Raw genomic sequence first — 119980 nt, 5'->3', positions numbered from 1 at the left:
GAGCTAAAGTGGGCCCTGGAATAAAAAAAAAGGCTTAGAAGCATTGTCTTAAAGTGTACATGATGCCAGGCAAATGATACACACACACACAAGTGCATACATACATGTTCTCTCTCTCTCTTTCTCTCTCTTTGCACTCCGCTCTTTTCTTTTCTTGTACATGCATCAGACAACAAATGAAGTAACCAATGGGGTTCAGTTCATCTATGAGCATTTAGAATCGTGTGTCCATGTCGAACACGTGCATCACACAATTTTCAAGTGTGCTAGTGTTTTTGTCTTCTTCTTCTTTTTCACTTTGTCTCCCTTGTTCTATACAGTATACAGTAGTTAAATATCTCTTTTAACAAATAGCTATGAAATGAGGAAGGCAACATAGAGGGGGCTATCACTTCAACCATGCCCCGATCTTGTGTAGAGGATGCTGCGATGGAGAAGATGTGGATTTTCTTTGGCCTCTTGAGTGACATAGTCACTTTTCAACTCTTCTCCTCTCTCGGCCAGTTGCCACAGAAAGTTTGATAAGTGGACAAAGATGAAAGATGGCAGTCTTCAATGCATCAATCGATATTGCGATGCTCCGTAATGGCGCTATTCCGGAGGGGCCGGCAGTCGAGGGATCACGGGGAGAATCAGGTTGCCAAACGAAGAGTCTTGGGTGATGAAGTATGCAGAGGAGTTTTCGTGTGCATGCTATGGGAGAAGAGAAAGAGAGAAAAAAAAAAAAAAACACACAGAAATATCAAGAACTTTCTTTCTTCACAGAGACATTACATTTATGTAAGCCTGGTAGTGTTCTTTACGCGATCAACACTGGTTAATCAGGCATTACTAATACAGCATCACCATTATCAAAAATTCATCACAAAGTCAATTAACAGACCCTGATGCTTAATAGCATGAATCTCTTAATCCTCTGGACAAATAGCTGAGTGTTATGAATAATTTATTGAGTTAGAAACTGAATATGTATTATATAATTCTCATCCGCTCTCTAAAAAAAATACAAAATATGAATACTTACAATTTACCTTCTTGTACTTTTTAAAGCATTTGCAGCCTTGAAACATGTAAGGCCATCAATAATAGTATGGATTTCTGTCACACCCTTTCATGATATGAAAAGCTTCCAAGCATGGTTATTCAAACATGACACTTTAAAGTACCTTGCAGATTTGCATTTTTGAATTGCGAGGTGTCTCTTCAAAATTTTCCAGCTCAAAAGAGGAATAAAAAAGAACAAATAGACGCTTCATTTCACACTTGATGTTAGATTTTGCATATCCCCCATACATGTATATGATTAGACACATGCAATAAGACAATGGCAATGGGGTGATGTTGTAAGAATACAATTCACACCTATCTGCCCGTTCACGGTTGCAACCCGAGTATGTGCAGATACAGGTTATTGCAGACCTTCTCTTTGAATCGACATGTAACTGAGGTATTTGAAAAAACTGGATAAGTCCTGAAATGGCTGAAATATTCAAAGCCAAAGTGGTCCTAATAAAATCCCTACCTACCTTTTATCAGTACCACTTTGTTCTATGCTATCTAAGCCATTTCAAAACCAAATTTCACCAAATAAACTTTGAATTCCCTTTGATAATTTTGTATGCTCTTTAATATTTCATGAGTGGTTTCTAATTATCTTGCAAAGAGCTAATATCTGAATCCCTAAACTCAACCAAAACTATATCATCTAATTAACTTTTTCTTATGATTTTATATGTCATTGCTCATTTTATGTTGTAGGTTTAGATATCTCTTTTATTTCGGCCCTATTTTGTTCACTTGCATTGATAGGAAATTTTTTTGTTTGCTGAGTCATATGTACAATATACATGTATGAGGGATATCTCGGTAGCAAGCACAAACTTAGACTCATGACAGACTGACAAAATGCAAGACACCCCAAGTGTGCCAGTACTATCAGAATGGTCTAGAAAGTCATTATACTACCCATATTTTGGTTTTTACCTGCAGAGCCTGTTGTTGCTTCAATGCAGAAGAGTGGGCCTCTTCTCTTGTCATCTACATGTACAAGGAATGGGATATATTCAGTAGGAAAATCATTTACATAATATGCAATTTAAAGATGAATGACAAATATAGAGTTCTTACTTCGAGTAGAAGCTGGATACAAATATTTCAGATCCAACATAAATGTACACCTGTCAATTATTGATCAGAAGGGGAAGGATTAAAGTCAAGATTAAAGGCTCTAGAGACAAATTTACACAGGCCTACTGGGCTCAACATTAGCAGTGGTCCAGTTGCCAAGGACCATTAAAAATTGGTGTCGGGTCACCAGATTTATCTTTTGGTAGCCCGATTGGGCAGCTAAGATTGAAAATGAGTGTTACTTTTGCTTTTATTTGCTTTTATTTCACCATATTTCATTTTTGACCCACCAAAATTTCAGATTGAAAGATTTTAGTGGCTCAAATGGGCCACCAGACAAAAAAGTTAGCATCAAGCCCTGATGTGTATATAAATATATAAATATATAAACATACAAATATATGAATATATGAATGTATAAACACATAAATTTATACATAAGTTTGCATGTAAGTAGACATTGCATGTAAAAACTCTGTTACATACAGTTGTCCTGAATACAAGATTAATACTCACCCTCATTGAGCTATCCTTCATAGGAAGAGATGATGAGCTATTCACAAAAAAAAAAAAAATAAGAAAACAAAAGAAAAAAGGCTTTGAGTGAAAGTTAGTTAAAGGGATCATATAGTTTTGGTTGAGACACGACTGCAGGTTTATAACATTTTTTGACAAGAAAATGAGAAACTGCTTATGAAATATGAAAGAGCATCTAATTTTAAGTGGAATTCAGTGTTTATTTGATGAAAATTGGTTTTGTAATGGCTGAGATATCCAAAACAGAGTGATCCTAATGAAAGGTGGGACCCACCTTTTATTATGATCACTTTGTTCCACTTTGTTTTTGGATGTCTCAGCAATTCCAAAACCTATTTTCATCAAATAAACTTTGAATTCCTCTTAGAATGTTATGCCATGTACTATTTCACAGGTGGTTTCTTGGTATCTCGCAAAAGTTAAAAGCCTGATCCTAATCTCCACCACTACTGTACCATCCCTTTAACAATATGGCATGTGTAGCTCAACAATGTAAACCTTCAGTTCAAATAATCAGCCAAACAGCATTGATTTCAGAAATCTGCAATGCAAGAATGAATAGATCACTGCATTTCTAATGGCTGATGCTTTCTTTTTACATGAACAGACAAGATAATACACTACACATTCACTTGGGAGGACAGATCAGATGTTGGCAATGAAAGCTGTACAAGTACAACACTTAAATGTGATAAAGTCCAACATTATTAATATTTGATTATAATAGCCAATTCAAACAGATTTATATCCAAATGACACCATAGCATTTGCAATACATATTCATGTTGACTGGATAAAAACACCTCTGGATTTTCTTTTTACCTCCGCCAAGGGAGGAGGTTATGTTTTCGTTACCGTTTGTTTGTTCGTCCCTGTGCAAAATAACTCAAAAAGTAGTTAACAGATTGAGATGAAACTTGCAGGAAAGGTTGAAAATGACACAAGTAACAAACGATGAACTTTTGGTAGTGATCCGAGAACTTTGGGGGAATTTATGAAGGATTTTTTATATTTTGGCAGGTAGGGTAAATGAACTTGGGATTTCAGGCTGTGCGTATTTGAGGTTTGCATGCGCGCACTAAAGCGCGTGCTCTAGTTTCTGCTAGGGTGAGGCGCGCCGTGCAGCTGAGGGTTTATGATGTAACAAAGGCTTCTATATTGGGATATCGGGCGACTTTCAGCACACAATGCTATATAAGTACGTATAGGTAGAAATCACTGATATCTCTATGATCAGTGGTGGAAATGATCAGTGGTGGAAATGAGCTGCATGCTTGGCGGAGGTCTGCGCTCTCAGAGTGCTTTTCTAGTTTTAATTCATTTATTCATTCAGGCTGTGTATATGAGGATGAATTGTAAATTTGGTATAGATAATATGCCCTTGTGAGAGTAATATACCACATATTTATGTTAAACCATCTGGAAGGCATGATTAGTTATTGCATAATTTCTCATTGTTTAGTTTAGAGAAAATGCAGTGCAATGAATGAGTCACTGCATTACCAATGGTTTTAAATTATTTTATAGGGACAGATTGGATAATACACATGCATGGAAGGCAGATGTTGCCAATGAAAGCTGTACAAGTACAAATTGTATATGTCATGCAGTTCAACATTTAACAAAACAATCATTAATTCATTAAGCAAGTCTATGAAAACATATTTACATTTAAATGATTTGATATCATAGGATTTACCAAAGCATTTGCAATGCATGTTCATGTTGACAGAATAAGAATATCTTTGGATTTTTCATTTATTTATTTATTAAGGCTGTGTATCTGTGGATATATTGTAAATTCTGTAATATGCTCTCATGAGAGTAATTATATGTTAAACAATCTAAAGGGGCATCCTCCTTCCTCAAGCCAACTTTCCCAAGCTCCTCCTCCACCTTTCTCTCCCATATTTTCTTTGATCATCCTCGCTTTTGCAGCTCATTCGTTTTAAACTCTAATTCACTTAAAATCCTAACATTGTTGCATAATTTTCAGAGTTATAAGAATAATAAAACCAGACATTGTTTAACACTAAATCATTGACTTTTAATCTGAGTAAAAATCCAAGGACAGCACATAAGAGAATATGAAATTAGCCCCCCCCCCCAAAAAAAAAAAAAAAAAAAAAAAAAAAAAAGCCCACTGGAAGAGATTTGAAACAACTATGTCACATGTTGTCGGTGCAATGCCCACCTTCCCGGTCCAGTAGACTGCATTCTCATTCTCTTTTTCTTCTCCTGCAAGTCTTCTAAAATGGCCATCCTGTTGTGGTTCTGCTGCACTGTATATTAGAGACAAATATACAAACAAATTTCATTATTTAAAACAAACATTTTTCTAGAGTGGTCATCGTTCATTGTTTATATCTCTACTTTGGCTTCACCTTAAAAGCTAAGAAGACAACACACAAATGAACCTTAAAGGGATCGTATAGTTTTGGTTGAGACCTAATTTCAGGTTTCTAACATTTTTCAGTGAGATAATGAGAAACCTCTTATGAAATATGAGAGCATGTAATTCCATGAGGAATTCAATGTTTAATTGATGAAAATTGGTTTTGAAATGGCTTAGATATCCAAAACAGAGCGATTCTAATAAAGTGTGGGACCCACTTTTTATTAAGATCACTTTGCTTTACTTTGTTTTTGAATGTTTAAGTTATACCAAACCCGATTTTCATCAAATGATTTTCATCAAATAAACTTTGAATTCCTCTTAAGACGGTATGTTCTGTACTATTTCATAAGCATTTTCTTGGTATCTCCCGAAAAGTTATAAGCCCAATTCTCATCACTACCAATACTGTACCATCCCTTTAAATACCAGTATATCAAGAATGATCCGATGATCTGCATCAAATACATTTGAAATTGCTTTTCTTTTTTACCACTGAGAAAAATTTCAGCATCTTGTGGAGGAATCATCATGCAGATGCGCGATGTTGTACTACTCAAATTAATGTGGCAGGTTCGTATATCTAAGGATGGGTCTCTAGAACTAAAAGTTTTTCAAATACCGCACAAACATGGATTCAACAGCTTTAGCAAGAAATCTACACTCAAATTTTAATTTAAGTCTTTAGAACTGCTCAAATTGCTGCCAATCTCTGTAAAGTTCCTAACTCTCATTTCAGTTTGCTTCATTTTGAAGCATGATTGTTACTATCCCATCATATTGAGCACATGCACATGACTGTTTCACTGCTTGCATGAGGCTGCAGGTCGGTCATAACTAGTTAATGCAATGATCTCCAAATCAAAACCATAGCACAGATTACAGTTGTAGCATGATGAAGCCACAATTATTGCACATGAAATATAATGTCATTTGAGACTAGACAGTTTACAACTTCAGGTAAAGTGAATGCATTGACAAAGCTTGCACATGTCATTGCGCATTGTGACCTTCTTTGTAAATAAAATGTAAGGTTGAAACCCAAGAAACAATACCAAAAACAGGGAACATGGGGAACATTATTGATGTTAGATTGTATCTCAAATAACTTTCAATTAAACAAAAAATTAAAAACAAGTCAAAATCTCAATCTCTTACATGAACTGAGATTCCTATAAAGAACGTATTAAAAATTAATCTTAAGGAAATTCATCACATGTCATTAGCATGATTAAATTTAGTCATTTGGCATGATTATAATAAGTAAATTTTAGTTGGTGGACTAGTTAGTGTCTGTATATTGTATATTACAATGCTTTATGTTATCTCTGATATATGCTTGGTTTTGGGCTTTGAATAAATCTAATTGAATAGAAATTAATTGAATTGCACCACCAAAACTTAGAATTTATTCTAAAACGATCACTCTCTCAATTGTCTATTGACATGCACACTAACACAAAACTGAGCATATGGGACTGCCCATTACGTCACTTACTGTGGAACAACTAAATACCGGTAAATTACATGAAGCAAAGGAAATTCTACCTTGCGTAGAGCTTGAGCCTGGAACAGACATGATTGTGTAATGAATTTGTACCGAAAATTATTGATGCAATCTCCTTTTCAGAACGAAAAAACATAGCACAAGGTCAAAATGGAGTTCCGGTATATGTGAACAAAGCAGACGACAACATTATCATTTACCTGTTATGAATTTAGAGATATAACTCACCATGATGAAATAAAAAATTAAAAAAACATTTCTATTTTAATCTTTTATATGAATAAAATATTAATACTTCACTTTTACATGTTCATAAAGGACAAATTTTAATATTTATTTTTAAGATCTGCAATTTATGGAGTTCTATCTATGATTGGTCACGTCAACTTTCCAACATGGCAGAAAATTCAGAAACACCCACCATCAACAATGTCGACCAGAATAGCGACAAACCAGAGGATGATGTCCATCCTTTAGCGGCTGCGATGGATGACGAAGAAGAAGAAATCATATCGGTAAGATAGGTGTTAAATTACTGTATATTCCTAAAAATATGTCATGTACGCGTCACATTTTCTATGTCAAGTTTTATTATGTTTTGATCGTTCTGTCGATTGATTGTGGCCTGTGATGTGGCTGTACTGTACTGTATTGTAGACTCTACTGTTTCGTTCGTTCGTGAGCTGGCTACACACTGCACAGCTGATGATCAGCGATCAGTGCGTGGCAGTGCATGTATGTAACGTTAGAGGAATAGGAGTTATACCGGTAAATTAAATCATGACGATTTGTAAACCTTATAGTGCAATGAAAGAAATTACATTAAATTACGGTGTAGCCGTAGGCTGTAGTTTTAGAACTTAGAAGACAAGGAGTACGAACGAATACGATGCAATATAAAATAGGACCGACTGATGATGTGATCAGGTGATGATGGACATCATGATCACTCGTCAGTTCATTAAATTTACACAGTTTTGCCATAAACGTGTTGACACCGATGCAATGCATGTAGTACCCTACTTCAGTTAAACTTACTTGTCCATCTTACTTATATAGGACTACGAGATCTAACGTTAGGCCTACCACTCCACTACCGGCTAGAATCTTCTACCAGTAAACGTCCAGGTGGTTGAGAAATAAATTTTATTTGTGTGTGCTTGTGTCTGCCTCTTTCTGTCTTGTGTGTGCTGTGTGTACGTGGTGTGTCTTTGAACTTCATTTAGCGTTCGTCATTCAGCACTAGATGGCACTCTCGCGCATGTACATCGTTTTCTACACATGCAGTGTGCTCGGTTTCTGAGCCCATTCGCGACGATCGCTAGCTGTAGCAGTTATGACAGGGGTGCATTGATATCATTCTTTTCAAAAGTAATACGGCCGTACTGCAAACAACATGTTCGAATCACAAACCTGAACTACTTTTGCCATCCTGTATGTGGGTTTGGTTCTGCTACATACCGCTAGTAGCCCGAGGAGGACGATCTGTTCGGCGTGCTAAGTCGAAATTTCGCACTTATTTGTTGTGACCTTGGGTGTATTTTTGTACTTAATCCACATTGCGCAAAATATGGCAGTATCGAGACTTCACTTTTTTCAAAATTGAAGTGTTTTCTTATTTTTTTAAAGGAAAATTTATCGACCTCACGTAGGCTCAGTATGTTACAACGGTACACAAAATGGACCTTGCAATGCCTGTTTCAGTGAAATTGGCTGGCCCGATCAGAGCCTGTGAAGAGCTGTGCAGTTGCTGCCGTGGGAGTCGCTATGGGTGTTGTGTGATTTACGACTGCCCGCGGACGCCGCGCGCTGGCTCAGCTCTCTACTTACGATGATCAGCAAATCAAAGCCGCTAGGGCCGCTAGCGGTGGCTACGGCGCTTGCTACAATAATGGGAAAATCATAAACGTGAAAAGTTATTAAAATGCAAGATTTTTACAAGAAAACGATAAAATCGGCTGGGGGGGGGGGGGGCTTAATCTAACTAATGTTAAGATTATAAGAATCAGGGTTGCCGTAAAAACACAAAATCATTTTTGAATATAACATTATAGATTCTATGTGGTTTTTTGGTGAGTTTTTCGCTTATGAAAATCGCAAGCAAAAATGTAATTTAAGAAAAACAAAACCTCCATACTTGCTGATGCAATGACTAACTACAGGGGTTGTATGCAGACTTGTTGTGCCAACTTTACGTAATTTGACCACCAACGGGTGGGGTGCCACAACGTCTCTAATGAATAACCTTGCACCAACATTTTCAGCGGCCCTTGTACGCATTTTCCAAACACTGAACGTGCATAGCGCCTGCTTGCATTCTGTCTGTGGGCTGTCTCATTCTGGTCCAGTATTATAGTGATATACATGTATTTTTGGATTTTCTGGAATTCTTTGATATATACCGGTAATAAGAAAATCAACATTGAGGTAAAACTTAAGTAGTGTAATAGTGTAATACGTATACATGCATTGTAAAGTAATCAACCCTGTTTGCAACAGGATGCCCATTTGTGGCAAGGGCAGTTTCATTCATCAATAAAACAGCTAATGAACATCTGCTTAGTCCCGCTGTAGCACGCTTAGCAGGAGTTAGTTGCAAGTGTTATGGGAAGTGACACTTGATTGGGCCTTTTCATCGATGAATGAAATGCCCCTGCCGCAAATAGGCTCCCTGTACAAGGCCTGGCGCAAACGGGGTTGATTACTCTATAGTAGATTTTTTTTATTTTTTTTTATGAGTTATTTTAGAAGAATAAATATTGCGGAAAAGCTTAAGTGGTCAGATTCTGGACAGCTTACTCTACATGAAGATACATCTCACAATATTAGATTGCTAGCAACTAGTTCTAGGTGTCTACTAGTAGTAACATCTGTTTCAGATTGTTGCAGTTGTGAATTACTGTTTGTAGATGATCACAAAGAGCAAGTTGTTTTGGACAACAACATGATAGTTGATGTAGATAACAAAAACTTTTGGATTTAATATCCGATTTGGTTACAAATTTTTGTGAGTCATTGGAAATGATCCATTAAGTGTTACATGTGTTTTTGGTGGAATTTGTGTTTTCAGAATTTAAGATGATGATACGGATACAAAGTACATTAGCCCCAAAGGTAGCGTTGACATCAGGGTGATATTCCTCTTGTTATTTGTGGGCTTGTGCTGAGTTAGTGCTATGGACTCATGGTCATCCAACATATGGGATAGGGTCTATGATCAATGATGCCATGTTTCATCATTGTGGAATGTTGGTAATCTGCTGAGTTTGCGTCATGCAGGAAATCGATAGACGAGAGTTTGAAACTCTTTATCATTCTGCAAGTGGACTGGACTCTAACTCAAGTTGATGGCCAGAGAGGTTAAACCGTTGAGGACGAGTGCTGAGTATACTGGTGCAGCTGTCTATGGGAAATACGTGTCGTAGCAAAATCAGGCTGTCCTCAATGGGTTAAAGGTGTGATGGATTAGGCGAGGCTTCCTTGTGAAGCATATAAGATTACATTAATAAATCAGACATTCATTTCATTTGCCATTTCTCCTATCACTTGTCAAGGATTCACAGATCTTGTTGAAGTGCTGCTCAGTCCTCATAGCTTTAGATGGTACAATCACCAGCAAAGAGGTAGACCTTGGATGAGATGTTATCAGGGAGGTTCTTGACGAAAGTTAGAAATTTGATGGGCCAAGGACCATGTCTTTGGACACCCCTGATGGAACGTGAACAGGTCTAGAACATGATCCTTGAGCTGCAAAAGTTGAAAATGTCCATTAGAAAAAAAAAAAAAATATGGACAAAGATCAATGCTAATTACTGCTTCAAAATATGAGTTATGAACCATAGCTGTAGACATGCAGACCAGCAATTTCCTTCAGGTTTGGCAGCACCCAGTAGTTCTTAAAGCTCTTTGTAGCTATCAAAAATATTTAGATTTATCATTACTTTGCATGGCCAGCGGAACCATGGGGGCTCTGGCCCCCACACTTTTTGTGCACCATACAAAGTAATACATAAGGTGCCATCATTTTGGCCCCCCCCCCCACTTTTTTTTTTTTTTAACCCGGAAGTACGTAAGTGGCACTAAATAGAAATAGATAGAGATCTTGAAGTGTGAGTGCGGTAAGGTTATGTTTTTCCACTGGACACCTTTATTATGTTATTTTTGTTTTTATTTTTTTGCTTGTGGGTCCCCACACTTTTGAAAATGCTCTGCAGGCCCTGCTTTGTATTATTTTCATGAAATTGGTAAAGCCAAGAATGGAAAGGAAAAGAATGAATCCTAAAAAAAAAAAAAAAAAGGTGAATGTTGCTTTGTGAGTCATTGTGTGCCCTTGATTAGTATTCAGAAATGATTTTTGCGATCATATCAATAAATAGGTGACTATACCAGCTACAACATTCCCATGGCTACTTGATAGCATTTGTTTATTTTTTTTTGTTCTGTTTTTGCAGTACAATACATGGTTGCTGGTGACTGAAACGTGGACCTGTGCGCAATACAAATAGTCGCTATTATTATCATCTGTAGATTTCCAGTTAGAGAAAGATGGGGAAAGAAGCAGATCTATATCAGATATGAAATGGTTATATTCTTGAAGAATAAATTACCGGATATCAAATACATTTGATGTTTCATCAGGACACAAATGGGTCAATAAAACTTGTATGCATCACATCATTCTGTTTCACATTAAAAACACACACACAAAAGCCATTTCAACATTGTGGGCTGGACACCCAGTCCCCTCCCCCATATCCAAACTGGCTGTGTAAAAAAAAAAAAAAAAAAAAAAAAGAAGAGGGGAAAAAAAGCTTAATAGTTGGATAGATTACCTGGGTAGTCTGAACTTTGTAATAGTAATTAAATAAAGGTAAATGCTTTACACCAGAGTGTCTTGCTGACCATAAAAATTTAAATGTTTGATGACACTGCTCTTCAGGAACTTTAGGGTAGCTGGACTTCAGAGTTTTGTAAAATTTGTAACCCCTAAGTGAAATTCATATCTGTTGTGACAGCTGCATAACTCAGAATACTCTTTTGTGGCTTTCTTTTGCAACCAGTTATCAACATTTCTTGTCACATGCATGTGGTGAATATGGAGTACAGCTTATCACTTTGGATATCACTTTATCCAATATTACAATTCAGAATGTGATCATTATGGCTTGTTTGCTAGTAGATTGAAAGGACCTCTTATCAACAGGAAATGTACATGTATATTGTGTTCTTCAGAATATTTTTTTTTTTCTTAAAACCTCCATCACCGGCTCGTTTTCATGTTTGCATAAAGTTTCTCATAGACAAGGTTATTCACAATTATATTACCTTGATTGGTTTTAGGGCCATCTGATGACATGATCAAAGGTTTATGGCAGTGGATTGATTTATTTTCAGCCTCACAAACAATGAACACACTGTCAGACACAAAAGAACAGAAAGGAATAAATCTCTATTAAGACCCCTGTATTTGAAGAGGTGGATGTATGTACAGTGTGGTTCCAGCTGTTTGTTAGTGTTCTGTGTGTTGACACGTAATATGTTCCCCTGATCAAACTTGTTCGTGCAGCGAGCACACAGAGAATCCTTTCCTTGATCCAAAGTCTCTTAATGAAGTGAATCAATCATCCGTCGTGTGAAAGGTTACTGTTCCTGAAAGAAGATCTATCGATGTTCATTCAAAAGTATGACACTTCATCCATGAAAAGCCACTTGTGAGAAAACTCAACCGAGACACACCTGTGTTTGTGTTTGCTGGGACGTGCTTTGACAATGCACACTTGATGGATGAACAGTCTTTTGATTGGGGCATATCTAATTCGTGACAAAGAAAAATGGTTTTGCATACATTGACATACAATGCAGTTTTCAACATCGCCAATTGTCTCAGCTTACTATACTTCTCACTAGTTCTAACTTACAGTCCCTACCATACTTCAAGAAAAATCAGTTTCACTTCCTTTATTTTCCTATTTAAAGATTACTCCTGTTTGTGCATGTTCACAAAATGAAATATTGCATGCAGATGTGGTGAAGTATGCAATTGTGTGGTAAATACTGTATATCACAGTTTTGTTTTTGTTTCTTTTTTTTGGTCACATGCATTTATGAGTATGTTATTTGCCATATGCAGGAATCATATCAAATCAAATCAAATTGCAGAAAATCACATCAGTGATGGCATATTGCCTAGTACTGTAAAACATGATATTTTAGCGGAATGGAATTTTTGCGAATTGGAGCCAACGGCCTTTTTCTCGGCATGAAATTTTTGCGAAGTGCCTCTGGCATCTAGTACATTAGCAGAGACAATGAGCCTTTCTTACACATGCATTTTGATTTTGCGAATCTTGGCTCTTGTGAACTTCGCGAAATTAAAATGCACGCAAAAATTCCTTGTTTTACAGTTTGTCACATGGAGCCACTTTTGAACATATCTTTTGGTATATGAGTGACCTTGACCCCCAATGAATTAGGGAAAAAAACCCTCTCACAATAAGTCAGTTCGGGGTTAGCTCATGGGCATATGGGTACACATGACCTTTCTTCTTTCTCAGTTGGTTAGGCACTCCACTAGTTTTCAAGCGACAGAAGGTGTAAGCTTGCTTGATGTAACAATATTCATGGAATTCATCAGTCATGTTCAAACATACATGTAGGATGAAGTTGCGAAGAACAGGTGACCAGAATGATCCACAGTTACCACTTTGGAAAGCATCCATTTCATGAATTTGCATTGAATGTATTTGTTACTTTTTCTGTTAGTATTGTGAAATACCGTTATTGCTGTCAGGAGGATGTGCTGGCAAGCACAACTTATAAGGATCACTTGAATAATCATTACATCACAGATGCTTATCTCCGTGAATTCAACAACCAACATGCTTTGCTAGTACGGATGACCTTTTTCTGCTCATGCTCAATGTGGAACCCCGAACTGGCTTATAATACAAAATCATTTTGATTTCGTTTGCAGACAGTCCTTGCCTCCCCTGGTGGGAACACCATCACCAAGATGAGAGCCCTGATTGGTGCATTCAAATTCGAAGATGACCAGGACACCAAGGATCTCTTCATCAAGGTCGATGACCCCATGAAGCACGTTGGGAAGATTGAGTCATTTGTCAGCTATCGCGTGACAACCAAGGTATGTTAGGCAACCGTACTTAACCTGTTGAAGACTAGTTCCGAATATACCTGGACAGGTGTCTGTGGGAAATGCATGTTAAAGCCATATCAGTGCATCAGCTGATCCTTGAGGTTCTACGTTGTATTTAGAGTCACTGATATTGTGTAAAATAAAGTTATGAGAAAAACAAAAAGGAATTGGTTGAAATCTAATACTTAATGCTTCAATGATGTGAAAATCTGTAAGTGATTTGATTTGCCAGACTTGGTATCTATAATTGGCAGTGGTGATAGAATGAACTAGTCAGTAAATGATTAATTGTCATGAGGATATTTGTTCATACACTTGTAGATCTCTTGATAGTGACCAAATAATTCTTATTTATGCTGGAATGTTTTTCGCATTTATTTAAACGCTGCCATGCAGCTCAGTCAGCAATTTCACCAATTTCTATAATTTTACCCACAATGCTTATGGTTAAGAATACAAGCATTAGGGAGTCAGCATGTGATTTTGTTTTTAGATCGTTATCTTTCTCTATTACTTAAAAGCCCATTTACCTACTTAAGCAGCATCATTCTAGGAAAATTGTTATCACACTTGGAGAAAAATGCAGAAAATGTGGATGGTTATAAACATGCCACATTAACCAAAAGGAAATATCTTTGACCTTTTGATCCTTTTCAGCTCTGCTGTTGTGTAATGTAGTATCTGTGGTTCACTTTGACATGTTGAGCAGGGTAGTAATATATCAGTCACTGCAAAGCAGTCTTTTGTTTGTGTATTTACATCATCCAATCTGTAGACCACAAGGAGTTCATTTGATAATCCAGAGTACGCGGTCAGAAGAAGGTACCAGGATTTTCTATGGCTACGGCAGAAGCTTGCTGAGATGCATCCAACGCATCTAGTTCCGGTGAGATGAATAAGATATTGTAGAAATCCTGTCCCTCTTCTTTCTTACAAACAAACAAACAAACAAACAAACAAACAAACAAACAAACAAACAAACAAACAAACAAACAAACAAACAAACAAACAAACAAACAAACAAACAAACAAACAAACAAACAAACAAACAAACAAACAAACAAACAAACAAACAAACAAACAAACAAACCATCAAGCAAACAGACAATCACCCAAGAGCAAGAAACCAACCACAAACCCCCCAAATAAAGCTTATCAAATACAGCCAATTAGTAGAAATGTTTTGGTGGTTTTTATGTTGCATGGCCAGTGGTCTGTGGTGGTGGTTCCCTCTGCCAATCAGATTACTTGATCAAGCCTGACCAAATTATTTTGGCCTGGTCGCGGTCAATTGGGGTTGATCTACCTTCATCAGCATTGGTCTGGCTTCTTACACGATATTTTTTGACCGTCAAAAAATATCGTGTGGGAAGTAATTGGTCTGGCTTCCTACACGATATTTTTTGATGGTCAAAAAATATCGTGTGGGAAGCCAGACCAATGCCGATCAAGGTACATTGTAGATTGATCCCATTCGACCCTGATCGCCCTTGCCGAGCAAACCCAACCGGGCCAAAATAATTTGGTCAGGCTTGATCGAGTAGATCTGATCGGCAGTGGGAACCAACCATTGGGCATGCCTAGAATCTTGTCAGAGCCATAATGCTGATGTTAAAAAGGAATGTGCTGCATGGCCCTTATGATATTGTTTACCTGTATTGAAAAAGGATTAACTCGGGTAATATGCACTGTAACTCCTTGTTGTGCATTATTTGAATGCTGGCTGTTTAAGACTTTACAAAAAAAAAAAAAAAAAGAAAAAAGCATGATTTTTCATGCTTTTAAAACTACCAGCAACAATGCTGTCAAATTTAATGACTTTTTAATGGTAGTTGTACCAGGAGGCAAATGCATTAGGCTAGATGCATTTTACAACATTTACAAGGATGATTTAGTGAAGTACAAGTTTGAGTGGACAGAGAGTTCTATTAATCAAACTATCTACTAGATACTATCCACCAGGACTGAACCAAACAGATATAAAGCAAGCAAACCACTACAGGTGCTCCATGACTGATATCCTCCATGGGGGTGTTTCATCAATTTAGTCTGCGCTGACAAGTTGTCAGTCTCTGACAATTTCAGCAAAACTCTTGGTTTTGATTGGCTGAGATGCTCTGGTCACTGACTGTTACTATGGTTATTGTCAGAGACTGACAACTTGTCAGGGCTGACAACTTTCATGAAATGGTACCCAGGCTTGCAAATACTCTTGTTCAGATAGATAGTCCAGTATACACACTATATGCCATGGCAAAATTCATTTGTACTGTATATGAAAGTGACCTTGCACATATTTATTGGGACAGCCCCGACATTCAAAAAAATATGGAGGTACAGTCAACCTCGCCTCGGTCAAATGCAGAGGCACCAGGGAATGTCCTTCGACTTTGCATGAATTATGACTTACGCAGTAGAATTAGCACATTTTTATATCCATCCAGGTTAGAATTTTCCTTGGACTTAGCCATTTTTTTTTTTTTTTTTTTTTTAACTTTTGCAGAGTCAGCCTAAGGCGAGGTTGAGAGTATAAGCTTAGTGTGTTTTCATGTGCAAGTCAATGCATTTTAGTGGCACACAATAACAGCATTTTCATTTCCTGGTACTGTGATAGTTTGTGTGATCCAACTTGACCTTTTCAAGTGATGATCTCATCTGGTTGCTTCTGAATTGATGTGACAGCATTTAGTTTCTGACAAAAACTTGGTGAAAACACTGTTTGCATGCAAAGACTTGATTTTGAACAAACCAGCAATAGGAAAGAATGTTACCATGGTAATTGCAGTGTATTGACCATACCTTTTTTTTTTTTTTTTTTTTTTTTTTTTTTACAGATCATTACAATTATTTTCAGAGCATCAGTTTCAATGAGGTGCAAATGTTGTAAAATTAGTCTTGGATTATGGAAATAAGCAATAAATGCAAACAAATAAACAAAGCAGACTGTTGATCGGAGAGTACATCCCAGTAATTCAAATGTTCTTGTGTACCAGAAAGTGCGTTCATCCTATTTTCTCCTTTGACCCCCAATGAACTGCAGCCCCTACCGGAGAAGCACAGCATGCGGCTGGATCGCTCCAGTAACGAGTTCCTGGCCACCCGGCAGAGGGCGCTCAACAAATTCCTGGAACGCATCTCCGAGCATCCCGTGCTCTCGTTCAACGAGAATCTCAAAGTTTTTCTTACAGCCAAGGCATGGGTAATCGCTTACGTGTTTCAATGACGTAGAGAAAAAAAAGAAAAATATGTAAAAAGTGCTGCAAGGAAAACAGTCTTTACAGGAAGCCAGCTGCCTGTCTGCTTGCTGAATTATTTTACCGCTGCCAACAAAAACTGCTGTGGTTCCTACTTCCTTTGTGTGTCCTGCTTTGAAGCTGGTGATGTATTTTGGGTTTTATGTTCAGCACTATGTGACGGTGTAGCTTTTTTTTTTTTTAGCTTTTTGTCTGATATATCTCTTCTGTTATATTATTTCGCATTATGAATATATTTGTGTTTATGTGAACAGACTTCCTATAAAAGCACATGTTTAAAGAGGACGGGAAGGTTGATTTTCATTTTGATGTCTTCATGTATCCAATCTGGTTTTGCATTATAATTTTGGGGTCTTGTCAGATTTACAATTGATAATGTAATGTCATGCTGGTGCTTTCCATTTTCATGTTTGCTTTTGTGTCAAATTTTGTTAAAACACATATTTGTAACAAAGAATTGATGGAGCTCTGATTCTGGAAAACGGAAATTGGATGTTTGGATCATCACTGTATACTGCATAGTTATCTCACTGACATAACTGGATTAGCAGAAAGCTGTACTTATGTGTGTAACACAGGTTGATGTGAAATTTATGTGTTCCTTTGAAATAAACTGGGAAAAATGGGAGAAGTAACAAACACTGTGATTTATTCCAGAAAATCAGGAACGATGGGCTATTAACAATCTTGGCAACATAAACTGTGTTTGACGTACCTTTTTGGTATTGAACCCTAATTTGGCTTTGTTCCCCCAATAGACTGCTTGCCTCACTGATTGGCGCTGATGTCTGAAAACTGATTGTTTACTTTTTGAATGGAGTACCTAAAATTCCACTTAACTGTATCATGTCACCATGGGTCTTTGTTGGACTAAGGCAATTTGCTACATCTGAGTAGGCTTGCTGATCAGTCTATGACTAATGTCAAGTTTGGATCGATTACCGACTGCTGGAGAAAATTTATTGATAAGTTCAGCTAATTTGAAATGCATGGGTACGTTTAGGCGCAAAGAAGAGCACAGACCACACTCATTCACTACTTGTGGTCTGAGCAGCCAAAACTTGTCTGGCATAATGTTAATGTGTTCAATTTGTTATCAGAGGTATACTTTTTAAAATACAGGATAGTCTCCTGCACTTGCATCAAAGTAAATTTCTCTAAATGACACCATGACATTCTATAAACATCCACTCATTCTTATCAACCCATCCACCTTCTCTCTGTCACATGACAGGAGTTAACGGCCCACCGTAGGCAGTCCTCTTCCCTGGTGAGCCGAATGGGGTCGTCGCTGCGGACGTCGACGACGGCGGCCCTGCTGAGGAACCGCAGCCCCGAGTACACCGTCATGGGGGAATACGTGCATATGCTGGGTGAGAAGCTGGGCTCCATCGACAGGATATCGCAGAGGATACTCAACGAGTCCAAAGGTGGGTGGATGTCTGGATGTAACTTTCCAACCACTGTATTTTCATCCACATCCCACCCTCTGACAAGATACTGTGTTTCCACTGAACAGTCATTCCATTGTTAAACCAATCTCCAGATTTTTGTCTCCATCTGACATTCAAACCCAAACATCTATTTGCACTAAAACATCAATTAGTCACTGACTGAAACTGTGTGTAGCGATGAAGATTCAATGGTAAAAGAAACACTTTTCACACAGTTCATGTCTCTTGTGTGTGAATAACCTACGTATTCCCTACACTAGCACACAAAGCGACACAACAGTGTATGAAAATATTACACCATACATTGTACATCTCCAGATGTTCTCAGGACTCATCTGAAGACATCATGTCACTTCAGATATTACTATAGTAAAGTGGATAAGGCACTGGATTTGCAAACAGAAGATTTTGGGTTCAAATCCTGTCTGGTATGTTCACCCTTGGACAAGATGTTTTGCCCACAATATTAATGGCCCTTTTGACCTTCAGGTATATAAATGAGTACCTGCTATGCTGAGGTTATAATAATGGCCTTCTGGTTTAACACAAAAAAGAGAATACATGCATTTTATTATACCCATCTTTTTTTTTTCTCTTCCACTGTACCTCAATGTAATAGTGATAATAATAATGATCATGATAATTACAGTGGAAAATAAATCAATTCATTAAAAAGGTTTGTGTGAGGGATTATATTGTATTGTACTCTGCAGTCCTGTTGTAATGGCTTATAGTGTGTCAATGTTAGAACTGTAGGAACTCCCAACTTTGCTTCTGTCTTTACACAGAGTATGTTGGAGAGCTGAAGACGTACAGTCCCGCCTTCAGACTCTGGGGGAACTCGGAGAGTACCCTCAGTGGACCTCTTGGGAACATCGCAGACGCGGTGGAGTCATGCAGCAAGTCGGTTGAAGAAATGGTAAAGACCGATCCACTTCGCATGTCATGACAGAATCAAGTTTATTTCCCCAAATTCAATTTAAACCATACAGAGAGACAATTAAATATACATATACAAACAAGAGATTATTTTAGGTAAGTACATACTCATAATTTAAAAAAGTGTATGATGAAGATTGACATAACAGTTTGAGTAATAGTGGTGGAAATCAGCAGTAGGCCATTGGCTTTACGAGGCTGATCCCATTATTAAGTTTACAATGTCTGAAGCTGTACGTCATTTTACCATAGGTCGCGAGTCATATTGAAAATCAGATTTGCAATGAAGAAGGACAAGGAAATAAACATCCAAAAGAAAGGAACCCAGACATACCAAAACAAAAATTGTAATTGTAATTAAACAAAACAAAAAGACACAAAGTGCATGAAGGAGTGCAGAGACACTTCATTCGCATGTGTTCTGTTGAGTTTTAATGACAAGTCCACTTTCTGTCATTCATAGCGATATTTCTTGTTCAGCTTATAAAACTGCATTAATCAGTGTCTTGTATTGTGTATGCTTACCATAGTGTATGCAGGGCTCGACACTACCTTTTTTTTTTTTTTTTTGCTGATGGCCTGTTTGGGCCACTAGAATTTCTAAATCTGAAATTTTGGTGACTCCCAAAGAATATGTGGTGACCCGAAATAAAAACACTTGTAACAATCCATTTTGAATCCTAGTTGTCCAATCAGACCCCCGAAACATACTTTTTTTTTGTTTTTTTTAAATCTGGTGGCTAAACATCAATTTTCAGTGGCCAAGGGATACCGGTAATGTCGAGTCCTGGTGTGTGCTATGTGAGTGCATTTGGTAGGCAGTTGGAAGGATATATCAAAGTTTGTTTTTGTTTTTTATACTCTCTCCTCTCTGTTTTCTACTTTTCAATAGAACACATTTCAAGAAACCGAGTTCACACCACTTGTGAAGGAATACATCCTCTATGCAGAATCAATAAAGGTAAGTTTCACATATATATACTACATTTTCTTGAAGAATGGCCCAAAGCCAGTCCATGGCAAATAGAAAATCCCTAGTCAGGGAAGCCTAGTCAGAACAGTATTACTGTAATTTTTATGCTATATGATGTTACACAACACTCTATTGTAAGATATTTTGTTGTAATATTGTTTTGATACTTGACATGATGCACAAGACTTAAATACATGTACTTAATGCGAGACATGACTAGCTGTATAATCTTCAGTTTGGCCTGGACAAAGCATGGAAAATGCTTCACAAGAGATCTTTCTTATCTTTTTTTTTTTTTTTTTCCAGAGCGTTCTAAAAAAGAGAGACCAATTCCAGATGGAGCATGAACTAGCCATGGAAGAACTGAACAAGAAGAAGAATGAACGAGAACAGGTATGATGAACAAGTTGGAATTCAAATTATAAGCTTCTTTATTTTTGCGAGAAATCTTCAGTAAATTATGGTGCCAATACTAAGTCCTAATTCCCATCTAATGCAAAATATCAATGTAATGTGACTTCTGTGTTGCAAAGTGTCAAAACTGCAATTCATTATGCAACAAAGCTCACATGAAGCATCACAAAGCCAAATGTAAATTTACATTCCTGGTGCATGGAAGGCGATTTTAATTTCCTCAAAGTGTTCCCAGCTCAGAATTAGAAGCCATTTGGAAAAAACAGGAAGAACATTTGTAATTTTTTGTTTATGTGTAGTGACTCCTTTTGTCATGCTTTCAAGCTGTGTTCACGTTGGAATTAGACAAAGTTTTTAAGGCAAGTGGAAAAAAAAGACGAAAAAGAAAAACGGTATTAAAATGCATGGAAAGTCTATCAAAGATATCATTGATACTGAAATCTCTTTCTAAAAAATAATGACAGATGTTAATCATTCTTGTCCTTTTCCTCCCACTGGCGCATGCCTTGAGTTATGTAAACATCATCATCAGACATTTTGAAAGCATGCATTTCTCAGCGATGTTCTGCTGTATGATCAACCATGCAAGTCATTTTTGTAATAGCTATGGTCATCTCTATCAAAACAGCATGATGTACAAACACCCTTTTGTGAGGACAGACGCAAACATGTCCTTCCCTCCATGTCTCTCTATGGTATTCTTTTCTCTCGTCATGATGGGATTATATTTAACTCATGTGACTTGTCGATAGTCACAGACTTTTTGGCTTTGGTTGCTTCCCTTGCAATTATCACTCAACATCCTAATTTTATGGTGATTTCCACATGTATCTCCACCAAATTGTATGAATGAAACCGATCATAAACACAAAGTCTATTCCTCAGATGCATGACATTTTTTCTCTTCTTTGAAAATGATTGTTATTTACTATTTGAGAAACATATTACTGTAAGTTTGACTACATCCTATTTGAAAGAAAAATCAGGACATTGGAGAGGATCTAGTTCATTACTTTAGGACCAATGAACAGTAACTGTTAGTACTTAGCCAATGTTTGCTGTGATTTTATTTTCCTTTGATATGAATGCTTATGAGCATTCATCAGTCTTTTCTAGCTGCAATTGGTGCAATGTGCAGCCAATATGATTTATGACGTTGATTTAGTATTTATTGGGTACTATCTAGAATGAAGGATAATGGTATTATCAGTGATAGGATGAGAGCACCAAAAAAAAAAAAAAAAAATGTTTCATGTGTCAACAGGATTCATTTTTATCTCATCTGAAAAACAACAAGTTTTCAAACACTATTGAAGACTGGATGTACCGATTATCAGATGATTTTTTTTTTTTTTTTAATATTTTTCTAGTTCATCTCTGAAATTTGATTATTTACACATCAACATTTCCAGCAATCATGCTGTTTCATCCATACATCCTTTGTCAAAACGAGTTCACATCTGAGTACTTTGTCGCTGTTCATATATCAACTTTCCTCTCATGCAGACTATGAAAGTAGTTTCTCCTTCCCTTTTGATGCTTTGTTTTTAAACTTTTAGGATTGCCATGTTCATATATATAATGTATGTATTTTTTTGAAATCCTGACCAGTGGAATTGAATGCAGTCCATGCCTGCATTTTATAAGTCAAAGCCTGCCTGTAGACTCCCTTTATTAGGGTAAACCAGTATATCCTATCAACATTTGTAGTATTTAAACTTCACTTATGTAGCAATCATGATGTGATTGGTGCACTAGACCGTGGCTTTGATTGTTTATAGAGGACAGAGTTCAAGAAAGTTTTTATTTAGGAGCACTGTTATGAGTGTCATCATGTTCTGTTTGATAGTCAAGAGAAGTGGATGCACCCCAGGGTACTCCAGTTTCGGTCTCCTCAAACTTTGCATCATCTGATTTGCCAGATGAGGACACCACCTTAACCACCCAACCACTCCTCTCTGTCTCATCAACTACTAACACTCCAATCTCTGTTTGAATATGTAATGACAGATTCATTCCAAACGCAGACAACTCATACCCAAGGTAACACTCCTCGCCTCTCTTCATCGATGTGCCATCTTTCTTTCCTTATCTCTCTTTAATATCCACCTTTTCTGTTCTCTGCTTCACCCCCTCTTCCGGCTCTTCAACGCACTCTTCTTCCGGTCTTCCGCACACCCACCCTTTTCTGTGTCGGTAGCTTTGCAGGCACAAGATGAAATTTGTCGGGTGTTGTAGACAATTACGTGTATTTCGTTGTGCAGGTGACTTGATTATAAGGATCTGCCTGTCAAGCCTATGTGTGGTATAGTTCAAGTGATTCACTTGTTCTGTAGAATTGCCAACAAAAATGTGATTTGCTGTTGGAAAAAAAAAATAAACCTGTATAATTTGCACCTGCTGCAGTGGTTTATGTCAAGTGCCTACAATGTTCAATGTCTATGGATCAAATCAGTGCATGCCTTATCTAGATAGAGCAATGGGTACAGGTTATTTGTATAAGATGTTTTTTATTTTTGCACATGTCTGTACAGTTGTATAGTAATTAATCATTCTTGTAGTCTTTGTGCTGGCTGACCGTTAGCCTCTCAGAATCCTGTGCTGTGTAATGATTTCTGGCCAAGGTTTTTATATCACTTCTCTTGGGACCCATACACCTCCAGTGTGTAGCCATGTAGCATACAGGACTGTCCTGGACATGCTTCTTATTCATGTGCTTTGCTTCTAGGTGCTGTCTTTCAGAATGATTTACATTTCTCTTTTTTTTTTGGGGGGGGGGGTGGCGAGGGGGCAGGAGGGCTCATACTTTAATGACACAACTAGTCATCAGATTTTAGCAATTATTTCTTCCTCAATATGTATTATGCCCATCATCTTCAATCCTGCTGCTTGCTACATGGCTCCAATTCTGATTTAAACGTATGACATACCACCCACTCAAGATCTGATGATATGGGGGGTGGGGGGCAATCATGTTTTATGACATGTGAAATAGAAAATCTGTGACACTTAGTAAATCCCTCCTAAAGATGTCCATTTTGATCTGCTTGCTACATGACACCTGTCGTAAGACAGACATGACATAAAAAAGATTCCAGATTTAGAGAAAGAGAAAAAAGAAGAAGAAAAAAAGAAGAAGAATAGAGCATCATTTGTTGTATACTTTGTAATCAAGAGTTACTGTTCCATTGAGTTTATCATGTAAGATATTATGTGATAGTAATACAAAAAAAGGGGTTGCTGGTGTTCTCAATCATAAAGGGCACTCTTCAACTAGCATTGGGTCTTTGTTCAGTAGTGTTAAACTCTTAGTGCATGCATATATGTCATAAATAGCCATATTCTCTCTTTTTTTTTCTCCTTTCAACATTAGCATAAGTATCTCACCTCTTAAATTTGATTTTTTTTTTAATGATTTTTCCTTTAATTTTGTTTCTTTTCTTTATCTTATTTTTTGTTTTGCCTGTCTCTGCTCCTGTCATGCATCTGTGTTCCTTCATTTGCATTTTTCCCATGATCAAAACATATACAAAATTATTTAAATCTTCAAATTGAATGGGGACATATATCTGTGTGTGATGCCACACTCTGTTTTTGATTTACAATAAATATTACTGTCCTGACAAGTCATCAATATTCCTTCTACAATTCCTTCACATGTACTTGGGTCTTACCCTGATCTCTTCGCCTTTCTGTCTGTCATAATGGTTGCATTCACATCGGTTCAAAATCTCCTTCAACTTGAACATGGTGGCACAATGATATTGTATTGCATGAAATCCCGCATACCTGTGAACAATTTGCATGCCCAACCCTAACCTCCCCTCACCCATATTTGTACATCTTCCCTCCATATTTGTCCGTGTGTGTGTGTGTGTGTGTGTGTGTCATACCCTTGTCCATGCCTCCGTCTGCATGTTGCTCGTACCTGGTGCAGGTGAAAATTTCGGACCAGAACTACTCGTTTGGGGCCATAATGGGGAGAGACCCCTCTGACGTCAAAGAGGCCAAGAGTGGGCGGATAGAATCTCGAATAGAACAGGTAGATATTCACACCCGCCTTCAGCAAACAAACAGCCGCATTCATTCATCTCTCAAATTATCTTTTCCTGGAGAAAGCATGTCATTCACACTTCATGGCAGTACGGCATAGTTTAAAAAAGGAAAGGCTTATTCCACAGTTCCATCAGTGCCTCTTCCGAAGGTCATGAACACTTTTGGATATCCATTTGGCAATATTGTTCACACCAGATGAATTCAGAAGCATCTAAGTGAAAACAAAATATAAAAGCAGGAATGATCAGGCCATTTCCATAAAACTATGCTGTATTTCCAATCACACAGGGTTCTATGTATATTGGCCATTGGTTGCAGTTTATACAGAAGGTTCATATACACCTCATATAGCATATTAACATCCAACTGGCCTTTGAATTAAAAAAAAGAAAAGAAAAAAAGTGCATTACTTTCACCCTCTAAAGAACATTTATGTTTTCATCTCACAATATCACTGCTGTGATATCCACGTAGAGACTCCATAATATTTCAGACCAGCTTCGTATCATTTGCTGTGAGTTCTGTAACGCGTACAGCTCCTCCTCTCTTTTGTTGTATCAATCTTACGAGGCATCAAAGACAGCTACGAACTGGCTCGTCAGCTTAGGTGTGTAGATACCTAATATTTCAAACATGGTACTGAATACGCCATATATTTCGTGAGTGTCATATTTTGCACATTGAAACTTGTCGGACCATTATGCGTGTGGTTGAACTTGTGATTGAAAACCACACTTGGACATGACGAGAAGCAAGTATTGTCACTCTAACATATTGGGAAATCATAAAAGAGAGTTTTGCTTTGTCCAAATAGTTTTTCCCTGCATACTGCACAAATTTTTGAAGGAAAAATTGTGTCACCTTTTGTAATGCATCACATTTTTCCATGACACACAAACAAAAATCTCAGTCTATGTAATGTACATGGGTGGTGAGACAATCCGAAGGAACTTATAAAACAAGGGGTTATTTGTTGTATCGAATTTTTAAGAATTGTTTGAAATTGTAGAAATTGTGCAGTGTTTTTGTTGTGGTATTTCTATTCCACTTGGTCTCTGTATTTTTTTTTTTCTGGTAGTATCATATGCTTGTGTGTTAATAGCTTAGATGGTTTTGCTCTGCACAGCTTTATTAAATGTATGGTACAGTATTGGTTGAGGTGGGAATTCAGCTTTTAAATTTTTGCAAGATATTTAGAAATGACTTTGATGTTTAGAAGCCTGCAATTCTGAGAGGAATTCAAATTTTATTTAATGAAAATCAGTTTTGAAATGGCCGAGATATCCAAAAACAAAGTGAAAAAAAAACAACAAACGATCCTAATAAAAGGCGGGTCCCCCAATTTATTGGGATAGCTTTGTATTGGATATTTCAACCATTTTAAAACCAATTTCCTTCAAATAAACTTTAAATTCCTGTGAGAATTATATGCTCTTTCATATTTCATATTTAAAGAATTTTTTTTTCATATTCTCAAAAAATCACCATCAAAAAATGTTGGAAACCTCAAACCCCATCTCAGCTGAAACTGTACCATCCCTTTAAGCAATTGCTTTACTTATGGCACTTTCTCAACCTGTCAAATTATTATGTATGTTTATGTATTTTGTGCCAAGAAGTGCCAAGTGCCAAGAAAACAAGTGAAACTTTTCATTTTTATCTTGATTAACATGTGTCAGATCTTGTCAAAGCTGCAATTATTTATTTACTATTTTTTTTTGTTCAATTTTTATTGAGTTCATTGAAAATGTCTTGAAAAGGGTTTGGCTCTGCACTTTGTTATTGAGTAAGGTTTTCATTGTGGCATTTGTTAGTTTTCTCTGTGTGTTATCACTTTGCAGACGTGTGAGAATTTTCGTGATTTCTGATTTTGTCTGTCTCTCATTTTGTAGCTTCTGTGATGTGTTGATGTTCAGTGTTGATCCATGTGGGTTTCCCCAGAAAGCTATGAATTGCAAGTCATACAAAAGCCACTCCACTGCGGAGTATCTGCATGCTTGTCTTGGTAGCAATGGTCCCCCCCCCCAAAAAAAAAAAAAAAAAAAAAAAATCTTTGAATTATAACATTGCAACAACCTGTCCAGTGTGTGGTATCTACGTGTATGTGCATGTCTTTTTAGATACTGTGGTACAAACATATAGTAATGTGTATTCTGAATGTTGTATTGTTTGCTAGTACAGTGCACTCACGTTATAACAAATACAGCTATAATAAAATTCTCGTTAAAACAAAGTAAAATGTCCTTAAACTATCATCTACATATTTTCGTACACTTTACTTTTCGGCTATAATGAAATTTTGATATAACGAAAGAAAACTGCTGGTCCCGAGGACTTCGTTATAACAGGAGTTGCCTGTAATACATGGCATTGCAGTGGTGTGTTGAAGGGAATGGCCTGCTGTACACTTGCCCCTCTTGGGTAAATTCCCACTTGAAATATGAGCTCTTCTTACTTACAGTTGCTGTATAAAATGTCTGCTGTGCCATTGTTAATTCTCAGTGGTTTGAGTCATGCTTTCCTTTTTCTCAGTCGTCTTTTCTGCTATGTTTGTGTTGTGTCATGTTGTATAATGTTACAGAGTTTAGATATGGAAATATGAGTAGATAGATAGAGAGACAGACAGGCAGGCAGACAGACAGACAGACAGAAAGAGAGATGATTCATTGTATTTGCCATTGTCTCACTGTCTCTTGTTTGGCAAGACCTAGCTGGGGAATATTTTGGTAAAAACAAAACAAAACAAAACTAGAGAAGCACTCTGAGAGCGCAGACCTCCGCCAAGCAGCTCATTTCCACCACTAATCTTGTTCTTCTGTAGAGATCAGTGATTTCTACCCATACAGTACTTACGTATGCATGCTGAAAATTGCTCAATTTCCCAATTATAGAAACCTTTTGTTACGTCATCAATACCAGCTGCGCGGCGCTCCTCGCCCTGGACCAGAAACTAGAGCACGCACTCTAATGCGCGTATGAAAACCTCAAAAGTACTCAGCTTGAATTCCCAAGTTCATTGACCCTACCTGCCAAAATATAGAAAATTCTTCATAAAATCCATAAAAATTCCCTGATCACTACCAAAATTTAATCATCTGGTCCTTGTGTCATTCTCAGCCTTTCCTGCAAGTTTCATCCAAATCCGTTCTCAACTTTTTGAGTTATTTTACACGCAGACAAACCAATGGTAACGAAAACATAACCTCCTCCCTTGTCAGAGGTAACAAAACTTGAGGAGCCTCATGATGAAATGGAAATTTTTTGATTTTTTTTTTTCAAAAACTGCAATTGGCCCATTGATTAGCATACAAGTTAGAGCCAAAGTCCTATAATTGATTGAAAGCTTTAATGCAGGAAATATCCACATTTTTACTATTGAATGGACTTCAACTGTGATGATGCTATTATCTTCTCTCTTTTTTCAGAGTGCAAAAATTGTATGTTGTTTCACCCAGTTTATTATGATGTTTGTGACCTTGTGTCTGTATATTTGCCACCTAGACTTATCAAGGTATTTCTGTAACTTTAATGACCCTTTCAGTGTGTGGATAGTATTGATTGCCAGTTTGAGTGGCCTGCAAGGTCTGAAATCTTTTCAAAATTTGTGGAGTTATCACTGTTTCTAGTAACTTTTTGTTTACACTTATACTACATTGAATGAGATAGAATTCATGTTGAATAGTTAAAACTGATAAGAGCTGAGGTGTATATTTTAATTCTGCTAAGTGGTTTGCTGGCATGTTTTTCTAACTCAGGAGTACCTGCAATATATTCATTTTTAATGAAGGATATAATAAGATGATCTTGACTCTTCTGATTTTTACCAGAACCAAAAAAGGTTTGGTGTCAAGCACCTGGTGTGAATACAGGTGGTCTTCACGTTTTACACCACGTTATTTCAAAAGTTCATCAAGATATATAATTTTTTTCAATCTGTGGCTCGAACCAAAATTTCCAAACTGAATTATAACAGGCAAAGAGTTTTTTCCTCCTCTTGCTGGTGATATAGGATTGTTAGCAAGGGCATTACTAACATGCTTGATCTTACTGTGTCCTTGCATGGGCATGCCAATCCATTCAAATCCTGCTATGCCTCTGCAGTTCTGTAACAATGACTAACTTCCTGGAACTAATGCCGTGGTTATGTAAATACTGGCTCACTTGATTGCTGATGCTTTTTTTCCTCCTTTTGGGGGTCATTGCTCTTATATTTTAAGTGTTACTATTGTCATTATTATCTTCAATCATTATTATTATTCCTGTTTTTGTTGTTATTATCATTATTATTAACATCATTGTTGTTACTATTATTATCACCATTATCAATATTGCAATGAAATTTCTCTGAGGATATGCTATGGACCTAGGGCATACTAGAGGTAATGTTAAACAAAAATTTTACAAATAAAGCAAATGCATTAATTGTTAGCATTATCGTAATATTTCAATTTTTTTAATTATTATTTATTTTTTGCTGCTCACTGTGCAGCTGCAGAGAGAGGTGGAGGTGCTGTCTGACCGGACGGAGTGTGCCAATGCAGACCTGAAGGCCGACATGGAACGTTGGCACCACAATCGCCAGAAGGACCTAAAAGAGGCCCTGCGGGGGATGGCCCACACCCAGATCATGTGTCACACGGGGGTAAGTACTGATTGAAATGTAGTCTCTATAGTAGTGATATTTCTTGGTAGAAGCATCCTCTGCTTAGGCAGTGAGTACTGATTAAATTGTAGTCTCTGTGGTGGTGATGTCTCTGCTTTTCTTGGTAGAAGCATCCTCCATTAATTCTTTGTTACAGTTTTGCTATTTCTTAGCGGCAGTTAGTAGTGTGTGTCCAGTTGGACAGATTCATGTATCTGGGCCTCTGTTAACAAAAAGAACTAGATGGTTTAGGCTGCCAGTGTGGGATATTCTATTTTTATTCGCATAGAGATGCAACTTCATTTTTTCCCCCGCCGAGTTCTTTGGTGCCATTCCAAGAGGTTAGAATATACTTCATGCTATGTTTGACCCTGTCACAGGTATGTGATCCTTCACAAGAAGTCATTGATTGTCCCCGGCGAACGAGTTCGAGCAAGGGACTATGAAATGGGCTCCGTACGTGTGTGTGTCCGTGCGTCTGTCCGTGTGTGCGTCCGTGTGTGATCAAAATCTTCTATTTGCTACTTCTCTGTCATTTATGAGCCAATTTTGATTCTGTTTGCTTTATATGATAGCACTACATGGGAGCTTTAAAACTTCTACACAGAATTTCAGTTGTGACCTTTGACCTATATTGTACATTTTGCTACAAGTGCTACTCCTTCGCCATTTCTAACCCGATTTTGATTCCGTTTGCTTTATGTGATGGCACTAGGTGAGGGCTTCAAAACTTTTACACAGAATTTTGACCTTTGACTTCTTTGACCTTTGACCTTGATTTTTTACCTGTATTGTACATTTTGCTACAAAATGCTACTCCTTCGCCATTTCTAACCTGATTTCAATTCCGTTTGCTTTAAGTGATGGCACTAGGTGAGGACTTCAAAACTTCTACACAGAATTTTGACCTTTGACTTCTTTGACCTTTGACCTTGATTTTTTACCTATATTGTACATTGGCTACAAAATGCTACTCCTTCGCCATTTCTAACCTGATTTCGATTCCGTTAGCTTTATGTGATGGCACTAGGTGAGGGCTTCAAACCTTCTACACAGAATTTTGACCTTTGACTTCTTTGACCTTTGACCTTGATTTTTGACCTATATTGTACATTTTGCTACAAAATGCTACTTCTGGCGGAGACATATATTACGCACCGCGTAATTTCTACTTTTCCTTGTTGTGAAAGGATTACTGTTTAACCTGTTGAGGATGAGTCCCAAGTACGTGCTCGGGCAGGTGTCCATGGGAAATGCATGTTGTAGCAAAGTCTGTTCTCAACGGGTTAACATCATGAAGCAAATGTGAACCTTGGCCAGCTCTTGCACAATTGTGACATTTCTTCATTCTGTCTCCTCTCCCTGTAGATTCTTCAAGCCTGGGAAGAGGTCATCAACAATCTGCGTGACGAGGCCGGGTTCCTCCGCGGCGAGGACCCCTCCCCCATGCACCCCGCCTCGCCCTCCGACGCCACCTCTGCCCCCACCCTCACCACCCCGACGGATCCCGCCCCGGGGGAGAGCAGGAACGAAGTAGGCAGCATCGGCGGCTCCGCGCGAGGGAAGCCTCTGGAGTTTCCGGACATCACCAACGGGCTGGCGGACGATGACAAGGGAGAAGAGGAAGACGATGAGGAGGAGATCAATGCATCGTAATTTCCTGGAAACGACATGCTGGACCTTTCAACGTTCCAAGTGGATCTCAGTTTGTCGATCAGGATGTCAAAAAAGATGAAATATACATACCATACATGAACAGGGGGATTATACAGACCCTAGTGAAGCTTGCTGGCATCTGTTTCTTTGGCAGACATATGGATGAAAAATTATGTCTAGGACTTCTAGTGGTTAATGGAGGAGCTCTAGGATGGATGTGTATGCCACTTGATACAGACTGTTTTCTACTGAGCTAGAAAGTGTGTTTAATGTCGAGCAGCTAGTAAGATACGCTCCATGCTGGTATGATTGTGATGTAAGATGTGTCGTACCCCGGCATTTTCAGGGTATCATTGTCAAGAGCTGTATTGTTCATCACTGCAAAAGAGCCTGGTTGCCTTGAGCCGAGAATGTTCTTGTCAGAAAGGATACAAAAACGAGATAGCAAAGCACTTGCTATAGTAAGTTTGTAAGAGGGAAAGCACGGAGTGGGTGATGTGTGCATTTTTCGTAAAATGAGCAAAGTCAGCAGCACTGCACAAAGGTTACATGTCGGGCTTAAGTGGTGGTGTGCAAGTGTAACGTTTTGTATGCTTGTGTGGTTAGGGCATGTGTACTGGACAAATACCTGCTCTGCATGCGAGCAAGGCTATGCCAAAGGTCAGGGAGTGGATAGTTTTTGAATGTATGTGTAACATTGAAGGCAGGCAAAATGATTGGTTTATTTCTAGGCATAGATTGGACGTCTCCATGTATTTGACTCCCAGTCACCAGTGTCATTGACAAAGTAGATGATAATTGATATCGATTTTAGCAGGCATTGGTGTGGGTTGTACGGAGTGTGATCACCGTTTTGACTGTTAGATAAAGAAGAGACAAACAGACAGACAGACAGACAGAAAGAGCTCATGGAACACATAGTGTGCATGTGTGTGTGTTTGTGTGTGTGTTTGCGTGTGTGTGTGGGGGGAGGGAAGTGTTGGTAGAAAGTCGTCTGAAACTGTCAGAACCGTGAAAGGTAAATTATCACCGTGGTCCCACCCCTTAAGATGGCAGTTACCCTAGATGAAATGTGGAGTTTACATCTATCAGCAATAATGATGTAAGAGTGCATTGCCCTCAATCTTTCCTTCTCTATTATCTTCTTTGACACTAATGGTTTATTTTTTTGGGAAACCTACAGCAGAGTTTGATACAAGGTTGGTATTTGCCTTCTTTTATCAGAGGACTTTACCCCCTGGCTTGTCAGTTTATCTAGTTTTAAAATCTAAATCTGTGTGGTCAACACAAATTTTGTGGGGGTCAGACTTGAATTAAGGTGGTATTGAAGATATAGAATAAGTAGCTATAAAGGCATCCTGGACTGTTGTGCAGGCTCACTGAAGAACGATAAAACCGATACCGCAAAGAAAGACCTAGAAATTTGATTCTAAAATTTGAGATGTTTGACTATCTGCACTTTTCATTTTAAAAAGCAGATAGTTTTGACTTCATGGGGACATGAATGTGTTGGTAGAATAATGTATGTAGACCAAGATAATTAAGTCATGAATTGTGTAGCAGCACATGAGGTCCAGCTGTTGAGAGGTGAAGTCAACATTCCAGAGTGTTTTTTTTTTTTCTTTTTTCTTTTTTGTTTTTTGTTTTTGGTCAGTGACTCAATGAAGCTGCAAACTTGATGACCCACTTTTTGTACTTTTTTTTAGGACTCAATTTAGTGATTCTCACAAGATTTGTGCATACAAAATTGTATATCACAATGTTTAGTATTACATGTACAATGATAATAATGATTGGTGTTTCAATACTTGTATTACCTCAGGTTACTTCAATACTTTTCTTTTCAGGTGTGAAGAAACAGCTTTGTACACTTGTATTTTGCACAAGGCAACAACCAGTAATGGATAAGAATTGAAAAAAAAAAAAGGTATGGGTGTGCGATCATGAAAATCTAACATGCCATCTTACTGCGTGCTATAGATTCCACATTATCAATCATAATAAAGTAGGTAGAATAGGATAGTTGTCGTGGGAAACTGCACAGACTGATGCAGGGATACACACTGTCAATATGTATTTGAGACTACAGTGTTTCCCCACGTTGTCAACCTTGTAATGCTATTAAACGCATGCACATTAGTGTAGCAGTATACTAATTTGAGATGGCTGGCATGCGCTTCATTACAGATGGCCTGACACTAAATCTCCGTGCACTGACATCTCAGTGCAGCATGGGGGCGCTCTTCAGACACTACAGGGCATTGCTAAAGCTGCTGGTATTCCTCGTTTATACCCAAACATGCACATGCGGCAAGGTCTGCATACTTTTGAGTGTATTAAAGGTCCATTTATCTTTACTTGTCCAACAGTTAGTTTAATTTGTCAGAGAGGTTTTTGTTGTTGTTGTTTTTTTAAACACCCTGAGCTTATTGAGCAGTTAGACCACCTCCTTAAATCATGTGAAGAACCAATTTAAGGATGTGCTGTTTTGACTAGTTTTCTTACCACAGTGTCTTCTCAATGATAGATAATTGGTCAAAGGAAGATTGTTGCAGTTAGGGTGTAATCTTATTTCAGATTCAATTAAAACAGTATGCACTTCTGTTTGGTCACTAGGAATGCAATTATCCGAAGCAGAGAACAGTGCCATCTCCACTGACTGTGTAATGTAAGTTGCATATTGTCGATTGCCAGGTAAGGTTAAGTCAATCCAAGGCTCAGATAAGTGTAGGTTTATGGTAATTGATTGCGCACTTTGGAAGAGAAGATCAGCGAGATAGACAGCTCACAAAAACATGCATTTCACATGTTGGCAGTGGTGCTCAACCCTTTTTTAGAGTTCAGAGACATGGCCATACCAGCCACTTTGTTGTGGTCATTGTTAAAGGTACATAGACCCGATGGTTTTGTAGTCGAATGCGTATGCGGGCGCACGGCACAAGTTTCCCACAGAGACTTATGCTATCGACTCCTCTTTAGCGCTTATGCTGTGACCCATTTCCATGAGTCCAAAGAAGTCCAATTCACTGTAGTCAGTGGTCCGATCACAGTTCAGCTCATGATTCGGCTGAGGGGGATGACAGCTTTAGCAAACTTCTTTTGTGACGTCATACTAGCAAGCACATAAGCATGCACCCTGGCATCACGACAGACTGCGTGATGCGCAGAGGAGACAACAAAGGCAACATTACCTAGCAACACCTACGCGCTTTACTCTTGATGACAGCTCAACTTCAGCAATCTTTGTATCAATGCTAACAGTGATCGGCACTATCATCCAACAGCGCCCCCACACCCACCGGGGCTATCCCACATGTGCCTTTAAGGCCATGTATATTTTAACCCTTTCTTGTACTGGGAGCTTTTTGCAGTGTGTACAAGACTATGAGATTTTCTCTGCCAATTGGCTCATAAAGTACACAGAGTATTAAGTTAAGACTCACTATGCAACTTATGTGGCACCATTAATGATTTTGGTTTTTTGCAGAGGTTACCTGACCACCTTAATATGATGCTGTTTTCTCTGGTAGAATATCATCTTTCTTTGATTTGTTTGAGCTTGATTGTGGCATCAGCGAGCTGCCATGCTTCTTCTTGTGCCAGAACTACTGGTTTGAATATAGTGCTGCATTCTGTAACATAGCAGAATAGTACTCATTCATATATAGAGTGTATACGATGTACTGTACTGGGGAAAAAAATGCACGCAATTATTGACCTTCTCTTGGATGAAGACTATGACATGCTCACTAATGCATGTATTATTTAGTTTGGCACATATTTGCGGTCTACCACACAGAATTGTGGAATGATTGTATGGACATTTCCCTGCCTAAGTCTGTGATTGTGTGTATGCAAAGTTTTGAGAAATACAAGCAGGGATTTGCTGACTTGTCTGTTCTCCGTTTTGAAGCAAAATTACAACACATTACTCTGTGTCTGCCTAACACAATATGTCGATTTAACACATTTCTGCCTGGTTGCGATTTTTATATGTACTTGTATATACATATGAGTTTGTTTATATGTATAGATACAAGCTGAGAAATGACACGAGTTATGTAGCAGAGTGTTAACACCTGGTGTTAATGCCGGACTGAAGGTGGTGTAGACAGTACTACAGTGTATGTGGTGCTCACGTTTAGTGTGTGTTTGTGTTAAGATGAGAACTATTAGGAAATTACCAGTCATCCAGAGTACTGACAGATATACAATCTATTTTTACAAAAGTTAACAATTTGTGGAAAGTGTCTCTGTGTCAACCTGGTGTAATTTCTGTGTTTGATTTGATTGTAGCTGCTTCTTTTCTGCTGACTTAAGACCAACACCTCTCATCTGCTGTTAAGAGGCAGGAGTGTTGTGTAACAAATGTGTAGCATTCTGTAAACATTGATATTTTGATGCGATTGATTTTTTTGTGTGTGTGTGCGGAGCAGCTCCAAAACTATTCATGGATTCTTGAATCCAAGTGATGCAATTGTGCACTCATTCAAAATGTGCAGAGAATATTGTGAAAATAATTTTGCGGGTTTTGAATTTGCGCTAGCCAAAAGTAATGTGAAATACCTGAAAAATTAATGTATGGCAAAAATTTCCGCATTTACAGCAGTTGGGTGTCAAATACCACCACGTTAGTCAGTTTGAAATATATGTACACTCTCTTTTGTACGACGCCACTACCGTAACCATCAAGGACATCAGAATATGACCAGTTGTGTCTATTGTGAATTCCTTGATGCTAAATATTTGAGCTATTGCAGCTTTCAGTTAACACACAGGTGGAAAGTTGAATGTAAATTCTCTCTCTCTGTACATACTCGGAGAATGTATGGTGAATTCATCTGTAGACAATAGATTACTGTTTTAGAGTGGTGGCACCCGCCATATGAAGACAGGAGAAAGGCGTTGCCATGGAAACTGGAGACCGAAGCTCTCTCAAAAGACCTTGAGTATGTGAATGAAAGTGCCGGTATATTTTGTAGACACGTATACATCAAATGGAATGAAATATACCACTAGTAGCCACACCTTGTCCTTTATTTGTATCAAAGTGGTTCATTTTATAACCATTTGTAAGTATGTATATGTGTGTGTGTGTGTGTGTGTGTGTATGTGCTTGGGATGGAAATGGATGTATGGTGATATATTCAAGATGTAATTTGAAAGGTCGTTGTTAATGTTGAGAGAGATGGTGATATCCCGCATTTACATCTCTCAACGAGAAAAGTGTATGTGTTATTTTTGTAAGGACACAATGGTGGGCAACCTCTATAGTGTAATACTCATGCTCATGTGAACCTTCCGTTCACTTTGCACACCGCATTGTTAAACCAACTTCTGATTTCAAAGCTGTTTAATTATGGTTATTAGTCAGCCCACTGCATATATGAGTGGAGTCAGGGTTTATATCTGGCTTTGCAGAAGTTAGGGATTTGTAGAATTTAGGGATCTTCTTGGAATACTCATCCAGGGCCCTGTTTTATGAAGAGTTATAATTGATTATACATTGTATACAGTAGTTGATTTCTATCATAAGTCTATGGCAGCCTGTGTGGTAAGGAAATTTATAATCGATTATATCTTTTGATAAAATGGGGCCCAGATATGCTATTCTAAGGCCCCTTAACCGATGTTATCTCTACGGGGCTGTGCATTCATATTGGTGCGACCTGCCTATCGCGTGTCTTGTTTGGGGATTCTCATTTGAACATCATTGCCAAAGACTTCATTGCTATGGAAATCCAAGCTTCTGCCTTTTGAATGCAAATGCTGTTTTGAAATGCAAGGGGGAAGTTGGTTTTCACAGCATCAGTGAATAAAACTGCTGGGCTTGTTTTTTGTTTTTTCTTCTCTTCTTGTAGACTGCTTGTATATAATAATGTGTATGTGTACTGTGCTCTTTATTACCTACATCCTGTATTGCTCAGTACTTGAGTTGGTTGAAAGTTCATGCTCTTGATATGCTGTTTGTCACAAACACACTCTCTTTGTTTCAGATGATTCTATGTGTTGCATTCCTGGGCCAGTTCTGCTATGTGTGTCTATTTGAAATATAGTCATATAGAAAGAAAAGTAAAGTAGTGTCTCATCTAATGTCTAGCTGTCATTTCTGTTTTTTGTTCAATATTTGTGAGCAATTTCTTCTTCATTTCAATTTGACTGGATTGTAGTCATATGTGTTATCCAAAGCCTTCATTGATGAGACAGATTATATGTCATGATATACATAATCGATTCAATTTTGTTATGTTCTCACCAATACAGTGTATGTAAGCCATTTGTCAGCCACTAATCAAAGCAGGTCTGTGTGTGAGTTGGCTGTCTGTAGAATAGTCGTAATAGGTGGAAAAAAAAACAACAACAAAAAACTTGTATGAATATATTTCAGTTCCCTTCAATGAAACTTTTTGAAATAGCAGCCATACTCGGTGTATCATTTGCCAGGAATAACCTCGACACAATCCTGAATCATTGGCTGTCACTTGAGAAGTAGAAGGACTTATGTCATGAGCAACGAAGGTACATTGTATTTGATATTTTTGATTGTGCCAATATATGTGACGCTTTTGTGTATGCAAACATGCGAACATGTGGCATTGTAAAAATTGCACACCGTGAGAAAGTATAATGGTTCTTATGAAGAGTGATCAAATTAGTGAGCCACTTCGATATTACGGTGAAGAAGACAGTCATAATTCATGGAAACATTCAATGTTTGATTGGTAACCAAGGCTGATTGTGTGCTTTTTAATTTTGCAAATTTCATGTGAGCCAAGATTCACAAAATTAGAATGCACACAAACGTTCTTTTTTACACTAAATGCATTGGATAAGAGTGGCAATTCGTGAAAAATTCATGTTGCGAAAAAAGGCTGTCGGCTCCAGTTTGTGAAAAATTCATACCGCGAGAATAAAGGCTGTCGGCTCCAATTCGCGGGAAATTTCATGCCACGAAAATTTCTTGCTTAACAGTAGTCTGAGCATGAATGCCCAAAAAGGGCAACCATGAACACATGGATATTTGGTGACCTGGGAAAAAAATATACATATATCCCCAAGAGAAACAGGAAAGGGTATAATGTACAGATGAACTGTTGAAACAGTAAGCCATGTTGATGTAGGAAACAATGTCTATGGTCTCACCAATTTTCATTTCAAAATCTTTTCTTGCTTGTGTTCAAAAACCTGTTTCACTTCTAGATTCCAAACTCATTATATTGATGTTTGTGTTTCCTTATTTAACAGTCATCATTTCATTTGTTGTGTATTCGATATGAAGCAGGTCTACTTTGTATGTTATAATACAGATGACTCCCATTATAATTAAGTCATGAGGACCAACAGTTTTCTGTTGTTACATCGAAATTTTGTTGTAACCGAAGGGAACTTTGCACCATAGATGCCACTGATGATAATTTTGTGACCTGAATTTTAATTTAGCTGTGACGAAATTTCGTCTGTGTTTGTTGTAAGGGGAGCGCCCTGTAGTCCTTAATTCTTTCTGTGTTCACTGTAGCTGATGTGATACGTACTATAGTCCTTGTATTTACCAGACAAGGAGAGCATGCTCCTGCACTCAATAACTTCACCTGTGACTTATTGGAGAGATGCGAGTGAACAAAGCAATGAGTATAATGGCTGGTGGGGCAGCCGCAGTGACAATGTGTGCACAAATCTTCCACTAGGGGAAATACTTTTTCTTAGAACATTCATAAATGGAGGTATAATGTGAGATAGTGCAGTATTCTCTACTTTGAGTCAGATACCTGGACATGTTGTTCTTCTCTTTTCTTTTCTGTTTTTTTTTTTCAAATCACAAGTATTAAAGATATGGTATTAAACAACTAGGATATGCTTATGGTGATGGTTTTGTTTCATTTTAATTGTATCATTTGTATCATTTTAGTTAGTTGTAAGATATAGATGTACATCTCTTATTTTTAGAGGGCGAAGGTGAATACATATTATGTGACAGTGTAGGGTAGTTTTTTGTTTTTTGAGAATGGGATATTATTTTTGATTTGTAAATCAAGATATGTGCAATGATATGTAAATCTGGTTAAATAAATATATACAAACAGGATTGTACATGAATGTGTTGCCTGTATCCCACTTTGCTGCCTCATCTTGTGGTTTAAAGAGAGAGAGAGAGAAAAAAAAAGAGTATTAAATGTATATATATATATATATATATATATATATATATATATATATAGACTGCGAGAAGGGGTCTCGACCATTTACAGCACCAGTGTAGCTCCTTCATTATTTATATTCAGTGCGAAAAGAATTGCTCTTCTTTTCGCACTACACACACATATATATATATATATATATATATATATAGTGTGTGTGATGATGCTGATATTCCTACCGCACGCCTCTGTCATCTTAAGTGAAATTATGAAAATTATGAAAAATTATGAAACCGGCAGAGTTGTGAAGCTTTCGACCGTGGTCTTCCTCAGCTTTAATGTCTGTTTGTGAAACGAAATATATGTTTTTGAGCATAACAAATCTGAAGTCATATACACAATATATTAAATATAAGTTGAGCATGAGTTAATAGTTACATGACATACTTGGCAATATTTTTTGGCACTTTGCAACACATTCAACAATGTATAACTGGAAATGAGTGTGTAGTGAGTATATATAGCATACAAACATATCATACAATAAAAATTATCAAACATATATCATAAATAAACTAAATAATATGATTACCTGCTAAGCAGACGTTTGCGTTGCCTGGATGTCTTGTGGCTGTCTTGTGGCGGGATGTGAGTGATCATGTGATATTGGGGGAAGGTTTGTGTGCGGTGGTGCATGTCAGGCAGGAGTGGGGTAGTGTAAAGAATTAGGTTCAGTGTTACAATTGTGTCAGTCGTGTCAGCGCAGATAAAGAATTGTTAACAATTACGATACAATGAACATTCTCGTGGTCATTAACCCCTACAGCTGATTTACCAACAATCAAAGTAGCAGGCATGGAACCCGGGTACAGATAGAGTGTGGATAGAGAGTGGATAGTGTGTTGCCACTTGTCTCTAGGTACATAACAGAGAAATATACAATATACACATTATTTTATATACCAAAATTATTGCTGAAACAATCTTCATACTCTTGCCACATAATATAACAAAATTGTGTCGCACAGTATAATTTTTCTGTGTACACCTCTATCAATCTATCTATTAATCTATTCATAATTCATATTTATATATATTCATATTGAGATCGTATATATATATATATATATATATATATATATATATGTGTGTATATATATATATATATATATATATATATATATATATATACACACATATATATCCATATACATATGCATGCATACATACACATAGATATCATATACACACATACATACATATATGATTACTGTAGTACATAATTCCTTCTATCCACATTATATAATAACTGAGTATATAACAATACATATCAGTTAACCAATACAACATCAAAAAATCGCAATCCTTTACAAACATTCTATCTTTTCCGTAAATACAGTCTCATTTTACATAAAACCCGGGTACAGATAAAGAGGGGATGATGTTTTGCCACTTAGAAATAAAATATATGCCAAAATTATTTGGCATGTTTTGCCACTTAGAAATGAAATATATGCCAAAATTATTTGGCATATATTTTATTTCTAAGTGGCAAAACATCATCCCCTCTTTATCTGTACCCGGGTTTTATGTAAAATGAGACTGTATTTACGGAAAAGATAGAATGTTTGTAAAAACATAAAACCCGGGTACAGATAAAGAGGGGATGATGTTTTGCCACTTAGAAATAAAATATATGCCAAAATTATTTGGCATGTTTTGCCACTTAGAAATAAAATATATGCCAAAATTATTTGGCATATATTTTATTTCTAAGTGGCAAAACATCATCCCCTCTTTATCTGTACCCGGGTTTTATGTAAAATGAGACTGTATTTACGGAAAAGATAGAATGTTTGTAAAGGATTGCGATTTTTTGATGTTGTATTGGTTAACTGATATGTATTGTTATATACTCAGTTATCATATAATGTGGATAGAAGGAATTATGTACTACAGTAATCATATATGTATGTATGTGTGTATATGATATCTATGTGTATGTATGCATGCATATGTATATGGATATATATGTGTATATATATATATATATATATATATATATATATATATATATATATACATATATATATATATATATATATATATATATATACGATCTCAATATGAATATATATAAATATGAATTATGAATAGATTAATAGATAGATTGATAGAGGTGTACACAGAAAAATTATGCTGTGCGACACAATTTTGTTATATTATGTGGCAAGAGTATGAAGATTGTTTCAGCAATAATTTTGGTATATAAAATAATGTGTATATTGTATATTTCTCTGTTATGTACCTAGAGACAAGTGGCAACACACTATCCACTCTCTATCCACACTCTATCTGTACCCGGGTTCCATGCCTGCTACTTTGATTGTTGGTAAATCAGCTGTAGGGGTTAATGACCACGAGAATGTTCATTGTATCGTAATTGTTAACAATTCTTTACCTGCGCTGACACGACTGACACAATTGTAACACTGAACCTAATTCTTTACACTACCCCACTCCTGCCTGACATGCACCACCGCACACAAACCTTCCCCCAATATCACATGATCACTCACATCCCGCCACAAGACAGCCACAAGACATCCAGGCAACGCAAACGTCTGCTTAGCAGGTAATCATATTATTTAGTTTATTTATGATATATGTTTGATAATTTTTATTGTATGATATGTTTGTATGCTATATATACTCACTACACACTCATTTCCAGTTATACATTGTTGAATGTGTTGCAAAGTGCCAAAAAATATTGCCAAGTATGTCATGTAACTATTAACTCATGCTCAACTTATATTTAATATATTGTGTATATGACTTCAGATTTGTTATGCTCAAAAACATATATTTCGTTTCACAAACAGACATTAAAGCTGAGGAAGACCACGGTCGAAAGCTTCACAACTCTGCCGGTTTCATGCGACATCTTCTGTTATCTACATTGTCTCAACTATATATATATATCATGGCTCCACACTAACTTTTATTTTTGGTGGCCCAAAGGCAAACATCCGTCCTTTTTTGGTGGCCCGATCAGGCCACCAAAGTCTTCATTTCTGAAATTTTGGTGGCCCGATATGCGTTTTTGGTGGCCCCGGGCCACCGGGCCACCGTTAGTGTTGAGCCCTGTATATATATATATATATATATATATATATATATATATATATATATATACATATGAACCTGTGGAAATCCACGGGTCTGAGAGCCTTATATTTTTTGTTTTTATATTTGATCCTCCACATTTTGATTGATGAAATAAAATAAAAGTTTTATCATTCCTTCCTTTAATTGTGCTCTATTCCACCCATGACCAACGCTCCCGAGGAGCCGTGATCCGGTCCATGGGTTGGGATCTTCCCACCATTTGCTTTTATTATAAAACTCGAGTTTCGAGCGGTTAGCAGCACCCATTGAAATCCGAGCGTTGTCTTGTTGTCCCTCACATGCCTCCCCCACCCCCAAAAAAACCCAAAAAACAAAACAAAAAAAAACAAAAACAAAAACAAAAATTCGAGGAAAATTACTGAAAACTCTTACGGAATTCTCCGAAAGTTCCGTCGAAAGGGGGAGATATCCTTGACATTTCATATATAAATTACATCTCCTTTCTAGCATATTCATTTGTGTGCTGTATGTTCTAATTGTGGGGCAGTCATATTGATATTTTTTTTAATCATTTTTAAAGCATTGCTTATTTTCTACACAATTTTTGAGTGACAGTTAATGATTATATAATGTGTAACACTGAACGTGAAACTAAGTGAGGAATTTTGAGTATTATGTTATTTTTTCTCCGACCAGTCAGGAAAACAATGATTTTGAGGATCATGATAATTTTAGCAGTACATGAAACCATTATTATTATACTTATACTTATACTTATTATTATTATTGTTGTTATTATTATTATTATTATTATTATTATTATTATCATCATTATATTATTAATTTATTTCTTCATTTGTTATTATTATCGTTATCATCATCATCATCGTCAACAAGAACATATTACCATCGTCATCAATGTAATGATACCTGATACGGAACAGAAAAATATCTAAACGGTAAAACACGACAGAAAATTGACCCAACATCTGCCCAACGTTTCATATCGTTGTTTCTGCCCCACAACGAATAAGACTGTCGTTTTTATGTATACACTGCGATCATACATACCAGTTAATGCCAATAAGGTTGCGTGTGATACTTCTTCTTTCGGTTTGCTGTATGGATCAATTAAGAAAGTCGGCATGAATATAGTACATCGTGATTGAGTCTCACACCAGTTGAGAATTACAGGGGTTAAACACCCTGGGAGGAAAAACAAACAAACAAACAAACGTCGGGAATACAAGGCCCATACACTGTAGTCACACGGGTGTAACCGAGAAGGGAGATCTTCAGCTTGCTTTATTTCATTACACCTGATTCAAAAATATAAATAATCAACAATGGTATTCCTGTATAACATTTTATAAAGCACTTGATAACACATTTTTAAGCGCTGTGAAAGTGAAAACAGAGAGAAAGCTCGAGTGAAGTAGAAGAACAAGTATTCTGCACATAACTACAATACATTAGACAATTGTATATGACAAAACTTACAAGTAATGTTACAACTACTAGAACTTAGTGAAACTAATAAGTTTGAGGAGTGACGTAAATGAGTCTATATTCATAAAAGGTATTGGCTTGTCGGATGCTGATATAAGGAGATTGTTCCATACATTAGGGGCGAGAGAGGAAAGGCACGATCATCGTAACGTGTATTGGTAGGCCTATATGCAGATATAGCTTGTACAATGTATTTCAGAATTTTCAGTAAAAGGGGAGGTTTTTAGTCCCCCAAATGTTTTCGTTATATGGATTGAGTTAATGTAGCAATATCAGTATAAAATATCTGAAGTGTGAGGAAAATCGGACAATCCGTTAAAAACTTAAAAAAAAAAACAACAAACAAACAAACGTAATGTCCTTGGGACTACATGTATTTTCATTGTGCGCCAATCGGCTGGGGAAATCAGAGAAAACCGAGAGTGCTGGCGTTCGGTAGTTTTTGAGTTTCGAAGATTTAGAAATAAAATCCGAGTGCATTGAATGTTTAGCTTGGAATACTTGAGAAAGAGCAATAAACAGCTTGATATGGAAATTAATTAGAAGGAAAAGAAATTACATACCTCAGCAGAAATAAAACAATGTTAACAAGGTAGTTTTGATAGAGATTTGAAGATAGCCCCGACAATCTTCCTTGAAGGCGAGGTCTAGATCTATTCTTCAAATTTTGACCGCGCGAGTAAAATGGTGTTAGTAATTCCCAATTATAATGTTGTAAATACTTTATGGACTACTCGGCTTCCAAATAAAGAATTAAGTAGGCCTTGCTATAGGATTGCTATAGAGAAAATTATCAACTCTGAAAAATTGAACTTCCTTCTTCGGGTCGTACGTCTCACATAAAATTAGTAGCGCAAATGCATTTCCAGTCCGAATAGATTTATACTTACTTGTTTAGGATAACGAACATTTTGCCCTTTTATATCTTTTTTCTTTTTCTTTTTTTCTTTTTTGCCAAGATCCTTATATTCCTTAAAAAGTTTCAACGCACTGGTTATATTTTATGCCCCTCTATGAAATTTGTGGAAAAGGAGCTCGCAGACCACCAATGGATACATTCAATCTGCACATCGGTTCAATGTTATGCAATAAGCATATAATAGATTGTCCCGGTATATGTAGCAGCTATATTTTGTCTTCTTTTTCTTCTTCATCCCGTTTGGGTATAGGAACAAAAGCTGCACCTATCTAATCCTACCACTATACACTGACACCCTGAGACCAGCAAATCTACTTTGCAAATACATGTAGGACAATGCGCGCTCAACTCGTACGGATCTATCAATAGCCATGATGTTTATGTGTAACACTGGGAGCGTGCAACGCATAGACTGGCAGGCTGAGGCAGAGTCAACTGTAAGTATAGGCCCTTTACTTATATGTTAAGTTAAACCTAATCTGGATATAAGTAGTCGGAGTAGAGAGTGTCTGGTGAATAATGATGTCATTCAGCAGGTACTATTAGTTTGGGTCCTGTCCTACCCCCTGTTCAATGTTTTCACGGTTAATTATACTGGGAAGGCCTTCTAATGGCTGCCTACTTACCAGGTCCCTCCTACTTACACTTCGTCAAAACTACAGGCAGAAAAGGACATGTCCAGTCAATGGCTTCGGTATATTGAGGTCACCGTTTATTAGCCCGTGGACGGAGGTATCGTATTGATCTACACAGGTATACTTATTGTGACGAGGGATTTTGGATAAGTCAGACTCGTGCCTTCTCCTTTCAACAATAATTAGCCTAGTTGCGATCTCATATAACACGTTTACAAGGCAAAGAGCTGCTACTTATTATAGTACTTTAACATTTCCTGCCGGGGATTTGCATCATGTTATAGGACTACACAGTGATATCGAATATCAAAATGTATTGAATACAGTATAAAGCATGGGTATACTGTCTGCTGAGCAGGAAATGAGCTCACACTATGCAGATGAGTGTTTGCGCACACTCTGTATAGAGACCGAGGAAGGGAAGTGGACTGTCGACCCCCCCCCCCCCCCACACACACACACATCTAGAATATTGTTTCGTATTTGTAGTTATGACTTTAGCGTTAGCGTTCTTGACTGCATGTTTCCAGCACAATATTGATGCCATGATTATTTTGTTTTTGTTCTTTTTTTTCGGTCTGAATTTTGGTTCCGATGTTAGAAACATTCACGGAGTCGATGAACTTCTTAAGAGGAAGGTGGGGGATCGAAATAAACCATAAAAAATAAGAAAGCTCCGTCTAGATATTCTTCACGTCGAAAACTTAAATCTTTTTTTAAAAAAAACTTAACTCTTAAAACAACTTTCCCTTGAGGCCCCATAGAAGTGTAGACGGTCACACCTCCAGTAATTGCCTAAGGCGTGCATTATTATTAGGTATTAATAATCGCGTGAAAAAAAAAGTCAGTACTTCTTTCAATAATTGTTATAATGTCATCGATGTGTTTTCGACGATAATCATAAAAATAATACAGTATACATGAACAAGGTATTGAAAAAAAAAATGAAGAAAAAAGTAAAATAAAAATCGTAAATAATGTTTGTAGCAGTATGGAATTTCTGAGCCTGTTTGCACTTTCGGATGACAAAAATGGACACATTTTAAGGTATGTACATTGTTAGTATTGATTTTTGCTATACAATAAATAAAATCATCCCAAAAGTACATAATGATTTATCACTTATTATATCAATCCACAAAATAAGCACGCGCCAGGTTTTCATATGCAACAAATGGCAAGAATTACGGTGAAGCGCGTGAAACATTGGCCGTAATTTCACACCGTATTACACCGTGGCAAGTAGGCAGGTTTACTTTTGAACTATTTTGAATATTACATTAAAGGACCTCGTAACAAGTTATTCCATCCTCTTGAACATACTATGTGCAATAAAAAATTCTGAATCCGACTAATTTGTTCGACTTGATGGTTGCTATGTCGGGTGAGGCTGTAGTGAGCAATATTATTTGTTAGTCGGGGTCAATCCTATAATGATATGCATAAACTCGAATTATGACTACGGGACTGCAATCACATCAAATACTGTCTGATTCTTAGAACTATGAGTTCTGAGCAGTCGATTGTCAGACACTTCAGATAAAGAACATTTTTGGACCTTTTACTTCTTTTTGTGATAATTTGCCCGACACTAACTTGTAACACCTAACAATATTTGACGATATCTTGATACATGTATATAAGGTAAAGTGTCTTGTTTTCAGAGTATTCACTCTAAGATTTATTTGCGATGTAGTTTTTGTATGAGATTGGATACTGTAGATAATAAAAATGTCCGCGAAGTTAGTCATTAAAACTTGTGCTTACATCCTCTTTCCTATAGTTGTTAGCCTGAAGCACGCCAAGTTATTCTGATTTCCACTTCGAACGCCGTACCGCCCTTGATCGATGACCATGGACGTCGCCTCCGTATTCAGCGATGATGACTGGGTGGAGCATGCGGTGCACGGCAGCGTCTACCACGACGGAGTGAAGTACAGTGGTTTGGTGATGCCGTCGAGCATTGAGCGCCTAAAGACGTTCGAGGTCCGGGATGACGACATCTGGATCAACACGTATTCCAAGTCCGGTTGGTTTTTTAGCTTACCTCCTACGGTTCATAATTACTCAGAACCCAGAGTTTTCTTAAGAAAAAAAAAAGCGTTTCTTCTTAGCCTTGGACAGGTCCTACAGACTGCTATTGTGAATTTGACTCTAAGTGGTCCTTCCAGCTTTATCAATAGATAATCCGACAGACCTAAACGTTCCATTCTTCTCATTTGTACTGATTTTGTATGCTTTTCTCTTTTCTGCTAAGAAGATACTTTTTTTTTCTCACCCAGGTTCTCTGATGCAAGGGACGCTCTTATCATGCACTGTAAATCAGCGTCTCCATCAATGTACTTCTTCCACAGTCACGACAGTCTCCAGTCTGAAATCAGACAAGGTTTAACCTCTGACCTATGTAAAATAATTCGCAAATAATGATTCGCCGCTGCAAATAGTTTTCGATTTTGGTAATCATATACAGGTACGCACTGGGCGTCTGAGATCGTGCACCTCATCTTGAACGACGGCAACCCTGACACCATCGACCGCACGACGACACAGGGCAACATCGAGATGATCTACTTTCAGAAGGACTCCTACGACGAGTGTAAAAAGCGCCACCTGCCGTTCTACAAGATTCTAGAGAAGGCGCCCTCACCGAGGATCATCCAGACTCATCTTCCGGTCAGATATCTTCCACCACAACTGGTCAGCTCTAAAGCCAAGGTCCGAGCGAAATTAGAAGTCTAAAATCTGTTACCATGATGGCGCAATTGTTGATGTCTATCTCTTGTTTACCCAAGATGTTTTGCGTTTAGCTACAATGAAATATCCGTGAAAAGATTCTACTCTCCGTTATTAGCGTCAAATTGTACAGAGTTTTGATTTTATTTTGCTTTTCAAATTAGAGATTATGCACAAGACGTGCGTATAAGTAAAAAAGCCACGTCGAGCAATCTATAGTCACACTTCTAACAAGCCGGCGACCCGAAATAATGCTTTTGTGAACAACCTATACCATTTTACAAGACAAAAATCTAATGAAAGAGGAAATCATCAGTAATGGAACAGATATAAAAATATGTTCGATTTCTTTATTCTTCTTTTCATGAATGTGACTTTTTTGTGTTGGAAGATCTTGTTTCATCTAATAATACGCGTTTCTTCACTTTCAGCCTTTACGGTAATGTTGACGGAAATATTTTTATTTATGATACAATTTCAATTTTGCAGTGCGCGTTCTTCAGTTACAGTTCGTTGTTCTGAAGATCCGTTATTTCGAAGGCTCGTTATTCAGAATATGAATTAAAGTTCGTCATTCCGAAGATCCGTTTGTCCAAAATGAAATGAAGTTCGTCATTCCAAAGGCTCGTTAATCGGGAATCGAAATAAGGTTACTAATTCCGAATGTTAGTACGCATCTTCTTTTCATTTTCGAATGAACCAACCTTTAGAATACGGAACCTTATTTTCATTTTCGGACTAACGAACCTTTGGAATATCAAACGAACCTTATTCCATTTTCAGAATAATGAACCTTCGGAATAACGAACTCTTTCATTTTCGGATTAACGAACGTATAGGTATAGAGAATAATATCATGTGCGTGTATCGGAATAATGAACCCTCTTTCATTGGATTAACGAATTCTTCAGTCTTCTTTGGTCTCTCCTGGCAATTTACCCATGTCTTGCGTTGGAAATGTTATTATGTACGGTAGTCATTTACTGTACAAGAAGAAAGAAACTGGTACACTGGTGAACTGGTGAAACTGGTGAATACTTTTTATTGTTGCACTCTATCGCTCTCTGCCAATGTAGGTGATCTACGTAGCTAGGAACCCCAAAGACGTGATAACATCCCTCGACCGATTTGTAGGCGAGAACGAGATGGGAGACTTTATTCGATGGAAGGCCGCCCTCAGAGAATTCATGGATGGAAGTGAGTTATTGTCAATATCAATGATTGCACGAATGGCATTAAAGCTACTGAACGGAGATTCATGCTTGAATTCGATTAAACATAATGACTGAATGATGAAAAGACTAGTGTTTTGTGTATATTGTCCATTTGTTCGTATACCTGTGACTATAATCATGACTTACTGAAATAGGTTTAAAACGAGCGTTTCATTTTTTTTTTTTTTTTTTTTTGGTAGATCAAGTCATGAAATACGGGTAGCCAATTAGCTGGTTTGTTTGACGATAAAACTTTTTTTTTTTTTTTTTTTTTTTGGGGGGGGGGGTCTTTTTTTTTATTTAAATGCGATGTGGGTTGTTTGTTTGTACTCAAGTGATGTTTGAAGCTAAAAGTTCCATACAATGAGATGATAGCAAAGTGCGAAAGCGTCCATTATGATCATCTATTATGTTTGCTTTTTTCTGCTGTCACTTTCTTCACAGCGCGTAATTACGGGTCATGGTTTGATCATGTGAAAACGTCATGGAACCTCAGAAAGGAAGAAAATCGACTCTTCATCAAGTATGAAGATATGAAGAAGGTATGTCCTCGTTATACATTGTCACCGTACTTTCCTTAATACTTATCCATGATTTTATTCCAATAGTTTAATTCATGGCGGTCTATTTCAACATCTCAATAACGATTTGCCTATCATTGTCACTAGGATTTGCGCGCATCTATAACCAAGATTGCGGAATTCTTGGGACGACCCCTGTCTACTGCAGTTCTCGATCGTATTATGGAGCACAGCTCGTTTGGTGGAATGAAGAAATCTTACGACAAGGTGGCAGAGACTGTACAGAACGGAGACCTTCTGGTGAAAGCACTCGGGAAACACGCGTATATGAGTAAAGGTGAGACCACGTGGCGCCACATGTTGTGGAAAAGGTGTCAGATTAGAGAAATTTATCGTCTAGAACACTAAAGTTCAGTCATAGTACGCGTGTCATTAAAAATCATTACTTTTTTATAACATTTTAGGATCACAATTGTCTTTCACAACCCAGATATTAAGATTTAATAGTCGGGAATATTCTTCAGTTATGCTAAGATTATCATACGCCCTAATTCACCAGAATACAATACACCGGGTGCAATGAAATCACTAAGGTCGACAAACGTAAGATTTATTTGTATGCGCATTGATTAAACTCTCACACTATCGAGATTGACTGAAACACAATTAGGTCTTAACAAAATGCCCACAAAGTACCGTGGCAAGGACCCAGGTGCACACAATTTATAATTCCATATTGCAATTGTATTGAACTGAGTTCAATATATCAGATTGAGTGCTACTGTGATTTTTCATTTCAACAAACTTTATAAGACCATTCAAACCATCATAACCGATGCAGATTACTATTGAGAAGAAATTTACAGGTAAAATTTGCAATTTGCTCTATGAATATTCCTAAAGCTGTTGTTAAATTTCCCTCCGTATAGGCGTAATCGGTAGTTGGAAAGACCGGTTCACAGTCCGCGACAACGAAGAGTTCGATCGCGTGTACTCGGAACAGATGGCCGACACGGACTTGACCTTCGACTTCGAGTGAGATCATTCCCGTGCTCGTCGTTGGAATCAACCATAACGTTAAAACAACCTCAGTGGAGGCTGTTCCCAAGGATATGTATGCAATGGACATGACACGCGTTTACAGATATGCCATCACCAGGTGGTCCGTCAGAGAGAGCATACACGGTACGGCTCGGGATCTGAGTGCGCCGTGTTGTCGGACCACCTAAAATAAGGAACTTGCTCGGGCACCAAAGCGCACCATTAATACGCATGCGTAGTATCTGTGACGCAATGAGTAACGCATGCATGCATAACGCAAACGTTTACTTGGGGTCAACGGAGCGTGCTAAAAGCCCAAGGTAGATTTATTTTGTAGAAACACAAAAGCTCCGTCTGTCATGATAATAATAATATACAATGTTTGTTCGATTTCACTGTATTGCACACCGAAAAAATCCAAGTCATTAAAAAAAAAAAAATCTATGCACGCTTTTCTTGCCATAATCGCTGATAACTTGAAGAAATCAAATTATTGCGTTTCGTTGTCTTTTAATCTTACAGGGGACCCCCAGGCCAAGAAAGACTTTGTTGATCCGTTTTTGTTCTAAAAACGTATGCCAAATGCAGTATATTTGTGTTGTTGTAGCATAACTATAATTTTTTTTCCTGTGGAGAATAAAAAAAAAAGAAAACAACTGCGTTTATGGGATTTATCGAGTTTATGAATTCAAACGGATTTTCAGATTTTCACCCAACTACATTGAAGTGTTCTACTTTTTCTACATTCTCTGAATCTACAGAATATATGCTTGAAGTAAATTCCCCTTGGATAACCAGCTTACACACATAGGCCTACGTACACAGACACACATACACAGACACACACACACGCTCATAGATAGGGCTACCTACATGGATATACAATGAAATGCACCTATTGTCTGTTTAGAGGTGTAGGACCTAATAATCTAATATAACACTTGACATCTATGCGGGAATTATATCGTATGTTTTCCCGATCTTCGATCCTCTCTGTGCTAGACACAAGTTTGTATTATGACAATCACGGAACAGTCCAAGTGCTCATTGTCTGCAGAGTTTTCTGTTGACTTGAATGGTCAGCAATAAACCTTTCATCCTTTCATTCTACCTTTCATCCTTTCATTCTTGATTGTATGAATGAAAAAAAAAAGAGTTTCTTGAAATGAGCCTTTTCTGTTTCTCTCACGATCTCTTTGCGCGAGGAAATTGTCCCTGAAGCACGTTTACATCGATACAGTCATGATTGTTACAACAATAAATGACATTACATCCGTATTCAGCTGTGCACGAGCGCAAGTATTTTGAATACAATGTACAATATAGTACTGGAATGATTTTTGTTGAATGTGTGACTTGCCGCATACGTAACATGTTCTCCACTGGCACTGTTATTGATTCCTATTGTCATCACGCCTTATGAATGATTTAGTAAGTCGTGTCATTCATATCTGGGTTGAACTTCTACAGTGAAGCAGATTACTTCTTATGTGAATCGCAAGAGATTGAAACGCTTTCCATTTCGGGTCTAACTTTTATTTTCTCTATTATTCAGTTTCGTTTCCTGTTTTCAGTCAAGTCGTATAATCACTATTATTTTGTCAAGCAACTGACCTTCGGATGGTCGTTACTATCTATCAGGAAATTAAGCTGTTGTCTAGGTAAAATTTTACATTATACCTTTTATACTGCGAAATCCTGTGAACAATGTGTGTTTGCAATCAATAGAAAAAAATAATGAACACCGAAATATTTCAATCTCTTGTCAAGCATTACCTTTTCTCGCAGAGACATATATTGTAATACATGCGATATATATATATATATATATATATATATATGTATATATAATATGATATATAATATATGTATATATGTATTACAATACTATGTCTCTGCGAGAAAAGGTCAATGGTAACAATGTCTTCTTTCATCGTCACCCATCCACTCCCAGCATGGCAGCATAATCAGTCATCTCTATACAGCTGTAGACTGACCGTTTCATCTCATCATGCAAACTTAAGGAAAAATACAGCAGAAACAAATCAGACAAACACACTGATGCCCTACGACCTGTCAGTGCGACTTACGTCTCTTGATGGCAGCTGAGGTCACTTTATCGAGCGTTACCTTACGCTGATGAAAAACGTCAAACCGTTGGGTTGTTTATAGCATTGTTATTATTGCTCGTTCTTTCCATCAGAGCAAATACTGGTTCACATCCAGCGTGATGATGGAACGCCGCGAATGACTGTTTTCGACTGTTGGTCGGAATCTTTCTGAAAATATTCCGTTGTCTTGTAATAAATTTTATGATTATTTGGACGTAAGTAATCAAAATTCAATTTTTTTCTCCCGTGTAACAATATGTGAGATTTTTTATATTGTTCATAATTTACCTTCCAAAAGAAGTTCTGGTTATGATGATATTGATAATGTATTGTTAAAAAACATAATATCTCATATTGTTGAACCTTTGCTTTATATTTTCAATTTATCAGTGTCACAAGGGCAGGTACCAGATGCTATGAAAATCTAAAAAATAGTACCAATTTTAAAAAAGGTAATAAGGAGGAATTGAATAAGTATAGGCCTATTTCACTTTTGCCTAGTATATCTAAAATATTCGAAAAGATAATATACTCTCGAGTCATTGAATCTTTAAATAAGAATGACATTTTGTCAAAATATCAATTTGGATTCCGCAAAAAACATAGCACAACACATGCAATATTATCTTTCATTGAAAAAAGTAACGCGGGCCATTGATAAGTTTCAACATACTGCAGGGATTTTCCTGGACCACTCCAAGGCCTTCGACACAATTAACCACGAAATTCTTTTTTTATAAACTTAACCATTATGGTATACGTGGGAAGGCCTTGGAGTGGTTCAGAAGCTATTTGAAAGACAGAAAACAATCTTTTTTTTTCTTTTTTTTTGTGTTAAACAATGAAATATCTTCTTTGAGTCCAGTTGATTGTGGGCTTCCACAAGGAAGTATACTATATATAGGGCCGTTACTTTTTGTTATTTATAATTAATGATTTTCCAAATTCTTCAAATGTTCTCTCTTTTATATTATTTGCAGATGATTCTGATCTTTTCTTTTCTCATTCAAATCCTAATACATTAGTTGATATTATGACTGTAGAATTGAATAAGATAATGCAATGGTTAAATAGATTATCGCTTAATTTGCAGAAAACAAATGTTATTTAGTAATACCCTTGATAAATTGTTACATGATACAATTTTTGAAAATGAAGTGATTAAACAGGTTTATTCTGTTAAAATTCTTTGTTTAACTGTAGAGTCAAGCTTTCTTGGAAACAACATATAGATTGTATATGCCGTATAATCTCCAGTAACATAGGTGTAATTAATAAAGTTAAGTTTTATTTTCCTGTTAAAACGTTGTTAATGTTATATTCAACGTTAATTTTACTTATAGAATTATAGTATGGAGCAATACTCAACTTATACAACTTATTTGGATAGAATATTTCTGTTACAAAAAAGGTACTTCGAATAACAAGCAATACCTCTAGATATTCTCATACTGATGAGTTATTTGTGGAGAATGATGTTTTTAAAGTTAGAGATTTGTATCATTATTATCTTGGTCAATATATGTATAGTTTACATAACAATTCACTTCCTTTAGTTTTTGAAAATATGTTTAATAGGAATAAAAATATTAATAAATACCCCACTCGTCAAACAGATGAGTATCATTTACCCCTCACTCGAACTCTTTTTACAAAATCTACGTTTATTTACAGTGGCCCAAAATTTTGGAATTCCCTCAAAAAAAAAAAGATTCTACTAGTTTGAAATCATTTTATATTGATTTAAAGAAATATCTTATTAGTTTATATGTACCCCATGATTAGTTTACCTGATTTGGAATTGTTGTTGTTTTTGTCTTCGCCCTGTATCGAGAATATACCGACCTGCCCTTCGCTCTCTCTACTCCCCCCCCCCTCTCTCTCACCCCTCCCCACTTTCCCTACTCTCTTCCTCTCCCTCATTCTTCTCTGTTCTTTATTGGCTGACCGCACACCCAGGTGACTCTATTTTGGGCATGCTTACTTTGTCTAGTGCCAGTGTGAGTGTGCGTGCGTGTATGTGTGTGTGTATATATGTGTGTGTGTGTGTGTGTTTGTGTGTGCGCGCGCGTGTGTGCATTCGTATGCCTCATGTTACCATCGATATCATATTATGAAAAGTGTATACTTGCACTGATTAATTTGTTCGGTACATGTAAGGCTTATTGTAGCATGGAGTTACCTACTGTTTGTTTGTACCTCCATGCACAAGTACCTCCATGATAGTAGTTTTGTAAGCCTTAATGTATAATGTATTATAGTAATGTAACGTGAGTAAGTGAGGGGACTGCACTATACAAGTTCGCTTTTTAGCAGCCCCTCAATTTTCATTTCCATCAAGTCCTTAATGAAACAAGATGTATTTCTACTGATCATGTGACATATTATGTTACAAGAATATACTATCATTTTGACTCTTGTATTACCCATGTATATTGTTTGGAAATGAAAATAAAACATGAATGAATGAAAAAAAAAATGAATGAATGAACTGGTAGAACCTCCTGACAAATCTTACTGGGTGGTACAAGTGTATCACTCTTTCAGATTCGAGCATTAAACAGGTTTATTCTGTTAAAATTCTTTGTTTAACTGTAGAGTCAAGCTTTCTTGGAAACAACATATGGATTGTATATGCCGTATAATCTCCAGTAACATAGGTGTAATTAATAAAGTTAAGTTTTATTTTCCTGTTAAAACGTTGTTAATGTTATATTCAACGTTAATTTTACTTATAGAATTATAGTATGGAGCAATACACAACTTATACAACTTATTTGGATATAATATTTCTGTTACAAAAAAGGTACTTCGAATAACAAGCAATACCTCTAGATATTCTCATACTGATGAGTTATTTGTGGAGAATGATGTTTTTAAAGTTAGAGATTTGTATCATTATTATCTTGGTCAATATATGTATAGTTTACATAACAATTCACTTCCTTTAGTTTTTGAAAATATGTTTAATAGGAATAAAAATATTAATAAATACCCCACTCGTCAAACAGACGAGTATCATTTACCCCTCACTCGAACTCTTTTTACAAAATCTACGTTTATTTACAGTGGCCCAAAATTTTGGAATTCCCTCAAAAAAAAAAAAGATTCTACTAGTTTGAAATCATTTTATATTGATTTAAAGAAATATCTTATTAGTTTATATGTACCCCATGATTAGTTTACCTGATTTGTATAGATTCGAGCATCATCCGGAGAACGTCGTCTGTCACGGCTGCGCGCGCTTTATGCGCGGGAGAAAGCAAGGGTGTGTCGCAGTTAGAAGCGATAGGGAGCGCATCGATTCCAGCCATGTAGACGTTCATGTAGCCAGCATGACGCAAACAGGCGCAAGTGGGAGCCGCTTGCCAACATTCGTGGTGCTGCTCAGTATCGCTGGACTCCAGGTGTCAGCCCGAACTAGTGAGTACATTGCCGTCAGTATAGCTTACTCAGTTCCTCCGATATGATATTTGGATTAAAAAGACATATTGTGAACATTCTATCAAATGGATTTGTCTCTGGCTACAGAGATGAATAAATGAATAAGTATTATTATATCGATATACACGTACTGATATATTGATATTTCTTTAGTTCTGCAATTTCACGACAAACGTAATGTAGAAAATACATTTTCTTTTGTACAAATCATAGGATTTTTTGAAAGAAGAATTAATAAGCTTGATGAATACAAATTATTGACAATTATTGAATACAATTATTTTTTTGGGAATATTGATAATAAAGAAAAATAAGTTAAAGGTACAATCTAAAGGGAGCAATAGCAGAAAAGGCTGTATCCTATATAAGCTTACGCTTGAGAGCGGAAACAGCCCAGTTGACTAATATATATAGGTGATGTTTATCCAGGTTGAGTATTGGGGATGAACGGAGCGTGGGGGCGGGGGGAGGGGGTGCGAGATGAATTGCATGTGTTGAGTGGTGAGTGCATGAAAATGGTGAGGCCTTCAGTGTGTTTTGGAGATTTAAAAGTGATTTAATGATCATACGACGAAATTAGGTGATTCTTAAGCTTTGTCTTATGAATGTTCTGACCGACTTAGACTGTTTGATGTGATCCGGTGGGGGATTAGATATCTGGCCCTTAGTGACCTATTGATCTGTGATTTATGGCAATTCTTGGATTAGTAACATGATTGCCAGAAATTCGGGTTGATTATGTACATTTCTATTGTAAGAGAATGAAAATATAAGATGAATAGATATCGTATCTATTTTAGCTGCGAAACGAGTACTAGTATCACGAGCTAACTGTAGAATGGCTATATATATATATAATATAAATATATACATATATATATATGATACTAGCAGCACCCGTGGAAATCCACGGGTCTTAGGGGTTTTATTTTTTCTCATATACAGATTGTATAGGACTACGATTTTGCACATTTTATTGATGAAATAAAAAGAAAAGTTTTCTCATTCTTTCGCTACTTGTGCTCTCTTCTACCCATGACCACCACCTAATCTCCAAAATTTGGTTTGATAGATCATAGAACCATCCGTTTATCTGCTTCAGACTATACCTCATCATTATTATCATATTATTATTATTCTTATTAGTCCCCTATTGTTGTATTGTTGTTATTATAATTATTATTGTTATTTGGCGAGGGGGATCATAGTCTTTAGGTTTTATAAGTATTAGGCACCCATGGGAATATTTTTTCTTAAATATTTCTTCAACCATGCACGTTATGAGGGAAAAGAGAGAATATTTTCGTCTTCATTTGCTCCCTCATTTCTGTTTTCATAATCAACACTTGGTTTGATGGATCTAGAACCACCCGTGTATCTCATTGATACTGTTCATTTTTTTTATAATCGTTATAATTATCATTATCATTACTATTATGTTGATGATGATGATTATATTGTCATTTTGTGGGAGGGGAGATCATAGTCATTCGGTTTAATTATTATTTTATATAAATAATTGACATAGGGATGATCAAGGGAATTAAGGAAAAAAGTTTATCGCTCAAGGATAGTGAATATCTTCCTTTTTTTCCCGTCATGTCAGGGTTACTCTACGACTGATAGATGTTTCAAATAGCTACATTATCATTGATATTTCATTTTAAACATTAAAACAATCCAGTATCTGTTTGTGTCTCTATTGCCCACTCTTAGTTTTGGATCATAGCACCCTCTCCATGCATTTGCATCGGCCTATTGTTACCATTATTTCAGTGTATTATTGTTATTGCTATTGTCATTATTATTATCATTATTAACATTATTATTATTTAGGGGAGAGGAGAGAGTAGAATTATAATATGGGGATGATCAACCAAGGGAAGCGGAAATGTTAATTTGTTAAGAATTGTAAAAATCTGTTTCCCCCACTTTCCTAGTCTTGATAAAAACGTTTTCTGAAGACAGTCCTGCGCAAACTATCCATAGCAAAACTGCTTCACTGCACTGACATACGTAATCTTGTGCTGAGCAGAACTACTTCATAATTAGACCCTTGGTGTTTTTGTTGCCATTGTGCTGAGAGAAATAAAATATTTTGTCTTCATTCGCTCTCTTCTTTTTGTTTTTATCACCAAACCTTGGTTTGATAGATCACAAAACCACCCGTTTATCTGCTTCAGACTGTACATTATTATTATTATTATTGTTATTATTATTGTCATTATCATTATTATTATTATTATTGCCATTATTATTATTATCATTATTATTATTATTATTATTATTGTTGTCATTATTATTATTTTTATTATAATTATTATATTGTCATTATAAGCATCTTCATTATTTGGGGATCTCGAGGGGAGATCATAGTCATTAGACACCCGTGCGAATCCATTGGTCTCAGGGCTTCATATTTTTCTTTAATATTTTTTTTCCCACGTTACGTTTGTCGTCATTTGCTCCCTCTTTTTTATCTTATCACCAAAACTTGGTTTGATGCACCATAGAACCACACATTTGATGTCCACTTGTAACTTCAAAAATTGGCGGTCAGCAAAGCGAGGGTTTCCCCCGCGTCCGCTCGTCTTATGAATATTCATGTTTACAGCAGCCATGCAGTAAACGAATGAACAGCGGCGCGTGTACTCTGATATGGAAGGGTACGATCGGCAAGGACAAAATTTAAGTAGATATTTAGCCGTCCTGAACTGTCTGAGTACAATGATACCCGACTGGAGAGTAAACTAAAGGAGGTACCTGAGCTGCATAGTATCCTGCAGTTGTGCAAAATACAATAAAATAACAGCATTCGTTTGTTTTTTTTTTTTCATTTGGGCACGCCAATGGCGAACGTCGCTGTACGTAAATGCCCTTGTACTAACAATGACCGCGTCGTGTACTCAGTCAGACCGCAACACCCTGAAAAGCCTTCTCATTTATCGTACGCGTATGCATGGACCTTGCGGACATGAATACGTAATGAGCTGGAAGACCATATTTTTAGAGTCCCTGTAAATCTAAACGACATCACCAATCTTCCTGATCAATACATCGATAAAAAGCTGAAAATTTGTACTTTAATGACATCCGACTACTTGAAAGGTTGTGACATATAAAATATACTGAGCAAGGAAATTATAAAACATAAAATTTGCATATTTTTCATTTTTCTTAGGGGGTACATTAGAACAATGAAATAAACGTGGACCAAAATCGAAGAGGTATGAAATGAAAGAGGAAATATCATACTATGGAAATATGATGACTTCATGTGGACTGATTATTGGAACGGGTCGGGTGATCGAATAAATCATTGCGTTGTACAGTTAATTTTTGACGAGATTTCAGTTTGCCGCGAATACGCGTTTCTGATTGGTTAATTCCCTCTGAGTGGAGAGTTGAAACAGTTGGTCAGCGCGGAAGGACAGTAAACGTGTGCTGTACATACAGTAATACTCTGTGTGTAGATAAAAGTGTAGGACCCTATGAGTGTGTGTGTGCGCGCGCACGATGTATGTATACGCGCTCGGGCTAAGATCTCCACGTCAACAACAAGAACAACACTCCACTCTGATCGACAGCTCAACTTTGGCTTGAACTTTGTTTACTCAGCTAGCAGTAACTGTTGCATTAATGAATGGCTCATTATTAATCAATAATAAAAGATCTAAAACTTATTGTGCACACATAGTTCTTTGGGGACCTCTATTGTGAATTACAATAATTATTCCATCTAATTCCACTGTATACATCGCTGAGTAATTTAACTAATGATACCCTGAGAGCACATGATCATGCATGTATCTCAAATTGCCACTCCACGATTTTCACTCGACGAGACTTTCAATTTTTATAGTTTTCTAAGCGAGGGACCAATTCAGTTCTTACTGTGCTATTATAACAAGAATCTCTAGAATGTTGGATATCAGTAATGAGTTGATTCATCTTTGGAACGGGTCGGGTGATCAATAAATAGAAAGCCTTGTCATAATATGTTCTAGGATCGTTTTAAAAAATGTCAGTAGGATGCGGTGATAAGAATAACGGTATCATAAGTTCATTTCACATGATATAAGCATTAAAAGGTCTGATTAATATCAAATATTCACAAATCATGTCAATTAGTCACGGAGAGTAGATCTTCATGTCGTCAATAAATGAATCTCGTAGACCATGCACTTTGTCTCTGAATTATCTCGCAAAATCTCGGGTGTTGAGAAGGACATGCGCAAAAACCTGCGCGTACGATAAATTTTTGATTTGAGCTCATTAACAGCAGCGTTGCGGTCTGACTGTACTGTACCATTATGAGTGTCCATATCACGCGCACGCAGATAGTGTTTCGTGTAACCATCGTCAATACATACACAGGCGCAGGCCACACACTGGCATACCGTACCCGAGAGTACATTGTGTGCGTGCGTGCGTGTCCGCCGGAATATGACAGAGATTTCGCTGCACGCCATCATCTTTTTGACTTTAGTATCCCCACTGTCTCTGCAAGCTAAAAGATGGACGATCGAGAAAGGCAGGAGTCCAGCGCAGGATCGGTGAATATTAAAACGCTCGGCTCTGACGTCACGCACAAAAATGCATTATGCATCTATCTAATTAATTTCTCTTTGTCGTCCTCGACGTCGACACGGAGGCGGAGCGCGGACGAAACCCGGTCCAAGGCACGTAGGAGACCCTCCCGCTGCCGACGGCACCGGTCTCGGGGGCCCGGAGCCGACGGCTCGGGAGGAGATAGACAAACCAGTAACGCCGGAATAAAACAGGAAATACATAAGGTCGCGACAACAACAACAACTTCGCCTTTTACTGTTATAGATATATATATATATACATATATATATATAAAACACACATATATATATACATATATATATATATATGTAACACACACACACATATATATATATATATGTACATGTATATATATGCACACACACACACAAACACACACATTATATATATATATATATATATGTATGTACATATTTGGAAAGGTATACATTGTCCTTCTATAGTCTATCAGTATGGCATTGTGTTGAATATTTTGAGACGTGTTTGCGAACAAAGGGGGCCTCAAACCATTTCAATACGATACTAAAGTCAAATGTTCAATGAAATCAATTCCACGGCAACTGCATTAATAACTGTCAAAATAGCACCGTGACCACCGTTGTGAGCAACTCGCCTGTATTTTCATGTCGTTGTTGGTATATAAATTTAACCCATTATAGTAATTATGTTTGAAAAAGAAAAAAAAAATCTGATGTGTCCAAGCATGATTTGCGTCTCATCTATGACAGGAAATATAAGCATTAAGAACTACAGTGGGAACTATACTATGTCTGAGTGCTCAGCGCTATGAACTTAGCCTAACTCTGCGATAATAAACCGAGAGACCTTCAAAAATATAGTACAGACACAATGGAAACACCCTCATACATAATCACAAACCTCTAAAATATAATGTCTGAAGTCTCAACATGTACGCCCCTTTGAGCTTTCTAAATAAAAAAAAAAAAAAAATGAATCAAGCAGCGTGTCTGTATGGGCAAATAAGAATCATGGTGAAAAATGAGTTTGATATCGACCGATATTTGTAGCGGCAATCGATATTACTGTCTCTTTACATAACAGGATACGTTATGATTAATTACGAGTGAATCGTACCTTCTTCAGTAGTTCCTTTTCATTCTGATGCCATTTGCATGGTTTAAAAGAGTATCAATAGCGACTGAAACCAATGAATGGATGAAAGAATTAGCGTCAATTGCATTATTATGTACTTCTTAAACAATTATTTTAATTTCAAAAATAGATGAGGGTCTCGCACATTACAAGATCTGTTCTTAGTGCATTCCTTTTTTTTCCCGCTGAAGATGTCTCAGACTTATCGTTCATCGGTATGACAAGCCTATCATTTATTTTCTTTCGAAGGATTGATAATAGCCAGATGATTGTGTTATTTTCATTATTTCATTATCTCGTTCGCTTACCTTACCGTTAATTTTTGTTTCTGTTGAAAGAAAAAACGAAGTAAATTTTGAATTGATTGCTAGATAGACAAGAAAAGGGGAAAAGGTTGGTATGACTACAAAAGTGAATTGTTGAGCTGGAAGACAGAAAGGCATGCAAATAAGAAGATGAATCATCATTCCATACGATCAGTCACACGGTGTCTTGTGCATCTTATGAGCAGGTAGTTGTGAAGTGGGCTGGAGCGTATCTTCGACTGGCTGCTATTACATCGTACCGGGTACGGCAGATTGGGACAACGCGCAGGTATGGTGCTCCACCAGAGGTGCGTCGGTTGTCGAGGTCACGTCCCCGGAAGAAAATACTGAGCTCACCACCTTGCTAAATGGCGCCAGCGGATGGCTGAATTGTAACATCCGAAATAAAGCGAATTGGGTCTGTGGCGCAGACTCCCACATCATGACATATGACAGTAAGTCATTAATTGGTTAAAGGGGAATGAAAGCTAGAATGAAGTGGATTGAGTGAATGCAGCAATGTACATGTATAATTAATAGAAGACATCAGCGAAAGTTTGAGGAAAATCGGACAATTCGTGCAAAAGCTATGAATTTGTAAATTCTTGATGCCACTATCGCGTGTAGTTTAAAAAATCTTACACGTACAAAATACATTTTGTACTTAGTATAGCAAATAAACAAACAAAAACACCAAAAGCAAAATATACAGAAAATGTGACAAAACAAGAACAACGAAACAGTCATGAACTACAGTTACTCAACAGAACCGAAAGAAATGGTTAGGCCTCGATGTTGTAGTTCAATGCAGAAGATAAGTATTTCTTTTATGATCTATCTGATCTGTCTTGTTTTTAAATATAGACAAGGTATAGTGAAAGAAGTAGGCCTACTTTGATTTACATCATCTAAAACACTGTTCCACAGTTTGGCAAAACGATATGTATACGCTACGTTTCTTTAGGTTTGTTTTTGGATAAGGTACATCTAATTTTGATATCACCTTTCTCAAAGGACATTATACAGACTGCTTAAGTGAAAATAATTTGCATATGCTTGGGGCCATATTATAGTCTTATTTGTTATTCTGTATACATTACATGTAATAAAATGTTTATCACTTCCTTCAGCAAATGTCTACGTTGGGCTTTTGGTTAGTTTGCATCAAATTGAATAATTCTTAATTTTGGAAATCTCAACTTCACATTCATAACAAAACTATGTGTGCTCTATTGAGTAATCTCTGAATTTTATCGGAATCATAAATTATAAAGAGAATACAAAGAAAATATCACAACATTTGTCTTTTCATGAAAAGTACACATTCCTTCGACTTGCAGACATGTACAAAGGGTAATCATGTATCATTCCCCCTGCTGTCTGCAAGAGGTAAGTCAAATGCTCTTTTATTATGCTAGAAAAGTGAAAACATGTTGAATTTTCTGCATGTTTTTTTTTCATGTCGTTTTCCATGTATGACGTCACAAAGTGTTGTTATAGTCTTCTCATTCAGCTGTGGCATCACCGAAATTTTAACAATTCATAACTTTTCAACGCCTTGTTCGAGATGTGTTCTAATATTGTCGCATTTGCTCAATCCACATGTATATTTGTGCTTCATTCCCTTTTAACTCTGCTATTATAACAGCGATATTATTGGAGGTTCCAGGGTGTTAGAAATTGGGATGATTAAAGACTTTAAGATTGACAAAGCTTTGAGTGCATATACCGGTCGAATTTTACTTCACGCTCATATTCAAAGGCTTGTCCGATAAACACTAGAGTTAAAAGTGTAGTTTTGACTGTTGAACTGTCCTGCAGTCAAACATGTAGATTTAGTTGTTTGTTTTAGTTCGCCGAAATGTCGATGAGTTTGTAGCTTTGCAATGTAAAATCATATTCATTGCTGAAAATAAATTATTTATTCATTTATTTATTGTGTAATATGGTATTTGTCGTGTAACAAGCGTGGATAGACTGAGTGAGAAAATCTGAAATCATTCGGTCATGGTAGTTTATATACAGCAACGAAAGTCATTAGCACTATAGAAGTGAGGTTTCCTGTTAATCTAAAGATACGTTTGGTTAAATGGATTAGGCCTACTCCTTCAAAATAGCTCTCTAACATGACACTCTGGCCCGAATTCACGAAGGTGGTACAAATGAAACCATGGTTTAAACCATGGACAAAAACCATGGAGCGCCAAGTGTCGAATATTTCGTGGACAAAATGATCGTTTCGTTAACGAAATTATCATTTCGTGGACAAAATGTTCATTTAGTTACAAAATAATCATTTCATCGACGAAATGACTAATTTCGTAACGTAATGAAATAATAATTGAAATAAGAGCTATCCAGCACAACCGAATCCTCGGAAAATTACGGATAAAGAGGAAATCAAAACTTGGCTACAAGTGGCATGGATGCAAGGAGTTATTGCACCAAGTGCTACCCAATATCAACGCAACCTCGGGTAAATGATGGGGTGTTCGTGCGTGCTCATAAAATACTTCCATGGTATAGAGACAATCAGCGGGGAAAAAAGTATCGACAGGGTTCTGCAGATCGAGAAGGCCACGCTATTGTCTATACCTGTCAAACGGTGAGAATATGAATAAGGCAAAAGTCCACTTCATGATTGATTCATTACAACCGGTAAGACAACCATTCAGTACAATCCAACCAAATTGTTCTCGAATAGAGAAAAAGCTTTTATGGTCATTGTATATATGGCGTGTGTTCTAACAGCTCTGTCTGCATGTAATACCACAGCGGTAAACGAGGATACCTTGAACTAGAAATTACCAAATATTTTGTTTTATCATATTTTAAAAGCTCTTCGTAATTATATCAATGGCATCATTTTAATTAATTTGTAAGCATAATACAATATTAAAAAGATATCAAAAGCGAGACGTCCACACGTGACCATAAATGGCTTTCACGGATCATTTGTCGTGTACGGATGTTCAATAATTATTGATGTTGTTACTGTACAGATACTTCTAGAAAATTAACGCATGTACAAGTGTAATGTATTATATTATGAACGTGTGTGTGTGTGTGTGTGTGTGTACAGATAAGCATACCCATGGGTGTGTTCCCGTCTCTCCCCCCTCGTGTGTGTTTATGCTGAAACTTGTATCTAAATGAATATGATTATGCACAACAACAAGCTATTATTGAATGATTTCGCCAAAGGCCTAACCAATTATCAATCCTTATATCAAACTAAGCACGTTCGACACCTCGCTGCCTTCGTTCTCTGACATTTGCACATGACGTTAGTCGCCATAATACCTTCAACTCAATTATTTTATTTCCATCAAATAAAAGGCGATACATAATAGAAAGTATACAAGAAAGGAAGCAAAGAATAAGTTAAAAAGTTTAGTACAAAATATCATGTACAAATGAATGTAAAGTATAAAGTGAAACGATGCATATTTTGAAAATTGACGTTAAAAAGTAAATAAAGGATAAAAAGAGAGATCCACGGAAATAAACAGAGCTTGCAAGAAGTGGATGACTTGATAAACAATATGCAAGTACCATGTCTATCAAAAATGTATCTTTGATACAGCTACTGCATTTGTTATCCGGATAATAAAACCATATATACGTGTATTATAAATTTGTCAACAGTACTTGAATAGTGTATAGAAGACATACGAATGCACAAAAAAAAAAAAAATTCAATGTTGCAGCACAGACATTATTCATTGACTCTTGCTGATATGATAGCATTATGGTCCATCTCCCACATCTTCTAAACTTCAGAATGGTCTTTGTGCTTTTTCTTTTTCACCCGATCATTTTGTATATCTATAAATTTCATTTATCATATTTTGTAATATTGACATCTATATGTACTTATATTTTATGTGAAAAAATGTATTTACAAGTTCTGTTCGAGATAGAAAAAATGAATGAATGAATATAGGCTCAATGTCGATAATTACAGTACGTTATCGTTTCAATGTACAGCTTGGTCCGTCGTACATCTATATTAATTTGGGCCCAGTGGATAAAATCACGGTCTCACAACCTGTAGGTACATTGTATCTGGTTCGAATCCCCTATATATAGCTGCAGCTGTCGGACCCCTACATGCATAGTCTAGGGACTATATACTTATTTATTGCTAAGCTCTTTAAACCGTCCTAGTATATAGGTTGTTCGCTTAGTGACCCAGCAAAAGAAATAAAAGCACAAATACAAACATGTTGCGTTCTATTTTTTCTCACTTCGAGGTACGACCTACACTATATAAAAAGATACATAGAACACAGAGATGAAACCACCTAGACCAAGAGCTAATTACAAATTTTGCGCATATTTTCTCCAGAGGTCCTTTATCACGGATGAGAATCTTATAGCAGTGTGATAATTTGAAGCATATTATAATCACTATGATAATATTCTGCAAGAGGAACGTTTGTTACCGTTTGATCATTGATTACCTGTTATGTTTTTACCCATTGCTATTATACATTCTTGGACAAAGCTGCTTATTCTCGTAACTTTGAGCCAACAATCTTGCCCTTAATTTGCACAAAATTTCATTCATTTTGTAATTAATTCATCAACAAAAAGACGTACATTACACAACTGACTTCATCTGGCCGTGACCTTCACATGATCACCGTATAGAGACTTTGTCCATTTTGTAGAATGTGGAGGCAAAGATGTACAACCGTTGCCTCGATTGCTCTCTACACTCGACCAGACATTAGCACAACACAACAGTAATGCAATTTGTACTATTAACCGGAATTATTGAATGAGCAGAGTGAATAGCGCATACATGGTCCAATTAGAGTGGGATTAGAGCCTTTTCATATATGCAGTTCATTTTATTGCAATTGTTACCACTCTTTGCTTGCTCACCCGTGACCCAGAAATTGATTGAAAATGACTGATGAATTGACCGCGCATTATCGCTTTGACTTCAGACTGACGTGTAATGAGAGATGCTTGATGAGCTGTATTGTACGGGTCGCCTTGCATCAAGGGCTAATGTCATGTAAATTATCATTACTATACACCTGTAATAGTTTCATGAGTAAGAGTTGCATAGTGTAATTAAAAACGTATGTATTGTAATGTAATCTTGTAGGAAGGGTAAGGAAGCATTGGACTTGTACTATGGGGTGAATGGAGCAACCAAAGAGTACTTTTCTTGAATTAGACCAAAGCAATTTATTTGTAAAAACAAATCACAGAAATAACCCAAATGAAATTTGCCTATTGTTAAACTAGACAAAAAGCTTGATCTTTCCTGAATATCAAACACATGCTTTCAGACCTACGAACCGAAGAGAAGGACGTTAATTTTCTACCAGTTCTTTGATAAGAGCTTGACTCTAGTCCAGTCTCCATGCCACAATAATATGTGGGTTTTTTAATTGTTTTAATAAGGTAATGAACCGTCTTGTCGTTTGTTGTTGTTTTTTCCGATTCACGGCGGAGAGAATTTGGCTGAACACTTTCTTGTCATTTTCATTTCATGACAATGAATGCGATAACTCGAAGACTGGGCCCCAAATGAACCCAATAGTAACGGGAATGAACCCTGTGCTGAAATTACTGGTTCCGGTTTCTGGAATGATAACCCGTGCTGGGATTCATCGAAGAAAGTAGTCTGCGAAAAACCTTGTGAGTATTATCTTAATATTGCCCATCAGTCAGTATCATTTTGAATTCAAAGCTCAGATCCTCAAAATATACAGTGCTCAATTTGTCTTTAATCAATGGCGCAAAATTAGAATGCAGTTTGTTTTCCTGCCGAGTTGTAGCTCATATAATATTAAGATATTCAGTCTCATGCATGCTGAGTAATGTGCGCATTTACACACATTTTATCATGGTTACTTTTACTAAAATGAGAAAGTATGATTCTACCATGTCACATGTTTGCTGGGGGGGGGGGGTGTCATCTTCGAGACACTCCCATCATGCTTGTCTGTATTTGAGTATAAATCATTAAAGTCATGTTTGCGGTTAGTTGTTAGAGTCCATGATATGCTCTTCTTGTTGATTTCAAGTTAAAAAGAAAAAAAAAAAAGAACTTTCCTCAAATTCGATGTTGGTCCGTGCATGGGGAGACTCGTGAGGTTATGACATCATCACTTCATTAATGTCCATTGTGCTTGCTGCTATTATAGCACTGTTTTGTAAACAATTGTGAAACTCTAAACGGGCATAACTATTTCAATGATAAGGCTGATTTTGAAAAGATCCTCTACCATTATTTTTATTTGGATGCACTTTATTTAGTATAAATCAACTTGAATCTATACTGAGCCAGCATATAGAATGTTCATTATAACAAGTAAGGTACCGTGCATTGTGACAATGAACGAAATGTGTAGATGAAGAGATACAGCAGCATGGGCTCCCACACAAAGAAAGGCTTATATAAACTTAGTTTGTATATATAATTTAGTCAATTCCTAACTGGATTGGGAATGACACTCTGTCTATGTTGTAACGTGCATTCTTTGAATATCAAATTTTCCACAATCATGGTGTGTTCAAACATGATTTAATAACGGAAGAGAAGTATTTACAAGTCTTGTGTAAGAAAGATTATATTACATTATAAGTAAATGCAGATGTAGATCTAATGGATTACCCGTTAATAAGGGCAGGTTTGATGCAAGCCTGACAGATGAATTGCATTGTACTATTTGTTCATCCGACGATATAGGGGATGAATTTCATCATATTTTTGTTTGTCCCTTTTTCAACAAAGAGAGATTATTGTATTTACCAAGTAGCTTGACGGCGAGTAGACCAAGTGCATTACATATTATGGCCAAATTATTCAATTCAACTAATGCTTGCCATTTGAAAAAAACTAGCCAAATTTGTCAGAATTATTATGTTTCAGTTCTCTTCAATACCAAAGAAGAAAGACAGTATTTTTGTAGAATGTAAAGTAGATGTGAATGTTTGTACACGTAGTGGTAGAGTAGCTAAACGTCCTTTACGCCTTGTTTTGTAAACATATTTATCTATATCTGTTATTTTCACACGTACATGTACATTATCACTTATATTTTTGTATTCATATATTGTAAATATGTTTGTACTATCATACCCCGAGAGGGGGTCGATAGAGTCAATAAAATCTTACAATCTTACAATCTTACGTAATCAAAACTGACACCAGGGTAATATTTACGTACAAACCTAATTGCCCTATCCAGATTCATTTGTCATTCTTATGAGATGAGTGTGACATGAATGAAGCAGTGATTACAATAGCAATGTGAGTGGTGTTGACAATGTGATGATGATACCCATAGCAACAGTGACAATAATGAAAATATTAATGTTTACGATATATACGCTTGCTCCTCCCAGTTGTAATACGACACTTCCTACAATGCTACTTTTTTTCCCTATTTCTTCTATTCCCTTATTCTGGGGCCTGTTTCATAAACTTGTCATCAGTGACAAGTTGTCATAGATGTGACAAGCTACTGAAATTCTTGCATCTGATTGGCTGAGAGCAAATTTGTCATAGAAATGTGGCAGTTGTCACTAATAACAAGTTTTATGAAACGGGCCCCTGGTCGAAACTTTGACTACAAACACAACTGCTGTCTCTGTAATTAACCTTCTCTACAACCTCGTCATAATCGAGTATATTGATAATGTTCCTGGTATATTTAAGAATATGTTTAAGTGCAACTCATCTCTTCATACTTATAATAGAAGGCAGAAAATATTGTTACATAAACCAACAGTACATACGACTCAAGAATTGAAATCATTACGCTACGCAGGAATAAACATTATGGAATGATTTGAATGAGAATATAAAAGCATGCTCAACTTTGTCAAGTTTTATAAAGTATTATGTCAAAGGGAAATATTTAACAAAATGTGAATTTGGGAAGTGAAATTTTGATTGTTTTTGTAATCATGTCGCTGATGTTTATATATTTTTACCACATTTTTAAATATAATCTGTTCATGTATGATTTTCTTTTAGTTGTAAACTGTCGAAAAGTGCTTGTGTGTGAGTGGGAGGGTATATCGATGTAAAGCTTAAAGGTAGGGGATACCTTTTACAGACCTCCCAAAATGCAGCAAAACATTAAATATGAACCTCAGGGCACTTGTTTAGGCCACTGCTGAGAAATTTGGAAGTCAACAGTTATCTACAATTTGAATAATGCACAAAACTCAACTACTCAGTAGTTCTGTGTGTCAGCCACACTTAAGCCTTGTTGTTGCAGTCTTCTGTATTTTTTATCTATAAACACAAATCTAAAAGTATAAGAGCTGATGTAATAACATATAGATTGTGTGGCAAGAATGTATATAGAAATGTTTGTAAGTTTTGATGAACTTTCTTCACAAAATATACATGATGGACACACATGCAGTGCATGGGTCTGCAAAGGTAGCCTAGTAATGTACTGGAATTTACGGTGAGCCCCGAAAAAATTCAATTCAAAATCTAATGGTCAATAAAAATGTACTAAATGTTACCTTCCACTTTCAATACTTTATGGGAGTTTCTAAAATGATACTCTCTTCAACATACCGCTGTATTTATACAACTCTTCATTTAAGGCATGCAAATGGGATTCCCTACATTTAATGTTTGTATAATATAAAGTTTGATTTGTATCAGAATAAGATTTTGTTACTGGGCCCCATCGATAGAAGCCCTCCACAGGGGTTCATAACCTTTCAATGCCTTTTATATAATTGTACACTTTTCGATATCATTACATGCATATTTTGTTTGGCATGTGATTGTGTATACGTATGTTTTCGCTGAATGGTTGAATAAGATTGAATTGAAAAAAAAAATGAATTGAGTAACAAAGGTGAGCTAACTTTATAGTGGATGCTGTCTTCTCAGTTTATTCTAGCACGACCGTACCAATGAGCACAACGCTTTCAGGACCAACTGAGACAAACTTTCGTAGTGCTCTCTTGTGGAAAGACATCATCAATCCAGGCCGCTGTCTACAAAACCACGTGATGCTCTCTTTTCATACGTCATCGCCGATTCGTTGCGCCAGCGCTTGTCTGATGTACGCCGGATGCGTCTCGCTGAACTTTTACCCGGAAGCGCAACTTTGCCAGCTCAACAACGAAGACAAAAACTCTGCATTGCACGATTATGTGAAAATCGATAGGTGCGAGTATTTCAGATTTTTCTCGAGTTAGGATTGTGTCTCTCCAATGTAATCTATCGTATCGTAAAAGGCGTTTCGATGGTGTAAAGGGAAATTTACTCCAAACACGTATAGGTGAAATCATTGAATGCGGAAAACTTGGCTTGGCAGATCATTTGAATAAGTAGGAAAGTTTGAGGAAACTTGGATATGCCGTTATAAACCTGGGCATTTTTGAAAAATATGTTATCAATTATGAAAATTCATTCTATATGAAATTTACAAATTCTCTCGACTTGTCAATGACATAACGGTGATAATATGGCCTTAAAGAGACAAGTCAAGTGTTCTTTGTGTTTATGCTTTCTTTATGATTGAAAAAAAAGAAAATGTATGCAACATCCTCTTATTCTTTATATCTTTCTACTTCACTGTGATGTCACAAACTGTTGTAGCCTTCTTAGGCTATGCGATGGGGGCACCAAAGCTTTGGCAATCATCAACTTTTGAGTTGATTAATCGCTTTTCTTCGGATAGTGTGTTTTACCGCTATTTATGTTTTCACTAATACGACCAAAATCACTCTGAGAATGATCGCACAAAAGAAACAATCAACTAATGTTTAGGCGGTTTATTAACAGTGATATTGTGGGTATAGACCCGTAATAGGTTTTCACATCAGTACAATAATGATCAATAGAAACAATTATAAATCGGTAGTGGAATCACTTACACGTATTACAGCCAAATCTGAAATCAAGTAATCCTTTGAAAATGTCCAGATACGATGTTTATGCACAGATGAATGATCCTTGACGCACCGATGAATGATTCCTCCGACGTAACTCCAGAGGCGCAGGTTACGATAGTCCACGGTGTAATAGATCCGGGGTAAAATCCACCATATATGTCCACGGCGAAATGGGCAGAATCCAACGTTATGACGACCACGTCCAGTCGATGCGTTGAATGATGATTCACTTTATAGGCCTAATGTCCAGCTAGAAATCCAGCCCGTCACAGCTTTGCCGTAGCAATATCCGTTGACATTAAAATATGGAGTCTATCTCCAATGTAGGCAGGCAAAATGTCTCCCAGGCCTTATCTCCACAAACGTAATAGGTCAGCAGGTAACACAGGACTGACTATAACAAGTCGCTTCAGAGCCAGAAGTGACGTAACTCTCAGAGCAGAGGTGTTGGGTACTCTGCCTACTGCAGAATTTCTCCTGCTTTTATATCCATTCACCCCTTTCTAGTACATTCTGTAATTTTCTCCAACCTGGGGCCACACACTTGAACATACTATAGCAAGTCCAAGACTGTTCCAGGAATCCTAGCTGACTCACTGCCTAACTATGTGCATAACATCCTGCCAAAAATAACTACCAATCACATTGGGCTACAGGGACAGTGCCTCACTCAGCCAAATATGTTAGCACTTCCTAGAACATTCTAGACTGGGTGAGAAATCATTCTAGTTTGAGTGAGCTATAATGTATTTCCTGTCACATGCATGTACTGTAGTTACATTGTATACCACCTATGGAAAATTCTCCACTGATCTGGTCAACCTGTGTATACTATATCTATATCATATAGAATGTTCTCCATTAATCTGGTCAACCTGTGTATACATACACATTAAAACAACCATGCATACAGTACATCATACATGTACATAACTACTAATGTGTACATTTGTGACACTAATTCATATAATGTTGGGGTATATACACCTCTAAGCCAATAATATAAGGAGAGAAAAATTCTAGAATTCTAGAATTGAAAATCGAATTCTGTACGGACACTCTTGTTATCTCTGTAATTTTACCTCTACTAATGGTCGCTTTGATATGAAAATGTTTTTTTTTTGCCTTGAAGTAAATGGCATACAATGATAGGCATTAATATTAATGAATGTAATGGTGTGACATATTGATATAATTGATGTTGATTCAGCTTCTGTATCATTACCAAGGAAAGCGCTCTACACAAGCATCGCTTCTTTAGCATTCATCCCCATTTCCAGCATTTTCATACGCTTATTTTTTTAAACCTTCTGTATTCAAAATTTTGTTTATTATATATTACAATGCTAGAATATTGCACTTATTTTCTGTAAAAATCTTATAAATGCTCATGTTGGAGATGGATGCTTTAAAAGATAAATGAAAAGATTAAATTTTCATGACCGCAAGCACTACAGTATGTCCCGAAAAAAATTACAACGCGGCCTTGCGCAAAGATATCTTTAAAAATAGTGAATGAATCTTAATAAAAATTCAGGGTATGAGACTGTAACTCATTGCCCACATCTTACAGAAAACCCCATTCGATTTGCTTCAGTGGTCAAAGAGAAATACGGAACTTTGTAGAGGATATCGGGAATCTCTTCTGTCCAAGTTCTGTCTATTGTTCACACACAAGATCATCGAAATGCTAAACTCGCAAGAATCCGATTCATGACATGCTTTACAACAATCCACATTTCTCTGTGACCGCTTAACCAAATTGAATGGGGTTTTCTGCAAAATAGAGCTAAGATGTTATACCTTAAGAGTCTGAAGTAGCACGTACACAGGTTGATCATAATAGGTGTTATCAATTCGAAAATCTGATTGTAATTTTTGGGGCGACTTAGTGCAGTATATCCCCAAAAAAATTACAATAAGACTTTCGCATTGATAATGCCCAATATGATTAATTTTTTTTCAAATGCTACTTCAGGGTCTTGAAATATAACATTTTAGCTCTATTTTGCAGAAATCCCCACTCGATTTGGTTAAGCGGTCACAGAGAAATGTGGATTGTTGTAAAGCATGTCATGAATCAGATTCTTCCGAGTTTAACATTTCGATGATCTTGTGTGTGAACAATAGACAGAACTTGGACAGAAGCGGTCACAGAGAAATGTGGATTGTTGTAAAGCATGTCATGAATCAGATTCTTCCGAGTTTAACATTTCGATGATCTTGTGTGTGAACAATAGACAGAACTTGGACAGAAGAGATTCCCGACATCCTCTACAAAATTCCGTATTTCTCTTTGACCACTGAAGCAAATCGAATGGGGTTTTCTGTAAGATGTGGGCAATGAGTTATAGTTTCATACCCTGAATTTGTATTTAGATTGATTCACTATTTTTAAAGATATCATTGCGGAGGGCCCCCGTTGTAATTTTTTTTTTGGGACATACTGTACAATCACTCGGATAAAGAAGCTGTAAAGTGTAACAAAGGGGTCATCCCACGAGACCGACACCCACGAGTCGATCATACAGCCCACGAGTTCGATATTGAAGAAAAAGGTCCATCCGTCATACAGCCACGAGTCATACAGCCAATGAGTTCGACACGAAGTAAATAAGGTCCATGGGTTCGAAACTAGATTAAAAAAAAAAAAGCAACAGCCAACGAGTTCGACATTACAGCATGAGGCTTATAAGATGTGTCAGTCTCGTGGGCCTTATTTGCTTAGTGTCGAGCTCATGGGCTGTATGACTCGAGTGTGTCAATCACGTGGCGTGCACCTGTAACGATACGGTTATAATGGATACCTAACACAAACATTCAAATGAGGGTATTGTGCTTGCAGGCCCTAAACATGGAGATTTAGAAGTACATAAAATTATATTAAAAGGCTGGCAGGTTATTTGCTCAACGGAAGGATGAATGAAAGGCTTTTTATAAGAAATCACAAACAATCGATGGCCATACAAATACATTGCTTTGTGTGTATATTGCAATGTAAGCTAATTAGTGAGAATCAATTCAGTTCAAATTTCATTTTCGTATGTTCATATTTCAATAGCATACACAACGCAATCATTGACTTTTGGACATGTATTTATTTTGAATAAAATACTACAAAGCAAAGATGTCTATAATGAAGAAAAAAAAAAAAAAACTCGCGCAAACACACATACGTGTATCTGTGAGAATCACTGCTGTAGAGACCCCTCTTGAAATCAGACCAAATGCTGAAAGGGCAATCCTACCCATTAATGAAAAATAAATAAAGAGATCAAGAAGAGACTCACTGCATCTTCATTATAATTTGTGGCGTTGTGTGTGCTTTCCGTGAGAATTGCCTTCTGAATAAAAGCACTGCCGATGGACTGCATTTGAAGCACGATCATTGATGATTATACACCTTTATATATAATATCTATACTGTATACTTATAATTTGCTATAACGAAAAGTTTGGAACTTTAGTAACATTATAGTAAAGTTTTGCAATGTAAAACTCAGCATCGCTTTTAACGTTTCACACCATGGTACATGTTGTGATAGGGTTCACGTTCAGAACAGCATCAGTTGCGTGATACGGCAGTATCAGCACTTTGAGAATTTTGTCTGTATGTGTGTGTGTGTGTGTGTGTGTGTGTGTGTGTGCGTGTACGTTTCTTTCTCTCTGCATGTCTATGTCTCTTTTTCGATGTATTTATGGCTCATATTGTTCGTGTTGTATAATTTATTCATTTTACATGAAGACAAATTACAAAAACATATTGGTGAGGAGAAAACATACTTCCTTACAAACACACACATACACGCTAACACACACACACACACACACACACACACACACACACACACACACACACACACACACACGAAGAAACAAACAAACAACACGAAATACAAACCCTGGATCTTGTGCGTAATATAATAATAGTTTCATCATGAAACGGTCATACACAAATAACACCGAGTTGCATATTACGCTTCCTGCACTTTTGCATCAAAGTATAAAAGTGATGCCAGTGCATTCTTCGATAGCGTCGACCAAAGTAACTTTATAAATGACTAAAGAAGTTTGGAGGTAAAGGGACTGTATAGTTTTTGTTGAGATGGGACTTCAGGTTCTCAACTGTTTTGTGAGATAGTAAGAAACCTCATGAAATATGTAAGCGCATATACAATAATCTAAGGGGAATTCAAACTTTATTTTATGAAAATTGGTTTTGAAATGGCCGGCTGAGATATCCAAAATCAAAGCGGTCATAATAAAAGGTGTGATCAACCTTTATTGAGACCACTTTGTTTTTTCTTTGTTATTGGATATCTCAGCCCTTTCAATTCGATTTTCGTTAGATCTAACCTTGAAATTCATCTTAGAATAGCATGCTCTTTACTATCATTTTCATGAGTCGTTTCTTCTTCAATATCTCGCAAAAGAGTTAAAATCCGAATCCCCAATCTCAACCAAAACTATATCCAGGCTTATCCCTTTAACGGTAAGAGAGTCATGGGTCACGAAAGAGATTACCCACCTCTTTGTGCAAAGATCACGTCCCCTCTTGACCCATTTTTCGTTCAATGTGAATGCTGCACCAAAGTCTTTCGACAGAACGGCAGAACGCGATCGCTTGCTGTTTTTCCACTCATCTGCTTGCGTGTGATAGTTTTCCGCAGCGCTTGTATAGCTGTACATCTTTTTAAAGTGGACAGAAAGGAGCTGAAACTATACTGAACAGGACCGTACTGTCGACTTGAACTAGAAGTCCCGTCTTGAGAAGGAAAGATTAGGGGTACAGACTCAACGCTATCAGAAGTAGCGTGTAAAAAGTTGTGAATGCTACCAAACGTTTCGTGAAGCAGCGTGCCACAAAGAGTAAGTATATAGCCCATAATCACACATTGATAGGATAATAACAAAACTTTCATGTCGGTCTGATTTTGATATTATCAATGAAATACTGAGTAGATGTAAAATACGTGTCTGCATTCGCTGAGGAATAGGCGCAGCATTTTATGCCGTAGATCATTCTCCCCATAGGGTTTGCCTATAACGTTTGCTTCAGTTGCCCATGGGAAATATTCCACGTGTGACGCTGACTCGTCTCAGGTTTATTGACATGTGTAATATGTGGCGAACAATAATAATATAGCAAGGCAATTAAGGATCTTGATAGTCACGGGGTAATGTAGTGTATACTTATAATTTACCAACGCACTGTGGAAACGTCCATGGGCCACCTCTTTCAAAGTCTTTAGAAAAATCAAGAATGCAAAATACAAAGCTTTGATAACCTCATTCCACGATCAAATTGCACTTGTAGAGTCGTATCTATCTTGCCGTTCACCTTTGATATGAATATCACTGTTTATACGAGACTCGTACAGATATTTTGACCTTCCACCTATGCCAAGTCAAATGTCGTTCACATAGCATTATATCTATCTTTCTTTTTTTTTCACTATACCTTTTCTTGCACTGATCAAAGCAGAGATCAAGAATCAAGGGTAATTTTCATTGTCATTGATGTTGGTATCATGCAGAGATCTTGTAGATTAAATAAACAAATATAGACAAGACACTTTAACAGTGGTACGTATGAAACGTCTCTGCAGAAATGATCGAGTTTCACTCTTTCACTCAACATGTAGGGAATCAGTCGCGACTGCATGTATGGATCTTTATAATGTAAACGTCAAGGTCTGTTTGCATTCTCGCAATATTTGATACCGCTGGATTCCATGCAAGATTCCAGCAGGTCAAAATATTACACTCGATGTGTAATATTGTAGACTTCTGTCGAACTTTAGACTTCCTGAACGAACGGCCGCTCAAACGATTTGTAAGCCGTCTGATTGTGTGAGCCGTGTATACACATTGTGATACAGAACGGCAACTATTAGATATTTCCAATTCCACATCATCATTCTCTTGCTTTGCTATACATCTCTCTGTGGTAAGTGCAGAGCTTTTAGTTATACATGCACTGAAATTAAAAGTACATGAACGGCGTCAAAGACAAGTTGTTAGGTAATGGGTATGAGGGAAAACAAAGGACAAAGATATTTTGTCCGGTTGCACTTTTCTCATGGTTTATTAACAATGCTGTCGAAATTGGGAGCGCGATGATGGGAAAGTTATGCATCACATGATCATGCGATATTTTAAAAAATTTGATGCATGCCATGGAATATCATCGAACCATGAAAAATAAAAGTTCATGGTCAATGGCTGAAGTGGAGTTTCTGTCGCTAATTGAATTCTGTTGTCCAATCAGAGCCCATTTTTGAAGACTCCCTTTAGAAAAAAAAAACACCAAACAATTTTGAAAGTGGAGGGAGCTTTTAAGCTGAAGTAAACTTCAAAAACAATACTAGCACTGCAACAAAACTTACTGACTTTCTAATGCTAGCGTTATCAATATATCATTTACTATTACCACACAGATCTTACAATAAGCATTTCGCTAACACGACTATACATGTACTACTGCTCCCATAGGTTATACAATATCCTAAACTCATGCGCGGTTGTATTTTTCCCGCGACTGCCTGTGTTATTACTTTCAAGGGATTCCGCCTCCATATCGTGATCGACGATGGCTGTGGATCTCTCCATCTTCGACGATAGCGACTGGGTAGACCACAGCGTCAGCGGCAGCGTCTACTACGAAGAGGTCAAGTTCAGCGCCCTGGTCATTCCGTCGAGCATTGAGCGGCTGAAGACGTTTGACGTTCGAGAAGACGATATCTGGATTAACACCTATTCGAAATCCGGTAGGTTTCTGCATGTAAAACCTGACCTCTTCACCCGAATATACAGGATGACATTACCTGTAGAAAGTCCCCAGTGATTACAAGCTGCTACAATTAAACTTCACAAATTGACCAAAATTAATTAGCCAAGTTTTGATGACGAACTCCTAAGATACTTGAATATCAGAATCGTACGATTTAACGCGTAGAAGATACGTTTTCTCGTTAAAGAGCAGTCACTGATTTTTAACGCCCTAACCTATAAATTAAAATCGAATGACTCTGTTTAAGGAATGGTATACTTTTGGTTGAAAGGGGTTTCAAGTTTCCAACTTTTTAATGAGATAACGAGCACCCCTTTTGATATATAAGAGAGCACAAAATTTCTCAGAGGAATTCAAAGTTTATTTTGATGAATTTCGATTTTGAGATGGCTGAGATATTCAAAAAAGGAAACAAAAAAGAGGAGCTTTTAAAGGTGGGGACCCACCTCTTATTATTACTTCATTTTTTTTTTTTTTTTGATAGAGTGAATCAAACAGAGTGATTTCGTCGAGGTTTCGTCAATTTCTAATTTCACTGGTTTACGGAATTGTGGAATATCAATGCTCCACTTGTCTTATCCGACAGGTTGATGTAAGGAGCAAGTCCTATGGAATTTAAAAAAGGTAATAATGTCATGACCTTACAAGTCTTCCTTTGTTCTGCACAAAATCTTCAATAAATTTGCTTTCTTGACGTGAAAGCAAATAACACGGCTTAGACATCTTTCCATCTTATTATATATATATATATATATATATATATATATATATATATATTTCGGTCGCGGTGCAATGGCGACGCGATGCCTTATTTCAAGGGGAAAGGCTTGCACGTTGTAAATTATGTACCATAAACATTAACATCTTTAACATTTTTGTGTATAAACCAATGGGAAACGTCATCACCTCAACTAATGTGGTTTTATTACCAAATGTCTAAAAGGTGAAAACGAGTAAAAATTGAAGATGTCATGACTTTCTTGTTCAAATGATAGTAATGGTGCACACAGCTTGAAAATCACATAATTGAAAAATCATAATTTTCTTATTGATGACAATTCCACCATTCTTTTCGAGCAATTGTTATTTAACTCTGATGTAGTAAAATCAGCTTTGACATGGAGGGATTTGCACTTTAAGAACTTTATAAACCATGGCAATATCCCTTCTGTACTTCCATCCAGGTACGCACTGGGCATCCGAGATCGTGCACCTCATCTTGAACGATGGCAACCCCGACACCATCGACCGCACGACGACACAGGGCAACATCGAGATGGTCTACTTTCAGAAGGACTCCTATGATACGTCCAAAATGCGCCACCTGCCGTTCTACAAGGTCATAGAAAGGGCGCCCTCACCGCGGATCATTCAGTCTCACCTTCCGGTGAGGTTCCTCCCTCCGGAGATAAAGAGCAAGAAGGCAAAGGTATTATAGATATCTGCTCGTTTTCTTTAATATCGACTGAGCCATTAGTTATGCAAATTCAAAAAGAAGATTATTACTTATGACCCTCCGTAGCCTCACTCCTGCTGGCAGGTCCAGGCTGAAAGACGCAGCCTTCACCGCATAGGACAAGAGCATGCAGATCAGAAAGACCACAAGGAAGAAGAAGAAGAAGAAGAAGAAGAAGAAGAAGAAGAAGACAGCGTCGACGTATGACATAGTGCAGAGCTCTAAGGTTATCACAGAAGAGTCATTGTCCACTAAAGTGGGTAGGCCTATATCATCGGCTTGGAGACTAGGTCCTAGTGGTGACTCGAATCTTGCTGGTCTCGGAGATGTCTCTGCGACATCTCTCCGACGTCTCTTAGCGACCAGCTTGTGGTCTTTGCGGAGTTTCGAGAAAATCGAAGAAATTCGATTTTTTTTTTTCCGGAGACTTTTTCGAGTCTCCAGCTGGTCTCGGAGACGTCTCCGCAATGTCTTGTCAGTTGCGGACAAGTCACTGCAATGAGCTGAGACTTCTTTTGTCTGCGACGTCTCCGAGACGTCTCCGCGACCATGCAGAGACTAATTTGCTGATCTACCGAAGACGTCGCGGAGACGTCTTCGCTGCTCATAAGACCGACATTCCCGCGACTTCCGTCGTCAGCTTGCTTGGAGACTTCTCGGTGACTTCTCTGTGTCGCTGTCTTCTTGAAAGCGTAAGCCATTACTTGGTCTGGAGAGCTGCACGAGTCGCGGCAGTTGACTCCAGTAAGTCTCCTCCATTGAGATAGGACCTTAGAGGGATAGATGGAAAGTTGATGCGATATCACCTCATACGTAAACCAACTTGGCAGATGTTCAGACTTTCAAGGATACTGTTACAAAAATAAAAATGATCAATGATTAGTAATTGCTTTCTGGCCTTTTGGCCATGTTGGCTGAGATCGTTCTGCCTGGTAAAATGCTGCATGATTATCGGCTCGGTTACAGTGTGGGAGGGCTGGCGACATTTATTTTGGTGGTACCGTTTTGTGTTGTCTTTGTATAGGTCGTAGAGCAGGTGCTGACATAATTTCTGTCTGTTCACATAGGTGATCTATGTTGCCAGAAATCCCAAAGATGTGATCACCTCTCTTGATCGCTTCATAGGCGGAACCGAGATGGGAAACTTCATCACATGGAAGGAAGCACTCCAGGAATTCATGGATGGAAGTAAATAAGAGCATTTACTTAAAGTCATAATTGCTGTCGAAAAAAAAATGATATGAGACATCTCACAAATAAATGATATGTGACATCTGACATTCCTCCCCATTTCCAACATGTTCGTATACTTACATTTTTTTCTGTAAACTTATCCTTTATTTTGTATTATGATGAAATCTATGTATTCAATTTCTGTAATGTATAATACTTGTATGTTTCTGTTGGAAATGAAAAATGAATAAATGAATGAATGAACAACGACAGGAGACTACAGAAATTATAGCAAAGATAGACAGAAATCATGTTGCTTTAGTAGCATGATATCCCCTTGAGATAGATCGTCGATCTTTTATGCTATTTATAGCAAAACGCGATCAAGACAGTAGCAAACAAATAATATCCACATTTCCTGATAACGCCATGATGAAGTCTTAACAAGTACTTGCTAATTTCCCCATAATGCATCCCTTTTGACCATCTTGGTCTTCACTCTTATGACCTTTTTATTGATCTCTATACCCCTCCAGCGCGAAATTATGGCTCCTGGTTCCACCACGTGAAGACGTCTTGGAATCTTCGTCATGAAGAAAATCAGCTCTTCATCAAATACGAGGACATGAAGCAGGTATATCAATAATGTCATTTCTTGATTCGCAGTATAACATATTAGTTGCAAGAAGGTTTCCCACAAAATCTCTTTGGATTATATACCCGCACAACCAAAATGCACGCAGTTACTCTTTATACCTGAATGCTGCGCTAGAGCCGACGTTAAGGATTATTGCACTTAAAGACAAACACAAGTCATAATGATATCTGAAAAAAGTGAGAATGGCAAGGAGAGTAAGAAAACAAACTTTAAAACGTGATGACAAATGCGTCTGATTTTGTGGTGCATAGCCATGATAGCAGCATCAATAGCAGTAGGCTACTATATGGTTATGCAAATAGTTATATCCATTAGTTCATTCGTTTATTTTCCATCTCCAACAAATCATGTAAATAGGATTATGTCTTTTCTTTTCCAAAAGATAAGTGCACATTACATTGACATTACAAAGTAAAAGAAGTGAACATGTATCAGTATGTCATGAACATGGAAGGTGAAAAGAAAAACGACAAAAACATTTTGAATACGTTATACGAGTATGTCTGCGCTCGAGTGATGTAAATGTGTGTAATGTGTACATAAAATAGTAATTCGACTACAATTCTTACCAAGACTCCCTCGATCTATTTTGTACTATGATCTCACTTAATTCGCGTTGACCTCACGTGTGCTGTACAGGACTTACGACAGGCTGTCATCACGATTGCAAATTTCCTGGGGCGCCCTCTGACCGACGAAGTTCTGGACAAGGTGGTGGAGCACAGCTCGTTCAGCGGGATGAAGAAATCCTACCAGAAAGTTGAAGAACAGAAGGACGGTCAGATGCTCACCAAGTCGCTCGGGAAGCAGCCTTACATGAGCAAAGGTCAGACGCCAAAGATAACACGCCCATAAATGGGGGCATCCCACAAGCTAGGCACCCACGAGTTCTACTGCCCACGAGTTATAAGACCTTGAAAACGGCCCACGAGTCACAGCCTATGAGTCTTACAGTCCACGAGTTACACATCCCACGAGCTATAGACAATATATGGCCTTATATTTGCCTAGTTTCTGGCTCTTGGATCGCATTACTCGTGCCTAGGCCTTATTCAATTAGTGTCTATAATATAGCTCTTTGGCTGTTTGACTTATTAACTGTGTAACTGTGGGTTGTATGACTCTTAGGCAGTATGACCCGTTGGAGTCTAGCATGTGACGTGCACGCCCGTAAACATACACACAAAACTTTTATTTTTCGTATCATTTATATCAGATGTAAATCCTATTCACAAAGTAACAACATGCACAGAACACTTTATTAGCATTCAACACACGCATACGCACACACACACACACACACACACACACACACTACACACAAAGACACACCAAAAACACACTTGACGCTATTGTAAAATTATCATGACGTTATAGTTTGCTTTTGAAAAGAAAAATAGTGGTTAGGGTGTCAGAAAAAAAAGTAAATACAGATGTAATAAGTATCAGATACATCTACTGTATATAAAATGATACAAGATAAGAAAAGAAACATATTAGGATACTTGTGTCTCTTTGAAGAATGTTACAGTAATGTGGGGAATGAGAGTACGGACTTTTTTGTTATCGATTTGAAAATTTTCGCATCAGGTTCATAATTCACTCAAAACGTGTACCGGTACTTTTTTCTCTCTCCATTTCCGCTTTCCACTAGTGAATTGAAATCCAAAGATGACAGATTAAGTGTTATTACGATATATAAGTTTTGCTTCTTGGACATCATCTGAAGCCTCATTTTCATCGTTTTAAACTTTGTTCAATTTTCAGTTTCATCATCATTGGCGATTTCGGCGATATCACAAAATAATCTATAGGGATATAATGTTAAGACAAGGCAAAAATGCCATAGATGAATTGCCGAACTTCGCTTCAAGTGAACTATACTTTTGCTAAAACATGTGAGGTCCCTGTATGTTTGGTATCGGTACATGTATTACTGCTTATTAACATTGTAACATTATGGTTTTGTTTTATTTTCTGACAGGTGTCATCGGAAATTGGAAGAGCCGGTTTACAGTCAGAGAAAATGAGGAATTTGACAAAGTGTACGCAGAGCAAATGGCTGACACTGACTTGACGTTCGAATTTGAATAATCATCAGCGGGGACTCGACATAAGTGACGTTCAGACGGTGATCCGTGAACCTCGAGAACAGCTAACCTCGAGGATAAGTTCTATGAGGCGCCAAGTGTCGAAATTGCCACTTCGTCGACGAAATGACTGATTTCGTAACGAAATTGACTGTGCGACTCTTGGCTTTCCATAGAAATTATCTATATCCTCGAAGTTAAGGATCATCGTCTGAACGTTACCATTGTCACTGAATAAGATAATGAAATGAAATGAAATATAGCAAAATAGAGTGAAATATGACAAGGATGTATAGCATTGCCGCCTCCCGTAATTTGCCCGGGGTTTGCCTTGTTACTTGAAATCAACCATCTTATATATTACATCAGCATTTTGTCACATGTTTAGGATTTTTATGATGATCTTGTTATTGTTTGTTTAAAGATTTCTCACAGCGAAAGCCAGAAATCACTACCGATGTTTATGACATAAGTGCTGCGAATGAATCAGAGCTAAATGATAAGACATGCTCTGTTATCAAAACATATACAGCTGAGTACCTACAATAACTGTTAAGGTTATCTCATTACATAACTATTTCTAAAAATCTTCCCATTTGCTGCATTGTTGGCGAATAGATGGAATGAAAACGTAGTCATAGCACACGAGGTCAGAGAATTTACCGTGTTTTCAAAGCACTTTTGGATAAGTTTTGAATAATTGTTGTTGCGGAGCAGAGTAAAAAAAAAAGATAGTATAAAAGGATCATTTTACAGGTGTCATGATATTCACGTATAGCTTTTTCCAGTATAGTTACTTCATCATCTTCAAGGAAGAAGTGACCGATTTATATACTATCAATGTTTGCGGGGCACAGTGTGATTCTGGATTGAACGTTAAAAGTCTACTTTATTAAAGACTTGAAAAGACTCTTTCTATTTTTTTTTTAAACCATGCTATTCTGTTTTTTTTTTTTTTGGTTGGGTTCTCATATTATACATGCATTTAGCGGTCTTCACATGTCTAAGAACGAACGCGACGTCATAAGTTTAGTCGAGGTGTTATATAAAACATCTGACTGAAAAGGAGAAAAATCAATTTTGCGGACATTACAGACTTCACTAGGGAGACGGGGTTAGAGTTCGCTACATTCCGAAGGTTTGTTATTCCGAAGGTTCATTAATCCGAAGGATCGATGTGTTGAAGGTATTTTAATCCGAAGATGAAATAAGGTGCATTATTCCGAAGGCTCGTTAATCCAAAAATGAAATAATATTCGTTTTGCCAAAGGTCCATTAATCCGAAAATAAAAAAGAGGTTCGTTATTCCGAAGGTTCGTTTATCCGAAATGAAATAAGGTTTGTTAGAACGCGGCGTCATACATTGTCGAACCCTTGTCGAACCTTTGTAGACCCTTTTTTCATTTTTGGATAAACGAGCCTTCAGAATAACGAACCTTACTTCATTTTTGGACAAACGAGCCTTCGGAATAACGAAATCTATTTCGTATTCGGAATTATGAGTTTTCGGAATAGCGAACCGTTTTCATCTTCCGATTAACGAACCTCTAGTTATACGATATTAATTGTGTGTTTCGGAATAACAAACTTTGGCAATTACTGACCTTATTTCATTTTCGGATTAACGAACCTACGGAATCTTCGACATCACCCGGGAGCTGGTATATGGGAGAGAGACTCTCTCCTCCCATGGCTACACTGTTCTGAAATATCTTTGTGGTAGCAAATTGCGTATTTTTACTCACGCTTCCTCCACTGCCTTGATGCATCTTGACATGCACGTGTCACTTTTATCAGTTGTTGAATTTGTCTATGTTTAGTGACACTTTATAGGTGATCACACAAATTGGTATCGGTGAACTTATTAAACGTAAATATTTCAACCTTTTAAACACCTGAAGAATAGAGTATTTATTTGCTGTGTTTCATTTTATTTTAAGTTTGAAATCAAAGCTCTGATTATAACCTACTTTCTTCATATAATTTGGTTTACCTATCCCCCCTCCCTCTATATCTCCCGCGTATTGGCCGCTATGTGTGTGTGTGTGTGTGTGTGTGTGTGTGTGTGTGTGTGTGTACGTGTGTATGTGTGTTTGTGTGTGTGTGTGTGTACGTGTGTATGTGTGTTTGTAAGATATTCAAAGATCAACTAGTTAAGGACACTCAAGGGATGGAGTAACAACAGTCTTATTCCCATTGATCCCATGTTTAATGCCACCACTAAGAAACTTTTCGTCGTCCCTTCTTATAAAACATGCCTGATACATAGGCCTACAGGTAAAGAAAACATTTCTCAAAAATTGATATGATAAGGATTAAAATTACTCGACTTTACATGAATTTACACTGTCTAAAATAAATGAAGAAAGAACTATACTTTTTTTTTTTTTTTTTTCAATTCAATTCATTTATTTCATTCTCATTTTCTTTCCAACAAAACATAACACGAGGTAAATCAGAAAATCCATCATAAGCATGTATACAGTACAAAGTGCGAAGGATTAACGATATCCAACAAACTAATAGAGATGAATCATGTATACATACGGGAAAATACAAAGTTATATTTTGAGGAGAAAAAAAAAGAGAACTGAGAGGTCCACTAAAAAGCAGTGCTTGTAGATTGTGGACCACTCAAGAATTTCTTCCAAAAATACACATACAATTACAAATACATTACACATATGCACAACAACATGGCATAACTAAACTAAGGAGATACAATCGAACGGAATGGGACAAAAACAGAATTAGTGGAAGAAAGGGAAAGGAAGAAAGAGAGAGAGAGAGAGAGAGAGAAATGAGAGAGAAGGGGGAGGGAGAGGGAGGGAGAGGAAAGATAGAGAATGCCTACACGCTGAACAAGAGAAACGGAAGAGAGAATTGATGAGGTGCTTCGAACAGCTGGTGACTGCACGCAGCTGTGTAGAAATTATGCAAATAACATGCCGTATTTCATTGCCTAGTAATGCCGTTTTTCACTGCGTAATAATGAATTAAATAACCGATGATGACCCTCATGTTTGCTGTAACCTGTATAGGTAATGAAAATAAATATCTTAGCTAGAATTTAACAAAAAAGATTTCAAATTACGCTTAAAAATGTATAACGATGAAGAATTTTTTATTTCAGGACCTAATGAATTCCAAAATTTAGGGCCGATGTATATAAATGTGTTCTGAGCTAATAAGGTTCTCAAAAGGGGTAAGTGAAACTCATTAGAGCTCCTAGTAGGATAATCATGAAAAGATTGATTTCGTGGAAACATTGAATTAAAAATATTGGGAAGAGCATTTGTGTTATAATTGAACATGAACTGGCCCAGTTGAAAAAGAAACAAATCTTTAATTTTTAAAATCTTATATTCAATGAACAATGAATCTGAATGAGAACGTGGCGAAACCCCACAAATAATACGAAGTACTTTCTTTTGTAATAATAATAATTTATCTAATAAAGTTTGATGGGCGCTACCCCATGCTAAAATTCCGTAATTAAGATAAGGTAATATTAAAGAAAAATACAACGTTAACAAAGACGACGATGGAATGTGAAACTTAAGTCTGTTGATAATACCAATATTTCGTGAAATTATTTTACTTACGTTGATAATATGAGGCCTCCACGAAAGCTTATCATCCACTGTAATACCAAGGAATTTTATGTGGGATACACGTTCTAATTGAGTACCATCAAAAATAAGATCTGTGCTTAATGTTTCTATGGATTTACTAAAAAGCATATACTTAGTTTTCTGGAGATTAAGTGATAATTTATTAGCTCTTATCCATTGAGTCACTTTTTTCAATTCAGAGTTGACGGTGTCAATTAAAGTAACTGGGTCTTGATGGGAAAAGAAAACATTTGAGTCATCAGCAAAAAGTATAAATGAGAGTGTATCAGATGACCTGCAAAAATCATTGATGTAAACAATAAAAAGTAAAGGACCTAATATACTACCCTGAGGGACGCCACATTTAATAAATTTGAAACTTGAGTTATTCTCGTTCAGAGATACATATTGTTTTCGGTTTTGCAGGTAACTCCTGAACCACTCCAAGGCCTTCCCCCTTATGCCATAATGTGACAATTTATGAAATAAAATGTCATGATTAATTGTATCGAAGGCCTTGGAGAAGTCCAGGAAGATACCAACAAGATGCGAATGATTATCTATTGTATGCGCGGCATTATCAATAAACTTCAATAGAGCGTGAATAGTGCTGTGTTTCCGACGAAACCCAAATTGAGAGTTTACAAAAACATTATGAGAGTTAAGAAAATTAATTGTTCTTTTAAATATTAATTTTTCTAAAATTTTAGATAAGGATGAAAGTAAAGAAATGGGTCTATAATTGCTGACATCAAGATCATCTCCTTTTTTAAATAAAGGGACAACCTTAGCAATTTTCATTTGATCAGGAAAAACGCCATATAACATAGATTTATTGAAAATATGTACAAGTGGGTCCACAATTGAAGATATAATACCCTTTAAAATGAAATTACTTATGTCATCATAACCCGCACTGCGTTTGTTATTCATTCCAGCAACAATATCCATTATTTCATGTTTCGTAGTTGGAACGAAAAAAAATAGAACTAGAATTAGATTCACCTAAAAAATGTGAAAAATGTGTATTAGACGGTGGTACTTCTTTCGCCAAATTCTCTCCAATCATTGAAAAATAAGAATTAAAGATATTTGCCATATCACCAGAATCTTCAAAAATTCTATCATCGAATCGAATTTTTGTAATACTTGATTTCTTTTTTGATACATTCATGGCCTGTTTCAATACCTTCCATGTATTCTTCATATCATGTTTATATTTTTCTAACTGAATCACATAATATTTCCTCTTTTCAAATCGTATAACTTTAGTTAAAACATTTTTATACGATGTATATTTCCTTTTTGACTCTTCAGTTTTTTTCATTTTATATTTATAATATAACCTATTTTTCCTATTCACAGAACGCAAAAGGGATTTAGAAATCCATGGAAGCTTAGGGGATGTTTTATAATTAACTAACTTATCTTTTATTTTAGGAATATATTCATCTAAATTTCTATTAATTATCTCTAAAAAATTATCACATGATACATTAACATCATCATTATCACAAACACCAGACCAATCAACTCTTTCTAAGCTAGCACCAAGGCTAGCTAAATTTTCTGGTGTGGCTCTTCGTCTAGTTGGAGGAACATGAAACTTATTAACCGCATGCTTAAGATTAAACCAAGCCATAACTGGGAAATGATCAGTCATATCGGATAAAATTATAGAAGAATCTAAAAATTGTAATAAATTACCAAAAATATTATCAAGGAGGGTGGCTGAATGATTTGTAACACGTGTGGGTTTCGAGATTAAAGGCAAAAATGAGGCTGATAAAAGTATTTCAAGAAACTCTTGTGACATGATATCATTTTTTATCAAATCAATATTAAAATCACCCATTACAAAAACATTTTTATTAACAAAAAGGGGACTCTTTAACACATTTGTAATACAATTCAAAAAATCATTAGGATTAGAACTAGGGGGTCTGTAAACAATACCAATTATAATATTCTTACTTTGTGGAACAGATATTTCCACAAATAAAGATTCTATAATATCATTCATTGAATTTAACTCATCGCAAACGTTGTAATCAAATTCATGAGACAAATAAAACGCTACCCCACCACCCGTCCTGTTCAATCTATTATTAACTATTAAATTAATATCAGATGATAACCATGTCTCAGTTAAACCTATAACTGAAATTTGTTGTTTATTTTGATTATCTAATAATATCTGTAATTCATCAAAATGCTTATTGATACTCCTGACGTTTAAATGTAACATAGAAAAAATATTTCCAGAAAAATTTTTCACGATACCTTTAAACTGATCAACTGTAACATACTTAGAAGAAATTTGGGCCGGATCATATTCAAAATCAAAATCATCATATAAATCTTGTGAAGACGAATTAACATTATTGGCAAAACAATTATCAATAAAAGCAGATGAATGTGAATTATTCCGACTTGATTCTGTAGGGGAGTGTCTAAACAAATCAAAGAGTTCATCATCATCAAGGGAATCAAATGCTAGGTTCATCAAGGGAATCAAATGCTAGGTATACAGTGAGGGTATACAGTTTCAGATATTTTCACGACATACAACTCATATTTACACTTTTGCAGATGTTTCTGGACTCCAGAAGAGATTGTCATGATACACACCGACATCTCTTCCACTGCTCAAAAGCACTTGTTGCCCATTCATTGATATATTTAATTGATCACCATAGTAGGACCGAATTGATACAATAAAAAAGAGTATTTCACGTGGCAGCTATGATGTGTTGTAGCCCTGAAAGTCATAAGTGGAGATTATTTTATCTAGTTCTAATTATGGTTTGAGGAGATTTTATAGTTTGGAAAGAGCAAAAATACAAAGCAATGCGACAGAGGAAAAAAGACGGGTCAATTCCTAAAAACGGTTTTTACCGTCGAGCCTAGGAACTTTCTTAATTTGCGCACGTCTTTCAATTACTAAGGCGTGATACGTCAAAATAGTACCCTTGGAGATGCCATTCGATTAGTCCGCGAACTCCGGAGATATGAAACGTAAATGATGCAGGAATGATACCTTGAAAGAGATGCCTCTTTCAGTGCAGGTTAGTTATCCAAGTCTTTGAGACGTTTTACGTTTTTCAATGTAGATTTCTATGAGGGTTTTGTTTTACCAGGATAAAACATATAAACCTGTTTATATTTCCTCGCAGGTTTACCGCTGCTCTTTTCTGTAGAATCTTGGTCGGTCCCATACCTTATTATTTGAGTTGGGAAATACTTTTTATAGAATCTAGTCAGCATACAGTGAGACGCATACTTAGTGCTCCGACTGTTTTTTTTTTTTTTTCCCACTCTATTCTAAATTAGTGTCTACAATTGAACGGTAACCATAACCATCACAACGTTTTACAGTTTATTTTTGATTATTGCAGTAGACTATGAATGATCTAGTGACCAGCACTAGAACTAGTCCCAGAATGTAATTTATACAACAACCCTGTTTAGCGTGTTGCTGCATGGCAGGAGCAAGTTGATTTCATGACATCATGTAACGTTATATGACATTCATGTGTATTGTGAGTAGATTTAGGCTTCTCTCTAAATGTTAAAGCGTAAAATTTGATAATGTTTTGTACAGTGTAGCTGTTTATGAGCAATGTGATGAGTGGTGTTCAGGGATGCCAAGTTCAAAAAAATTTAATGAGTGAGATTTTCATGACTCGGCATCTCGGCATGCGAATGTGCCCGTGAGCGAGGGTGATGGGAGGGGTTTTTTCCCCCCTGTTGCCTCCCACGGTACGGAGCTTTTTCAATTTTTAGCTCTTAATGGTGCAATCAGGAGCATACTTAAGTGACTATTTTTTACTTATTTTGAAAGACAAAAGGGAAATATACCTTCAATTGCAACTATTACTTTAATCTTTTGAGCTATGCTCATCATTATAGGCCCAAGTTGCAGACTTCGCCCGATGCGTGAGATCGTGCGATGGTCCCTAAATGCTTGAGTCTCACGCAGAATGCGTGAGACTTGGTAGCTCTGGGTGTTTCTATGAAGATGTACAGCTCTACACTACAGATAAATAGATGTCTGTAGATCTGTATGTGCAGGACGCCTTGCTTTGCACAGCGTCTGTGCTGTGGCCTTTGGTTGGGCACAGAGGTGAGAGATAAATACACGTCTTAAACTCCAGAGAATGGCTAGATTCTATGATTAACGTTAGATAAAACCTAATGTAGACCTCTAGAACCTAGAGCATTCTAGTGCCTTTTCAAACAAAAAAACCTTTGTCCAGCTCCAGCCATCTTGCTGCTACATGACTTTCCTTCATGAAGTTACCATCCCACTACAACTTTTTGATCGAGCTGCAGCTGCTGTACAGTAAAAGGGATTACTCAAACGAGTAACATATTATCAAGATATTCTCTTCATGTTGCACTTGGTTATGCAGTTGCTGAGGAGAAGATGTGCTGGTCCTCTGAACACAGTAACTCATGTGGATCTGACTGATGTTGGCCTTGGTAAGATATTGCTCTATATACATATGTTATTGTCTATCTGTCTGTCTGTCTGTCTTTCTCGAAATAGTCTAGTAGATAAAACATATAAATTTTTATTTGTGTATCTAGATATCCTATCGGCATTATTACTGCTTGTAAAGCTTTTAATATCACGCATAACTATGTATGCATGCATGTGTGGACTGTGTGTGTTTGTGAATGAATTTGTGTGTCCAATACCAAACCCTTGATAGGGTTCATTGCCCTAATCTACACATTGCTGGGAAATTTCAAATGGAAATATGGTGTGTATGTGTAATTATATGTAACTTCAAAAGAAGATGCAGAGCTTGCATGGAAAATAACTGAATTTTTTGTGCCTTGAGGAGTTAGGGAAAAGCTCCTGAACAATCTACCAAATAAAACCAGATTCATCATATTTTTTTTTGTTTGTTCTCTTTGCTTATTTCTGAAGGAGGAGCTACCTTGCTCTGAAATTTAACACTGCTTTGCTGATAAGCTATTTACAGCTACAGCCTAAAAAGAAATTATGAATTTGCAATGTGGAGCTTATATGCCTAGCTGGTGCATAGTACAGTTGCCCACTTTATTGATCATCTGCATCATCTGCAGCACGGATTGAGAATCTGCACGCTGTGCCAAAGCTGCAGACTCTGGTCTTGCGGGGGAATGACATCACCCTGGTCCAGAACATCTCGGTCTGCCATCACCTCTGGCACCTCGACCTGGGCAATAATCAGGTCAGCATTCACAAAATTTTAGTTCTATAACACAAGGACAGGGTAACATGCTTATGATGAGAGATGTACACACCTGTAAGCATATAACAATGTTTTGGGAGTTGGGCAATAATCAGGTCAGCATTCACAATGATTGATTCACAAAATTTTAGTTCTATAACACAAGGACAGGGTAACATGCTTTTGATGAGAGATGTACACACCTGTAAGCATATAACAATGTTTTGGGAGTTGGGCTGACAAAGGGAGAAATGCAATTGCAGCTAAAATGGCTTGTATTTCATGGCAACACAAAAATGTGGGATATTTTATTAAGTATGGTTATTATGTGATACATTCATTCTCTTCATATCATATTGTGTCAGGTACAATGTAAGAAAAGAACATCTTTAACAGTACTAAACTTACTTGATATAAAGTTCACATTGCTCAAGTCTAAGGATCTAGATATTACACAGTTCATTCTTATGAAAGAAATATCCTGTGTTATCCTTTACTTAGTTATGATAATCCTTAACCATGTATTAATCCTCATCACTGTCTACATCTAAGTTGCCATCACACAATTTTTTTTTTCATGATTCATGGAGTTAAAAAAAGTGTTCAATGAGGAGCCATTGTTACATTTATGTGATGTTATTCCATATTCACAGGTCAGTGACCTTGATGGGCTGAGCAAGTTTGTTGCCCTGGGGACGTTGAACCTCAGCCTCAACAACTTGACCTGGAATGACCTCCGGCACATCAGACACATGTACATTCTAGAACTCAGTCTCCATGGCAACCAAAAGTTGGATAAGGATCCATATTGTAAGTGATGTAATGTAACAGTGAATAATGAGGTTGATTTAATTGAGGTATTGATATTTGAATAAAGATAAAATATTTAATTGTAGATTTAATTTGAAGTTTTCTGGTGTTTGTGCTGCAAGGACAAAGTGTTATTAATAAACAATAAAACATGAAATTTTAGATGCACTAGCAGAAACGCTGACATATTTAGTAAAATTTGACCGAATTATTCAGATTAACTTCTGGTTCTAGAGAAGATTTGTAAATATTCCTTGTGCTAAAAGGTGTAATCAAACTTGCATACAGGTTATGACATCTACTTCATCATGAAGGAAAAAAAAAACACAAAACAAATCAGGGTATTCAGTTCATGGTGACTCATGAAATGTACACACTGTGATTGCTGAGTGTTTTCTCTTCCTTTTCTTTGTTGACCAGATCGCATCCATGCCATTGACTGCCTTCCCAATGTTTGGATGCTGGACGGCAGACTCATCACCTGTAAGTTATCTCACCCGTTGTCTCTGCCTTCATCACAAGAATGCAAAGAACAGAAACACTCAATGATCAAACTGATCATATATCTTTAAAAAAACATTTCAGAAAGAGCCATTGACTCTATGGGTGTTTGTTTCAGCATTCAAATGTTTTCTTCATGGGCATGTCAAATACATCCAAATGCAATCCACTGAAATTCAGTCCAAGGTTCAGTGATGGATCAATTCTGCGTATTATAAGTCATTGCATTATTTTGCCGTTGCTCTTTTTACACTCAGTTTTTGTATTTGTCACATCTAGTTACTAACATAAATCGTTTGCTTTTCTGCTCCATTCAAAATGTTCAACCTCTTGATAAGAGTTTAAGTGTCTTTCATAATTTCAGTACAATCAGACTGTATCGTTACTGCACTCTTCTGTAACATGTAATTTTGTCTACCATTTTCAGCGGCAGAACGGGTGCAGGTGCAACATTTCTTCCAAGACTCGGCTGTGTCTGAGCACCCAGTGGTAAGATATGATGATATTGAGTAGTACCAAGGATTTCCTCTTATCTTTTTACCATATCAGTTTCATTTTGAGAATGTACATATGTATGTATGTATGTATGTATGTATGTATGTATGTATGAATGAACCTCTCTATGCTAAGTGTTTGGTGATTTGTTTTATTGAGCATAAAAATGTTTTTTTTTCCCCCCGTAAATTCTTCCATTCAATTCAATCATACACTGTAGTTTATTTCCAATCAACGAAAATCAAAACATAGTACAAAGTATACATGTCATGAAATAATGTTGTTCAAACATTTGCGAAAGATTCATGTAGTATCCGAAATAAATTTTCATCATTTTTCATCATTTCATCATCTGCTGTAGTAATTTTTTTATTTCATCATCACCTTGTTTTTAGGGGAAATGTATGATCAGTACTTACTGTATTCATTGTTCTGGTACAGAGAGTAAAGCAGTTTGCTATACCAAGGCAAGTCACACTACTTCTTCACCCACTCCTTCCTCTCTCTTGGTGTGGAGTTTTGTGACTACAGTCTCTCATTTTTGTACCCCCTTATGTTACACTAGATGAAATTAATATCGCTTTGCAAAGCAGTGTCGTAACTGTAAAAGTCATGACAGGATTATTGTCTACTTCAGACAATTAGTATGCATTTATGTATCAAAAAAGAAGTGAATACCTGTATTTGTTAATGTAGATTGTAAAGATAAGGTTTTTAGTTTTGTACAGTTTCACCCACTACTCGACTTTTAATTACAGAGACACAAGCTCACCAAAGCTCAGTTTGTGCCTTCATCTTTCAAGAAGATTCAAGTCCATGGAATATATGGAAGCAAGGTGAGCTATGTCTGTTCCCTCTCTTAAGGAATCTTGAAATGAGAATTGACATGCATTGATAAATACAGTGCACTCCCATTACTGTAAAAGTGGAAATTTTCGCGGTGTTGAATTTTCGCGCATTTCGTGCATCCAGAAACTATCGCGAAAATAAAAGCACTGGAATATTTTTGCTTGCCATATGTTCCAGTAGTTGATGTCTTGATTCTGCAGAATTAAAAAAAAACGCAAAACTCATCTTACGCAGCCGAGTGTGAAAAATTAGTTGCTCGAAAATATCCACTTTTACAGTAAAACGAACATGGTTGTAACGAAATTCCAGTTACAATGAACTAAAAATTCAGGCCACAACATTATCCACTCTATGCATTTGTATTGTTTATTTGTTGAGATATAACAGAATTTGATATAACGAAAGAAAACTGCTGGTCCCAAGGACTTCGTTGTAATGGGAGTCCACCGTACAAAATGTCAATTCTCCGTGATTTCTGCAATTCCTTTCAATGGGGATGTATCACTCTGTATTCAGTACATGTCAATGGACTGTTTCATGCTTCTGCACTGAAAAGTTGTTAGCAACAATCTTGCAGTGATAAGATTTCAGATATAAGTCCATAATGAACTTTTTGTTAATATCTACATATTTTGACAGGTTGTTAACATGAGCAATGTACAGAGTAAGATTTTGCTAAGAAACTTCCACAATCTTTGATAATGCAGTTGTGTGATTGAGCAAATTACTTGAAACAATTGTGAATATCCATTGTGTGTGTGTGTGTGTGTGTGTGTGTCAATTTGTTAGAGACTAGTCCGGAGTATATTTGTGCAGGTGTCTGTGCAAAATGCATGTTGTAGCAAATTCAACTTGTCCTTACTAACGGGTAATGTGCATTTGCTGTTTGGGGCTTTTTTGTAGACAACACACTTCATGATGAGGTTTCCGACCAATGGCGCCCTCAATGTCGACACAGATCGCAGGAGGCTGGCCTACATGGCATACAACCTGCAGAATGACATGGAATTAGAGCTTCAACAAAGGAAAATGTAAGTAGAATTTCCATTGGACCACTTCATTAACAAAATCAAAATTCTATATAAACCTTCGTTTAGATGTTAAGGATTACCTATTTACCTGTTGAGGATGAGTCCCGAGTATACTTGGGCAGGTGTCTATGGGAAATGCGTGTTGAAGCAAAATCAGCCCGTCCTCTATGGGTTAAGTACAAGCCAAAAAATGAGTGCAAACATGATTTCACCGGTTAAATTGGATTGTGTTAAAGGAATAGCTCACTTGTAGATCTGCAGGGCAAAAATATCTGTCACTTTTAATCGATTGCTCAGTAAGCTGATTGTTACCATACCCACTGATTAAAAAAGTTACTTGTAATTTTTGTTTTAAAAATAATATGCCAGAGAAATTGACAGGATTTAAAGCAATTGTATTACAGAAGCCTGTGTGAAGAGAGCAAAGCTCTAGTTTCACAGTACTAGTTATTCCCAATTTCGTATTCCACTTCTGATTTGATAAGAAAACTTTGAATTTGTTCTTTTTACATATTCTAAATATTATCTACTAATAGAGATTGTTACCTTCATTTTTATCATCGTGATAACGATGATGATGATGATAATGCTAATAACAATAATAATAGTAATAATGATAACAATAATTATAATAATAGTAATAATGATAATGACAATAGTAATAGTATTCAGATGATGATGATGATGATGATAATGATAAAAGAAATAATATTTGTCTTTATGATTAGGAGTAGTTGAAGGTATGTGTCATTTCATTTTGATTTCCATTGGTGTGTGTATACAGGAAGCTGCAGTGCAGTGATTTCATGGAGAGGCTGCTGGAGATGAGGTTGGCGGAGAGGGAGAAGTGTAACGTCCTTCTGCTGCTCCTGGTAGCCTCCCTTGAGTTCTCCCTCCCACATGTCATCCTGCAGGACACTCTCACCATCACCAAGCTCAGAGAAATCATGTGAGTCCTTCTTCCATCAAATGACACTGTAAAAGCAGAAATTTTTGAGGTGTTGAAATTTTCGCGCATTTTGCACAACCAGAAACCAGCAGGAAAATAAAAGCACGCAGATATTTTTGCTTGCTATAATGTTCCAGTTGTTCATGTCTAGATTTTGCGGAATTTAAATCACGCTAAACTCATCATAACTGGCCGGGCACGAAAAACTTACTCAGGCGAAAATATCTGCTTTTACAGTACTTTATATGTGATTCAAGTACCAATCAATGATTGGATAAACATGATCACATGATCGTGTGGACCATTTTGTAATGTTTGCCCATGGGAAGAAATGTGAGTATAAACAAATGACAAACAAGGGAGAGGCAGTGCATGATGAATTAGAGGCACAGAAGTTACTTTCTTGACTTACCCATAATGCTGTACCTGTATGTGAACTGCATCACAAAACCACCAAAAAGTTTGCCAAACTCATGCTGGGATGGCAGATGTCATTTTACATCTCTAAACAGCACTCCATTTATCAGTGTAATTTAGCCTCTATGTGCAATCTTGGGGTTTGTCTTTGCCCTACTTTACAATCCCAAAGCAGAACATGTACAACAGAAGTGAATAAGTGCTCTGAGTTGAATATTTACATCCTTATTGGTGTAGAAATATTGTCTGTGCTTATTTATTTATCTCATGTCAGTTCTGATTTCGACACTCTGGACTTGTTTGCGATGGCAGAGGTCCATCGATGTCGCATCCTGTCTCTGCTTCTGAGTGCGGTCAAGGTGGACAGAGATGACCACAAGGTGCTCAGTCTTTCCTTTTGTTTCTTTAGTTCACCAGTAGTGACCATTATAAACAAGTCAAGCCACCATGTTGTTATCCCAGTCTCATTGAGTTTAGAAAGATATATACTCTCCAAACTGAGGAAGGGTAATCATGTCCTCTTATTTTGAAAAAAAAAATCCCACCTTTTTGGGATGCAGCCACTAAACAGCCTTCTTTTAATAATTCTTTCTTCTTTGCACAAGGTCTTCGTACACCACTGAGCTTTACACACAGTGAAACCCTCCTTTCAGTATTTCCTGTCATTTATTCAGCCGAAAAAAAAGAAAGAAGAAGAAATGCCTGGTAACATTACTCTGGAAATTGACAAGTTAGCAATTACTGTCATAAATCTGTGTTTGACATTTGATACCTTGTCTTATTTCACAAATGTATGCTGTACGTTGTTTTCTTGGTCTGGTAAACATGTTCTTGTTGCAAAATTGTTAAGCAATTCTGGATTTGTGCAATATCATACATGCAAAAGTTAAAGCGCATACAGTATCCCTATCTACAAATACTCATGGTATGTACTTGATCTATGATTAGTCACAAAAACTTTATCCAAAAAGTTTTGTTGTTGTTGATGACATTTAAGTGTTACTATATCGATGTTAGATACTTGAGCAACAGATGTACAATGCTTATATCCACAGGATGGAGGGTTGTATGACAAGCTGTATCTGTGCCTCTACTACACTGTGGCTGAGCTGGTTAAGAGGTTTGACGTGGGCAGTCCCAAGAATGCTGTGACCCTTGACCGCACCAACCCGATGTGTGTAAAAGACCCCACGTTTCCACACGTTAGATAGGATTTCAGGACACTAGACGTTGTACCAAATTGATATCATAGCATAGTGTAACTATCTCAATGCTTCTTGCACAGTGTGTTTAGTGCAGTTTTGTCAGGAAAGACCTATTAAGATGTTGTACACTGTCATGTTACATGATATCGGAAGGGTCCACCTTTGACTGCAAGATATAGCTAGGAAAATAAAGTGTAGTCTATGAAATACACAAATATAAAAAACAATGGCAAAAATTATACCATCAATTTCTATTCATGTTTTTCACCTGCCGATCTTTATTCTTTGTCATCCATGTGTGCTGATGCATCTTCCAATATGGATAGTATTTTTTATTCTCTCTCACTTAATGTGCGTCATGAATTCATTTCCATAAAAGCAAAGTGTCACATAATCAAAGCTTACCTTAGTGCTATGATGATGATGATGGTTTCAGCTGAATACGACAGTGGCAGATATGATGTTGATGATTACAATGATGATGAAGGGGAGCATAATGAGGACAATGATGATGATGATGATGATGGAGAGGGTTGTGATGATAATGGTGATGATGATGATGATGATGATAATTATGATGATGATAATGACTTAAAAAGACATCATCATGTTGCCACAGATATCGCGAGTACAGATCCTTGCTGGCTGCCGAGGTGGTCCAACTCCTCTGCATTGTCCCTTCCTTCTATGACCTCCTCCTGCAAGACTCCTCCTTGGCCCAGTTGGTTACCCAGGCAACAGGGAGTGCATCAGCAATGTCGGGAGTGGAAGCGTTGATGGAAAGGATAAAGAATACTGGGGTAAGAACTCATTTGTGGGCATCTGATCAATGACATGAGATGAAGATAGGGTGCTAAAATGTGCAACCTCGCACTTTCAAGGTTGGATCTATGAATAGTAATAACAAGTCAATTTATTAGTAACAAGTCAATTCAGCTTTACAAAAAAGTCAAATGTGCCACTTTTATTATGAAGTGTTATTAACAGCAAGTGTAGCATCGAGGTGGAAATATGCGTTGCTAACCTGACTGTAATATAATTTCATATTTGTGATACTTCTCAAAATTGTTAATCTCTATTAAGTGATGCTTTAATAATGAATATCATTGTGACCTACTCTTATAGATTAATAGTTCTAAGATCAACTTGTGTTGATGCAGAAAAAATAGCCAGCAGATGAAAATTATGTTTTATAATGACAGATGGCTAGGTTGACGACCAAAAAATCCACAAAACTTTCAGAGTTTATTCATTTTACAAGGTTTCTTCAACTCTGAGTGAGTATTGTTTCTATGTACATGTATTCCCAGGGTGGAAGCCATCGTACAATTGAGGAGATTTCAGAATATTTGATGGAGTCCATTCAGAGGAACACAAAGCGGGTGCTGCACAAGAAGATCTCAACCAAGAGTTCATCTAATTATGTGCTGGAGGTAAGATACCACAGACTCGTACCATACCCTGTGTGACAGTTTATAAGAAACTCTGTAATTACCAGACAGTCTTAAACCTTTTCTTCTTCTTTTTGTACTCTTTAAAGGCACATGGTCCCGGTGGTTTAGTCGAATGCATACGTGGGTGCAGGGCTCAAGTTTCCTATAGAGACCTACGCTATCGACTCCTCTGTAGCACTTACGCTTTGACCCATTTCCCCGAGTCCAAAGGAGTCCAGTCCACTGTAGTCAGTGGTCCGATCACAGTTCGGCTCATGATTTGGCTGAGGGGGAGGACAGCTTTTATAGCAAACTTCTTTTGTGATGTCATACTAAGAAGCACATACGCACGCACCTTGGCATTACTACAGACTGCGTGATGCGCAGAGAAGACAACGAAGGCAACGTTACCTAGCAACACCTACGCGCTTTACTCTTGATGACAGCTCAACTTCAGCAATCTTCGTATCAGTGCTAACGGTGATCGGCAGTATCATCAACAGCGCCCCCGCACCCTCCGAGACTATGCGCCTTTAAGTGTATGCTGGGAGCAGGGAGGTGAAAGAGCTCTCTTCCACCTCCCTGCTGGGAAGTAGTTATTTTGATAGTAATGTGTAGATTAAATGTCTTCTCAAAGAGCTTGTCACTGTAGTTAAATCTCTATACTTGTAACTTGACAAGCAGTGTGATTTATATGTCATTGTCATATAAAACAAAAAATACAAACTATTGAAGCTTCGTACACTTACTGGCTAAGAAGTATCAGTAAAGATCGAGGAATAAGGTTGCATGGTTAGCTTCCATCTTCTCTGCAAACTTTACACAAAAGAATAACAGTATCCCAATTTGGAGTGATATTGAGAATGTTCATCACGCCATTTTTTTCATCACTAGACTCCAAGAGCACTGCCCAAGCGGCCCCAGTCTTCTCCCGTGTACGCCAGCAACTTCCTGGCAGTGGGTCAGCCCAGTCCGGTGGGGAAACCATACTCCCGACCCACCACTGGCAAAGGAATAAGGAAACCTCATTCCCATCAGGCCAGTAGGCCTGGGACAGCATCCTCAGTCGGGTCCGCAAAGTCGGAGCATCTGCCGTCATCCAGGAGCGCGCAGTCACGGTCGCCAATGGCAACCGCATCCCCAACGTCAACTTCGTCCTCGTCACAGGATGTGTGCCGGTTTCCCAAGAAGCAGGAGCAGTGGACGCCGGCTAAGCCGCCGAGACTTGGCGACAAGGTACTCCTCGGCCCCCAGAATCTGGCCTACATCATAGCTCTGCCGGAGTATGATGTGGCCCTGCTGCAGATGGAGTCAATCCCAGGTAACAGAATCCGCTGCTTTTTCATCCTTTCTCTATCTATCTCTCTATCTCTCTCAATAGCCATCTCTTTATTCTTCTTTTATCATCCTTTCATTTGCTGTTTGAGTTTACTCATGGGGCTGTTTCACTTAGCTCTAAAATTGATCCTACATTCAATTCAGCTGATCTTAGAGACAATTTTGGGATCGATCAGTCCTCAGAAGTTAGGAACTGCATCACTATTACAGCCACAATGTCTTGCACCCACCTTTGCCACATTCTAGAATACATCTTGAATGTCTGCATAACCTTCCTAATTAGACCTGCTGATCTGAATCTGTCCCAACTGTATGCTCATTGTTTGGCTTGGTATAGTTCCCATGTTAGTGAAATGGGACCAGGGAGCATACAGGTGTCATTTATAACAGGTCCATGCTATAACTTGTCACAAAGATCCACTTAGGTGCAAGAAGAGCTGGGTGTTGTCAATTGTGTTGCATAAGAATCACTGGTGCATGAAGCAATAATGCAAAATACAATCAACTCGAGCTTTCCTCTTATAAGCACCGCCCTGCACACTCATCAACTGAAGTATTTCAGAGCTTCAGCTTGGACTTGAGAACACTGATTGTATTATCCGTTTGGATGTGATTACAGATTACAAGGTTTGAATATCCGACTTCTTGGTTATTTTATTTGTGTGCTATCTGCACAGTGCTTTCTATTCTGTCTGACAGTTTGTGTAATTATCATGATTGTAATGTACAGGATGATGTATGGTAAGTATAAATTTTCTCACACGTTGCTTTTGACTCTGTTGGAGCAATGATGCTATTATTCAAAGGAAAGAAGTTCTCACACTTCTCACTGAATCTTGTGTGAGCAAATCCATACAGGAATTTGTGATGCATACCTGTGAGAAAACCTCTGGAATTTTTTGCTACATGAAAAACTTACGTGTTTCACCCGGAATATGAAGCCACACTTCTACCACACAATGCACCAGCATCACAGTTTTCACTCCGTGCCTTTAGTAAATAGACTCCAAATTTACAACAAATGCCAAAATGATTTCCTATATTGGTGCAAAAACGGACTATAGGGCTTGTAAATTTAGTGACAAAGACCCCAAAGGGCTCTTGAAACAGTGTTTTTGCACACTCTATGTTGTTCAACTACACCTTGTTATGTGTATGATGAAATTATTGTTACTTGGAAGAAAATCATCTTTACTTGGAAAAAAAAATATCATTCTTGTTTTGAAGAAGTATTTGACAATCACTCACATGCTTATCACCCTATTCTTTCCCTTCACATTCTGTCAGATCTATCCCACGAGTGGAAAGGTTTGTTTGTTGCTCTTAAGCCCAAGGATGAAAAAAAAAAAAATGTTGGTGTGCCATGTGTGTGATCAATAACAGTCTAACGTTTTGTTTTGATAATCGTTACAATCGTCCAAACAGTAATCAGAAAGGAAATCATGTTTGTATGTTTGCCTACCCATATATTGTCAAGTGGTGTGCAATGGAGAGTGTGGGATGTATTCAGATGTCCTAATGTCATTCATCTTTTGTGGTTCATAGCATATTCAAAACAGATCATCTCTTTATTTGTGGTATCTCATATTCGCTAGTGATGGTCATTTGTTAAAATGAAAAGTCTCTCTCCCCCCCCCCCCCCCTCAGGTTTTGTAGAACCTAAACATTTCATTTGAAATATAAATTGAAGGTTTACCAGTACATTGTAGGTGCCTGGCAAAATATTACACAGATTTGACTCTGGCATACATACTGTTATGGCCTAATACTATGGAAAGATACAGCCTTCTTAAATGACACCTGAAATCTACCTTTAGATATGGTTGTCTCATCATGTTTTATCTCCATTTTGTCATGCTAAATCACTTTCTTATTCTCCTCTTCTTAAAAAAAAAACAAAAAAAAAACCAAACAAACACAAAGTTGCCTATGCTCTGTTAATTCCTGAAAATTATAGGGAAAAGATGAAACACCTACATTGTGTGCAAACTAAGTCTTGAAAATCTCGTCATGAAGGTAGTAATATTTCCTTGTCCCTTTTCTCCACAAAGTAGCTATGGATACCAGAATTCAACTTGTAATTTATAAACTTCTGTTTGCAGGTGTGCCATGGTGCATGAAAGTTGCCGTTGTTGTTGTGTATGAAAGTTATCATTATTGTTTACTGAGTTTCCCTGACATAATACTGAGTATCTGCTAGGAAAATCTGATGTGCTTTGTGAATAGTGTAATAACTTGATAACTTTTAGTGAGTTGTGAGTGTTTATGGGAAGTAAAAACAAACAAACAAAAAACAAAACAAAACAAAACAACACCACAATATGTGATGGCCGGCAATGCAGAGTTAAATGAATTTAATCCCAAGATGATGACATTGTTTAACAATGATTCATCCCTTGGGGCATAAATACTGAGGGAAGTTGTGTCGTTGTTTGAAGGTGAAGTCCATTGTTTGTTACAATGTACTGTATATCTTCCTTTGTATTCAATTCAGTGCAAGCGCAAGAGCTGTTTTGATGTATGTGTGGGTCTTTCTAGGTACATTGTAAAATATGTTGAAAGAATAAAAGTGTGCAGATACTAATACAGTGCAGTTTTTAACTTCATTATGAATTCAACCTGTGAAAACCTGCTGTTTGTACTAAATGAGTAAACATACCTACATTTCAATCAGTATCTCATCATGAACAGTCATCAGGATGAAACAATGAAAATAAGTTATGTTGCAGTGATGAATTAAAATGTATTCTGAGTTCATTCTATTTCAATATGGTCACTCACTTCAGCTAAAAGCTGTTCTTCAGTGAGTCTGTGATTAATGATGCAAAGGCATGATGCTGCCATAGACATCCCCCCCCCCAAAAAAAAGAAGTAATCTCTTGTTGACCTTTTCAAGTCCACTACCAATAAATTCCATCAACATTACATAAAGACATGTCACTGGTTGTAGCAAAAAAAAAAGAAAAAGAAAGATAAGATGGTAAGTAAAGAAAAAGTTCTTTCTGGACTTACATGCGCCATGTCTGCAAAACAGTGCAATTACAGAGTATTTTGTTGTTGTAGACTAGAGATAATGTGTGAATATATTTCCATTTGACAATTTCTTAACCTGACCTGTCATCATTTTGCCGAGTAGTGTAAGTTTGTGTAATTAACATTCTCTAATTCCATTTTCATTCTTTTGAAATAGAATACTAATGTGTGCCTTTAGCTAACTAGCTAAAAGCACATATTTAAAAGTTGATATCATGTTAACATAATATGTAACAGTATATTTGGTTGACCATATGTCATCACAGGGGATCCACTAATATAGAGTCAGTCAAGTCGCAGAAGGCTGTTAACTCCACAAAATCCTCCAGTAGTGACTTTCTGCATCTAAATCCATGATGTGTACATCACTGCTACTGCTTATAAAATGAAAAGTGTGAAAGAAGTGATCACAGTGCTCAGTAAAAGTTCATTCACACACAAGCTTTAACCCATTGAGGATCAGGTGATATTGCTATAATATGCAATTCCAATAGACACTTGCGTGAGTATACTCAGGGAGTAGACTTCGACGGATTAAGTAGACCACGATCATTGCAGTCTGTAGGTATGTACAATGTGGCAAAATCCTCATGGACTTTCAGCTTCTGATACTACTTGGCAGCTAAATTTTGGAAATTTTGAGAGTTGGAGCTTCCTGATGAAGGGTCCTTTATTGCTGGAAAAAAAAAAAGAAACTCTTGAAAGTTGGAATTGTTTGATGATATCACTTCGTTCAAATGCAGTTGTCTTTTCAAGTGATTTTATTTTACTGAACATGACAAGAAAATCTTGCCATGAATTCTTTAATGTATTTTTGTCACACCATTAGCTCCCAATGGCTCTGTGGTGAGTTTCACTCGGAATGCCAATGAACACTATGCCTACATGAACATGATCCATATGGAATGGGACACACGGCATAGGTACTGGAAGCCGATTGGTTCAGTGGGTGACAGGTAGGTACAGGTTTTATATTATTCTACTTTGAGGTGTCCTCTTCCCCTTGAGTTTTTTTTTTTTTTTCACACAGTGTACTGGTAATTTATGGCTTGCTTGAAGGGATGATGATGATGATGATGATGATGTTGATAAGGTAATATTTATCTACTGTTTTATGTCTGAATCATGTTGTTTTACTCCACTTTCTAAGTCTGTCTTGGTAGTACATTGTATACATAACCAACACTTCATGCTTATTCTATTCCATGCCATGATTTTAACTTTAAACTTGCCCACTGGGATTCATGAGGTAATAATGTAATTCTTTGCCCATGCTTTTTTTTTTTTTTCATTTGAATGTGTAGCAATTCTAAGAAGGTCAAAGGGAACACAGCTCAATATGGCAATAATAGGGTATATCACTGGAGACTTTTTTTCCTCCTGCTTTGCTTAGATTTAATTCATTCACGACCAATTACTGTACGAGCTGAAATTTTCGCAGTGGTTTTATTTTCGCGAATTTCGCGAATCGCCTTTTAACCGCGAAAATAACAACACGCAAATAAGTAAATTCAGTTAGACCCTCGCAACCGCGAAATGAACAACACGCGAAAATGTCCTCTAAGTAGCAATTCGCGAAAATATCTGTACGCGAAAATTTCAGCTCGTACAGTATCCAAAGTGCCATTGAAATTATACACAGCCTAATTGCTACTTGCCATGACAGAGTTAATCAACAAGTACAGTGTGGTTTGAGCCCATGCCTTACACCAGACTTATGCTTGTTCCTCTTTCTATGACACTGCAACTGAGAGAAAATTAATCCCTCTTGTAAGGGATGCCAACCTGACGTTGATTTACATACTTCTTCAAGTAAGGTTCTGTGTATTTACTTCACCTACTCTGACTGGAGCAATGTGAAATACTTATCTTATATGGGTACTTCTGAACATTATAAGCTTTCATATCTTGGCTCATGCTTACAATCTATGAATTCTACGGTGCAGAAACTCCACCATGTTTTCATTCGTTGTTAATCATTGCAATGGTCGGTAATGATTCCCCTTGTTTCCAGGATAACGTTGCAGCATGTCCAGAACAGCTTTGAGACCAAACCTCCACCGACCAGCCCAACGTCCAGCCTTAGCCCAAGGTCAGTGGACGATGCAGAGACTGAGACCACGCACCATACCACCCCAAGAGAATCGGTGAGACTCCACTGCCTGAGATGTTGCATACATAATGTTATATGCTGTAAAAGCCAAAATTTTGGTAGTGCTGAAATTTTCACACTTTCCATCCGACGTGAAACTGGCTTGAAAATGAAACCTCCAGAATTCTTGACTTATTGTTTTGCCTTTATTTTTTTTTTTTAGTTTTCATCATGATTGCTAGTCCTGTAGGGTGAGTAAATTTGCTTTTGTAATGTGGACTAGTGTACCTTTTACTGTAACACTGTAACACTTTTACTGTAGCAACCAAACTCCTTATTAAGCCATTGAGGACGTGTCCTGAGTATACTTGGACAGCTTTGTATGGGAAATGCATGTTGTGATGGTAAAATCAGCCTGTCCTCAATAGGTTAAATGCTGCGGTAGCAAAGAGCTGTTTGAGATGCATGCTCAGTTGTCGTGATTGTCCATGAATTAAAAATTTTAAAATTCATCTCACCAGTAAAAGTTAGTTGACAGCAGTAGATGGAACTTCATTGAGAGGCCGCTTAAAGAAAATTATGATGCAATGGTTTTTGTTTCTTCTTTCTGGCCTACTTCTTTCTTTGAAACTTCTATTATCTCATAACTTTACTACTACAGGAATATATAAAGGTGCATAAAAAGTACGACTTAAAGGAATTAAACTGAATAATCATTAGAAATCAGAGGGTACCCAGAAGACAATATTCTATGGCAAATACAAGATTTAATACCTCCATTTCATTCATCTAAAAATTTCTGTAACATCACAATACTCTGTGTGCATGTGTGTAAGTGTGTTAATTCTGAATGATTTTAAGTATCATTATTTAAGATTGTTAAAAATACCATGGAGTTATCCTTCACATAACAATGTGTTTCTAACTGGTCAAGAATGGAACAAGAGAAGGGTCTCATCTTAAGAAAATTCTTCAAAAGCATGTGATGGAATTCTATTGATAACCAATCTCTTTTGAGTACCAAAGTGACATGTGTATATATTGTAAGCATCAAAGATACTTTTTGTTCTTTGCATATTCAGCTGGAGAGCCTTCCCCAGTCCATCTCGATGCGATTCCGCGAGAAGCTGCGGCTCAGCCCGGAGAAGATCCTGCCCATAGAGGAGGAGAGGGCGTCGCAGGAGCGCAGGTTGCTAGGGAACGGATGCGAGGAGGAGGTCTCGGATGCTGCCGAGGAGGCACAGAAGAGCGATGCGGATGCGGAGAACGTGGGGGATGGAGAGGACAAAGAGGAGGCAGAGAGGCAGAAGAATGCGACCGATGAGAGGCGGGATGAGGATGGAGAGAAGAAGGAAGGGGTGAAGGAAGAGATGAAGGAAGAGGAGAGAGCGGAAGAGGAGACAACTGGTATCCATGGTAACGATCAAGAGGATGAAGGCAAGGAGGCAAAAGAAGCAAAGTTGTCAAAGGAGGACATGGAGATGCCCGAAGGTTGGTACCTTCAATTGCCAGAATCTTGGCTCTCACCACCCAATGCTACCTGCCCCCATTAGGGTGGTTAAATTCTCACCTGCAAAACATCAAGAGATGTTTGCTGTAGCTCAGAGCAGCAGCACATAGGTGTCATACATTATAGCATATATGATTAATGATTTTTGTTTGTTTGTTTGTTTGTTTTTTCTGAAAAAAAATGTGCTGGTCTGAGGTATTATGTTTTCTTCAAGTAATAAAGCTAGAAGGAAGATTTCCATATCTTATTACAAAATGACTTCTCTCATCTCTAGAACTCTGGACTGTTTCATGATGTACAGGTGAATGTATATCACGTCATTGGTATCTGCTATAGGAAAATGGCCCAGTCTTTGAAGCCTTTCTGTGACCTGTACATACAATGCTATTATACCGTTTGCATAAATTTAACTTGAATAGTGAAATTTGTATTTGTCATTACATTCTATTCGGCGGTGTGCAGATTTCTCATGTTATATCTTTCCACATTTCCATTAGACACGACACTGACAGAGATTCTCAGTGCTCGACTGACAGAAAAGGTTGAGACCGCTGGGGATCACTTCGCCCACCCTGAGGGGGATGAGTCCCTCTACAGCTGCCTGCGATGCGCCATGGAGAGCATCCGGCTTAACAATGACTCCCTGTCTCCGCCCAACACCCCAACAGGCAGTGGGGGCATCTATATCGGGTGAGTCCTGGTACACACTTGATCAGTGTTACTGTGGGTTGCTGAGTTGGCTCAGTGCTTGGTGTGTCTCCCCTCTGCATGGAAGGTCTGAGATTCAAATCTCTAATGGGAGACCAGGGATGGTGATGCCAACTACTGTACGTATACCTTCCCTTCCCCTCAATTGAAAATAAACTTTTGTCTCTTGGATACTAAATATGGAGGTTGCAGATGCATTTCATGCATTAATCTTTTTTATTTTGAATGTTTTGAAGTTTTGTGTGGAGCTCTTTTATACTAGAAATGAGATTGTGGTCATGGTGATGTGGTTTAAGGTCACCCCATGCTATACGACTCTTAGTCGCACGACTGAGCGACTTAAATAAATCACAATAGCCTCAGAATGAATATGCTTGTTTATTTCAGATCTAAAGTCTGTTTGCATGTAATACATCAAAAGGTTCTACCAAGAAACTTGTTGAGCAGATGGTATTTGCTAGCAGGGATAATGAACTGTTTTGTAGTAATTTTAGATCAAAAGTGTAAAATAATTAGGGCCTACAGTCAATGTACCCAGTTTTTATTCTTGAAGTGCCCTCCCATTCACCAGTGGGTAAGTAGAACATTACTATTACATGATGATCGAAATGTGCCCTGGTAATAGTATAGATTTGCATGCAGCGAACAAGCTGTGTATATGATCCACTCTTGCGCAATATATTGTAATTAATGTAATAAATATGAAAACATCACATAGCACCCATGATGCTGTCAGATTGCAATACTTCCAGTGTACCTTTTGGGTAACATTTTGCTTTTTCATTGTTACCCAACTAAATTGTGTTATCACAGCTTTATATTGCACATTCCTTATGCATATTGTCTCCATTTTAGATCAAAAATCTAAATTTTCTGCAGTCATGTGAAAACTGTTTTACCTAAATATATGGCTACTGTAAAACCAGAAATATTTGCCACATAAAATTTTCATAAACAGCCAATGGCATTCAGTGCATAGACATGTAGATAGTGCAGACAAAAACTTTCATTTGCATTTTAATTTTTGTGAATCTTTACTCCTCGCAAAATTTGCTAAAATTTTTATGCACGTGATAATTTCTGGTTTTACAGTAAATGACATATTCATGCCACTAATCCCCACCATTTGTATGGTGTGTGCTTGCAGAGGTGCTACTGAACGGTCAAGGAATGGTGCCATGGTCTCTCAGGTGGCTGAAGTCAACACCTGTTTGGAACACCGAAATGTTGAGGACATTGGGTCAAGGTATGTTCAATGCATACATCATGCATTTACCCTTGATTTTAAATCTTTGATTTGCTGTTTTTGCTTTTGGAGGAAGGAGTCTTACACTCTCCTATGGTTATTATTTTGTGTGCTTTGCTCTTGGAGTGATCTTCATAAGGGTTGATTAACTCTTTATGTGCCACGTTCGCATGTCCGACTCAGCCGACGGCGTGCCAACTTCGCATATTCTGCTCAAACGCACTAATCCGCCTAATCCGATCGATAAATCGCCAAATGAAAGCGTTTCTGGCGCTTCTGTTCCTCTCACATATAGCTTGCATTTCATGTAGTGATTGACTATCAAGAGGTGTTCTCTACTGGATTTAAGAGTAATTTCTAAGTTTCTGTCACTGTTTTGTGTGCAAAAGTCATGCCCTTGCAGTAATGTAGCTACTGGTCATGTGAAAGAAAAACAATCATAGATTTGTCATACAATAATACATCAAAGCAAAGCTTGGCATTTTCTCTACAACTTTACTCAGAAGTCTAAAGAAGTTACATAGACTTGAAAAACAGAATTGTTTTCTCAAAGCATGAAACTGTTAGTGTCTCAGAATAATGTGGCACAAAGGGGGTTTCCACCATGGCACATGAAGAGTTAAGAGGGTGGATTGCCTATTAATAAACTTTGGATTTTAGGTCAAACTACATGTGTTTGTAAATTTCAAATCTTTAGTGGCCATTTATATCAATGTGAGATTTTGCCTTGTATGTGTGTCTGTTTGCTTTTCGCCTTTGAGGTTTTAGAGATGATATGTATCCTTGATTAAAATAAAAGACTGAGGCTTGTTCTTTACACTGTATTCGGATGTAAAGCAAGCAGAGGAAAGATGTTGTAGATTGTTTTTGTTGTACATGTTCCACGGATTTGTCACAATAGTATCAGGTTTCCTGATCAATGTTTCCTTTTTGTCTGCAGGAAAAATGAAGAGTTTCATTGCAAAATGGCATTAGTGCCATTTTTAAACATTTTAAAGTCAGTACATCATCAGATACAGAAAGATAAAATTTTCCAATGATCCTCACTTGTTACAAAACAAGGAATAATTTTGAAGTTATGATTAAAAAAAATCTCCCATATTTTCTTATTATTATTTTTGTTTTTTAGCAGCCTTAATCGCAAATATCTCAAATTACTACAAATGCAGTTAACTCCTTTTGCAATCAAACTCTTCAAGTAATCTATAGGGCTGTGTTTGCCATGTGGGCTTGTTATTGCCGTAACCAGGTTACCGGTAACATGCAGTTATCTTTGCCCTTGGAGTGTTATACTTGTGCTACTTCTTCTGCAACATGTGTTTGTGTGTTCTGCATTTTGGTTTCTTGGTGCATGTTGAGTAGCCCTGCCGGCCAATCGAACAGCAGACCAACCACAGCCGTAAACACAGGTCGTGATTCTGCTCGTGCTCAGTGAGTGTCATCTTATCCTTCCTCTACTGTCCTTCTTTTTGTTCTTGCTTTATTTCTGTTTGCTTTGTCTGTGATAGAACTCGGCCATACAACCTTGACTAGAGTATGTGTAGTTGAAAGGATTAGAGCTATTTAGTTCCAGTGCTTTGCATGCTTGAGTAGAAATTAGCTTACTCTTCTGAAACCCTAGCCCTCTTGTCACCACAAAGATTACACAATTTTAAGACATCTGTTAATATTTCCCACTCTGTAAGTAGAAAATGTAAGCTCGCAAAGGTACAAAAGTTCAGTGCCACAAATGTTGAGCTTACTCACAAAAGCAGGCACATAATTGTCCCCATGCAGTAAAGATATTCCACTTGTCTGTATGGGATTATCATGTATACATGATTTCTTGTTTTCACAACCAAAGTGTGGTGAACTTAACAACCAGTCTGAATATCAGTTCTATGCTGATTAACATCTGATTGTCTGCATGCTATATCCATTCTGTTCAGTATAACAAAGATAATATTTGAAAATTTGAAAAATGTACAGCACAATACTATTTGGATAGTTTCATCTATCCAGTTTTACCATTGCTCTCCCATATGCTGTGACAACATTGATGGAGGTCAAGGGTAATTGTTAGATACTGTAGCTCATCTGGTAATTACCATCAATTTTTATGGCAAAGTATAATCATTAGCATATCTTTTTTGATGTCATGTGACGAGATGTTGCTTTAATATGGATTCTCATGTGCCTTTCCTCATGTTGATGTGATTTCAAATAGTGCTGATGTTAAGGTTGTGGACCTACATATTTGGCCGGACCCGGGAGTGTACACAGACTACCAAAGAGAGCGAACCAAAGTGTGGGACCGAGCTGTCAATCGTCCCAAGTCATCCACTTCAGTACGCAGCACAGGTAACCATGATGCAATTGAAATGTTTCTTGTTGATAATACTAGTCAAACTATGAATGACAAAATGTGAATCATGTAAGCTGCACCAGTGGAAGTAAGAAGTAAAGTGAAGTAAAGTAAAAAGCAACATGATTTTTTTTCGAAAGTAGGTCTTCAAAATAAAGATGATGTTCAAAATGTATGTGAGAGATTTTGATCAGCTGATAACTGTAAAAAGCTCAATGTACATTGTCAACATTTTCATCTTTTTACATTTATGTCATTAACATCAGCTACTTTGTTGAGTCTTTATCAAAATGAAATTTACCACACAGGATATTCAAGCTGTTAAACTTTAAAAAAAAAAAAAATCAGGAAACAAATGGTATCCTACTAACACTAGGTGATAACTGTTATGTGTTTGAGTTTTGCATCAGTCAAAACAAAAATTTCATAATTTTTCTGTCACAGTGAAAGAAAAATGTATGTGTCATACAGTTCATTCTCATATTCCCCTTCTGCCACACCCCACAGATATGCCATCCCGCGCATCCTCTGCTAAGAGTCGGGCCAGCACCCCTGCCTCCCAGGGCAGCCCCCTCCTCATCCAGATGGGCAACTACTGGCTGGCTGGGGGGCGCGACATTGCCTCCTGGGAACGGGTCAGCAACAGGATGAAGACCCTCCACACTCCGGGCTGGATGGAGGGAACCTCGTTGCCGCGGAGACCGAAGTCAGTTGGACCGTACAAGTACAGGTGTGTTCCCGTATCATGCAGGGTTTCAATGTCACTCCAGCTGCCTGTGTGTGAGGAGCATGATTAACCCGTTAAGGACGAGTCCCGAGCATGCCCGGGCAGGTGTCTATCGGAAATGCGTGTTGTAGCAGAATCAGTCTGTCCTCAACGGGTTAAAAGAGCACTTTGTGACCTTTTCATTTGTATTGCTATCAAATACACCACATATCTTCATACTTTTTTGTAACCAGCTATTATCTCTGTCTTTGAGATTGCCCATGATTTCTGCAAGGTATGGAGATTGAGAAGATGAAATAAATAGATTTGCTTGTAAGCCCTAAATTATCCACTACATTGTATGAGTGCTGCCAACTGAATATCTTAACCTGTTGAAGACTAGTTCCAAGTATACTTCTATGGGAACTGTGTGATATACAACTGTTGTAGCAAATTCAGCTCATCCTCAACGGGTTAATGAAGCGTGGATTGAGAATGAAGCTTGAAGATCAAGATTGAGGCTGAGGCACAGTGTTGATATTTACGGAATGTTTGTATTCACAAATAAGTGCTGGAAGTGCTTGTTGTTACCTTCACCTGTAACTTAGTCTGATATTTCTTTCATTCAAATCTTTTTGATTTTTGTCTTGTGACAGACAACGCAAGGTTGTGATGCAGCGTCGTGCCAGATCGGCTGTTGGACCCCGAGTCAAGTCATTCTCCAGTCAAGGTAGCTTTGACAAGCTTCCCCTCTAAGCCTGGTTCCCTCTAACACTGTGTGCTTTTAATGTCTGTGGGTGTGACAGAGAAGGTCTTGCCATTTATTTTCTTAAGATGTGTTTATCGCTCAAGATTGTGTGAATTGGTTGAAAAAGAATATGCAGAGAATTGTAACATTTTGTTGAGAGATGTAGTAATGAATATTGTACTGCATTTGAAGTTTTTTTTTCATATAAGTGATGCTCAGTGTACTTCATGGTTGTTGAAAGCCTCAATGCTTAGAATTTAGATTAAATTAGATAGTTTTAAATGGCAGCTTTTCTTACATTGCTGCCCAAAACAGACCATGTCATTGTTCATTCATTCATATTTCATTTTAATTCAGTGTACATTGTCACCACTCTTTCATTTGTTTGGAGATACAGGTCACTTTATGATATTAGATCCCCTAGTTTTCCTGAAGCAAAGCCCAAAACAGGCCTCTGATAGATTTGTATTCCTCTTCAAACATCACAAATATCAAGAGAATTCAGAAAGCTCCCGAAACCTGTATTTTTGCAGTCATATGTTCATTGCTGTTACACCGTTTCCTACAGATGTCTTAATATCTATCATCATGAAATATGTTGAAACAATAACAACATCAAGAAAGAATAGACCTTGTAGGGTGAGGGATTTTGTTGTTGTTATAGTTGCTGATACAATTGAATTATGATTTAAAGTTAGTATCATTTTTGTTTTGCTCATTAATTATTTTTGCCATAATGGGGGGGGGGGGGGGTATTTGACAAGACTAAACTATTAAATCATTAGATTTTCTTCTGAGTTTTCTCTCACCAAAAACATCACATTAATTACGACTTTATGTACTATTAAAGGCATAATTTACCATTTGCAGATGAAAGCATTAGTGCTCTAAAATAGTTCTAAAATGTGAGTTAGGGATAGAAACAACCACTGTCAAAATTTGAATCCGTATAATCGATGTTAAGTGTTGTTAAATACACAAAATGTGAACAATAGTTATAATAAAAATGTTTCCAGACTAAACCGTATACAGTTACGGTTTATTGAGAAAAACCCTGATATCTCCTTATATTTTAGGTTTCATTGCAAATATTTCATATGGTAGGATGTTTTATGATACAACAGACCTACACATATGCATCAAATGTGATATCTTGAACATTTATGAAATCACTGCTCCCAAAGGTAAACTGGACCTTTAATGTGTACTGTAGGTGAATACAATTTGATTCCTATTTTCTATAGCAATGAGAAGGAAACAATGATTGATAGACGTTAATGAATAAACAGTCGCATGTTCCATCCACACGTCAATTCCAGACATCCTGTCATCTCATCCACCCCCTTCCCCCGCCTCCACCGATCTAACCCTCACCGACCTCCAACTTGGCAACGAGGCCGGGCCCAGCTACCTCCACCAGGCACGTCAGCACAACTTTACCGATGCCACTCCGGGCGGGGCCGCTTTGGGTGAGGCAGCTCTCGGCGGGGCATCGCCGGCGTCGCGCCCCTCGTCTGCTGCCCACGCTGTGCGCAGACCGACCACGCCCCCTTACGGCGCCCCCAAGAAACCCTCTTCCCCACTCCACATGACCGTAAAGTTCTTGTAAGTGAAATATGGATGCCATAAATGCATGTGATTCTCCTCGTGTTTTGGATATCCGCCCACTTCATCCGCATCACACATGTGTCATACTGCCCGTCCATTGTGTGTATGATAATTCAACCATTACCCATTACCCATTGTGGTCATAGTCAGCCTTCATATTAATCCGTCCTGCAATACCGTAAGAAATTCATTTCGTAACTTTCTTCAGTCTAAAGTGATAATTATTCTAGTGTTGCTTTATATCTGAATTCCACAACTTGTTTGCAGAGCGTGTAGATAATTGATTGATAGTTATCATGCACTAGGCCTATATAAATCACAATTATTAATATCATTTTTTTTTCTTCAGTTTACAAAGTATATGAAGGGGCATACACACACAGCATGTATTTCTGCTGCATCGCAGTGATCCCAAATGAGTTGTGAGAGCACTGTATGTGGTGCATTGGATGAGGCTGATAACTCTTGCACGCAAAACCCTCACTTCAAATCTAGGCCTGAATATACATTTACAGCCTTGAGGAAGACATTTTATTTATATACACTGTCCCTCTTCACTGACGTATGTGTATTAGACTAATGGCTGCTGAAAATTTCTAGAACTCCTGTGTTTTTGTGATGATATCAAGTAGGTGAATGTAAATTGAGAACAGGTTTATCCATATACAATACATATATGTTCTGACTTCTTATTATTGAAGTTTGTTGTTAAATGATGATGCCTGTTTTAAAGCAATATGTCAGAAGAATTCGTATTTGGCTTTTTTGAGAATTGTTCTTTTTTTTCAGTCAGGTCAAATTGATGGATTCAATGAAAAACAGGTTTTCATCATGACTCATTTTATTTGCAGTTTTTGGCACTTTTTCCCCCAGTAGACTAAGATAATGATGTGCATTTTAGACTGGATGGCTGATAGATTTTTAAAGTAAACTTTCTATTTTGTTTGAGGTTAAAGGGAGAATTTTGAATGGAGAGAAACAGTTAAAGAAATGTATATCTTCTTAGTCCTTGCGATTCTTTTTCATTTTATACAAGAAAATGATGTTATTTAGATATTAAAGGTAAAGGCTGATTGAAGATTCAGTTTTTGTTTTAATTTCCTGCATAGTCAGTTCAGTTGTAGATACATATATATGTTTGTGTGCAATAGGCTTGATAAAATCTTTTCAATTTATCTGTGATAAAGTGTTAGAGTATGAATTGGAGTGATTTTTTTCCCATAAATTTGTGAGTGAAATTGCGATTTTATGATGAGAAAATGAAAATTCAACATTGTATATGATACTGTGTGATTGTGCAATGAACAAAATCCATGTGGGACGCATTGAGAAATGGATAGTACAGGTTTTCTGCTAAAGCTGAAAGCAGCATTTGACCTTGTTTTCATAGATACATGTATGAAAAATCACTTTACATTACGCAGGCAAATTCTATTCTAATGAGCTTGGTCATGACGGACCTCCGATATAGTGCAACGTTTTTCTGGCACAGCAGCAAAAAGGAACTGTCAAAAAAAAAGAAAAAAAAAAGAGAGGTCTATTTTATTATTGTGACTACATTCCCGCATGGACAGATGACCTCAGTATGAATGGGTTTGCCTGTGCAAAAGGGTTTCTTCTTCTATAGAAGCTTATTAACATTTATATTCGTGGGAAGATACTTCTTGAATAATTGCTAGATTTTGATTTTCCTATGCACTTGAGTATTTGTACTTGAAACTAGTATTTCTGTATTTCCGTCCACATTACAGAATTTTTATCCTCTACCTCACCGTGCTCAAAATGTTTTATAAGTTACGATGTACGAACATGATGTGTCACTGGAGTATTTTCAGCAAACTGAACAAAGTTTTTACACTCACCATGTAGTAATGCATGTATGCTTACTGCTATTTTTGATCAAAGCAACCAGGAGTTATAAAATCCTGTCATAACAGTATTAATCTCCACAGAATTTTCCTCTTATAACGGCATGCTATATGAACAACGGTATATATCAGTATGCTGCATATATTTTGTTTTGATTTGTGATTGTTTTTGGTGATAGATCATTTTAAGGGTGCCTTTTTTTGTGTGCAGTGTATATGTATCCTACATACATGTACAGGCTGAATATAATGCATGTCATAGCAGTGTTGTCCGGATCTTGTATGGCAAACAGTTTATCCATAAATTTTGGTCAACTTCACACCCTTTTAATTAAAGTGAAAAATTGGGCAAAGAAAATAGGATTTCATCCTGATAGAATCCCATTTTCTTTGCTCAGTTTTTCACTTTTAAATTACATACCAGTACATTTCTCGTCAGTTTCTTATTGTTTGCTTTTAAACAGACGTTACATGCCTGGTAATCAGGGGTTGTGCACCCCTCTCATAATAGGTTTCTCAACTTTGCAAACATCGTACATGTTTGATACTGCATTTCACTATCATTTTTTTTTTCATTTTTGTTAATGTGAAGGGCCCCCATGCATTTGCTGGTACTCACAGCCTTCCTTTTATTCACTTTGTCAGATTGTTGAAACAGAACAATTAGATTTTTCTTTTGCATTGCTAAAGGGTAAGGACCATTGTGATGTCATAGGTAATGTATCCTGTGATGTCAGTGGTGCTGTGTAAGATTACTCATATGTAGTATTTATGTGGAAGGCCAGAATGAGGTACAGGTACAGTATTTGCCGTAGTTTGCATAGTACTAAGCTTCACAATGTCGTTGAGGATTCCTGTTTCTAAATAGTTTGCCGCTCAGCATTACCAGTGACCTTCACTGAAAAGAAGGAAGAGAGGTAGTGGCAAAGAGAGAGAGAGAGAGGGGGGGGGGGGGGGATAAGTGTGGGAAAGGGTGTGATTATCAAATGGGAAGATCAGCTGTGTACAAAGTTATATTCCAAATTCAGCCGTCCACAAAGCCAGGTAAATATATGATGCTTCTCCTTTATGAGACAAGACTCAAATTTCTAGAGGATTAAAACAACAACAACAACAGCAACAACAACAACAACAACAGCAGCAATTATATCGTCTATAGTATGGGTCAAATATTATTACCTTTCTCCAAAAAGATGGTAAACGAATGTTTTTGTGTCTTGTTATGACGTGCTACAGACTAGCAGAATTAAATTGGTTTTCATTGTCAAGTTCACCTGTGTTCTGTTTTATACAGCAGTCGACTACTAGTATCATAGCTTATCAAATGACTTGAGAAAATTCAGTCAACATGTTACTTGATGTCCACAAACTGTAATGTGATAGATGTTTTCGTTTTTTTTTTTATGTCACCTCTTTCTGAGATTTTAGTCCAAGTGAATTGAGTGAAACAGAATATTTTATGCTTTATCAAAGATGTTATGAACTTTACACTTGCAAAATCTACATGTTGTAGATTAAACTTATCTACCTTCTATCTAAGCTTACCCTTGTGTACAGCACAAAAATCGATACTTTTCAACGAAGGAACAAACAATAAAGGCAAGCATGTAGCAAACTTGACAGAATTTCAACATTTGTTATCTTCTAGTCCTGGTGGAAGTGTGG

At 37.2% G+C, this 119980-nt stretch overlaps 5 protein-coding genes across 5 annotated transcripts; 4 read left to right on the top strand and 1 right to left on the bottom strand.

The window, feature by feature from the left end:
• Window positions 1–357: 357 nt before the first annotated feature.
• Window positions 358–6745, bottom strand: LOC140237321 (SOSS complex subunit C-like). The gene is made up of 5 exons (XM_072317258.1): window positions 6608–6745; window positions 4859–4946; window positions 2644–2680; window positions 1984–2037; window positions 358–693 (listed from the first exon to the last, which is right to left on the bottom strand). The coding sequence occupies exons 1-5, from the start codon at window positions 6636–6638 to the stop codon at window positions 592–594; spliced, it is 312 nt and encodes a 103-aa protein (XP_072173359.1). The 5' UTR covers window positions 6639–6745; the 3' UTR covers window positions 358–591.
• A 225-nt stretch (window positions 6746–6970) lies between these two features.
• On the top strand, window positions 6971–31233 carry LOC140237189 (sorting nexin-7-like). The gene is made up of 10 exons (XM_072317130.1): window positions 6971–7081; window positions 13540–13710; window positions 14498–14608; window positions 16763–16921; window positions 18211–18406; window positions 19219–19349; window positions 20262–20330; window positions 20649–20735; window positions 29302–29454; window positions 30823–31233. The coding sequence occupies exons 1-10, from the start codon at window positions 7052–7054 to the stop codon at window positions 31108–31110; spliced, it is 1395 nt and encodes a 464-aa protein (XP_072173231.1). The 5' UTR covers window positions 6971–7051; the 3' UTR covers window positions 31111–31233.
• Window positions 31234–47274: 16041 nt separating this feature from the next.
• LOC140236913 (sulfotransferase 1A1-like) lies at window positions 47275–50990 on the top strand. Its single transcript, XM_072316848.1, has 6 exons — window positions 47275–47469; window positions 47911–48155; window positions 49250–49370; window positions 49832–49929; window positions 50056–50245; window positions 50838–50990. The coding sequence occupies exons 1-6, from the start codon at window positions 47289–47291 to the stop codon at window positions 50945–50947; spliced, it is 945 nt and encodes a 314-aa protein (XP_072172949.1). The 5' UTR covers window positions 47275–47288; the 3' UTR covers window positions 50948–50990.
• A 26066-nt stretch (window positions 50991–77056) lies between these two features.
• Window positions 77057–85444, top strand: LOC140236912 (sulfotransferase 1B1-like). Its single transcript, XM_072316847.1, has 7 exons — window positions 77057–77284; window positions 78980–79185; window positions 80393–80637; window positions 81732–81852; window positions 82374–82471; window positions 83135–83321; window positions 84480–85444. The coding sequence occupies exons 2-7, from the start codon at window positions 79008–79010 to the stop codon at window positions 84587–84589; spliced, it is 939 nt and encodes a 312-aa protein (XP_072172948.1). The 5' UTR covers window positions 77057–77284; window positions 78980–79007; the 3' UTR covers window positions 84590–85444.
• A 7149-nt stretch (window positions 85445–92593) lies between these two features.
• LOC140237151 (uncharacterized) lies at window positions 92594–116448 on the top strand. Its single transcript, XM_072317093.1, has 24 exons — window positions 92594–92684; window positions 93297–93424; window positions 94078–94234; window positions 94655–94717; window positions 95163–95224; window positions 95989–96066; window positions 96983–97110; window positions 97895–98059; window positions 98751–98856; window positions 99532–99650; window positions 100301–100481; window positions 100992–101114; window positions 102009–102435; window positions 103740–103760; window positions 106315–106441; window positions 107500–107632; window positions 108660–109068; window positions 109585–109777; window positions 110943–111041; window positions 112404–112472; window positions 113248–113381; window positions 113893–114115; window positions 114748–114821; window positions 116159–116448. Exons 1-24 carry the CDS (start codon window positions 92594–92596, stop codon window positions 116446–116448), a joined length of 3600 nt encoding a protein of 1199 aa, XP_072173194.1.
• Window positions 116449–119980: the final 3532 nt, after the last annotated feature.

This window comes from Diadema setosum, chromosome 13 (genome assembly GCF_964275005.1).
Source record: "Diadema setosum chromosome 13, eeDiaSeto1, whole genome shotgun sequence".
NCBI lineage: Eukaryota > Metazoa > Echinodermata > Echinoidea > Diadematoida > Diadematidae > Diadema > Diadema setosum.
Note: the sequence above shows the minus strand (reverse complement) of the source record. Positions and strands in the feature narration are given on the sequence as shown.

What these genes read in the sequence shown, in the direction of transcription:
- LOC140237321 (XM_072317258.1), bottom strand. Translation starts at nt 6,638, where the DNA reads ATGTCTGTTCCAGGCTCAAGCTCTACGCAAG. An exon ending in AGGCTCAAGCTCTACGCAAG is followed by an intron (nt 4,947 to 6,607) that starts GTAGAATTTCCT and finishes TCTAATATACAG; the next exon opens with TGCAGCAGAACCACAACAGG. An exon ending in AGCAACAACAGGCTCTGCAG is followed by an intron (nt 694 to 1,983) that starts GTAAAAACCAAA and finishes CTTCTCCCATAG; the next exon opens with CATGCACACGAAAACTCCTC.
- LOC140237189 (XM_072317130.1), top strand. Translation starts at nt 7,052, where the DNA reads ATGGATGACGAAGAAGAAGAAATCATATCG. An exon ending in GCAAGTCGGTTGAAGAAATG is followed by an intron (nt 19,350 to 20,261) that starts GTAAAGACCGAT and finishes ACTTTTCAATAG; the next exon opens with AACACATTTCAAGAAACCGA. An exon ending in AGAAGAATGAACGAGAACAG is followed by an intron (nt 20,736 to 29,301) that starts GTATGATGAACA and finishes CTCACTGTGCAG; the next exon opens with CTGCAGAGAGAGGTGGAGGT.
- LOC140236913 (XM_072316848.1), top strand. Translation starts at nt 47,289, where the DNA reads ATGACCATGGACGTCGCCTCCGTATTCAGCGATGATGACTGGGTGGAG. An exon ending in CAGAGAATTCATGGATGGAA is followed by an intron (nt 49,371 to 49,831) that starts GTGAGTTATTGT and finishes CTTTCTTCACAG; the next exon opens with CGCGTAATTACGGGTCATGG. An exon ending in AGTATGAAGATATGAAGAAG is followed by an intron (nt 49,930 to 50,055) that starts GTATGTCCTCGT and finishes CATTGTCACTAG; the next exon opens with GATTTGCGCGCATCTATAAC.
- LOC140236912 (XM_072316847.1), top strand. Translation starts at nt 79,008, where the DNA reads ATGGCTGTGGATCTCTCCATCTTCGACGATAGCGACTGGGTAGACCAC. An exon ending in TAAAGAGCAAGAAGGCAAAG is followed by an intron (nt 80,638 to 81,731) that starts GTATTATAGATA and finishes CTGTTCACATAG; the next exon opens with GTGATCTATGTTGCCAGAAA. An exon ending in GCAGCCTTACATGAGCAAAG is followed by an intron (nt 83,322 to 84,479) that starts GTCAGACGCCAA and finishes ATTTTCTGACAG; the next exon opens with GTGTCATCGGAAATTGGAAG.
- LOC140237151 (XM_072317093.1), top strand. Translation starts at nt 92,594, where the DNA reads ATGTTGCACTTGGTTATGCAGTTGCTGAGGAGAAGATGTGCTGGTCCT. An exon ending in GGACGGCAGACTCATCACCT is followed by an intron (nt 94,718 to 95,162) that starts GTAAGTTATCTC and finishes TACCATTTTCAG; the next exon opens with CGGCAGAACGGGTGCAGGTG. An exon ending in GTTGAGGACATTGGGTCAAG is followed by an intron (nt 111,042 to 112,403) that starts GTATGTTCAATG and finishes CATGTTGAGTAG; the next exon opens with CCCTGCCGGCCAATCGAACA.